Genomic DNA, 144,179 nt, shown 5'->3' with positions numbered 1-144,179 from the left:
GGTTCCATAGCTAGTGCAAACAGGTAGGGAGACAGTGGGCAACCCTGCCTGGTGCCTCGTCCGATAGAAAACGTAGAAGAGATGGAGCCCACCACCCACACAGACACAGTCAGGTCCGTATAGAGCAGAGTCAGGTATGACAAGGATCATGGTCCAAAATTCAGCCTGCAGAGGGGCGCGAATAAATATACCCAGCTAAGCGAATCAAATACCCTATCCATATCCACAAGTAACAATGCAGCCCGTTCCCCCAACCCCCGGAAGGTCGATACGGCAACATGCGCACGCCGAATATTGTGGGGGGTCGCCCGTTGGGGCATGAACCTGGCCTGATCAGAATGAACCAATGATGTAATATGGGAGCGGAGGCCGTTAGCCAGAATCTTGGCCTCCATGTTCAGAAGGGAGATAGGGCGATATGACGCGTGGAGATCTACCAGGCTTGTGGAACACCACAACTTCTGCATGTCTCCAGTCGCGAGGCAGACAGCCCTTTTCCCTGGCCTCCTCCACCACTCTGCAATAGTGGGGTCCAAACTGGTGAAAATATTGTTTGAAAAATTCACATGGGAAGCCATTTGGTCCCCGGCCTTCCCGGGGTGCATGCCACCCAATGCAGCACCCAATTCTTCCTCCGTGAGCAGGAGATCCTGCTCCGCACTCACTGCGACAGAAAAGACCATAGGTGACAGGTCATCTAGGAAGCGACCTATCACATCTGCATGAAGACATTCCTTGGGGGCATGCATAATACATGGCAAAGCTTTTGGCAATAGTGGAGGAGTCTGTGAGAGGGGACCCATCAGGGCGAACAACGCCAGGCAGGGCCTGGGGGTATAGCGACCCCTGACACTAGCTATGCAACAGCTTACTGAAATGATCTCCCCACTGATAGATCCTGCTGCGGGTCGCTAGCCACACCTGGATGGCTTCATCCAAGAGAAGGTGTACATAGTTTTGCTGTGTCAATAGTAGTTAGCGATGAGCATGCTTGCCCCCACATCCCTACTGCGAGTTTACAACTCAAATAATTTCGCCTCTGCCTGAACAAGGGACTCCCTACTCAATCTGCAGGCTGCTGCGCAAAAGGAAATGTCTACACCGTGGATTGTGGGCTTCATCGCCTCCCAAAGACATTCAGCCCCTCCACCGAGCTCACGTTAAATGTCAGGTATCGGTCAATCGCGCCTTCCATATGTTCTCTATAGGCCTCCCTCTGGAGGTTCCAGGCCGAAAGACACCACCAAAATTGCTAGTGTTTCCACCCCACCCGCAAGGTGAGAGTGAAAGGCGAGTGGTCCGAGAGTCCGCGCAGAAGAAGATCGGCCGCAGCCACTCTGCTATCCACTACCCGGGGGACAAATATATAATCAAGGCGAGAGTAGGAGTCATGGATGGCCGAAAGATATGTCTAGCCCTGTGTTGTCCCGTGCAGGCGATGCCAGGGGTCCACCCAATTCAAGCCCATCACTAGGCAGTGCAACTTGGTAGTCTGTCTAGCATCTATAGAACCCCCAGGCCTCCAGCAGTCCCTAGCCAAATCCAGCATGTCATTCCAATCCCCCCCCACAGCAACCAGACCTTCCGGCATATTCGCCCCCAAGGTCATGATTTTCTCCACCATGACACAGCTCGGGAGGATGTCCCACACGACTGGGACCAACGTCTGGATCTGGAGCATCTGTTCTCCTTCCCCTTCTGCATGGGCTGTTTCCGCACCATCTCGCTCGATGAAGAATCTGACTCATCTGTTCACTGAAAGACCTCCTCCGGCGAATCAAAGACGTGAGTACGGGATCGGTATACCACCGCAACCTGGCTGGATACAACAAAGCATGGGGATGCTTGAGATCTCGGAGATGGGCTTTCGCCACCGTGAAGGACTGCCTTCGTTGCTGAACCAGTTTAGTGTAGTCGGGAAGTATTAGAATGCGGGCATTGTCAAATAGCAGGTGTTCCTTGGCCCTAACCTGCTTCAGGATAACGTCCCAGTCATGCTAATTGACCAGTTGCGCAATAACAGGTCTCGGGCGGGCACCAGGCGGGGGCCTATGGATCAGAGCCCTGTGGCCTCACTCCACCACAAAACATTTGGTTAGTGACCCCAGAGGGATCCAACTCTCGAGCCACTGAGTAATTAACCACTCCATCTCACCCTCCTCGCACTCCTCTGGGAACCTGACAAATTAAAGGTTGTTGCGCCGGGCCCTCCCCTCAGCATCCTCCACCCGGGATGCCAGTCCATGTTGGATTGTCTCCAGAGAGGCTACTTGCTTCTGCAAGGTGTCAACCACGTCCTCCACCCCAGAGTCCCTCATCTCGGTCTCCGTGATCCGTGCCACTGCATTGTGTAAGGCCTGGCGCAGCAGCATAACGTCGAAGCCAACCGCCCCAATCTTGGCATACAGGGCATTCCTCGACTGAGTGAAGCAGCCAGGAGAGCAGCATTGTCAGGCATGTCTCCAGGTGTGTCCCCTGACCCGGACCTGTGAATTTGTCCATTGTGCTCTGCCTGGCCGATCCTCCATCCGGTTTGTCTCTCGTCATGGTGAACTCAGGACCACTACGCGAACCAGAGAATGTCGCACCTGGCCTTCGTGCAGCATGGTCTGGATACCATGGGACTCAGATCACCGACAGGGGATGGGATGCAGCACTCCCTCACATTGACGATGATCCACCCCAGTGCAGGAAGCCAGGGTCCGTCAGAGGTGTCCAGGCCAACTGGCCTGACCTGGCCGCCGATCACAGGGCCGTCTACAGGATGGAGAGGAAGGGGCCCAGAGAACCCTGTACAGCTGGGGGCCACATATGTCAGGGGGCACCACTCACCTGGGCGGTCCATGATCCAACGCCCCTCTCCAACCGCTGCTCCCAGCCGGGAGACCTAGGGTGCCCCCAAAAGTCCCGCTCCAGCCACTCAAGGGCCTGTACACACTGTGCCAGTTACATTGTCACAGCCCTGGGGGCCAAACAGAGGCTCTGTAGCAAGCTTGCTCAGCCCAACCGACCCCCGAAGTGAGCTGACCACCCCACGGTAGATGAGGGAGGTAGGGGGTCCCCCAGCCAGCCGCTGGGTGCCCTGAAGAATCACAGGAAGTGCTTGGGCCTAGATCCACAAACAAAGGCCCCGGATGCGGTCACGCGGCCCAGCAGGCTGTCGATGCTGGCTCTTCGCTCAGCAAGAGGGAAAGGGGTCTGGAGAAGGCCCTCCACCAGACCCAGGACGGCCACAATCGCCCACCAACACAATGGCCGCCACTCCCTCAGTCTAGCCGCACTCTCGGACAGCAGTCCCCGTGGCCCGATATAGCTGCCGATCGTCGAGGCACTGCTCACAGGGGAGGGGGGACAGTGGGAGGAGGCACCCAGGTGACTAGGGGATGCTATCCAGGAGGCTACCACCTCCAATTTCCTCCACCAGAGCTCACGTGACCCGATAGACTGCCGGTATAATCCCCCCATTACACAGGGTGGAGGCGCGTGCGACGGGACCAGGGGGAGTCGCTATCACCACCACAGTCCGGAACTCTTACAGCGACCACTGGCCCTCAAGCCCAGCCGCGCAGGCCTTTGGCTCCCCTACCCGTGGCCCGGTATGGCAGCCAACCAGCAGGCCTCACCACACTTCAGCGGGATGGGGGAAAGCAGCAACTGGTCTCTGATGGTCACGGAGCAGGTCTGGGAGCTCCCGCTGCATTTCAGATGGCCACCAGGACTATCCCACTGCCAAAGCAACATGCAGGCTCTTTGTCCGATCAGCGCCCGCCCAATCTAGCACTCCGGCCTCCGCACTAGGCCACCAGATTCCACTGATCGCAGGGCTGACCCAAGGCTGTCGTCGACGTCGCACCGTTCAGGGCTACTGTTTGAGCTGGGACTCGGCAGGTAGGTGCAGCGCCGGCCCACACCGTTTCAGAGGCACAGTCTGGATGCAAAAATGGAGCGGAGTAGCAGGATGATTTAGGAGTTTAGTTCAGGCTGGATGGAGCTCTCCTAGCACACGTGTTAGAGATTGCAGGGATCGCTATTAGCATGAGCTGAAGGCATTTTGTACTTGGCAGCCATCTTAGTTAGCCATGTGCTTTTTCCCTCTTCCAAAGCCTTGCACATGCTCAGAGGGGCCTAGATAGTAGAATGCACCTGCTCCTAGTATAGAACTGTCAGGCTATTCTTGCTGATGTAAGGATAAATGTCTCTCCTCCCACTTTGTTGAGCAAGCAAATTTTGTATACCCATATTAGTCATTTTGCATGCTTACATGTGCGAGGACCTCCCCTTGGTTTTATGCTGACTATGTAAACCTATGCATATATAAGGCCCCTGTTATCTGTACTCCTTAGAATGCCTCCTACAGTGGCCTGAGGGTACTGTGTGACATAGTCTCCCTCATCTGAGGTTAATAAATATGTTTTCTTGATATTACAGGTTCTGTGCCAATCTCTTCTTTGTTGGTTTAAAGGGACCAAGTGTACCTGTGAACCCCTTAGGAGGTTTATATTTCTTCACAAGTCCGCCATGATGGCTTGCTAGGCCACGCCCCACGCTTTTCTTTTTTTGACATTGTCTTTAGAATAGTCTTGGGAAATCCCGATGGATTCTCTGAACCTAATATATCTGTGTACGAATAGATTTGCTCTGTGAATAACGGACGGGTCTAAAGATGAGGGCTCTTGGAACATCACTGTTTTTGGGGCTGTATGTTGGAAATCTGTGTGAGCAGGTTATTTAAAAATATTTGGTAAGTTTAATCTTTGCACTTGAGAGATCCATTTTTCTATGAATGCCGCACATAAAGGGGCTAGGCTTTCCGCACCTTCTGGGAGCCCAAACATGCAAAGGTTGCCCTTCTATTTCTGTCCTCCAACGTTGTGGAGCTCCTTTCCAACCGTGCCATTCTTGCAATGGTGATTGATAAAAGTATTAGCAGAGTTATGCTTATGGTCTTCCAGAAGGTTTATACATGATTCCACTTCACTGATTCTGACGACCAATAAACGCTTTTCTAGTTTTAAGGATGTGAGATCACCCTGCATGGATTCCATGGTGGTCTTTGTCAATTGTGTGAGTACATGCAGCATGTCCAATTTCTGCATTATTAAGTCTAGTGTTGTAGAATTGCCGGCTTTGGGCTTGCTGGACGTGTTTGGTGTGGGGGGATCCTGTTTGGATCTTTTTTGCGCTGCTTTTGGATCTTTTGAGCACCCCCTTGCTTCTCTGGTGTTGTGTGACTTGGGATCTGCCATTTTGAGGAGGCATGAAGACCTTTTGGGATGTTCTTTGATACAAGACCTCACACAATGTCTCCTGTCTATTGTGCAATACTCCTTAGGCCAACATAGGTCCCCTTAGGTCCTCCTTTGTGTCGTTTTTGTGCTTTGACATGATACAGGGCAGCTGGTAAGAATTGATATGAGCTGATGAGGGAAGGCAGGTGAATTTTGGGACCTTGCTTAGGCCTCACTTAGAAGATTGTCACAATTTGTTGCAACTTAAACATAGTTCCTGCCCCGAAGCTCCCTCTTGGCCTCTTTCCTAGTTCTAGTCTACAGCTAATATAGATCTCCACAGACCCCCCCCCAGTGGATCCTGCAGTAATGTTGATGAGGTGTAGATGTAGTATTCAATTGAATTCTTGAGGGGGATGTTCTGGAAGGCGCATGGAAGTGCGGCAGTGGCAATCTGGAGGTGAGGCATGAGCTGGAGGTCCCTTGTAAGCTTTAGCATGGGGTGCACATGACTGCATTGGAAAAACGAGGCACTTACCATTCATCTTAAATGTTCTGGGGGCAGTATAAACCAGATTTCTTGATACTGGGGTACAATAGGAGCGCAGAGCAATCAGTGGAGCCCCTCGTCCTCATGCTGTCCCCATTGTGGTGTTGCTAAGTAGGTTGAAGAATGCCAACTATTCACTCAGTATGATATATCTATGTTCTGTTTTGAATTTGTGGGCAGGATGTGGCAGTTGCTGAAAACTTCCAGCATGAATGACATGCTCTCTGCTCTCCCCACGATTGTTTGCAATGAACTTATTAGAAGAAAGTGCAATTGGTGGAGCACTCCCTACAAATTTGGTGATGAGTTGAGGAAACTTATCTGCACCTTCTTTATCCAGAGCAGTTTCCTGCGGTCCACTGCATTGGTGTCATCTTCACGGGTCACACAGTGAGGAGGGGGAGAGCAGGTAAAATGTGGATGGCGGTCATTTTCACTGATTCCCAGTTGCATGGAGTGCAGTGTTTCTCTCGTGAAGTTGGGGACAGCATCGAACGATTGCCGGAGAAGGCGCGTGTAGACTCTGAGCGTGCATTGCACTGGAGAAGGCGCAGGTAAGGAGAAGCACAATTCTGTGATGCAAAAGAGGCATCGTTCAAGCTGCAACATCTTCACGCACCATTGCTGCATCACGTGGTCCTTCTGTGTAACAACGTTACATTGGATGCCCTTTTGAACCAGGTTGTGCTTCAAGTGTTTCAATTATATGCTCAGTACAGTGTGATTTTATCCGCATCTGAGAAGGGAAGCATCTAGTTGTTTCAGTGATACATCACCAAGTGTGTCTGTTGCGTTGATACGCGCACTGATGCATATTATAGTAAAATTGAATTCAAAGAATTCGGTGACCGCACACAACGTATATTAAGAGGAGACACGCATGATTTGCAGTGCTATGCACGCCTGTTGTGTATCATCTTGCCTTCATTCTGGAGGCATATTTATACATTCCGTTGGCAGTAGCTACAGCATGTCACTCGGTTGTTACAATAATACAAACACCTGATCGGGACAGAATTCTAATACACTTTTCAAGGTAAAATGCAGTAGCTACTCTTCTTGGGGATTTTCTGTGTACTTTAAGTTTTTGGGTCCTCCATCAATTCACAAGCTTGTACTGCCAAGGACAATTCTGGAGAACTACGTAGCATGGTTTTGAGCCTTAGTAGTGACTGCCATAAGTATTGTTAGCGCATATAGTCACAAGTTAAGTTAGAGAAAAAAAAGTATGAGTGCTCAAATCTTTTCACTTACCCCGCCCTTGCACTTTTTGCCATGTCCAGGCTAACCTCAGATGAAATGGCCTGAATGGAAAGAATATTTTTTAAATTATATTTCGGCCATAGAGGAGGAAGAATCTGAAGAATTTTCATCTTCTAGGAAAAAGAAAATCTTTTAACACAGCTTACTTAGGTCCTGAGGGTCTGGGAGTTTTTAACCAAATGGAAAAAAAAGTGTCGAAGTGGGGAGCGGTATGTCTTTCTAAATGCATTAGATGATCTGGATGGGTACTACCAACCGGCAGTTTGTGCAGTGATCGGTAGGTTCCATTTGTTCCAGAGAAAACAAGTGAAAACCGTACCTGTATAGGATTATGTACCAGCATTTAAAAAGTTAGCTATTTCTTGCAAATTTGGCAAATTGCATGACAAATTTATTTGCAATCAGATTATTATGCACACTTATGGTCCTACCCTACAAAATAGGTTGTGGGTTTGTGGTGATTGCCTTCGAAAAAAATGAGCTATTCAAAAGATGTGCGAAAGCAGCAACGTTCAGTGCTTGTATTTCTAATGATCCTAAGGAAAAAGAAGCTGTGTGTAAAATTTCTGGGGCATGTAGTAAAAATAACAAAAAAAGGAGGAGACGAAAATAAGAAGTTTAAAGGACCATACAAAGAAAGGAATTTGAGTTGTTACCAGTGTGGCAATAAAGTTCACTTAGCAAGATATAGGAACTGTCCTGCACTGAAAGCTAGGTGCCAATACTGTGGGGTGACGGGGCAATATGCAAAGGAATGCAGGAAGAAGAGTAAGAAAATGCATAGTGTAAAACTAGTTACAGTAGTGTCAGGGTCAGAACAATCAGATGATGATAATGGGAATTTTGCGGGCGACGAAGCGGGATACGAGCGCTGCTGCCACTTGGCGGACTGCAACTTATCAGGGTTGCGAACGCGGACTTCTTTAACCCTTCAGGGAGTTCGTCCAAATTTACTTGCTCACCTTGGATACTGTGTGACTCATGCTACGGGATCCATCCTATAACTCTGGATTCTTACAGCCTTAATTCATATCCATTTTTTCGCCTATGATACATCTTCTCATTAATGAATGATAATACGTTTGTCAAGATAAATATGCTGACCCTCCTGTTGAAGTGAATTCAGTTATGTGTTTTAACCCACTCTCTATTTCTGGGGTATCCCACTATTAACACATAACATTGTGTCCTCACTTCATGAGCAGATTACTAAACACCTTCCTACTATTATCTATGCCTTGATGAAGTCTCTGTGGGAGCCGAAACACGTGTTGGCGATGTTTATGCTGGGAGAACCTGTTTTTTATGAACTTTGAATAAAGAAGAATAACAAAAATAACGCTATCTGAAGAGTACCTCTTTTTGACTCTACATTGGACCATTGTTTATCCTTATACTGTGTGAATCCTGTGTTGTCTTATACATTTTACTGGTGACAATAGTTCAATCTTTCACTTATGTAATATGCACATAAAGACTGAAATAATTTCAAATACTTCTTGGTGTGCTGTAATTAGAACCTCACCTCTCTGAGGCATGATAATGGGAATGGTGAAGGAGTGTTGTGCATTGATTGTCCTGTTTTAAACAATGAATTGACACAAAAGGGCAAACCAAGGTGTCAGATGACGATTGGTGGTGTTAAAATTGCGATTGTTGCAGATTCAGCTTCTCTGTGTATGATCACTAGGGCTCCCGGTTTTATGGTATTTATTTTTTTGCCATTTCCGTCTGTATTTATCCATATTTATTTTTGGGGCATTTTTTCTGTATTTATCCACATTTATTTTTGCCAGAAGTAAAAGACGACGCTGCAGCTGGTATTTTTCCACATTTATTTAAATTGACAATGCACTCATGCGCTCACTTAAACTAGCGATTTGTTGTGGCTATAGCAGTGCTTAAAATGGTCCGGTACTGAGTAATTTGAAAAGGAGAGTACCTGTGCTTCTCAGTTCTGCTATAAAAACACTTTAGGATAGAGTACAAGCACTTATCAGGAGCAAACATGTGTGGAGCGCTTCTGCGTTTCCATCTAAAGCCAGCTAGAAATCTGCCTTCAAATGTCTATGGTTTTCACACAGAAAGTATGTAAGCTTACCCATATTGGTGGTGGTGTATTTGTGTGTAGATAGACCAGACAGATAGATAGATAGATCCCAAGCTACACGCCACGTCCTTTTGATACAGATTTTATATATACATATATATATATATATATATATATATATATACATATATATATATATATATATAGGTGTAGAGCGGGAATATCGACGGGAAAATATCGAATTACATAAATATCTCCGCAGAAATATCGACAAGAAGAAATATCGACAACAAAAATATAGTTTGACCAGAATATCGACAGACAGGTAAGTAATATCGATAACAATAATATAGTTGCAATAAATATCGTTTACAAAAACATAGTTTACAATAATATCGATTTTTTAATAATTATAAGTAATTTAGTGTTTTTAAAGAGTATTGTTTGTAAATTAATGATATTTTGTAGCATTTTATTAGTTAATAATGTATTTTATGTTGAATTTAGTGTTAATAGTTCCGTAGCGGGTTGTGGGTTTATAGGGGAATAGGGTGGGAAGTAATTTAAATATATTAAAAGAATTGATTAATTAATGTGTTAATTTAATATAAATAGTTTAATATTTATTAGTTAATTCATTTCAATTAGTTAATTGATAATTAATTATGTTAATTGTTTAATTTTAGGTGTGTGTAGTGGACTTTTTAAGTGAACATGTAGTGAAGTAATTACATTTTTATTGAATAATTAATTAATTAATTATAAATTAATTATAATTAAATAATTTTTAATTTAAAAAGAGTACATAATTTTAAGTTTGTGTTGTGGTGTTTAAAAGTGTATATATGGTGTGAAAGCTGTCAATTAATTAATTAGTTAAATATTTTGAAAATACATTAATAATCATTAATTAATTAGTAAATATTAAATTTAATTGAGTAATTAATTTTAGGTGTGTAGGTGTTTGTTAATAATAATATATTTAAAAGTATATATTAAATATGTTTATGATCTACATTAAATTTTATACTAAATTTGATAGATGGTTTATTTTATTTTTTTAGTTCCAGCGCTTTCCCTACTGTTGTACCCTGTGGAGTGGGAATAGTAATTTTTACGCCTACGCTATCCAGCGCTTTCCCTACTGTTGCACCCTCTGGAGTGGGAATAGTAATTTTTTACCCCTACGCTATCCAACGCTTTCCCTACTGTTGCACCCTTTGGAGTGGGAATAGTAATTTTTACCCCTACGCTATCCAACGCTTTCCCTACTGTTGCACCCTCTGGAGTGGGAATAGTAATTTTTACCCCTACGCTATCCAGCGCTTTCCCTATTGTTGCACTCACTGGAGTGGGAATAGTAATTTTTACCCCTACGCTATCCAACGCTTTCCCTACAGTTGCACCCTTTGGTGTGGGAATAGCAATTTTTACCCCTACGCTATCCAGCGCTTTCCCTATTGTTGCACTCACTGGAGTGGGAATAGTAATTTTTACCCCTACGCTATCCAACGCTTTCCCTACTGTTGCACCCTTTGGAGTGGGAATAGTAATTTTTACCCCTACGCTATCCAACGCTTTCCCTACTGTTGCACCCTCTGGAGTTGGAATAGTAATTTGTACCCCTACGCTATCCAACGCTTTCCCTACTGTTGCACCCTTTGGAGTGGGAATAGTAATTTTTACCCCTACGCTATCCAACGCTTTCCCTACTGTTGCACCCTCTGGAGTGGGAATAGTAATTTTTACCCCTACGCTATCCAGCGCTTTCCCTACTGTTGCACCCTTTGGAGTGGGAATAGTAATTTTTACCCCTACGCTATCCAACGCTTTCCCTACTGTTGCACCCTTTGGAGTGGGAATAGTAATTTTTACCCCTACGCTATCCAACGCTTTCCCTACTGTTGCACCCTCTGGAGTTGGAATAGTAATTTGTACCCTTACGCTATCCAACGCTTTCCCTACTGTTGCACCCTTTGGAGTGGGAATAGTAATTTTTACCCCTATGCTATCCAACGCTTTCCCTACTGTTGCACCCTCTGGAGTGGGAATAGTAATTTTTACCCCTACTCTATCCAGCGCTTTCCCTACTGTTGCACCCTTTGGAGTGGGAATAGTAATTTTTACCCCTACGCTATCCAACGCTTTCCCTACTGTTGCACCCTCTGGAGTGGGAATAATCATTTTTACCCCTACGCTATCCAGCGCTTTCCCTATTGTTGCACTCACTGGAGTGGGAATAGTAATTATTACCCCTACGCTATCCAACGTTTTCCCTACTGTTGGACCCTCTGGAGTGGGAATAGTAATTTTTATCCCTTCGCTATCAAATGTTTTACCTTTTAATTTTTTAATATTTTTATTAAATGTATGTATTATTGTTGTTATATAATTTTATGTGTTAAATATATGTATATGTACACATTTATTAAGTTTATAATGATTACATTTATTTAATTTGTTATAAATAGTTAAAATATAAAAGTAATGTAATGTATTTTGTTAATAATACTTATATTTTTTAATTATTTAATGTAATTTTAATTAATTAATAAAGTCGATTTTTTTTACATCTATATTTATTACATCGATATTATTGAGTAGATATTTATGTACTTACCTGTTTTGGTATAGGGAGTCGAAATTTGTGTAATCGATATTTATACAACTATATTTTTGTCAATCGATATTTAAACACCCTACCATATATATATACATACGTAACAATTAAGGACATGGCATGTAGCTTGGGAGCTCTCTGCTGCCAAAAGCTGTTTTCAATACCCCGGGAGGGGAGTGTCGGCTCCTTCTCTGCTCATAGCTGCCAAAGTTTCACATTGCTATGTGTGACATTTTCATAATTTCAGTGTAATTATGGGTTACATTTCAACGACTATAATTTAATTATTATGAAAGTGTGTGGAAGGGACGGAGTCTTTAGAGTGCTTGAATCTATCACATTTTTCCATTCATACTGTCCTCTGCATTTTTTCACTCTTTATACACTTTCATTCTTTCTCTTCCAACCTCTCTCTGAAATTGTCCATAAGCACGTCATGTAAGTGTTGTTAAAATCTACAAAACAGTTAGTAAAAGGAAATAGTCTTTGGGAATGCAATATGGAATAAAAGGTGTGAAATGTGAATAGGGGGGTTTAGTTATTCTTCAGCCCGTTTGAGAACTTCAACTTCTTGCCAGCCCGCTCTGCTGGAGGAGACTGGCCTCGGTGGACAACGATCTGCTCTCTGAATCAGACCGGCTACCTGGGACCAAAATTATGTTTGGGGGGAAGAGGGGCTCCACTGACATCCAGATGACCCTTCTGTAATTGCACATTACACAGGGGGAAAACATCCTGCCAATACCACTTAAGTTAAGAGGCAGGGACAGTATAGGGCAGCTCAGTTTAAAAGAACCAAACTGCCCGTTTCCACCTGGAATCTCTGCACTACAAGTGCATAGAAGTGACTGTCTGGGGTGCCTTGCCAGCATTTAAAACAGAAAGCGAGGCACCATCAGATCTGTGTGATGCTGCAGCCAGTGCCCCGTTTGGATACTGATCGCCGGATCATGTTGATTTCTTTCATATCTCTGTGCACACAAGAAAAGCCTGTGGGGCGGCCAGCCTGACGAGGGGCGGGAGGGGGGCTTGATTAATTACAAGTTTTGTTTTTTGCTTATTCATTCTTCTGCTGCAGCGCTGAGAGTTGAAGTGCTTACAACGTGCACTGTATAGGGCCTGGGACTGGAGGAGTCAGTGGGCGTTGGGGGAGGCTAGGGCATGGGGTGAAACAATAAAGCCTCGTTAACATGTAAATGGTCTTTCAAAAGACCTGTGAAGTACTGGTGGCTGTGTGCGCGCCCGGTAAGGAAATTCCAGAAGCAGGAAGAAGGCTTAGCTGGCTGGATTCGAGCACGGCAGTGAGTCAACATTTTCTAGTATTTTTTCGTTTCTACATATAAATACAGACAAAATAAATATAGATTTCCGTCTGTATTTATATGTAGAAATCCGTAAAAACGGAAAACCGGGAGCCCTAATGATCACCAATAAGAAGATGTGGGAGGGCAATTTTAAGAGTATTGTGGTAGAATGCTTAGAATATACTGACATTCATCCTGTAATGTTTATTGGTGAGAGAATTCCTATATTAGGATATCGGATACTTCCATTCAAATTTAAGGGAAAAACAACTAGTACGTTGTATGTGACTGAAATGGGACTTTCTGTTTAAGGATGGATGAACCAATAGTTGTTAAATATTGTTTTGAATCCTAACGGTGTGGATCAAGTATTGTTATTAGAGTCAGAACAAGCACTAGATATTAGATTAAAAAGTGATTTCCAGGAAGTGTTTTCTGGACAAATTGGTAAACTAAAGAACTTTGTACATAAGATTGCTTAAACAAATGGAGTGAAACCTGTTAGTCATAAGGTTAGGAGTATTCCACAAGCGTAAGAAATGAAGTTACTAGAGAGCTGGAGACACTGCAAAAGAACGGTATAATTGAACCCATTGAGAGTGCGGAGTGGATGGCCCCTTAGGTGGTGGCCAGGTAGGTGCATGGGAATCTAAGAATATGTAGTAATCTTAGAGAATTGAGTAAAACACATCATGTAGATAAATTTCAGTTACCAAAGAAATCAAACAACTGGCATGCACCAAGGATGTAACGTGGTATTCCACAATAGACTTAGCCTCAGCCTATCATCAGTCTACGTTACATGAAGACAGTAGGGATTTGGCTGTGTTTATTATGCCTATGGGTGTTTTTCATTTTGTTAGGATGCCGTTTAGTCTAGCTTCGGCCATAGCAGTCTTTCAGCGACTGATGCATAAACTGCTAAAAGATTTTACTTCTGTTGTTTATTTCCAAGATGACATTCTGGTCATGGGGAAAAGTAAGGAGGGTCACAATAGGAATTTGTATAAGGTGTTGGAGAAACATAAGGAGTTAGGATTAACTGCTGAATAAAAAAAATGTAAATTTTGCAGGCAGTCAGTGACATACTTTGGTCACAAGATCGATGACAAAGGTATCGTTCCCAAATGCAAGATTATTGAAGCTATCAGAGATGCACCTACCCCTGTTTGAAAGGAGGTAAGATCCTTTGTTGGTCTTGTCGAATTCTATGCAAAATTTATAAGGAATTTTTCAGAAAAGACGTATATTATACGTCAGTTATTGAAAGCCAAGCAGTCTTTTGTGTGGAATGATACATTGCAAACGGAATTTGAAAGCATAAAGAATCACATTTGTGAAGCCTTACCTTTACAGGGCTTTAATGCCAAGGATCACACAATCTTGACAATGGATCCGAGTGGCAAAGGTTTAGATGCAGTTTTAATGCAAATTTCCAGGACAGGAGTATCTTGCGCTCGTACTTCACTGGAAAAAAGTATTCGGTGATAGAAAGGGAAATGCTGGCGAGTGGGCAATGACAAGTTTAGGCAACTTTTTCGGGGTATGAAATTAACTTTGTGTATAGATCATGAGCTGTTACTTAAGGGTTTAAACACTGAAGGTTCGGGTAAGGCTACTCCCCGCATTGCCAGAATGTCCTTGTGGCAGACTATCGTAACCGGTCACCTGCTCACCATGAGACTGTGGAAGTAAATGAGTGGGAAGATTTCGATGTGTTCAGTGTGGATTGTGAGATGGTGGCTATTTCTGAAGATGCGTGGAAAATTTGGTATGAGGATGACGGGGCTTTAAATACTATTTTTGGATACACTATACATGGTTGGCTGGAGAAAAAGCAAGGGTTCCTAGGAATCTAGGAAAGGTTGGGAATTAAAAGACAAATTTTGTCAGGAATTGTCAGGAATTGTGAATATTGTGGGAATGGTGATAAGCACCAGAAAGTTTTGAGACCACCATTAATCCTTAAGGAAATTGCTGCAAATCCATGGGTAGTGTTGACCATTGATATTTTGAGGACTGTTCTAGCTGAATTGGGTTCTCCCAAATTTATTATTGTGCTTTTATTGTGCTTTTATTTGAATAAAGTACATTTTGTGAAACCATTGGCCACTTTGCAGTCAGGCGAGGCATGATTGGCTCAGGAGCACTGCACTGGATTGAACGTGCTTCGCCCTTGGTGACATCCTGAGAGTTTGAGTTTGATCGCTAGCAGAACTGCATTTCACAATACCCAGGACATGTCTTGGTGGGTCGATAGAGACAATCTGCTGGTATGTAGGGCTGTGTTGGTCATCATCATCATCATCATCATAAACTTTATTTCGGTCTTCGGACCATAAAAGGTTCAAATGCATACAGTTCATAGAAAGATTTAGGTAATACAACAATTCTTTGGAAGTCAGTTAAAAATGTTACACCAATAGTTATTCTCAAAATTGTCAGAAGAATAAAATTGACCTAGAAGCACCTATAGTCCAAGTCAACAAAAGCCCATGCCTAAATACGGGTAAGTGGCATGGCTTGGTGGTAAAGATAGCACTATGGTCGGGATCAATTAAAAATCATCAATTACACAAAGATTAAAAAGCAGTTAAAACATCATAAAAAGTACTTGAAAGATATACATTTTAACAGATGTAATAATATTACGTTTTCAACACAGACCTTCTAATTGCCCAACACTATTCAACATCTACATGGAACCGCTTGCCCAGGTCGCCCGACTGCATGACCTCAACATCATCTCCTATGCTGACGACACCCAGCTGATCCTCTCCCTCACCAAGGACCCCCTCACCACCAAAACTAACCTCCACAAAGGAATGAAAGCCATCGCCGAGTGGATGAAGACACAGCCGCCTGAAGCTGAACTCGAGCAAGACAGAGGTCCTCGGCTCTACCCCCACAGCATGGGACGACTCCTGGTGGCTGACCGCACTGGGAACAGCACCGACTCCCACCGACCACACATGCAACTTGGGATTCATCCTCGACTCTACACTCTCCATGACCAAGAAAGTGACCAAGAAAGTGACCAAGAAAGTCAACGCCATCTCGTCCTCCTGCTTCATTACCCTCCGCATGCTCTACAACAGTGTTTCCCAAACTGGGGTCCACGGACCCCCAGGGGTCCCTGACACATTCCTAGGGGGTCCTCAGGCAGCAAAGTTCCTTGTATAATAAGCAGTTTTTGAGCAACAATAAAAGTGTTAAGATAACACCATTGATTAATGCTGTAGAGAGATGAGAGTTTTGTCCAATGGCATCTTTAACTTATCTAATGTAGCACAGAGGGTTAATATGCCTACTGCAAAGAAAGTGTACCATGCATTTTAAAAAAACAGTATTTTATGTGCATAGGTCAGTGGGTTAGTGCTTTTATCACAGAGATTCTTTTGTTACTGTGCAGTTCATAAGTGACAATCATAATCTAGCACAGTGACCTATAAACTAACATCAAAGAGCTGCTAGCAAACTGCATGGGACAAGTTAGTAACATGTTGTTTTCCCAGTCTTTCATTATCCTGATGCTGCTAAAAAGGCTTATTTGGGTGGAAATACATTTTTATTGATAAAGTCAATGCTAACCCCTATGTTATGTTCTGAATTGTGGGTTTGTGGTTCTCCATACCAAGCACTCTTTACAAATGCCTAGCAGTATGAATGGCATGTGAATCCTACATGTTGTTTTCCCTTTGCCTTATGTAACAGTCAGACAGTCAAAATCACTTTAATCGATTATTCAAAACCATTAAAGCATGATAAAATACCCATCACATAGAACCACATATTACACAAATCTCTCATAGGTAAAGTACATATATAAAATACATATTAAAAAGAAGAGTCAATTATACATTAGAAATAAAATGCCAGAATTAATTAATATTATAAAATACATATAGTATAAAATGACTCATTACCGAATTTCAAGATAATAAAAAATCGAAACCCATAAGCCCGCACTCATATTATTTCCTTCTTTTCCTTGCTCTGACTGCAACAGCTAAAAAACTAGTGATGTTAAAATTTTTCCAGGGGCTATTCAACATCTGCAGATAAGTTAGGGCCGGCATGACATGCATGAAGCCTTTGTCCTTTAAGATCGGAAGAATAAGGTGCTTGTGAATATGCAGATAGTGGTTGCTGAACATGAAAAAGTGCAAAGTATCGTGCCTCGAGAAATTATTGCAAGATGTATTGCCATTTGTAACATTTTCTAAACACTGATTTACACGTATGATTCATTGTCTCTATATGTGTGTGATGTAAAGTGCTCTGACATGCTACAATGGTATGAGAGGTGATATAAAACAAATGAAATACATGTGACAGAGGGTTATGGAAAGAGGAGAGGCACTGTTGGATGGTGATAATAAGAGAATCATTGAAGAACCCCAACAAAGATTGTCCTGGTGCATTGTAAGGTCATCATTTACTATCCTATAAAAGCGAATACAATTCAATATATAATGATACATGCGTTGTAGAATGCATCATTGTTCCCTACATTTTCTTGGGGGGAGAGCCTCCCACAGCCCCCTTTGTAGTGGTTAGGCAAACTCACTGCACTTGGTGAGTACCGTATGGGGACTGCTCTGAAAACATTTGACAGGGTTGCATCAGGTTTCCAGTCTGGCCCTGGCAGGAGCAGGAGCCTTGTACTGTGAAATAAAATCAACCATTTAAAAGTTAGTCACGGAGATGCAGCGCCAACCTACCTATTAAAACTTTTCATTTTTTGCAAATTCTTTCAAAAAGAAAATACTGAAATCCTTCGAGTATTTGTTTTGTGTGCACACATGTGCTCATTTTTTTAAATTACTGTTTTAATGTTTGAAATTTAAATCATACAAATTGCTTGGGGGGTCCCCGGCTTCCAGTGGTGACTCAATGGGGGTACTCAGGAGTCAAAAGTTTGGGAACCACTGCTCTACAAGATCTACAGGTGGAGCCCCACCGTGTAGTGTAGCTCCTATTTTCCCAATAGGCTCTGCGCATTGGAATAGTACCTACAGCAGTAAAGGCCTAGGCCAGACGTTAACTAGGTCTACTACTGTCGATACTAGACTTAATTTTTGGGTTTGCCAGCTAAGCTCAGAGTTCGCTAGAAACTTTCTCGAATGTTCAAGGAAGGATTAACTCCCCTGATTAGACAAGAAGGGATTTAGTTTCTGACAACCATAGAACATGACAACTTTGCTCTCCCCTAATCAAGAGTCAATCTCGAGAGTCGTGTGAGCACAAGGCAATTATTTTACTCAGTCAGTACGTGCATTCTTAGTCTCATCAGAATGTAGAGAAAAGGAAGAGACGGGCGTGTTCAATAAAAGATGTTATTTATTGATCAGTCTCTTTTCTCGTACAAGAGAAATGGATCGATATTATTGCAATACTTATAGTTAAGTAAAGTGCATACATTAGAAGCAATAGTATAAAATAATACTGTAAAAACATTGATATGGTTTCTGAGCCATATGATGTTTAAAATGATTAAAATATATTTACATACACATATACATTTGACTAAACGTACTCAACTGGTGTTTCTAAATACGCCTACCCCGTGTACCTGACCTAAGTCTAATGCGTGGGCGGGAATAGAAAGTTACAGTTTAGTTTAAGTTTGTTTTTGCCAAGTGAATAACTAAAGAAGTCTCTAGGAGGGGTTATTCAGTTCTGTACCTGGAATTTAGGATGAATGAGGAATGGTATCTCTTTCTCTGCTCTCGATATTCCAGGCTGCCTGCGAGGGCTGCCCAGAAGCGCCGGTGCTGGGTCTCTCGGCTTGAGATAGCAGCGCGTCTCTCAGCGCGTCAGGAAGGCGGGGCTACTGCCTGCGGGGTCTGCTTCTGCTCTCGGCTTCGGCAAGTATGGCTGCTCCGTCTTGTCACCACGCGTGTGTTTGCATAGGGCAAGGTCGGCAATATTTATACCTTAAAGGTGCCGGGATTGACGTAAGGATGGACATAGGTACGTCAATAAAGATGTCATACGACTTGCTCGTTAGCACATTCTTTACTAAAGTTCTCTGTGAAATCAAAACAATGGCCGCACGGATTATCCAGGTTGTCATAGGTTTGATTTGTTATGAGAACGTCGTATGCCTTATCAGGGGCTGGAGGAATATCGCTTGTCTAATTAGATCTCAAGCGTTATGACCTAATCAGATAACACGTTCCTGTGCCGTAGTGTGACTGCGTCAGATAACGGTATCTGCATCATGGGGAATTTCTTGCCTCATGGGCTGACTGTTAGTTAACTAGCTAGTAAGTTTAACCAGAATAGGGTCAGGAATAGGGGGATCGAATCAGAACCTATAGAAATACACGACACCCACTCCACGCTAACTATGGTCATATCTACTAATCTATGCATAGTATAACATAGTACAACATACTATAGAGTATAGTGTATACCTTACCACCCCAAAATACATAAATGCATTTCGAAATTTTCAAATATACTGAAAAATTGCAGTCATATATATTGTATGCACTTAAGCTATAAATTAAATGCAAAAGTAAACACGCATTGTTATGCATTATTGCTTGTTGGTATATGAGAAATACACATGAAATGGCTCTTAATATGGCTATACAGAAAAAAAGTCGAAACCATTTCATCACATAAAATCTATTGCGAACATACCAGCGGGCAGCTAAAGTCTATAAAGTCTATAAAGTATCTAAAATAGAAATCTTAGTTCTCTAGGAATAGTCTCTTACTTTAAGCAGAAAATCAGTGTCCCGGGAAAAAATATATAGAAAAATATTTTAGGGGCTTGCTGAAAAAAGTTGCTGTCCGTGAACTGGATTGTAATTGTTCATGTGACTTTATTTTTAAAGTTGAAGGCCGAATTCAGGGAACGCCGTGTGCGAGTTTACTCAAAAGTCTCTATTTCTGTTCCGGAGAGAACATCATATCATTCAGGCTTTCGAAAAAACTGTCAACAGCTTCATGGGAAAGTTCCTCTAAGTCGGAAATTGTGGTAACCATGCATTCATGCGCATGATTGTCTCCATTGACATTCTGATTTGCATTGCTGACAGAAGGTCGTACCTGTTCGATGCTGCTTTCATCTTGAACTTCACTACTCTTCAATCGCAGTGGTGAAGATTCCAGGAATGCCGTCATCAGAATTGGCAGCCTTTGAGGGCAGCACAGTGCGTGAACCTTGGTAGGAACCAACAGTGTATCTGCATCCACCGGCGCATCCGATTGTAGCGTCAGACAGGTGTCTAACACGCATTCTTCTCCGCATAGCAGACACCTTAGTACAGGTAAAACACACCTTTGCCACATTGGTCGAAATGATAGAAACCAAGTCATGTTTAGGTCTCTAAGCCGGGATAGTCCCAGGATTTTTGATATCCGGTCCCGGTATCCAATGGCTAGGATCGTATCTTCCATTGTCGCGAGAGTTTGATCTGTGACATGGGTTGCCATAACGAAAAATAAGGACTAGGAATAGGATTCCTGCAATTAGTCCCAGGATCAGGGGAAGTCCGCCAAAAATCGAATGGACGAAATCTGGAAAAATACCCAGTATGGCTTTGAATGGTGTTAATGCCATCGAAAATACTGTCTTAAATACCTTTGAGACCCCTGTGGTATCAGAAATATTTAAGATTTCGCTTAGGATTTCCGCGAAATGTACGGGGGAATTAGTTGATAATAATGTATGTATCTCTGCAGTCGTCCTTGCGACTTGTAGATCATACGTTTCTTTAGATGACGTGAGCCTTGTAGGCGTCTGAAGAAGCACTGTTTTCATTCTGCTTAAAGTATCTATTCGAATAGAAGTAATTTTCAAACCGGGCCATGCCCTTGCCTCCCTGTCTGGAAAGGAGCTGGGAAACAAAGAACGTCCACAGCACTTGACCTTCGCCGTCGTAGTGACGAGATAAGGAGTCCCGGGCATAAGACTACAGCATCTGCGGTCTACAATAAGAATGTAACTCCCATTATAGAGTCTTTGAAAGAATGGTTCTATTTCAGTTGCAGGTGCGCCTTGCTGGTGACATGAAAGGTTGTATGAATTCCCTTCACAGGCTCCGTGCAAACTAATACCGTTACACAGAAGTGTGCCGCTTAGTGACATAGCACAATTGTTGCCACTAAGAAACACTTTCTGTCCTTTGTTACTGACACATGCATGTGAATAGGGCAGGTTCCATGTTGTTTTAAGGTACCCCTTTCCCAATTTCTCGTACATGCCAGCCTGTATATATTTTTGGCAGTATTGAAACCTGAAGGTTGAGATTGGAATATTTATGATTCCGTGGATTATCCATTCACTGACAGGTCGTTCTGACATTGTCAACGGTAATCTTTCTAGTTTTTCAATGCTCAAGATTGTATAATCAGCACCCTTCTGCGCCATACCGATCTGTCTATCAGTAAGGTTAAAGATTTGGAATAGTGACGTTGTGTTGATTAAACGCCAAGGCACATAGCCTGAACGCAGATTTTGTAACGTCCAGCCAAGCTGTACAATAGAACGCAATTGTGACTGACCATGTTGTAATAACAGTAAGTCTTGCGATAATATATCGATTGCTGAAGACACAATGCTGTCCAATGAAAAAATTCTGGAGGACAGAGTCATTAACCCATTGTCCACTACAGAAAGTGATTTTTCCAAATTAATACGGTCAATTTCCCGTATTCTTTCTGCTGTCTCAATTTGAGTAACCTTCCAGGCCTCATTGTATGCTGCATATACAGAGGCTGCTATGAAACGCTTTTGACGCTGTTTGCGTGGTCCCATTATGAAATCACGCAAGTCAGCACCATCAGTAAGTAAAGTTAGGTGTTGCTTAATTTCAGGCAGTGTGGAAGACTGTAGCCATTGAAGGCATAATTTGCCCACACTGTAGGTTGTTATTATCCCTGTGTGATGTCTTTGGGGATATCTAGGGTCTGGCCTGGTCATTTTGAAACCCTGTGTTTTATTCAGGAATCTATCTTGACAGTTATTTGTATCTGTGGGCCAGATCAACCATTGTTTCCAATCAGGATGTGTTCTGTTTTGGTTAAGTATATGGTTTATGTCTATTTCTTCATCTGTATCAGAGTTATTGCTAAACTTTGTTGGCTTTGGAATAGACGGGTTATTTAAATCTTTGATTTTGGCTAAGCCAAGACAGGTGGTTTGTTGAACAGTGTCATTTAAAAATATCATTTGTTCTGGGATCATGCAGGCTCTAAACAAAGCTTCTATACCCTGTACTTGCCATTCTTTTGTACCCCAAACACTTTTCAAATCAACATTTTTGTCCCAATAATCGAATCCAAAAGTATTCATTTTTTCAAAGAAAGAATCTGAATATATCAATTTTGTGTTGGTTATCATGGTTTTCATCCCTGTCTTGTTTGACAATTTGTAATAAAATGTTTCAGCATTAGTTATGTTAAAACCTGAAAAATATGAATATTTGCCATACACGGTTCTAGAGCTCCCTCTTGGAGGTGTAGCACAATGTTCCCATTGATTATAATTTAAAACATTTCTAGGTTGTGCAGATTTATGCAAGAAATGGTTACCATAATGGTTATAGCAGTACATGCTGTCATAATTTGTAGAACCCTGCAAATAATCATGTTTTGTAAATTTAGCAGACATTACTAAGTCAGACATCATATTGTTTATACTTTCAAAGTCCCAATCATCAGCAAATGAGTTTGGTTTTGCAAAGTCACTCAAGGAGATCTTGATTTGGTGTGGATATTTCAGGATCTCGACCGGACCATAAATTTCATAGTCAGTGTTGTCCCAGGCTACCCCACCAGGTATTGGAATTGCTGTGAAGTTGGCTGAAGAAAGTTCTGAAGAAAGTTCTCTTTTCTCGACGTGTGAAGATGTGTGTGGTTTGAGGACCAAGTTGATGTTCTGACTTGCTGTGTCCATTTTAGCATATTTTCCCTCAATGAAGCGTCCCAAGGTAAATACCATGATGAGCCAAAGTATGAGGATTAATGCACCAAAACCCACCCAAAATTCAATCCATGGAGAAACTAGATATGTTTCTTTCAGTTGTTTCAAAAGTTCCTTAGCTTTGTCTTTAAAGGATTTTGATGATGGCTGTGTCTTTTGTTCGCTGAAGCCGTCAGAGGAATCATCGAAGTTGATGAAGTAACCGGATGCAGTTCTGTCAATTGTTCCAATTGGTTCAGGATTTTTGTTTCTCGCATTTTCACTTGGTACTTCTGTATAGATTGGTGTGTCTCTGCTAAATGTCTTTATTTGGGTTTTCAGAGGTCTAAGTTCTATTGCATTGTTGCATAGTCCTTGTTGTTCTTCTGTAGGCGTTTCGAATGTGATGAGCCTCTTTGATAGGACCTCTGTACTGGTAGCAAACCTTGGTGTTCTGCTACTTATTGGTAGTCCACTTGGCCTACTGTTTGTTATCGGCCACATGTTGTGGTTTTACCAGGTCGATGGATACAACTCGGTTCTCCTTTTTTCCAGCAAGTGGCGGTAGTACAACTGATCTTGTCCCGTTGACAGACAATACAGGAACTGCTTTTCTGTAAGAAGGCCCAAATTCCTTCTTTACCGCGATCTTCTCCCTGACTAGATCCCCGACTTTTGGAATCCAGACAGGTCTTGCTGGGACAGGTGGTGATTCTTCAGTGGTCGTTGGCTGTTCTTTCAACTGTATGTTGCTCAGGTCTTTTCTTGTTTTGTTTAAGTCCTGCAAAATAGCCAAACGGTCTTTGACATCAAAGCTTTTTTCTGTTACCACTGAAGTCTGACTATCAAGGTCAGAGATCAACATCCTAGTTCCGAATAATAATTCGTACGGACTGAATCCCTTCAGAGAATTTCTTGGCAAGTTATTAAGACTACGTTGGACACTTATTAGATGTTTGACCCACCCAGCTCCCGAACCTAATATCCTTTCTATTATAGATTGCTTTCTGTCTTGGTTTTTTCTTTACACCATCCCATACCCTCAGGAAGGAAGTGAGAAGATTCCCGCTGGGCTGTGCTCATTTGGCCATTCTTTCCCCCCCCAGGCTGGATTGCCTGAGAAAAGTTAAAAAAAAAATGGTCGAACGTAGCATGCTCTTAGCGTATATGCCATTTAGACTCGCAAATCTTGTATAACAGTCCGGACGTCAGCCGAGTGTTGTGGATCTACATTATAAGTGGGAACTAGCCTGTATATGTTAATCGCAAGCCATTCTTTTTAGTGGTGATGTTATCTGCCTTGATACGACGAGGTATTAAACTGCTTCTCTCCCCACTGCGATCTCTGTTGCAGTTTGGGCAGTTTTGTACAAACATGGTGTAGTGCAGGCTCATGCCTGGCCACCAGTACCGTGATTGTAATTCTTCCAGAGAATCCTTTAATTTAAGGTGTCTGAGACCCTCGCCCATGTGTGCGTCTGCGATTAACAAGTTTCTCCTGTCCATGTTTGGAATCACTCTATCCCCCACTCCAGGGATTCGAGCAAAAGGAATGGAGTTTGCATCTATGATGTATGTGTAATTGAGTGGATAGTTGATCGGTAACGCCGAGCAGTCGCCTTTTGATGACGTTTTTACTGCCAGCAATGTTTCGCCGTCAATGTATTTTAATGTACGCTTTTTTCGATCTACGGGAGCCGGTTTACTGGCTGCCGCTGCGGCTGTTTCAGCCAATGAATTCCCTACAACGTGAACGCCATCACGCTGGTGACTCAGTGAGTGTGTCACGTGAGTCTTTGGTAGTTCTTTTTTCAAAAGAGCTACTTGTTCCCAGAGAAGTCTCTGCTTTATTGGTGCACCTGTGTCATCTTTGTAACCGTTCTGAATCCATGTCTGCAAATCCTTGTTATATGCTTTGACGCAGAAATATGAATCTGACACTATAAGTGTCGGGAATTCGCGATCCGCATTATCTAGCGCCATTTTCAAAGCTAATATTTCAGTTTGTAGTTCTGAATTAGTTTCTACTGAGTGTGATTTTGTTAATAGAGGTCTTAGTTTACCTCCGTGCCATACTTCTTTTGTAATCTCACATGTGGGATTGTATGCATGTTCTCCCCAAACGGAGGGTTGAGCATGTCCGTCTGTATAGATTACACAGGCGTAATGTCGTAGAGGCAGAATGTCGATTGGCAGAGGATACGTTTTTTCATATTTTAGATTTTTTAATTCTTCTAGTTCTTAAAAGACTGTTAACCAGGCAATACTTGATAATTCATATCCTCCGTACTGGATTTTCAGATGGGCAATTCTGGACTTTTTGAAGTTGAATTTGTAACCCTCTGCAGCGAAACCAAGTATTATGGTGTTCACTCTTTTCAAGTGAGTCTCCAAGTCATCATCTGTTAAGTAAATGTCATCGACATAAGATAATGCTTCATCATCATATAGTTGTAGTAATTCTGTTACTCTCGCTGAGAATACCCCCGGGCTGTTCTTGTACCCCTGGGCTAACCGACAGAATTGTTTTTGAGTGCCATTTACTGAAAATGCAGTTAAATATCTGCTCTCTGGTGCTATGTTTTGACAAAAGAATCCGTTGGAGATGTCCAAGGTTGTTTTGTATTTTTTGCGCACTATGTTATTCATTAGTGCAGCACTGTGTGAGTTTTGCACTGCAAAAGTTTTGCAACATGTGTTAAGGTGTCGGTAATCCAAAACTAGACGGTACGAATTGTCTGGTTTGGAGACCGGAAACAAAGGATTGTTCATTTGTGAGGTGCAAGTTTCAATCACCCCTTGGTATTCTAGCTGATCTAGTATTTCATTTACTTGTTTTTTAGCTTCTTGCTTAATTGGGTACTGCCTTTGTGCAGTAGGTTGTGATTTTAACTGGACTTTGTGAGGAGGAGAATCCTCATCCCATCCTACATGATTTTTATATAAAGCAGGTGCTAAGGCCACTGCCCACTTTCTAGCAAGTGTATATTTTTTATGAATCGGTATTTGATTCGAGAAGGCAGGCATAATTACTTCTTCGCCATGAGGGCACTCCCTGACAAACTCTGGTGGCCAGTCTTTTTCAGCTAGAAGGATGTCATAGCCCTTGGATAGGTTATCCCAAAATAGTCCCCTTATTTTCCTAGTCTTATCTCCCTCTATACGTAATGTTATCTCGTATATTTTGTGGGGCTTGCTAACTCTGGTATCTGCAGTTTCCACTTGAAGGTATTCATTCGTGTCCACTGTCTCCAGATGATTCATAAGGACTTTGCGAGCTATGCTCACCTCTGCTGCGCTGTCTAGCATTGTCTGAGCCCATTCTCCGTTTTTCAGTTGTGTCCTCAGTATTCTCGGCATTGTTAACTACCTTGATACTGGCTACCTTCTTTTTTGGAAATTGTGATTTCTTTTTCAGTTGAGCAGGTTCCTTGTCTTTGGACTTGGCGTGCTCTTCTGATCGTCCTCTTCTTTCCGATTTCTGCGTGGAATTCTGAAAAGATTGAGACGGACGTGTATCAATGTCTTGATATCTATCAGGTTTTTTAATATTATCCCTATTTCTAAGGTTATATCTATTCCCAGAGGGTTCACTCTGAGGTGACCTTTGTCTCGGGTTTGGAGATTTCTCTCTTCGCCTAGGAGACCTTCCTCTGGACTGGAATTTCTTTTCTTTAGGATTGGATTGTTTATTTCCATCCCAGTTCTTTTTTGGTGAATTATTATTAAAAAATATTTTTTCTGGACTTGTAGTCAGTTGCGGTTTTACTGTTATTCCACCTAGACTATCTCTGCCTAGTTCTTCATAGGATTTTTCTATGATTCTGGCAATTTCAGCTGGTTGGTCTGCTATATCTGTCTCTTTTAACCTCTGGCGGATCGCCACGTTTGCTGCTTCACCCTTTATGTTGGCTAGTAATATAGCCGAGACCTGCTTGAAGTCTTTCAGTAATTTCATACCAAGAGTTAAAGCAGGTTCTGGACCGTATTCATCTTGAATTTGTTTTAGCACATCTGGTATCACCGAAATGGATGGAACACCGTGCGTTTTTGTATAGATGGAAGCAAAGACTGTACCCCAAGTGTCACAGTCCTCAATGTGTGGTGCGATTCCCATTGGGAGACATATAGTCAGAATCCTGTGTTTTTCTAATGGGGTGGTGTCAGGAAACACCGCCTCTATTTGGGTAATTTTCTGTGCCAACCAGAATGGTATTTGTTCCCGTTTAGCTGGAACTTTACCTAGGCAGGATTGGATGTTCTGTGGTGTGATTTTATTTGTGTTCCCCTGGTGAGGGGTCAGCTGTGGAATTTTAATCGCTGGCTGAGTTGTTGAAGTCCGCATTACATACTGAACTAATTGTCTATGAATTTTTAGTAGTTGTTTTAGCTGTATTAATAGCTCTGCTGCAGGCATTCTTTCGATGTCTGGATGTGGTGTGTATCCGGCTAGGACCGGCCACGTTGCTCCTGGTCTTCCTAAAGGACCGAGCCTTGTAATGTGATTGTTATGTATTAGGGCGCCATCAAATAAGAGCAAATGCTCTTGGAATTTGAGTGGTACTTCCACCTCCTCGAAAGGAGTGTACTCATTAGGAGGTTCCTCTACTTTGTAATAGTGGAAGTACTTTGTTACAGCATTTGCTGCTGGAAAATTTATCCATGTATAGTATACCTCTGTCTGCCGATATTCGTGTGCCTCGATTACGAATATGACTGTGCCACCTCTAGGTGTCAGTCCATTTTCTATAAGTTTTAGAGTTATAGCTCTCCTTTTGGCGACCTGGATGAGTATTATATCCGGGTCTGCATCGAGTGCTGTAGTATCAGCTGCTGCTATTTCAGTAGCTAATCTAATTGCCTCTCTTTCTTCATCACTCTCTGCCATTTTACTGACAGGATGGTATTATTTCTGTTTGCAGATCAGGTTTCTTTATGGAAACAGAGATTAGGTGCACAATATTTTGGAACTGTTTTATCCTTCAACGTTGACTAGACCAAGAACCATACATAGGAGTTCCCTCCTGCGAGGTTTTGGAGGATATTATCACCTTTCACCCACTCCAGACGTCTTTGGAGTATTTGGGAAAAGGGGTCTGAGTGAGAAAGCACGACTGAGTTACTCTAAATGTCTTACGTTAGTTTTATCGCCCTTTCCAAACGCGTTGGGCGCCATGTAGTGTAGCTCCTATTTTCCCAATAGGCTCTGCGCATTGGAATAGTACCTACAGCAGTAAAGGCCTAGGCCAGACGTTAACTAGGTCTACTACTGTCGATACTAGACTTAATTTTTGGGTTTGCCAGCTAAGCTCAGAGTTCGCTAGAAACTTTCTCGAATGTTCAAGGAAGGATTAACTCCCCTGATTAGACAAGAAGGGATTTAGTTTCTGACAACCATAGAACATGACAACTTTGCTCTCCCCTAATCAAGAGTCAATCTCGAGAGTCGTGTGAGCACAAGGCAATTATTTTACTCAGTCAGTACGTGCATTCTTAGTCTCATCAGAATGTAGAGAAAAGGAAGAGACGGGCGTGTTCAATAAAAGATGTTATTTATTGATCAGTCTCTTTTCTCGTACAAGAGAAATGGATCGATATTATTGCAATACTTATAGTTAAGTAAAGTGCATACATTAGAAGCAATAGTATAAAATAATACTGTAAAAACATTGATATGGTTTCTGAGCCATATGATGTTTAAAATGATTAAAATATATTTACATACACATATACATTTGACTAAACGTACTCAACTGGTGTTTCTAAATACGCCTACCCCGTGTACCTGACCTAAGTCTAATGCGTGGGCGGGAATAGAAAGTTACAGTTTAGTTTAAGTTTGTTTTTGCCAAGTGAATAACTAAAGAATTCTCTAGGAGGGGTTATTCAGTTCTGTACCTGGAATTTAGGATGAATGAGGAATGGTATCTCTTTCTCTGCTCTCGATATTCCAGGCTGCCTGCGAGGGCTGCCCAGAAGCGCCGGTGCTGGGTCTCTCGGCTTGAGATAGCAGCGCGTCTCTCAGCGCGTCAGGAAGGCGGGGCTGCTGCCTGCGGGGTCTGCTTCTGCTCTCGGCTTCGGCAAGTATGGCTGCTCCGTCTTGTCACCACGCGTGTGTTTGCATAGGGCAAGGTCGGCAATATTTATACCTTAAAGGTGCCGGGATTGACGTAAGGATGGACATAGGTACGTCAATAAAGATGTCATACGACTTGCTCGTTAGCACATTCTTTACTAAAGTTCTCTGTGAAATCAAAACAATGGCCGCACGGATTATCCAGGTTGTCATAGGTTTGATTTGTTATGAGAACGTCGTATGCCTTATCAGGGGCTGGAGGAATATCGCTTGTCTAATTAGATCTCAAGCGTTATGACCTAATCAGATAACACGTTCCTGTGCCGTAGTGTGACTGCGTCAGATAACGGTATCTGCATCATGGGGAATTTCTTGCCTCATGGGCTGACTGTTAGTTAACTAGCTAGTAAGTTTAACCAGAATAGGGTCAGGAATAGGGGGATCGAATCAGAACCTATAGAAATACACGACAACCGAAACAAGAAGACCAGTCCCCCAGGCCCACGTCAGCAGCAGACTGGAATAGGGCAACTCCCTCTACGCAGGAACAACAGACCAACTCCAGAAAAGACCCCAGCGCATCCAAAACACCTGCGCATGCCTCGTCCTCAACATCGCTTGCCACAGCCACATCACTGCCCACCTGAGAGACCTACACTGGCTCCCCATCAACAAGAGGATCACCTTCAAGCTCCTCACCCACACACACAAAGCTCTCCACAACACCGGACCAGCATACCTCAACACACGACTCACCTTCTACACCCCGAACTGACAGATCCGCTCCACCAACCTCGGCACTCGCCACCGTCCCCCGCATCCGAAGAGCAACCACCGGCGGCAGATCATTCTCCCACCTCCTCTGTAGTGTAGGTCCTATATTCCCAATAGGCTCTGCGCATTGGAATAATATATCCTATAGATGTGACGTAGGGCGTATGTCTACTAGGTCGCTATCGAATATATTAAACTTAATTGTGAGTTCCAGCTAGCTCAGAGGTCACAAGAAGGGATTGGTTTCTGACAACCGCATAACCATGACAACTTTGTTTCCTCAAGATAAAACTGATCTTCAGACTCGTGGAAACAACAGATAGATATTTTACTCAGTCATTCGTGCATGCTTCGTTTCATCAGAGGAGCAGAGAAATAGAGAGACGGGCGTTTTCAATAAAAGCATTTATTAAACAGTCTTCTCACTCATGCAGGTGAAATGAACTGCTACAATCGTAATACTGGCTGTAAATTATAATGCGTAAAGCAAGAAGAGTATCATAAAATAATACTGTATAAGCATGGTATGGTTTCTAAGCCATAAAATACAGACATAAATAAATAAAGACTAAGAAGTACTCAACTGGTGCTTCTAAAATACGCCTACCCCGATGTACCTAACCTAAGTCTAGTACGAGGGAAGAAGTAAGTGTGGTGTAGCATAAGTTTAGTATTCTTTTGCCAAGAATCTATCCACGATTTCTCTTAGGGTCTAATTAGCTCCGTACCTTGGTTTAGAATGAAGGAGGTCAGTCTCAGGTCTCGATTTCCCAACAACCCGCAAGGGTAGCTAGGAAACACTGGAGCTGGATTTCTCGGCAAGAGAAAAGACAGCGTCTCTCTCAGTGCGTCTGCTGGAGGGTCGGCTTCCTTCAGCACTTGCTGTAGCGAGATGCATTGGGCAAGTAGATTGTCAAACTGCTCCAAACCACCGTGTGTTTGCTTGGGCAAGTGTGGGCATATTTATACCTTGAAGGTGCCGAGTTTGACGTAAAGGTGGACATAATAAAGTCATCAAAGAGTCTCAGTTCTTTGAAAACTCCATGAGTTTTTGGACAAATCAATATTCAAGCAAGGGGAAGTCCCTAACTGCTGAAGCCGAGTTTTCCAAGAAATCATTGTGGATTTTCAGAACTAGTTTAAGTAGCCATGCCATATTTGGACTGCATGAGCTATGTCTAAACATGGTTATGATTTCTATGCCTATATAAGGACACGGTGGTTTATACATATATAAGGAGAGAGAGGCCAGATCAATCTCAGATAATGCCACAAGATTGGAGCGAGATAACTGGGGATCACACACTCACTTAGGGTGAAAAGGAAAGCCCTCACACACCGACCTAGTCAGTGTCATGCTTCATCATCGGGCCCCACCAAAGAGGCCGAGTGCCTCTTTGGTGTGCTACAACGCCAGAAAGACTGCGGAGCTGGTTGTGTGAAGGAGGGCGTGCTGTGAGGGTGAGTTAAATTAAAAGTGTCTAAATGAGTATCAAAAAAATATTTTATTAAATGATCCCTAAGACACGATTTTACAGGTATTATGTGTCTGAATTTAGTTGCCAAGGATTAGGAATGGTAAGATTCAGATAAATACAGTGAATAAATTCGTCAGTCAACATGTTTCTGCCATATTGCAGGCTTAAATTTGCCAAGGCATTCTTCAGGACTAAACCCCGGCGGTATGGACTCTCTAATCGTCCACCCTAACCAAGGGACGTGAAAGTGAAAAAAGGGTGAAAAAAGTGCATAAAAAGGGGAGAGCAAATGCTCAATCCCAAAAAAACTCCAAATTCGGGAGTATTTCTGCACCTGTAAAGTGAAAGTACACATGCAAACACAAACACAAACATACAATAATTAATAAATGCCATTGCGTTTGGTTGTAGTGCTCCTTAAAGTGTGGCAAAACTCACGTGCCCAAAGTAACAGGTAGGTTTAACACCATCCACAAAACCCTAATGGGATGATATCGGTAACTCTGGGACGTGGGGTGATAAGGTGTTTTAAAATACACTTAATTGGAACAAAAACAAGTTAAAAACACACTCTATGTACTCCTTCTGAAGGGATCAATTGACCAAAGGGTCGGTGACCCCCTAGTTTGGTAATAACATACATAATTCTCACTTTAAAATATGGCGCTACTTGCACCATGGGTCTCGGGAGGGGGGTTGGAGCGAAATTGGCACATCCTATGAATGAAAGAAGAAGTATTAGCCATTCGGTCCCGAAAAACGGGCAGTACTTAGCTCTGTATCCAGGCCGATCTGCGTTCAGCAGCACTCACGCCCTCGTTGCTCGCAGCCCGCTTAGACACCTAGGGACTCCCTCGTGACCGGACCCCGTCGATGGAGAGCGGGGCCGGTGAGTGAGTATAAGAGCGAGGGCGCAGGGCGTTGCGTTCTTCCTGGTGGGCGTGCCCGACCAGGAAGAGGCCAGGAGCGCGCCCACCCTCCGTTGTAACGAGGCCTGACACGCACCAGACTGGGAAAGGCGTCGCGTCCTTCCTGGTGGGCGTGTTACACGAAAGAGAGGCCTGGAATGCGCCCGCCCCCCATCTGCATAGGAGGCTTGGAACGCACTGGCCCGGGTCGGTGTGAGAGATTAATAACAACAACACCGTCTTTCATGGGCAGTACTAAGTAGGAATACTGGCGCTCGATATTCACATAACAATAAGAAAATAGCAATGATGTATATTGCCAATGTTATTAGAGAAAGGGCGACTGATGAGGTCAGTAGATAGCGCCCTAGTTGTGCACTCCAGCACCCATAGAATTAATATGATGAGATACTGTACACAGTGTGGGGAGCAGGAAAAAGAGAGAGACATATTACCAAAAAAGCAACACATAGCACAGAACAGGCAATTAGCAGACTCTTTGAGAAAGAACAACGCTGGGTGTATCGCTTGGGGACCCACACCACCGGCCTTAACGATGATATCCCATGGAACACTGTATTATCCTGAGTATCAATATGACTATCTAACCCATCACCCTGCATCTCTGCATTGTGTCTTAATAAGGACAATTCTAAGCTAATTGCCTGTTCTGTGCTATGTGTTGCTTTTTTGGTAATATGTCTCTCTCTTTTTCCTGCTCCCCACACTGTGTACAGTATCTCATCATATTAATTCTATGGGTGCTGGAGTGCACAACTAGGGCGCTATCTACTGACCTCATCAGTCGCCCTTTCTCTAATAACATTGGCAATATACATCATTGCTATTTTCTTATTGTTATGTGAATATCGAGCGCCAGTATTCCTACTTAGTACTGCCCATGAAAGACGGTGTTGTTGTTATTAATCTCTCACACCGACCCGGGCCAGTGCGTTCCAAGCCTCCTATGCAGATGGGGGGCGGGCGCATTCCAGGCCTCTCTTTCGTGTAACACGCCCACCAGGAAGGACGCAACGCCTTTCCCAGTCTGGTGCGTGTCAGGCCTCGTTACAACGGAGGGTGGGCGCGCTCCTGGCCTCTTCCTGGTCGGGCACGCCCACCAGGAAGAACGCAACGCCCTGCGCCCTCGCTCTTATACTCACTCACCGGCCCCGCTCTCCATCGACGGGGTCCGGTCACGAGGGAGTCCCTAGGTGTCTAAGCGGGCTGCGAGCAACGAGGGCGTGAGTGCTGCTGAACGCAGATCGGCCTGGATACAGAGCTAAGTACTGCCCGTTTTTCGGGACCGAATGGCTAATACTTCTTCTTTCATTCATAGGATGTGCCAATTTCGCTCCAACCCCCCTCCCGAGACCCATGGTGCAAGTAGCGCCATATTTTAAAGTGAGAATTATGTATGTTATTACCAAACTAGGGGGTCACCGACCCTTTGGTCAATTGATCCCTTCAGAAGGAGTACATAGAGTGTGTTTTTAACTTGTTTTTGTTCCAATTAAGTGTATTTTAAAACACCTTATCACCCCACGTCCCAGAGTTACCGATATCATCCCATTAGGGTTTTGTGGATGGTGTTAAACCTACCTGTTACTTTGGGCACGTGAGTTTTGCCACACTTTAAGGAGCACTACAACCAAACGCAATGGCATTTATTAATTATTGTATGTTTGTGTTTGTGTTTGTATGTGTACTTTCACTTTACAGGTGCAGAAATACTCCCGAATTTGGAGTTTTTTTGGGATTGAGCATTTGCTCTCCCCTTTTTATGCACTTTTTTCACCCTTTTTTCACTTTCACGTCCCTTGGTTAGGGTGGACGATTAGAGAGTCCATACCGCCGGGGTTTAGTCCTGAAGAATGCCTTGGCAAATTTAAGCCTGCAATATGGCAGAAACATGTTGACTGACGAATTTATTCACTGTATTTATCTGAATCTTACCATTCCTAATCCTTGGCAACTAAATTCAGACACATAATACCTGTAAAATCGTGTCTTAGGGATCATTTAATAAAATATTTTTTTGATACTCATTTAGACACTTTTAATTTAACTCACCCTCACAGCACGCCCTCCTTCACACAACCAGCTCCGCAGTCTTTCTGGCGTTGTAGCACACCAAAGAGGCACTCGGCCTCTTTGGTGGGGCCCGATGATGAAGCATGACACTGACTAGGTCGGTGTGTGAGGGCTTTCCTTTTCACCCTAAGTGAGTGTGTGATCCCCAGTTATCTCGCTCCAATCTTGTGGCATTATCTGAGATTGATCTGGCCTCTCTCTTTTTGTTTATCTACATTGAACCGGGGATTGAGAGAAGCCGTCTTGACTCTCCCTACCTCTCCCATTGTTGTTTTTTATACATATATAAGGGCATGAATCGGAAAAATTACACTAGGGTCCTAAAATGCTATACAACACCCACTCCACTTTATTATGTTCGACATTACTAAATTCAAGCACTAAAACATATTCTAAAGCATGTGTTTACAATCCCGCCCAAAAATACATAAAAATGCATTTTAAATGGTTGCACATGAAAATGAGCATTTAATACTTTACGCATATAAAAGCAATGATTTCATTGTAAGCATAAAATATGATATTGGCAATGCTAACTGAATGAATCATAAAAAATTACATTCATGAAATGGCTCTAAATACAGAAGAAAAACGGCGAGACCATCCCATAGCAGAATATGTAAGCTGTTTTGGTTTGTGGATAAGGTAAATATTGTTTCTAGGAAGTACTCAAAGAATTCTTGTTCTCTAAGAATAGTTCTACTTTAAGCAGATTACTTTGTGCCAAAGTTCAATTTTGGAAAAAATTCTAATCAAATCGTAGAAAAATAGAGTCTCAAAGTTAGATGTTTTTGTTTTGAAAAACGAAGGTCAAATTCAAAGTTGATAGAACGCTGTATGCTAATTTCAACAGTTATTCTTAGTGTCAGGAGAAAATATTAAATCTTCTAAGCAGGCAAAGAAATCGGCTACCACAGTAGGTGAAAGTTGAACCACTTCATTAAGTAGATCAATCGTACCCAGATGAGAAGCATCGGCGTCAGTGTCAGTCGCAGTAGCAATGTTCGCAGTAGATGGTACCTGTGTGCCTGTTGGTCCGCGTATCTCACACTCAGCTGGAATTGCCGGTGAGACCTCAATGAATGCTGTCATCAGGATTTGTAGTCGTTGGCGACAACACAATGCATGACCCATTACCAAACAAAGAAAAGCGTCAACATCCGTTGGTAGCGTTGATGGAAGTGTTAGACAGATATCCAACACGCATTCCTCTCCACAAAGCAGGCATCGTAGAACAGGTAAGATGCAATCTTGCCAGATTGGTCTGAATGACAGGAACCACGTGGTATTCAGATCTCTCAAACGAGCCAAGCCAAGAATCTGTGTTATGCGCTCACGATACTGCATTGCCAGAAGAGCGTTCTCCATGGTAATCTGGGTATCGCTGTTTACTGGACTTGCCATAACGAAGCAGGAGGAATACGAATAGTATCCCTGCTACAAGTCCCAAAATGAGAGGCAGGACGCCGAAAAACAGAGTGTACGAAGTTTGGAAAAATGCCTAGGACTTCTTCAAAGGGTGCTAACAGTCCTGAAAAAATCATCTTAAATACATGTACAATACCACTGGTTTCAGACATGTTTAAGATACGATCTAACATTTCTGCAAAATGTATGGGGCAGTTTGTTGATAATAAGGCATGTATCTCCGTAGAGGACCTTGCAACTTGCAGATCATACGTCTCTCTGAACGAGGTCAGAGGCACAGTTTTTTGTAAAAGAATGGCTTTCATTCTGCTTAAAGTATCAATTCATATAGAAGAGATATTCAGTGAAGGCCATAGTGGCGACTCCTCGTCTGTCTTAGTTTTTGGAAACAATACTTGCATACAGCAAGTGACCCTGGCTGATACAGTAACGAGATAGGCTATTCCTGGCATCATTCCGCAACAGCTGGGATCATTCAACATTATGTAGCTCCCATTGGAAAGCTGCCTAAAAATTGGATCTATCACTGCTGCCGGGGAACCCTGCAGGTGGCACGATAAGTTGGTTGAAGAACCATCGCAGGCTCCATGTAAATTAATACCGTGACACAGAAGTGTACCGCTCAATGTGGTTTTGCAATTTTTACCACTAAGAAATGCCTCCTTTTCCCCACTCCAACATTTGTGTGTGTGTGGTAAATCCCAGGTCGACTTTATGTATTCTTTACCCAACCTTTCATACAGGACTGCTGGTATGTGTTATACGCAATACTGAAACTGAAAAATCGTCACTGGTATCGTGATAGTGCCATGTATTATCCATTCAACGTCTGGTTTCTCAGTAACTCAGTAACGGTTAATGGTAATCTCTCCAGTTTTTCTATCCTCAGCACTGTATAGTCTGCTCCCCTCCATGCCAAAGAGATTTGTTTATCTGTAAGGTTAAATCCAGTAAACAACGACGTGGTGTTGATTAGACGCCAAGGCACATAGCCTGAACGAAGGTTTTGAAACGTCCAGCCTAGCAGCATTATAGAATGCAATTGAGACTGTCCATGTTGTAACATGAGCAAGTCCTGTTCCATTATGTCTATGGTAGAGGATACAATGCTGTTCAAAGAATACATTCTGGATGACAGAGTTGTTAACCCATTGTCAACTACAGAGAGAGCTTTCTCTAAATTAATACGATCAATTTCTCGTATACGCTCTGCAGTTTCCATTTGCGTGACTTTCCATGCTTCATTATAAGCAGCGTAAATACCGGTGTATATGAAACTTTTATGACGTTGTTTGCGAGGTCCTAGAAAGAATTCTCTCAAATCAATGCCATCTTTAAGTAATGTTAAGTGTTGTTTTATATTTGGGAGTGTGGATTTTTGTAGCCACTCAAGGCACAGTTTTCCTAGACTGTAAGTTGTTATTATCCTTGGATGTTGTCTCTAGATATATCTTGGATCTGGCCTAGTTACTGTAAACCCTTGTGTCTTGTTCAGGAATCTATCTTGACAGTTATTCATGTCTGTGGGCCAGATTAACCATTTTTGTCCAATCAGGATTAGTTCTGTTTTTTTGTAAAATATAATTTACGTCTACCTCCTCATATGTAGTTCTATTACTATCAGGTGTGGGCTTAGGTTTGGACGGTTTGTTTAAGTCTTTTATCTTAGCCAGTCCAAGACAAGATGTCTGTTGAACAGTTTCATTTAAAAACAGAAATTCTTCTGGGATGATACAGGCTCTAAATAAGGCTTCTAAACCTTGCACCTTGCCAGTCTTTTGTGCCCCAAACAGTTTTTGTCTCAATGTTGTCTTTCCAAAAGTCAAAACGTAATGTGGACAATTGAGCATAAAATGCCGCAGAATAAATTTGCTTAGTATTAGTCAACATACTTTTCATACCTGTCTTATTAACATTTTTAAGGTAAAATGTTTCTGGAATTGTGACATTAAAGCCTGAGAAGTATGGACATTTTTCATAAAATGTTTTAAAGCTACCCTTTGGTGGTGTTGGACAATGTTCCCATTGATTAAAAGTTAAAACATTTCTAGGGTTTGCAGATTTGTGCAAATAATGGTGACCATAATGGTTAAAAGAATACATTTGTTCATAATCATATGAACCTTCTAAGTATTTATGTTTTTCACATTTTGCTGACATTTCTAAGTCTGCCATCATGTTATTAACAGTCTCAAAGTCCCAATCATCAGAAAATGTACTGGGTGAAACAAAATCACTCAAGGAAACCTTAAATTGGTGTAGAATCTTCAGCACCTCGACAGGACCATAAATGTCATAATCAGTTCTGTCCAATGCTATACCACCTGGTATGGGAATGGCTGTGATGTTTACTGATGACAGGTCTTTTTGTTCACGATGGGATGACTTGTGTGGCTTCAGGAGCAAGTTGATATTCTTACTTGCTGTGTCCATTTTACTATATTGTCCATCTATCAGCTTTCCCAAACTTAAAACAAGAATGAGCCATAGTAGGAAAAAAACTACACATAACACAATCCAAAATTCAACCCATGGTGAAACCAGATATGTATTTGCAAGCTGCTGAAAAAGTTCTGTTACTTGTTCCTTGAAAATTTTATTTGCTGGCGTTGTTTCGGGCTCACTGGGATCCTCAGAAAACGCATCAAAGTTGATGAAATAGCCAGAGGCAGTTCTGTCAATTGTTGGTATCGCATCCGGATTATTTGAAATCGCTGGAGCTGCTTGTTCCCTTGACATATTAGTATAGTCAGATGCTACATCATTGTAGACAGGAGTTTCTTCATGAACTGTTATTTGGGTCTCAAGAGGCACAATTTCCATTGCTTTGTTGCATAGTCCTTCTTTTCACCCTGCAGATTCTTCAAAGGTGATGAGTCTTTCAGTATGAACCTCTTGGATAGTGGCAAAATTTGGTTGTCTGCTACACCTATGGAGACCACTGGGCCTACTACTTATTATCGGCCACATGATGTGGTTTTACCAGGTCAATTGACACGGACCGGTTCTCCTTTCTTCCAGTAAGGGGCGGCAGTAACACTGTTCTTGATCCGTGGATTGCTAAGACAGGTACAGGTTTTCTGTAAGAAGGCCCAAATTCCTTCTTATCCGTTATTTTTCCTCTGACCAGATCCCCAATCTTTGGAATCCAGACAAGTCTTGCTGGGACAGGTAGTTTTTCTTCAGTGGTCGTTGGCTTCTGTATGGTGTTGCTTAGACTTCTTCGTGTTTCATTTAAGTCCTGCAAAACAGCCAAACGGTCTTTGATATTAAAGGGTTTTTCTTCTACCACTGAGGTATGACGATCGAGGTCTTCGACCAGCATTCTAGTACCAAAAAGGATTTCATATGGAGTGATTCCACCCAGAGAATTTCTTGGCAGGTTGTTGAGACTATGTTGGACACTTATTAAATGTTTGACCCACCTGTCACCTGAGCCTCATAACCTAGCTGTTATAGATTGCTTTATGTCACGGTTTTTTCTTTCCACAACCAAATTTCCCTCAGGATGGAATGGACTAGAGTACCGCAATGCAACGCCCAAGCTGGCCATGGCCTCCTTGTAAGCTCGAGAGCTAAACGCAGGACCCTGGTCAGAATGTAGCGTGGCAATTGCGTATGTGCCAATAAAGATTCTTTTATAACAGTTCGGGCGTCAGCTGAACGCTGAGGCCACATCCAAATGAATCTTGTCCTAATAGTTGTGGGACCGCTTTTGTCCATAGGAACGTCTGAGCGTGCATCGTCTAATGCTATCTAACAATGGTGTCTGTACTGGACTGGCTACACTGTAGTCAGGAATCTGGCGGCGCTCTAAGCTGTGATCTCTGTAACAGACATCGCAATTAATTCCGAATTCGTTGATGTGGGCATTCATCCGTGGCCGCCAGTACGTCTCTTTTAACTCTAGTAGAGATTTTGAGATCCCTTAATGTATCAGACCCACTCCCATATGTGCTTCTTGAATCAAAGCACCTCTCAGATTCCTGTTTGGAATTACCCTATGCCCCACTCCAGGGATTCGAGCAAAGGGAACGGAGTTCGCATCAATTATGTATGAATATTTGAGTGGATAGTTCAGAGGTAACGCTGCATCGCAGCCTTTGCTTGTGGCATTGACAGCTAGCATTGTTTCACCGTCTATTTGTGTTTTTGAATGAGTGATTGCAGCTACGGAAGCCGTTTGCACAGCTGCCTTCGCGGCTTCATCAGCCAATGAATTCCCTGCAACGTGAATGCCATCACGCTGATGACTCAGTGTATGGATCACGTGAGTCTTTTGTAGTTCTTTCTGTAACAGAACTACTTGTTCCCGAAGCAACTTATGCTTGATTGTGCCACCTTTTGCATCTTTGAAACCGTTTTGAACCCAATTTTGCAAATATTATTCGTGAGATTGGAAGCAGTAATATGAATCGCACACTATGAGTGTGGGGAATTCGGGATCGGTATTTTCAAGCGCCATCTTGAAAGCCTGTAGTTCAGCTCGCTGAGCTGTACAGTCTCCTAGGGATTGAGTTTTTGTGACCATAGGTCTGAATTTACCATCGTGCCAGCAACCTTTGACAATCGCACACACTGCACTATGTAGTAACTCTGACCACACAAGAAGTAGGTTCCAAGTGAATTTATTCTTAAGAAGAACAGCTTAACATCCACAGGTAGCAGGACATGTCTTCATGCTATCAGTAAGTCAGATAACTGTTACATTCAAGGGGAAACACTCTAAGCCCTTCAGACCATTCTAAATGACATGGATAAGTTCCAGATGACAGGGAGTCATGGTCATAGAGTGACATGGGAAAGTTCTAGATGACATAGGGAATACCACACACCTTCCCCCCTTTAAAAAAAAACAAAAAGAAATTGTAATAAAAAAAAAACTAAAACCTTAACAGAAGCTAGAGATTATAAACAGCATTTAAGTTCTAATATAATCTTTGAACTTTGAAGGAACACATTTCACACGCTCACTACGTCTTAACGAAATATCTTCACACTCTACGTTTGATTGGTTGTCTATAGTAACACTTGGGACAGGTCGAACATCAGAATTGATCACAACATCAGAATTGTTTACAATGACCTTTTCTAAATTGTCATAAATTTCATGCATACCAGAAAAACCATTAGGGTCTGAGACAAGTTTCTCAGGAAAATTGGTTTTCCGAGTAATTCTTTGAGGAGAAACAACAAAGGGTTTGCTCAAAGAAATTCTCCTCAAATTCCATATTTTCCCCCCTTCGACTCTAACAGCCTTGCTAAAAATTTCAATGACTTTGATAGGATTAGACCATCTGGAAACATTCTTGTGAAATAAACCACCCATTTTTACACGGACTTGGTCACCAACCTTTATACTGCAAGGATTATACTTCTTTTTAGCAGAATGCTGGATCATTCTTTCCTGGTATTTTCCAATTTTATCCCTCAATTCCTTAAAATCTACCTCGTAAGGAGAATCACCTTTCAGCCACCAGGGTAAAAGACGAGAACCTGGTTTCCTCCCTCGCAACAACTCAAAAGGAGATAAACCAGTGACTGAATTGGGAGACAACCGATAGGTTAACAGGGTTGCTTGAAGTGCTTTCCTCCACTTTAAACCACTTTTTACAGCTAGTTGACACGATTCCTTGATTACTCTGTTGAACCTTTCAACTTGGCCGTTAGCCTGCGGAAAATAATTAGAAGTCCTTTTGTGAACAATACCACAATTTCTAAGAAAACATTCGAACTCATTGCTAATGAACTGTGGTCCATTGTCTGAGATGAGTTCTTCCGGTAAACCTTCCCTAGCAAATATTTCGTCAAGGAAATCAATTACATGCTCTGAGGAAATTTTCTCAACAATTTTTAATTCAGGCCACTTAGAGAAGTAGTCAATTAGAACTAATCCAAACATTTCTTTACCAGACTGATAGCTGAAAGGTCCAATGATGTCGATTGCTAACCTCCGCCAAGGACCAACGGCGTATTCAATGGGAGTGACATCAACAGACATACTCTTCACAGTTTTGTCACTCAAAGAGCAAGGGGAGCAATTCCTGACCCAACTATCTACCATGGCATCAATACTTGGCCACCAGTAGTGTTCTCTGATCCTTCTTTTGGTGGTGGACATCCCCATGTGTCCTTCATGTGCCAATTTGCAAATTCTCTCTCTCAAACTTGAAGGAGGTACAATTTTATCTGATCTGACAATGATGTTTCCACATAACATTAAATCATCCTTAACTTTATAAAACGATCCCAACTCACCAGAAAGCTTCCTTTCTTCGGGCCAACCTTTTACCAAAAACTGCTTGACTTGATTTAATACAACATCATTCTCCATTGCTCCTGACCAATCTTTTTCTGAAAGGGTCAAAGGACTTTCTTGATCTGAAATTATGTTAACATCTGCAACCGAGTACGCAACATCACAATCCATGCTGTCACCTACCTCTACTCTAGCTGGGAAGCGTGACATACAATCTGCATGAACATTTAAACGTCCTGGAATATACACAACTTCGCAACGGTACTCTTGTAATTTGGCCGCTAGTCTCGCCAAACGAGCTGTAAGAACTCTTCCACCACCAGCAGCTAACATGGTGATTAGGGGCTTATGATCTGTTCTCAAAGAGAATTTTGTCCCCCATAAAAACTGTCTAAAGTGCTGAGAAGCCCAGGTACAAGCAAGTAATTCCCTCTCTATAGTAGAATAGTTCTTCTCAGCATCACGTAGGGCTCGGGAAGCATATGAGACAACAAACTCACCAGTTTTATCTTTTTGCATTAAAACGGCTCCTAAGCCAACATTGCTTGCGTCTACATAGACGATACATTCTTTACCCACTGAGTAAGGTTTCAGAAATGGAGCTTCAACAATTTTACGTTTCAAAATTTCAAAGGAATTTTCTTGTTCTTTGTCCCAGACAAACTTCGCATTTTTTTTAAAAAGAATTCTTAAAGGATGCACAATGTCAGAATAATTTTTAACAAATTTACCGTAGAATTCAGTTAATCCTAAAAAAGAAAGTAATTGTTCCTTTGTTTTGGGAGATGGTGCATTGACAATATTTTGGACATGATTAACTTTGGGTTTGATTCCACAACTAGATATTTCATGTCCAAGGTACTCAACCTTGTCTTGCCTGAATTTACATTTGTTATATTTCAGAGTAAGACCTTTAGATCGAACTTTTTCCAAAACACAAGTTAAATTCTCATCATGTTCAGGATGATCTTTTCCAAAAATCAGAATGTCATCTTGGAAAGCTATGGCTCCTTTGCAGTCCTTCAATAATTCTATCATAAGGCGCTGGAAGACGGAGGCTGCACTGGCCAACCCGAAAGGCATGCGTAAATACTGAAACATGCCCTCCGGGGTAACAAAGGCAGTTAATTTCCTTGAGTCTTCATCTAATTCTACCTGGTGGTAGGCGCTAGCTAAATCGATTGAGGTGAACACAGTGGCACCTGACAATGCGGAAATCAACTCGTGTATGTTTGGCAGAGGATGTTTGTCGACCCATATTTCCTTATTAAGACTGCGCAAATCCGCACATAAACGAAGTTCTCCTGAGCTCTTAAGTGAAATTACTACAGGCGAAACCCAAGGGGAGGATTCAATTGGTTCTATAATACTTTTTTTCATTAAGTCATCTAGGATTTCTTTTAATTTGGGTCTATAGGCTAAAGGAACATTTCTTACCCTATGTCTGACAGGAACTGCATTATCATTTAAGATAATTTTATGTTTGAAATTAATATATTTTCCCAGTTTGTCATTAAAAATTTCTGGAAAATTCTTGAGTACACTCTCAGTGAATTCAATATTACTAGATGTATTATTGGTTAAGTTAACTAAAGAGTCAGTAATGTGTTTTTCAAACCGGGGTTCATCAACATAAACTGGTGGAATGGAATTTGGATCTAACTTGATCCCTAACGCACGTTGATGGGGCCAACCTAGGATAGAAACAACCTTGGTAGCAACATAAATCTTTGCCCTGAAATCCCAGTTCTTAAAAAACAATTTGGCCCAAAAGAAACCCTCTAATGCAATCTTTCGTCCTGTGTACCCACCAGGATATATGTCTGGACTTAAAAGTTCCCTTTTTTGCCACATTTGTTCGAAAATATCCTTACCGATAATAGTGTACCATGCACAAGAATCAACAAAAATTTCGACAGGTTTGTTATCTATATAAATTATACAAGAAGGAAAATTATTTTGAATACACTCATCAACAGAAAGTATGCAGTTCAGGCTATTAAGAACTTCTTCTTCTTCAGGAGAGATATAATTAATTCTCTGACCAGATCTGCACACATTGCCGAAATGTCCTTTCCTTTTACATTTGATACAGATTTTATCCCAGGCAGGACAACCTTTGTAGTTGCCAACATGGTTGGGACTACCGCATCTATAGCAGATTATTGTACTTTTCTTAGTATAACTCCTGTTTTCATTAAAATTCCTTAAATATTCTTTCTTGAAAGTAGGTTTAGCATTAAAAGTATTTGAAGTAGAATGACCAGATTGAGTTTTAACAATGGTTACTTCAACCTCAGGGACATTTGTTTTCGTATTCTTCCCTCTAATTTCGGATACAAATACTTCAGAGTGTTCTATAACCTTACCCTTTTTGTTCTCATCATAATTTGGTCCCTGAGGACTTGTTCGTATGATATAGTTTCGAAAGAACAAGTGCAGGCAAGTGAACGTAGTGCCGCAACGTAATCCTCAATATTTTCATCTGTTTTTTGTTCACGAGAGTAGAATTTGAACCTTTCCATCACTGTATTTATCCTCCTACCAAAACGAATTTTCATCTGTTTAGAGGCTTTGTTAAATACATCTATGTCACCTGCATCCTCAAGAGGTGGTAGGTTATCAAATTCTTTTATTCCTGCGCCACCAAGACAATGTCTTAAAAGAGCAAGTTTTCTTTTTCCCGTACAATCATCTTTTTCCAAAACATCCACGTATGCATTAAACATGGGAAACCAAAGATCCCATTCAATAGGAGGATCACCTGCAACCTGAAGGAAATGAGGTGGTGCTGCGATGTTAGACATCCTGTAAATGAAATTTTAATGTTAGTATACAATTTACAAATATGGATGTGTAAATTACTGTAATTGAAAATTTTCTAAAGAAAAAAATTTATTTGAAGTAAGGTGTGCAAATCAGCGTTGAAATTTGCAGTAAAAGAGGTGTGCAAATCACCGTTGAAATTTGCAGTAAACAAGGTGTGCAAATCACCGTTGAAGTTTGCAGCAAAGCGTCTTAATTGCAATTGTTAAAAGATTGATTTCCAGTTTATTTCGGTAAAGTTCTGAAAATTCGCGAAGATTTGGCATCAACCTTAACCAAGATGGCCGCCGAGAGCGTCTTTAGTACGCGATGACGTGCGTGATGACGCTGATACCCAGAATGCAGTGCGAGTCGGCTGAACACTAACGAATTCCGGGAGGCTCGAGGTGAGTTCTTCAAACAATTTACTTAAAAGTAAACAAGGCGATTGAAAGCGCAAAAGTCAATGTAAACAAATCTTCTAAATACAGGCAAATAAACCGCTCGATCAGTGCGGTCGAAAACTGGCAAAGTTGAATATTGCGGTGAAATTGAGTAAAATAGGAATGCAAAGTAACTTACGTTTTTGAGGGTTAAGATCACTGAGAATTCTTACGTAAGTTCTTTTTAGAAAGTTGTATAATGAAATTCTTCACAGTTGAAGGAAATCAAGGTTTTCTTTTCTTTTAGATTTCTTTAAGTTGAACAAATGTTGATTGAAGTAAGTGAACGCTGTCTTCTTAAATCCACTGCTCCCATCCTCGTCGCCAGTAATTATGTAGTAACTCTGACCACACAAGAAGTAGGTTCCAAGTGAATTTATTCTTAAGAAGAACAGCTTAACATCCACAGGTAGCAGGACATGTCTTCATGCTATCAGTAAGTCAGATAACTGTTACATTCAAGGGGAAACACTCTAAGCCCTTCAGACCATTCTAAATGACATGGATAAGTTCCAGATGACAGGGAGTCATGGTCATAGAGTGACATGGGAAAGTTCTAGATGACATAGGGAATACCACACACTATAAGCTTGTTTACCCCCATTTGCGGGCTGTGCCAATCCGTCTGTATAAATTATACATCCGTAATGTTCTAGAGGCAGAATCTCATTGGGCAGAGGACATTCTTGTTCGTATTGTAGAAATTCTTGAGTTTTCAAGTTGGGGTCAAAAACGTATTCAACGTCTGTTGCAGCAAGAGAATTAACCCATTGTATCCATCTTGGATGTAAAGCTTTTGCATTCGGAATGCTTACTTTTGTCACTGCCTCTAAGGCAGGTACAGGAGTAACGACTTTTATGCGTTTTCCCTGCATGAGGGCTCTCTCTTTTGCTACTGCAGTTTGAACCGCTGTCAGAATTTTTTCTGTTGAAGTGAATTTCATTTCAGCTTGTGTGTACAAGTGTGATTTGTAAGCTATTGGTACCTTTTCACCTTCACTAAAGGTTAGGTATGTGAATCCGCATCTCCCTGGGATGATTCGGATTACAAGGTTGCGTTCGTTTACGCGTGTCTGTAAATGGGTTGTTGCTAACATGTCTGTTTGCACTGAACGCAACATTTCTGTGTGTTTTTGAGTCCAATTAGTAGGTTTGAAATCAGGTTTGATTAATTCGTAGAGAGTTTTAACCCTTTCTGCGTAGTTCAGAATGTAAGTTCTTCCGAAATTCAGGAATCCTAGAACTGACTGTACGTTTTTCAGTGTTTTTGAAGGTTGGAGTAGCACACATTTCTCTCAAAAGTTTGCTGCTAGGCTTTTGCCTTCACTTGAAAGTTCTTATCCCAAGAATAGGACGTTGAGGTGGGCAATTCTTGATTTTTTAAAATTGAATTTGTACCCTTCATAGGCGAATCCAAGTGTTATGGTATTCACCCTGTTCAAGTGGCCTTTCCAAATCATCATCTGTAAGATAGATGTCATCAACATACAATAATGCCTCATCATCATACGTTTGCAGTAACTCTGTTACTCTGGCTGAAAATAATATTGGACTATTCTTGAATCCCTGGGGGAGACGACAGAAGTGACGATGTATTCCCATAAATGAGAAAGCGGTCAAATACCTGCTTTCAGGTGCGATATTTTGACAGAGGAAACCGTTTGAAATATCTAATGTAGTTTTATATTTTTTGCGCACAATGTTGTTCATCAGTGCTGCACTGTGTACATTTTGTACTGCAAAAGTTTTGCAACAAGAATTTAAATGTCTGTAGTCCAAAACTAGACGATATGTATTGTCTGATTTGGAGACAGGAAACAAAGGAGTGTTCATGGACGAGGTGCATGTTTCAATCACCCCTTGGCATTCAAGTTGATCTAATATCTCCCTGACCTGTTTTTAGCTTCTTGCTTAACTGGATACTGCCTCTGAGTAGTAGGTTGATTTTTTAACTGGATCTTATGGTGAGGAGAGTCCTCATCCCATCCCACATGATTTTTATATAATGCTGGAGCCTGGGCCTCAGCCCATTTTTTGGCATAAGTGTATTTTTTATGAATAGGAACACGATTGGAGAAGGCTGGCATAATGATCTCTTCACCATGTGGGTACTCCCTGACAAATTCAGGTGGCCAGTCTTTTTCAGCCAGAGGATGTCATAACCCTTAGATAGTTTTTCCCAAAAGAGTGCTCTTATTTTTCTAGTTATGTCCCCCTCTATCCGTAGTGTTACTTCATATAACTTATGGGGTACACTAACCCTGGTATCGGCAGTTTCAACCTGAATGTATTCATTTAGGTTCACTGTCTCCAGATGATCCTTCAGGATCTTACGAGCCATGGTAACTTCTGCTGCGCTGTCCAGCATTGTCTGGGCCCACTTCCCGTTCTTGAGTTGTGTCCTGAAGATCCTCGGCATGTCTGATTTTTAGACTTACTACCTTCTTCTTGGTGAATTGAGTTTTCTTGTTTTTTGGAACGTGTTGATCGACTTTGAACTTCACGCGTTCTTCCTTGTTCGTCCTCTTCTTTTGGATTTCTGCGAGGAAGTCTGAAAGGTAAGAGAGGAACGTGTATCAGTATCTTGATATCTATCAGGTGTTCTCAAATTATCCCTATTTCTGAGGTTATATCTCTTTTCAGAGTGCTCCTTTTGAGGAGACCTTCCTCTGGATTGAAAACGCTTCTCTTTAGGAAGTGTCTGTCTAGTATTTTCCCACTTCTTTTTAGGAGCAGTGAGTGTATTTTGAATAAAAACTTTTTCAGAATTTTCTTTTAGTTCGGGCTTTACTGGTTTCCCACCCAAACTATCTCTACCTAGTTCTTCATAGGATTTTTCTATTATTCTGGCCAGTTCATATGGTTGCTCAGTTACATCAAGTTCTTTTAGTTTTTGGCGGATTGCCACGGATGATGTTTCACCTTTAATGTTAGCTAATATTATAGCTGAGACCTGTGTGAAATCCTTCAGCAATTTCATACCGAGATTTAAAGCAGGCTCTGCCCCGTATTCATTTTGAATCTATTTCAGGACATCGGGTATCACCGCCATGGACGGAACACCATGTGTTTTTGTGTAGATTGCAGCAAAGACTGTACCCCAAGTGTCACAGTCCTCCAGGTGTGGTGCGATCCCCATTGGTAAACAGATTGTTAGAATCCTCTGTTTTTCATGAGGTGTACTATCGGCAAATACTGTCTCGATCTGAGTAATTTTTTGAGCTAACCAGAATGGAATTTGTTCCCTTCTTGTCTGTAATTTACCAATGACTGATTGTATAGTCTGTGGTGTTATGTTATGTTATGTTATGTTATATAGGGTTTTATATAGCGTGCGGCTACTCGAAGGAGTGTCCCGACGCTTTGAATTGCACACTAATCTCATAACACAACAGGGAAAGTAGATAAAAGAAGAACCAAGGTGTAATTTTGTTTGTGTTCCCTTGAAGGGTTTGCTGTGGAATTCTTATAGCAGGTTGGACTGTTAGAGTCCGCATGACATATTGTACCAAGTGTCTATGTATTTTAATTAATTGTTTTAGCTGAGCTAACAGTTCTACATCTGACATTCTTTCAATGTCAGGATGTGGTGTATAGCTGGCTAATACCGGCCATGTCGCTCCTGGTCTTCCTAGTGGACCAAGCCTGGTAATGTGATTTTGATGTTGTAGGGCGCGTTTAAACCAGAGCTGATGCTCTTGGTAAGTTAGTGGAATTTCAATGTCCTCGAAAGGAACGTATTCTGCTGGAGGTTCCTCTATCTTGTAGAAGTGGAACACAGGTGTTGTTGGATTTGCTTCTGGGAAGATAATTCATGAATAGAATGCGTCTGTCTGCCGATATTCATGTGACTCTATGACAAATATAACCCTACCACCTCTTGGTGATAGGCCATTTTCTATAAGCTTTATAGCTATGGCTTTCCTTAGGTTTTCTGGGATGATTATAGCATCCGCGTCATTTTGTTGGAAACCTGTAACGTCTAAACCCGGTCGAATTGTAGACGCTGCAGTTCCACTGGCCCCGGGATTATCATCGCCGGCCATTTTGTTGAAAGTTTTGCAGAGCAAGTTTCAAGGAGACAAAGATAAGGTGCACAATATTTTTGTAACACTGTATCCTTCAACGTTGAACAAAACCAAAAACTAATACATAGGATTTTTGTCCTACTTAGTTATGGCGGATATTTTTATCCTTTTAGCCACTCCAGATGTCTATTAGAGTATTTTACGGGAAAAAAGGGTCTCTTTGAAAAGCACGACTGAGTTACTTTAGTATCTAGGGTTAAATTAGTGCCTTACCAAATGTTGGGCGCCATGTAGTGTAGTTCCTGTATTCCCATTGGGCCCTGCGCATTGGAATAATATATCCTATAGATGTGACGTAGGACTCATGTCTACTAGGTTGCTATCGAATATATTAAACTTAATTGTGAGTGCCATCTAGCTCAGAGATCACTAGAAACTTTCTCGAAATCACAAGAAGGGATTAGTTTCTGACAACCGCACAAACATGACAACTTTGTTTCCCCAAGATAAAACTGATCTTCAGAGTCGTGGAAACAATAGATAGATATTTTACTCAGTCATTCGTGCATGTTTCGTTTCATCAGAGGAGCAGAGAAATAGAGAGACGGGCGTTTTCGATAACAGTATTTATTGAACAGTCTTCTTTCTCATGCAGAAGAAATGAATTGCTACAATCGTAATACTGGCTGAAAAGTATAATGCGTACTACAAGAAGAGTATTATAAAATAATACTGTAAAAGCATGGTATGGTTTCTAAGCCATAAAATACATACATTAATAAATAAAGATTAAGAAGTACTCAACTGGTGCTTCTAAAATACGCCTACCCCGATGTACCTAACCTAAGTCTAGTATGAGGGAAGAAGTAAGTGTGGTGTAGCATAAGTTTAGTATTCTTTTGCCAAGAATCTATCCAAGATTTCTCTTAAGGTCTAATCAGCTCCGTACCTTGGTTTAGAATGAAGGAGGTCAGTCTCAGGTCTCGATTTCCCACCAACCCGCAAGGGTAGCTTGGAAACACTGGAGCTGGATTTCTCGGCAAGAGACAAGACAGCGTCTCTCTCAGTGCGTCTGCTGGAGGCCCGGCTTCCTTCAGCACTTGCTGTAGCGAGATGCGTTAGGCAAGTAGATAGTCAAACCGCTCCAAACCACTGTGTGTTTGCTTGGGCAAGTGTGGGCATATTTATACCTTGAAGGCGCCGAGTTTGACATAAAGGTGGACATAATACCGTCATCAAAGAGTCTCAGTTCTTTGAAAACTCCATGAGTTCTTGGACAAATCAATATTCAAGCAAGGGGAAGTCCCTAACTGCTGAAGCTGAGTTTTCAAAGAAATCGTTGTGGATTTTCGGAACTAGTGGAAGTAGCCATGCCGTATTTGGACTGCATGAGCTATGTCTAAATATGGTTATGATTTCTATGCCTATATAAGAACATGGTGATTTATACCTATATAAGGGCATGAATTGGGAAAATTACTCTAGGGTCCTAAAATGCTATACAGCACCTCACCGCCAAGACCTGGAACACCCTCCCTATCCCCCTACGGCAGACCCAGGACCTACTAACCTTCAGGAAACTTCTAAAAACCTGGCTATTCGAGCAGTAGCAACCCCCCTTCCCCCATCCCTCAGCGCCTTGAGAAACTCACGGATGAGTAGGGCGCTTTACAAATGTTATGATTGATTGATTGATTGACATTTGTTTGTCTCCAGGCATGGCATAGGTTAGGAGCTTGGCAGCCATCTTCCTCAGGCAATAGCCACGGCCCCAACCTTCTTTCTTTCCTAATACTGCTCCCTTCCCTCTCTTTGGATGACATCTTCCCCTGATTCCCATTCAACAAAATAAGGGCATTCTCAAACCTTTTACATTTACCAGTTTGAGGTACCACAAATGGTAATTCCTATCTACATGTATTTTTGCAAGCACATTACCGTGACACATATTAAGATGGACCGTATCATGAAGGGCACTGCTGGCACAGTGCAGAGCCTAGCACCTGTTTTATGTACCAGCATGACTTCATTTAACCAAATATTTCTCTAAGTTAATATTTTCTTTTCAGACAGGACATCTCACAGATAAACGGAGGCAACCCTTGTCTGTAACATATAAGCGATGTTTGGTGCTGCGCCAGAAAAGGCCATCACAATACGCCCCATACATAACATAACACTTGTATTTGTAAGCGCACTTATCACCCAAGGGTCTCAAGGCACTGAATAACAGTTGTTTATTGTTACCCAACTCAATGGTACTCAATTTATCGACCTCAGATCGATGAAACTAAAAAGTTCATCCAATATGAACATCAAATGTGGGGCAAACGGGAAGGAACATTAATAATTAAAACGCTATGGTTACTAATAATGAAACCACTTGAAGATTTCCACTTTTGTGTAAAATGTTGGAGCCAAGCAGCCAAAAGAGACATTTGAGGCAGGTCCTGAGTTATATGCCTTGAGTGCCGATAACCGAGTCTGAGGTGTTTCATTTATCAATACAATTTGATTCAAGCACTTCGTGTATTCACTTGAATTTTATGTTTTTCAGCGTATTCAACGTGATACCTCCCTTTTAATATTATTTTTTGTTTATTTTTCTACGATATCCCCGTCAATTTACCCCCTCTGAAAACAGCTTTTTTCATACGTGTACTCACTCATACGTTCTTTTGAAATGTCCCCCCACAAACAAACACAGATGTCTCCCGTTTGTTCGTCCTTCTTTTAATGACCACCACGTTGTTAGCACAGAGACAGATTTGTTTCGTGATTTACACATTCTACTTCTGATTTTTTCCATTTTTGGCACGGTTCTGTCTCCCATATCTGATTTTCTCAGGCACTTAAAAGCCGTTGTGCTTTCAAGTAGCTATTGAGTAACGTGGTAAAAGCATTACCTTTCCCAGAGGGTATGTATATAAAAGACAATTTTAGCTTTAATGTGCTTTCAGAACAAGGGGTCATGATATGAAAATAGAGAGGAGGCGGTTCACAGTATCACAAGAAAATCCCATTTCGCAGAAAGGGGAGTGAACATATGGCAGAGTCTCCCATCAAAAGCAGGGATGATGGAACTAGTAATAAACCTAACAAGCTTTGGTCAAACCAATAGTTCTGACTTGCATTTTGAGTCCTCCCTAAAACATTTAAAAATGCCGCCTAGAGTGACAACAAAAAAAGATACATTTCTTTATATAATGCATTTATATGACAAAGAATCGAAAGTGTGATGATTCAGTTCACTTTAGCGATACAAAGTAACTCACCCACGCATTGCAAATAATTCTTAGGAGGCGTAGTGCTACCCAAAACAATATATAGTCTTATGTGAGAGAGATATACTCCTCTGGACAGAAATAAAACCGGCTCCCAAAATCGAGTGTATGCATATAATTAAGCATTGGTAACAATAGGTTCTCTAACAACTGCATTGTCAAGCTAGACATAAAAAATTGACAAATACCGACAGAGGCGAACAATATTACTAGGTAGATAAGTGCAAGGATGGACACCAGTTAACGGATGCTTCTGGTCCCCAAGAGATACATCAGGGTTTGCCGAATAATGAGAAAGAAAATGAAGATGTGTCGAAGGCACTACAGGGAGGAGGCCTGGCAGCACCCAAGGCTTGTCAATGCTAATGTACTTTTAATAATCAGATCAAGAAAGATTTACACGAGGTTCCTCGTAATAAATCACTATTAAATGTAAACCCGGAAACGACTTTTGTTCCTTTCCCAGTCTGAATGTAGGGGAAACGTTTCGGACAACTTAAGCAGAGAGCGATTGATAGCTGGCTCGAAGGGTGCGTAAATTCATGGAAGAGTCTGTCGAATGGGCCGGCTTTGATAGAAACTGCGGACATGCTCTCATGTACTTACCTTTTTAGTTACACTACGTTTAAATTGGAATCTACTGAGTGGATGCAGCGCTACCCCCGCCCCCGGCCCTACCTCGTTACTCTGCGTCGCAGACTACGAGGCTCTAAAGTTATAGGCAGTTTTCCCCTTGGCGACGCTATTCTCAGAGAGTTGTGGGAATTCAATATTTTGAAACACAAGATGCTGAATAAAGAATCACAGTCCTTCTTCTGCCTGTTGGTTCATGTTTTGGTAAGAGGTGCTAATATCTTTTCCGTGTTTGATTAAACAATTGGCTTATTTTTTGAGGTCGAAATAATTATATTCGGTTTCTTTTGGTACTACATAATTGAGAGGTGGGTGGCAGTCCAGCTGCCAATCGATTGATTTGATATTTATAGGGCTAGGCCAGTATGGATTCACAATCATATGGATTGTATATCTCTGCATTCCTCCTAGACTTAGTGTCGTACAACATTGGAGACACTCAATTCAATTCAATGAATCTTTATTCTGTATTTGAAAAATACCATAAAAGTGCATAAAACAGTTCATTCATTAAAAATACAATTCATAAACCCCATAATTATACAATTTATACAAATGTCAACACTGTCCCCTCGAGATCCTCAACCTTACAGCAATCCTAATAAAATTCATTATGCAAAACAGCGTGTGGGAATCATTGGCCCTTTGCAGAAACAACAGTGCCAGCTTAGCACGTTTAAACTTTGACTGTTTTAAAATACCCACTAAAAACTTGCGCCTAGGTACAGAATAAAATTAACATAACAATACAAAATGAAGGGTATCCTGCGGAGACCTATTCTCGCAGCCGCAGGTACCCTTCTGCTCAACCGTGTGTGTAAAACCTGCTGGGTTTGCCAGGATGTGATGTAAAAGGTTGAGCCTAAAACGCGTCATATAAAATCTTTCTTGGGCATTATACAATAGTGCTAAATAGGGTTCCATCCCCACTTCTGTTTTTAGTGCTCTATAGGCACAGACTGTAACTTTTGATTCTTCTCTAACCGCCCTGTGTGCAACAGCCTGCTCCCTGAATATATTTTTCACTCTCACTTTGTCAAAGGTAGTAATTTTTTTAAGGTTGACAAAAAAGTTCAGACAGCCCATGCCCTCCAGTGTGGTCTTTACATATCTAAGCCAGGGGATGTTCATTCCCTTATCCCTTTTCAGGCAATCTAAAATAATTTGCCTGCTAAGAGCTGCCTCCCCATTGATCCAAATCTTCGCCCAGGCTAGAAGCGGCCTAATCTTTATTAAATCTTCAATGAACTCAGCACCTAATTCATCGTGTACAATGAGGGCCGATGTGCTTTGCGGGTTTTTTAATACCTTTCTAAGGTATTTGTTTTCTTCCACTTTTATCTTTTTAGTGTTTACAAACCCCCAGACTTCTGCCCCATAAGTCACTTTAGAGCAACATATTGATCTATAGAGATTCATCACTTGTTCGGGCGACCACCGTCCCAACCTCTCCCCATAATTCATCATCGCCCCTGTTGCAGCCACCAATTTAGAGCAGTGTTTTTCAACTAACAAATTGAAGTTTAATAGCCCGTCGAACAATAAACCCAAATAAGTAAAAGACTGAACCCCACCTATTTTATGAGTACCTATCCTATACGTGAAATTCGTGCAGGCTTTGGCCCCTGCTAACATTGCATGGGATTTATCCAGGTTTACATATAAATCAAGTGAGGACATAAAACTGACGAACCCATCAATCAACTTCTGCAGGGCATTTGGGGTGCGGGCTAACAGCACTGCATCGTCCGCGTACAGCAGAACAGGAACAGGGCGAGAACCTATCGGAGGGGAGTCCACTCTTAATTTACCTAATTCCATATCCAGATTGTTGATATATAAGGAAAACAAAAAGGGGGCTAAAATACAACCTTGCCTGACCCCGCTGTTACATGGGTAAGGCAATGTACAACCTCCTTCTGCACTAAACCGCACTTTGGCTGTTGTGTTCCAGTGCAAGGCTTTTAATATATTCACCAGATCAGGTTCGACCCCTAGCTTTGTCATCAGGGCCCACAATTTTTCTCTGTTGACATGATCGAAGGCGACTGATAAATCCATAAACCCCAGCTACACTGCCTCATTACTTGCTATTGTGTACTTGGCAACCAAAAGGTAAAGATTTAGGCATTGATCCGTCGTGGACCTTCCTTCCCTGAACCCAAAATCGAGTGTATGCATATAATTAAGCATTGGGAACAATTGGTTCTTAACAGTTGCATTGTCAAGCCAGACATAAAAAATGGACAAATACCGACAGAGGCGAACAATATTACTAGGTAGATAAGTGCAAGGATGGACACCAGTTAAAGGATGCTTCTGGTCCCCAAGAGATACATCAGGGTTTGCTGAATAATGAGAAAGAAAATGAAGATGTGTCGAAGGCACTATCTGGAGGAGGCCTGGCAGCACCCAAGGCTTGTCAATGCTAATGTACTTTTAATAATCAGATCAAGAAAGATTTACGCGAGGTTCCTCGTAATAAATCACTATTAAATGTAAATCCGGAAACAACTTTTGTCCCTTTCCCAGTCTGAATGTAGGGGAAACGTTTCGGACAACTTAAGCAGAGAGCGATTAATAGCTGGCTCGAAGGGTGCGTAAATTCATGGAATAGTCTGTCGAATGGGCCGGCTTTGATAGAAACTGCGGACATGCTCTCATGTAGTTACCTTTTTATTTACACTACGTTTCAATTGGAATCTACTGATTGGGTGCAGCGCTACCCCGCCCCACCTCGTTACTCTGCGTCACAGACTACGAGGCTCTGAAATTATAGGCAGTTTTCCCCTTGGCGACGCTATTCTCAGAGAGTTGTGGGAATTCAATATTTTGAAACACAAGATGCTGAATAAAGAATCACAGTCCTTCTTCTACCTGTTGGTTCATGATTTGATAAGAGGTGCCAATATCTTTTCCGTGTTTTATTAAACTATTGGCTTATTTTTTGAGGTTGAAATAAATATATTCGGTTTCTTTTGGTATTACATAGATTGAGAGGTGGGTGGCAGTGGAGCTGCCAATCGATTGATTTGATATTTATAGGGCTAGGCCAGTATGGATTCACAATCACATGGATTGTATATCTCTGCATTCCTCCTAGACTCAGTGTCGTACAACATTGGAGACACTCAGTAAAATCAGAGGTTACAAACCCACAGTAACACCAAGCATTGATACACACATTGGTAGACAAATTTGGCAGATGGGTGACTATACATGGAGTTTTCCAGTTCAAGTGGCAGGTAGACCCTAAGTATGGATGGCAGTCATTGAAAGTTTAAGGTTGGTGGAAAAGCAGGGCTGCCATTAGTAATAACTAGGTAGTGTCTGAAAGGCACTACTGGTTAATTCCAGGAAATACATGGTAAATATACTTCTGAATGTTGACCTTGTTAGCAAGAAACACAAAAAATTAACTGTTGAACAGCAAAGTGTACGAGTGCATAAATATTCTGTGAACGGGTTTTATTACTGACTTTTAAGGCCTGAAGGAATGTTCGTCTGTGAAGCAAAAGAGCTAGAAAGGAGGTCTGATGGCATAATGTAGCCTGTAGTAAGATCGGAGGACAGCTAAAATGTGCTGTGCACAGTACCAAAAATACCTTCACAACAAGAAAATAATCAAAATGTTTTAATATTCTTTTTTGATTCAATACGTTAAGAAATATATGATCAAATATGTTTATGTTCATGTTTGATGGTAGTGTTTGAAGACGAGTTTCTGACTATTTTTGTGGAAAACACCATGATTTCGGCTTTCTAAATAGTCTAGAGTTTATCACATTACAATCAGACATTGACATCTCTGAAGTCCCATATCTAAGAGCTCCTTGCACATGGACAAAGACTAAGTGCAGCTGATTTACGTGTGTCGAGGGCTGGACGTAGGGCCTGGTCATATCATAGAAGGGGACTTCAACTGGTGACCAGGTGGGACAGTGAATGGACACTGGGTGTGGCCAAAGGGCTTGGCCACAAGTGAAGTCCTGCAACCATTGGTCAGTGGGGGCAGTGGATGTGCACAGGAACTGACAGAAGGGGTCAGTGTCTGGCCAAAGGCCAGTTCCACTAGAGCAAAGGCCATGTACAGCTGGTTTGGGTTGAAGGGCGGCTGGCCGCCTAGTAGAGTTGCAGTCAAGGCCCTGCATATCATGGCTAAAGGCTATCCGTATCAGGTTTGGCTGGATTCAGTACACAATGTAAAATTTAAAAGAATGCAGTCCGCAATAAATAAAAAAAACACTTTGCTTTCAAATTTGAAAACCCATAAATCAGGATCAACCCCAGAAAATTTTGTTTTCTCCTAAGGTTTGGGGAAATTGGTAAACAATGTGATAGTCTGGGTTCCTATTACTTAAAAACACTAGGGTTTGTGTTAGATCTGGGGGTCTCTAGTTGGCAATGGTATTCACCTTTGTCCAAAAAGGGACCCTTACTTCTAAGTGAGGATAAGGGGATTACATTTCTTTTTTAAGTTCAGAAATTCTTTTATTGAAGGAATATGAAATCAGCTTACAAAAAAGACAAAGAAAATAACAAGCAAAAGTATACATCCAGATAAGTAAAGGCATTAATACAAGCTATAAAAAGAAACACAGAAATTGAGAGTAATATTAACAGAACTAGCAACTGGTATGATATAAGGCAATGAAAGACACACTAAATATACATTGTAGTTATAAAAAAGAAGCGAAAATAGTAATAATATGTTTAACAGAGTACAGGAATTCATGGAGGTTTAGGAACTTCTTGCTGTAACGGGGATAAAGACAGAGAGCTTTGAGCACTTAAATCAAAAAATAATGTAACTGGACTCCACAGTTCTTTTTGCTTAGTAGCTAAAGTCAGGGGGTAGACAAAAGTCGTATCTAACCTGTGGTTATAGCAAACAGCATACCACCAAGCCTGATAAGATATTTTGGTAAAATCCTTCCAATTTTTAGTTATTTGCTGAAAGGCAACTGCCAACAATAAGTCAGCTATTCTAACTCTGAAGGTGCAATGATCCCAAATGGGAGAGACACTCCTTAAGAAAATGTGAGAGAAAGAGAAGGAGTGAGTGGAGGAAAAAATCTTATTAATTTGAGACCAAACTTGCATCCAAAAATTATGAACATGGGGACAACTAAAAAGCATTTGAAAAAGATCCGCACATGGTAATGAGCAGGACCAACACTTATTAGAGGCATCTGGGTATTGTTTACTAAGAACTAGTGGTGAAAATAATAGACGGTTATAAATAAAAAATAGTGTATGAGTGGTGTTAGCAGCTCTGGAAGATCTACGAATCTTCAACCATAATTTGTCCCATAACTCAACAGGCCAAGAGACTTCTAGGTCTTTTTCCCAGGTTTCTTCTGTTGTAGTTTTCGAGCGAGGTGAAGTCTGAGTTTGAAGAAAAGCGTAGTTTATTTAAGGTTTAGATTGTTTAAGAAGTAAAGAACTCAGTGAAGTCACGTCGGAGGGTGCGTGACTTAATGAAGGGGATACAAGAAGGGAGGCCTCGTAAGCAAGTTCTAATGCGTGTGACAATATCGAATATTTAACTCGAAAAGCGGGCGGTAGAGTGAAAGAAGTAGCGGCTAATGCAAATGGGATGACCTGATTTTGATGAAACAATTGATGCACCCAAATAATACCACGTGATCGCCAGGATTTCCCATAAATCGGCTTATTGTTAATTAAAATAGACGTGTTGTGCAAAATAGGCTGGTCAAAAAAAGACAAGACGGGCAAGCAGGGAAGGATTTTGGAGATATACTTAAGAATAGGAGTAGATAAAGACTGAGGTCTACGAGGAAACATAAGATATTCTTTGAATGAAAAAGGAGATATAAAAGACCTTTCTAAGGTCAACCAGAGAGGAGAGGATGATGCGGAATCCGTGATCCAATTCGACACTTGATGCAATAAAATGTATTTATGATATAAGGAAAAATTCGGAAAGTTCACCCCACCCTCACTCTTAGAACGCATTAATTTGGACAAGGACATACAAGACTTTTTATGCCCCCACAAAAAAGTAGATAAAATAGAGTTAATTTTCTTGAAGTATTTCAAGGGGATAGAAAATGGTATGTTAGATATTGTAAATAGGACAATGGGAGAGAGCATCAATCTCCCATCATCCAATCTCCCCCACCACGATATACACAAAGGATGTCATTTGCTAGTGAGAGTAGTCAATTTTTGTAAACAATCATCCATACACCTAGTAACTGTGCCGGAAAGAGAAGAAGTAAAATTGAGACCTAAATATTTAATAGAGTTAGGGCTCCAAGTAAAACCCGAAGCAGAAAAATCATCCCTGAAAGTGACTTTAGTAAGTGGCAAGATTTCGCATTTATCTTTATTTAATTTGTAGCCAGATACTTGTGCAAATGATTTAACTTCATCTAAAAAGGCAGGGAGGGATGTGTCTGGTTGGGAGAGAAATAATAGTACATCGTCAGCATATGCTGCCATCTTAAGATCAGATTTGTGGAATTTGAAACCATGTATATTAGTATTCTGACAAATTCTCAAAAGGAAAGGTTCTAAAGCAAGATTGAACAAAAAAGGTGAAAGTGGGCATCCTTGTCTAACCCCTCTATTAAGGGAAAAGTAAGAAGATAAGGTACCGTTTGCCGAAATTGCTGCTCTAGGGTGAGAATATAGGAACGAAATCAGGGTGGAAATCTTTGGACCCGAAACCAAACCACTTCAGAGTATTAAACAGATATGGCCACTCAACTCAATCAAAAGCTTTCTCCGCATCTAGGGCTATAGCTGCGAGGGGATGAGAGCAATGCGAGGCTTTAGAGAGAATGTCAAAAAATAATCTAGTATTGTCCGACAACAGTCTACCTTTAACAAAACCGGATTGTTCTTTCCCTAAAAGCTCGGGTAAAAAATATTCTAAACGTAATGCCAAAGCCTTTGAGAACATTTTAAAATTTATATTTACTAGAGAAATAGGGCGATAGTTTTTACAATGTTGTGGATCTTTGCCTGGCTTCGGAATAATACAAATATGGGAATTAGAGAAAGAGACAGAAGCGGAACACGTTTGAAGGAAAGTGGAGAGAAGAGTATGTCATTTGGGAATAAGTAACTTTGAGAAACAGGAAAGGACTTCAACAGTGAAACCATCAGGACCTGGAGCTTTCCCATGTTTGAGAGAGTTAAGAGCCTGAAGAAGATCCTTTTGTGTAAGGTCCGATTCTAAAGAGGAAAGGTCCGGAAGAGTATCAAAAGGAGAAGAGATCTTGGGTAAAAATTGGGATATGGCTTGTTCAGAAGAAGATGATTCAGACAAATACAATGTTTCATAGAAACGTAAGAATTCTTGCAGTACATCTTCACTTTTTTGTTTTAGTGAACCATCATGACCATAAATAGATTCAATATTAATTTTGTTTTTTTTTACCTTTAGATAGTTAGCCAACAATTTCCCAGCCTTATTCTGTCCAATATAGAACTTGGCGCTAGATTTTAAAAGGAAATTGGAGGCGTTATACGTGGAATCTTTATTAAATTGAATTTTGGTGGTAATAAGATCATTTAAACAATCTTTTGATTTGGAGGTGAAGTATAAGTGTTCTAATTGTTTGATTTTTAGAAAGGAGGTCATTAGTGGCCTGTTGGGCCTTCTTTCGTTTGCGAGAGACATAGCTAATGATGAAGTCTCTAGCTGATGCTTTAAAAGCGTGCCAAACTACAGGGAATGGAATTTCATCCGTATGGTTGAACAAAAAATATTCATGAAAGAAGGATGTGAAGAAAGAAACAAACTGTGCATTGAGAAGGAGAGCAATATTAAAACGCCATTTTTTGATAGAAGTAGGCTTTTGTAATACGTCCAAAACAATGGAGACTGGGGCATGGTCAGAAATTAAGATCGAACCAATGTCAGAAGAAATAAGGGATTGGGTAAGTTGATGAGAAATAAAAAAATAATCTAAGCGGGATTGAGTCTGATGAGGGGGTGAAAAGAAGGAGTTTTCTCGCAATGTGGGATTGCAGAGTGTGCATGCATTAGTAAGTTTGTATTGTGTAATGAGTTGTGTAAAAGATTTTTGTGACTTATGAGGAACATATGTACTAACTGAGCCTCTACCCAAAAATGGGTCAAAAACTTCGTTGCAATCACCGACAAGAATGAAATTATCAACGTAGTGTTGAATGATGAGCAGTGCGAGGGAGGTCCTAAAAGAGGCACCGCCACTCGTAGGGGCATAAACATTTAAAATGGAAATGGGGACATTATCTAAAGTAAAATTCACTAGTACCCATCTACCTGAAGTGTCTGCACAATGCGTAACTGCTTTGATTGGAAGAGATTTTCGGAACAAAATCAGGACTCCATTACGCTTACCATCACCTGGGGAAAAATAAACTTCACCTACCCAACCTCTCTTCAATTTAGCAGACTCATCAGCCGACAAATGTGATTCCTGTAAGCAGGCTATGTCTGCGTTAAGTTTGGCCAGGTGAGATAATACTCGCTGTCTTTTAATTGGTGAATGTAAACTTCTAACATTCCAAGATAATATTTTCAAAGGCATAAAATAATTTTAAAAAGGCATATCAAAAAACCAGTTGAGAAACAAGTGTGAAAAAGAAGGACATTCAAGGCATATAAGCATAAGAAGAAGAGACACCAGAAGTGAAAAAGAAGAAATGCATAGAAAGCAGCAGAGTAAAAGTCAGGGAAATAATGAATGAAAAAAATTGAAGAAAAGTGAGAAAGCTGGAACAATAGAGAGACAGCAAGATTAAGACGAAAAACGTTGTAGGAAGAAGATAGGTGTAAACTTGAGAAAGACGGAAAGAAGAAGAAGAGAAAAACGAGAACGGAATAACATATTGAGAAAAGTGAACAACTTACATATTGATGAGAGCATACAAAGGGGAGGGAGGATGGAGGCCACATAGAACAATGACGGATCTTAAGCTCCAAGGGGAAGGCAGGGAAGGAAGACGACCGCAACGGACTCCAAGGACATTAAGATAGGGAACAACGTGGAAGAGGGTAATCTGTGTAAGAGGGGAAGAAGGATAAATTTTTAACAATAAGAATATCACAACAATAGAAACAAACAACCATCAAAACGTGCTAAACTGAACATTCATATGAAATAATATAAAGCAGAGCAAGGATGCAATAATACAGAATTAGCATGTAAAGGTAATCATTTAGAACTAGATGGGGCAGCAGTACCCATTGTAGAATCGCTGTGGGAATCAAGGAAGCATTTTAGCTTTAATGGATCCTCGTAGGTAGTGGTTCTATTGTTGAAAGTCACCTTGATAAGGCAGGAATGAAAAAGGCCATATCTCGCTCCCATAGAACGCAGCTGTGGACGAAGTGAAAGAAACTCTTTGCGATGATCAGCAGTGGATTTTGCATAGTCTTGCGAAAAGAAAAGAGGACTTCCAGATCAAGTAATTCGAGGCAAAGCCTTGGCCGCTGATAAAACTGTAAGCAAATCTGTATATTCAAGGAAGTAAATGATGACACCTCTCGGCCTTTTAGCAATGGAAGTAGATAGTCCAGCAGGAGGAGGACCTAAGCGGTGTGCTCTTTGTATATTAAGATTGGTGCCATCCGGTAATTGAAGAAGTTTTGGCAAGAAGGTCTTGAAAAAAGCAAGGGCATCGGAACCTTCTGAATTTTCCGCAAGACCATAAATACGGAGATTATTTCTCCTATTCCTGTTTTCCAAGTTTTCAATTTGTTTATGGAGAGCAGAGACTTGTGCACAGAGCGGGTCAACTTTGGCAACAGACGAGGTAAGATTATCAACATTCTGTTACAGAAGTGTTACACGGCCATCAATATTCAACCATTTGTCAGATAGCGACTGAAGAGTAGTTTTAGTTTCCTCAAGGGTAGATTTAGTTTCCTCAATGAAGGGGTGCAGGGCCCTAATCTCTTCCAAAATGATGTCCATTGTTACTGTTGAGGGATGTTTGGGAGGAGAAGGTGGATCCTTTTTCAGTCTTTCAATTGGGCCTTTAGTAGAACTACTTGTTAGTGGAGCTGAAGAAGAGGAGGAGCCTTTAGAAGAAGTGTCGAGGAAGTCGTCCATCTCGAGGCACTGATATCTAGAGCTTGTATGAAGAAGAAATTTACGTGGAGTTGGAGAAGGCTTACGCAGATCCTTGGACAGTTTACCCATGAAGAATTGAGTAGATATAGGAATGAAGGAAACAAACTAAAAAGTTAAATACACACTCGATCTAGAGTAGAATGAAGCAGGTATGCAAGCAAATGGGGCTATCCACTATGAATAAAGTCCCAAGCAGGAGTGAAGCATGACAACAAACTATGGTACCGATGAAAACGGGCAGAGGTGCCACCAAAGTAGAGCTAGCAAATGCAAAGGGAACTGCTGCAAGAAAAAAGCATTAGTCTATAGATGCCAAAAGGAAGTAAATAAAAACCTCTAAAACGAAGGCTAACAATACAGATATTCAAAAACAGTAAAGCTTAATGCATTGACATAGAGATGGTACTGAGTGAGGCACAAAAAGGTCAGTTAAATACTTGCCATCCGATACAAAAGAGAAAAACATGTCATAAGAGGCATATATAATACAGGAAATTAGTCCAGCAGGCCTATAAAAACATTAGAGTAACAGTAAGAAGAGAGATAACTTGACTATAGGCATAATGGCGTAATAGTTCTTGAGAAGTCTTGTTGAAGCAAAATGAGCGCTATGAGCGTTGTCAATGAAAAGGCAGAATAATCAACATCTTGTAGTTTAGGAAAAAAAATCGCAACCTTGTGGAAGCTGGGTGCCAAATTACGCCAACAATGAAGAAAAATTGACTGCAGTTTCACCAATTAACACCATCCAGAGGGCATGAGGAAATCGCTAAAACGTTAGGTCCATGTTAGAGGTGCACTAGAATGAGGGAAGCACCATAATGTGCAGGAAGGATAATGAGGCAGCGTTGAACTAAAATTGTAAGGCTTCAGCACAATGTAGAGCTGCTAGGAGTACAACTCCGTCGGCAGGTTTACAAAATGGCGGCTGTGACTTTAAGACTGAGTATGCCATCCAAAGGTGAAGTGAAAAAAAAACAAAAAAAACACTATTCCAATAAACATGAGAGCCAACAAGCGCTTGTTTTAGAGTAAAGAATAACTGCAATAGAGTATGGCAACAAGCTGCGTCAACGACGCGAAAAGGATATCTTCAGCGTTATGAAGAAAAGTCAGCCAAAGCGCTTGAGGGACTCACCAGGCGCTGCATAGTTGTTGTGTTGAGGCAGGTGAATGAGGCAAGATTATGTGCTAACAATAGAGCAGAGCGACCTCGAGCAGAGTCTGCAAATCCTACAAGAACGCGGAACCGCTAGGAGCAGAGCTCCGTCAGCGAGACCACAAAATGGCGGCCGCAACACTGAAGAACATTGCGACACTCACTCGCCGAGAAAAAGTCCTTATTAGGTTATAACAAGATATCCAAGTTGGCCCCTTCAAATCACCACTTCTTTAGACATCGATTACTCTGGCATTTGAGGGAAATAATGCAAACTGGAGCCGCGCCGGGTCCTTCGCTCTCCGCGCCTCCCGGGAAAGCTACAGAAAAGCCGCCATCGTCTCCGGGTGGTAGCCACGCCCCCCAGGGGATTACATTTCTTAATAACCCCTGCTCACCCCCTTGGTAGCTTGGCACAAGCAGACAGGCTTATCTCAGAGGCACTGTGTTAAGCATTTGTGAATATACACAGTAATGCAGGGAAAACACTACAGATGGACACAGCACAGGTTTTATAAAAATAAGTATACTTTATATAGACTTAACACAAGACCACAAACGACAAAAATACACAATACTACACTTAAGATTGCTTTACAGATGATAAAAGTTGCTTAGTTCAAGTTGATGATAAATGCGACACAGTTCTCAACAAAGTACCTGGATGCGTAACGCAAAGTGATCAAAAGGCTCACAAAAGGGGCGATGCGTCGGTTCCGTGTTCTGGGGGAGATGATGCGTCGTGCCTCAATGCTTGCGCAGAGTAGGGGATGCGTCGTAATCCTTACCGGTGCGGAGGAGATGCGTAGATTCTCGGACTGCGGGCCCGTTGCCGCGAACAAGATGGCGCCTTGATGCGATTCGATGATCCGGTTGCGATGCGAGAAGATGTGCCCTTGATGCGGTGATGCGATGACGATGCGTAGATGCCCTGGGAGCCTTGCGACGACTCTGTACTTTGGAGTCGCGACAGGCCCTGTGACACGCTTCTCCGGTGATGCGATGGCGACCCTCTCGATGACGTCATGCTTCTCCGGTGATGCAACAGCAGGCAGCTTCGATGAACACACGCTTTCAGGGAGATGCGGCAAAGGCTCGCTTCTCCAGCGATGCGACGATTTCAGCTGCGGCGGCGACACGCTTCCTCTCGATGTGCCGCACTTCCAGCTCTCAGCGACACGCAAATGTCTGGAGTTGAGAATTCCCAGCAAGGACATTCAGAGGGGAGCTGGAGATGAAGTCTTTTGTCCCTGAGACTTTAGCAGGAGGTAAGCACAGTTCAAACCCTTGGAGAATATTCTGTAGATGATGAAAGTCCTTAAAATGTTCCTTCTCCTTCCCTTGGCAATGAAGCAACCACTGCAGGCCAACCCAGCAAACAGCACACTGGCAGAGGGGCAGTCCAAACTCCTGCAGCTTCCTTTGGGTCTTCTCCTTGGCAAACAGTGTCTGGTTCCAGAAGTGATCTAAAGTTCTTGGGATCAGGGTCCCAATATTTATACCTCAAAATCCTTTGTTTTCTGAAGGCAGAGAGGCCTCTGCCTTGTCCAAACCAGTTCCTGAGCATTTTGTTTACATGACTCCTTCCTTTCACTGTGCAGGGCAGAGACATCAGCCGCCCCACAGGAGGTGGAGCCAGCACAGGGGAGGGAAGGCACAGCTCTGGAGCACTTTGTTGACAAGATTCCGTCTCTCCTTTCACAGTGCAGGGCAGAGACATCCGACAAGCCACAGGAGGTAGAGCCAGCATTGTAGAGGGAAGGCCTAGCCCTATTCAAGTCCCAGGTGCAACTCCTCCCTCCCATCTAGATGCAGATATCTCTATTGACCACTGTGCTGCCCCAGCCTGTCTCCTGGAATCCCTCAGCCCTGTCACTCCCAAACCAAGACAAGGAATACACAACCTAGCAGAGGCAGGCCTGGACAGTTAGGCAAGAAAATACCTATAAATGGTATTTTCAAACACAGAATATTAAAACCAACTTTACTAAAAGATGTATTTTATCATTCTGAGTTCAGGCATACTAAATTCGAATTTCTACCATGTTCCCTGAGTCAGTTATGATTTTAAGAATGTAATAATCTGACTGCCCATTCTAGCCTATGGAGAACAGGTAGCCCTCAATAGTGGAAAATGAAAATTGCTGTAATTCACTATTAGGACATGCTACACACATCAGAGCATGTCCTACCTTATACTTACAATGCACCCTGCCATTGGGCCTTCCATAGGGGTGTCTAATATGAAGCAAAGGGAAGGTTTAAGGACTGGCAAGTGGGTGCACTTGCCAAGTCGACATGGCAGTACTAGACTGCACACAGGCCTTGCAATGGCAGGCCTGAGACACACTTTACAAGCTGCTTCTTTGGGTGGCACAACCAGTGCTGCAAGCCCACCAGCAGCATTTGATTTACAAGCTCTGGGCACACATGGTGCACTGTACTAGGGGCTGACAGGTAAATCAAATAACCCAATCATGGAAAGACCAATTAGTAAATCAATTTAACATAGCGAGCACTTGCACTGTGGCACTGAATAGCAGTGGCACAGTGCCCAAAGCATATAACCAGCAAAAACATATCAAAACAGAGGAGGCAATACGTCAAAATGGAAGGGAGACTAACGCCAATTATGCCAGGTCTAACAGTTTGTATTTAACACTCTATATTGAACTACAAAACATCCTTGCAAGTCTGAATAGGGCAAGAAAGAGTACAATACTAATGAAATGGGATAAATATAACATGACTTGATGATTAAGTGAGCAGAGAAGTGGGACTTCAATTATTGAATTGGCGAGACGTCATTTGCCTGGCAGCCTGCTTCTGCCAGCACTTCATATGTATGTTTCCAAGTATGTGCACAGGCTGAGTGCCCTGATCGAGGTTCTGTTCCTGTTTGATACCGAGGGCAGATTAGAGTCTAAATGTGCCACTGTAATGTTCTTCACAAAGGAATGATACATCCAAGACAACGCAAAACCCATGCTACAGATGAAGTATGCACCGGGGCTGTGAGAATTTGTAAAAGAGAAGATTAAATTGTGAACAATAGAAGTTGCCCTTGAGTGACTGCGAACGCTCTAGAGCACAACAGCTTAATCTCAAGCACAGCGTTTAAGGAGTCTGTTGCTGAGAAAGTTATCTCGCCGTAAAATCATAGGCGATATCAGAAACAAATAGAAACTCGGTTCTTGGCAATTACTGCATTATTTTTTCCTTTAATTTGAAATATTTCTCCATTAAATCTAATCTAAAACATTGTGAACTATGAAAAGGAACAGAGAGAGGGGAGGTAGGAAATGGATGCACCTCCACTTAATTTCCTTTCAAAGAACGATGCATATATTTGAGAGAGTAAAAGTATCACTACTTTCCTTAGAGAGCAAACGAGCTTCATAGGCTGACCCCAGTCATCCTCTCACAGTGGCCCGCACCAAACATGCTGAACTTCTCGTACACCTGTGCTGTGTCACTTACAAGGCCTGTATATACAGCTAGGACACAAGCTGAAGCACATACTTGTGGTGCCCTACTGGCTTGATGTGCCTGATATTAGACTACACAGCACCCCATCACCTCTATTAGAGTTGCATCAGACACCTGCTCCTAACGCAACATGACATACACAAAATCTTCACAAGACTTTATCAGCCACTTTTCACGGGGCGCCTCCTACCAAGAAATAGCAGCCTACTTAGAAGGTGCAGTTACCACTGCTCCTCTTGGAGCCCCTGCAAGAGTTTTAGGTACCCGTCCCTGCCGCAGAACTAAAGTAGCGATTCACTTCTTAGAGATGGACAAAATCCCAGGCCCAGATGCAAACCCACTGGAGTTTTAACGGTGTTATCTGACTTCCTTGACCCCAAACTAGAACAATTGTATGAAACACCAGCTGGGGAGGGGTTTCTGACACCCTCGCTATGGGAGGCCCGGCTTGTCTCTATCCCAAAGCCAGGCGGGAAAGCCACAGACATTGGGTCTAGCCGACCGCTTGTATCCTCAATTACAAAATTCTGAGGGGGATACTAGCAGATAGATTGCTCTCTCTGCTACCCCAGCTCATTCACCCTCATCAGAATGGTCTCATCCCAGGGAGGAGCGCAACCTTGAATATTGGACGCCTCTTCCGAAGTATAGAGTTGCACCACACAACTTTCCAAGATTGGCATGTCCCAAAAAAAGGCAAAAAAAGAAAAGGGGGCAGGGTACGAAAACCCTACCCCCCTAGCCTTGGTCCAATGGTCTCACAGGGATCCCGCGAGGCAAAAAAAAGATTTTTTGTTAAGATTCAAGGCGAAATTCATAAAAGTTTGTGAATATTGCTGTGAATTTAAAAAAAAACACCTAGCTCATTCTCCTGTGCTTGTTATACATTTAGCCCCCAGGTGGGCTGGTATCAGGGGCATGCAGAATTTAGTTTTAAAACAATGGAGGGGCCCTCCAAGGGCCTATATTGCCCTGGGGCCCACCATCTCCCTGTGGCTATAACCAAAAAATTATATAGGGGAGCCACCACCTCTCAATTAGTTTTTAAAAAGAAAGCCCCAGGGACCACCACCTCCCCAGGGCCAGCCTGTCCAGAACAAAGGAGGGGGACTGCCAACTCTCAGGGCCGGCTCCTGCTATCTCTTGAGGTGCCCACCCTTAGGAGATAGCTGTTTGATTTTGCTTGGTGGAAGCTGTGACAGCTCCTTCCAAACAAAAGCAAACACTTCAGGTACCGCACACGGGAGCTGTCCAAATGTTTTAATCTCTTTCCCTGCCCTCAGACAAGAGGGCAGGGAGAGAGATGAAAGTATTGCTCCCCCACGCAGGGAGCTGAATTTCCAGTAGCTCTTGGCGTGCTGGAACAATGCCGGCTGCCGCAGGAGGTGGGGAACTGGGCTGGACTGCAAGGGCCTTGAGACTCCCCCTGTTGTCCCCATGATGCACACTGGGTGCCCTGTCTAGTGGCCATGGCACCCAGGAAAATGTGGTCGCCCCACTGAGATTGGGTACTTGGGGCCAAAATTGGTACATGGAGGGGAGCCATGTGCTCCCTCCCTGTATTATGTATTTAAATATGCCCCAGGGAGGTGGTGGACCCTGGGTGGGTCCACACGGCCCCCCATGCTTATTATTCAATTAAGCCCCAAAGTAGTGGTGGTCCCCTGGGCTAAAAGACCATAGGATGGGGGCCCAGGGGGCCCATGTGGAGAAGCGTGGCTCAGTGGTTAGAGGCGGCAGACCCGGAAGCTGAGATCGACCGTGGACCAGGGTTCGATTCCCCGCCTCGGCGGGTCTCGGGCTCAAAAATTCCATGGACTTGACAATTCTCGCTCCGGTGCCTACTCGACTCACGGGGTCACACTCTGCGACTCTGGGCAATAGCTTGCTTAATCTCCACTGCGGCCCTTTGCGGCGGGATGCCTGGCTTTCACCTTGTGGACACCCTGCCAGGGGTTTCTCACAGGGGAATACCAGGACGGGTTCCCTAAGCAAGCGCTTAGATACCGTGTCGGTGATTTGCGCTATATAAATACATTTACATTTACATTTACAGGGCGCCCCCTCCTTTCCTTTTATGTATGTCCACATGCCCTGGGGACCTGGCCCACCTGGGGGCCATAGTGTAAACAAGCACAGGAGGCCACACTTTTAAAAACATTTTGCCATGAATTCGGGGATCTACCCATGATTTTGTGGCAAAAATGAAATTTGTTTAACCCATTGTGGGGTCCCTGTGGCACCCCACCACCAGACCTGGGGGGCAGGGTAGTCCTACCCTGCCCCTTATGTCTTTTTGAAAATGTTTTTTTAGGTTTAAATCTTTTTCTCATTGAATATATCGAACAACAGCACTCGACGACAAAGGCATATAAATAGATGCATTCTTATGGTAATACTGTAACCCCGACCCACAGTCCCAACTTTCCCTTTCCCTCCCCATCCCTGACCCCTCCCCCTAGGAAACCATGTTTAAGAAAAAGAAGGGGGTGTTCAACTGAAAAGAGGCTTTGGATCATCAGCGTGGCTCTATACTGGGTTAGTAGGAGGCTTCGTAAGCTGTAGAAGGCAGGCGTATTTGGGGCATGTAAGCTCATTAAGCTCAGAGCTCAACAGGGAAAGCAATGGGTGCTAAAGGTCCGGGAACGTGGGCCTCATGTTCAGTAGTAAGAGGGATATGTATTCCATGTCCAGCACATGCCACATTCTGTGCAACCACCCTTGGTAGGTGGGGATCAGTTTTGAGCCCCAATGGGATAATATGTTCTGCAAGGCCGTTCCCAGAGCCAAACCTGTTTGTCTGTCTTTGCACAATTTAAATGGAAATGTAAGTGCGTTAGGTATGCCTAGAATGACATATGCTTGGAAGCAAGGCAGTTATGTTTCAAAGTGGGTGTCAGTGTCATCAAGGACCTGCGTCCAATATGGCGTGAGTTTGGGACAATCCCACAACAGGTGAGTTAGAGTGCCTAGGGAACCACAGTCTCACCAACAGTCAGGCTTGCAGGCTGGATTGCCTTTGTGTAGTCTGAGGGGTATGGGTTACCAATAAGTAGCGATTCTGGTTGCCGTTTCAATGCTAGACACATTGCCAGCTGTGTGTCACGCGCAGTGAAAAATATCACCCCATTCCCTCTGAGTTAGCATGTGTCCCAGTTCTGATTCCCAGCGCCTCTACCCTGGAGATTTGGACATCGGCTCCGATGGGCGCAAGAGATTGTACAGTTCAGTATTGAGGCGAGTGTTAGAGGTTTTGGAGAGCAACTTTTTTTGTAGAGGGTGAGGGGCCTCTGGGCGTTACAGCAATTCGAAGAGTGCATGACCCAATGTCGCACTTGTTGGTAGCGGTAATGTTTGGTTTCTGTCATTGCTAGATCCGAACAGAGACTCTCGAAGGTCAAAGGGCCCTCCTCGTGGAAGAGGTGGCAGATCGATCTGTACCCTTCTCAGTCCCACAGGTAAAAGGCCTTAGTATTGAGACCAGGAGTGAAATCTGAGTTGTTTACAAAGGGTGTCAAAGGCAACGGGAAGGCTTTTATTATGGCTCTTGTAACTGGTGATCGATATACATTTTTTTGGTGCTTGGTCCTATGAAGGAAGGGGATCCTCCATAGAGATTGACCAGCAATGGCTCGATCCATTAAAAGCCAGTGTTTTTCAGATTTGCTACGGGACAATTTTAGCAGGGCTCGGTGCTGTGTAGATTGATAGCAGCAGTAGATATTTGTTATTCCGAGGCCTCCCTCCCCAGAGGCTTATAGCTCAAATTGCTGTAAACCTGGGGCCTCTTGTCCACCCAGATGAAGGAATTAACTTCTTGTTGAAGAGCGTGTAGGACACCAGGTAGAGGCTCCCCCGGGAGCTGTTGGAAATAGTTATAGTATCTTTGGCAGCGTGTTCAGTTCTAGTGCCGCTATGCGGCCCAGCCAGGAGAGACCGGATGGCCTCCAGCACTATAAGTCATGACGGATTTGATGAAGTATATGTTTGTAGTTGAGTGAGACAGTGTCTTGGGTCGAGGCCGTTAGTCAGATACCTGATTCTGTTGCCCACTGGACCTGGCACGAGTGATGTAAGGCATCACCAGTGGAGGGCCATAGATAAATGCTGAGGCCCTGTGATTTGTGGACATTGACTTTAAAGCCTGCCGCTTGGGAAAAAGACTCTTATTCTGAAAGGAAAACCGGTATTGAGGTCTGGGGGTCTTCCAAAGTTGTAATGACATCATCTTCGTAGGGAGAAGCTTGCGTTCTACCTCCTGGTGCTGGGCTTCATCCATTAGAAGCAGTAGTCTCTTAGTGTTGTTGCTACACTGTTGGGCCGTGGCAAAGCCCACCTGGTCGGTCAGCATAGGCCCCAGTCTGGCCACCAATATTCCGGTAAAAAGCTTTAGGTCCACATTTAAGAGAGGTATTGGTCGGTAGGACGCACAGTGCTGTTTGTCCTGGCCAGACTTCGGAAAAACTACAGTAGAAGCTAAGAGCATCGTGGGAGAGATATTAGAGGAGTCGCCTATCGCGTTGACCAACCTAGTTAGTGGCGCAGTGATATTGCAGAAGGTTTTGTAAAATATAGCTGAGAACCAGTCTGGGCCGGGGGATTTGAGGAGTTTAAGGTGGGCTATAGCTGAAATCACTTCCTTTATGCGGATCGGGCTGTTTAAGTCAGCCGCATTATCTGAGGTTAATGTGGCATGGGCCGCAACTTGGAGATATTTAATCGATCTCTTCATGATGAGTTGTTGTGCAGTGTAGATGTCAGCATAAAAGTTATAGAACACACCTACTATCTGTGGTCTCTCTGTGCATTCCGAGCCAGCCGCATTTAATACCGACTGAATAGTTGGCACCTGACGCTGCGCTCACAATCTCTTGGCTAGGAGCTGTCTGCATCTGTCCCTCCCACGCAGAAGGAGAGTTGCAATCGCAGAGCACTGTATTCCGCTCTGTCCAGATCCAGGCCAGCGAGCTGTGAGCACGCTGCTTCCAGCTGACCCCAGACCCTCTGTGCCCTTGTTGTCTTGTGAATGCGCTCCAGCTCGAGGAACCTGTCTGGTGAGGCCATCCCTCTTGTCCCTGTGCATCTTGTTGTCTGCAGAAGAAATTGATATGAAAGCCGCTTGAGCCACTGATAGGGCGTTTCCCAGAGAGTGGCAATGGATGTATCGGGGTATCATTAAAGGCCAAGAACTCCTCGAGCATCTTGGTGAGTTGCTGTACCATGGCAGAGCGGTGGAGTAGCATGTCACACAGCCACTATGAGTGTGAGGGATAGCCAGTGTGAGGATCACTGCAGCATGGTCGGAGAGTGAGCGGGGCTTGACCTCTGAGGATGTTATGAGAGAGGTCAAGCCCTGGTATCCCACAAAGTAATTGAGTCTGGCATGTGTATAACACACATGCCAGACTCAATTACTTTGTGCATGAGAGTAGAATGTATAGTCAATGGTGTGGGGGTGTAGAATCTTCCAAATGTCAACCAGCCCCATATCCCGCAACCACTGCGCCCCATGCAAGGACTGTGTCCCAGATTATCCCTGGCGCTGGGCAGAACAGTCCAGTTGATTATCAAAAAAAAGTTGTTGTCTCCACCCATCAGCTCATTGCGGTCTGGTGAACTGGACAGCTCTGTCACCACTTGGTGTAGGAAGGCCTCCTATCCACCATTAAGGGCATAAATGGAACCCAGTGTAGGGGCCCATAGTGACAGAATAAGCCAAGAACCTCCCTCTTATTTCCACTTGCTTAGGCCCTACCTTTCCCTTAGAAGAGTTAGAGATGTTTATAGCCACCCCTGAGTTTTCAGTTGTGTGTGATGAAAGGTACTGGTGTGGGAAGTACTTTGAGCGGAGTCTACAAGCATCCAGAGCGAGGAGGTGAGTTTCCTGTAGAAGACAGATATGGGCTCCATAGTGCTCTAAGAAGGATAGGATGGCTTGTCTCTTAATCAGATTGTTCAGGCCCTTAACATTCAAGGTAAGAATTTTAAGATCCGCTACCATATGGGCAGGGTGGTAATAGGGGAGCTAGCCATAGGCCCACATCTGGCCCTGAAGTCCCGGTTATTGTATCCAAAAATGTTACTAAGTCTGGGGTCGTGTTGGGATTGGGCTGAGTGTGCTGGAGGGCGAGTGTGTAGGGGTCCCGGGGCGGGAGGGGTAAACAAAACCAAACAATCCCCAACTAAGTCAACTACAAACAATTAACGGGCATCATGTAATTGGTCAAAGTCCAAAGTGTTGTGTTCCAGAGAGGAGTAGAGAGAGGGTACCAATGGCCAGTGTCTCCTCTGCCCTCACCCTCAGCAAGAAGAAAAAGAAAAGGGGACAATACAGATCAATGACTGCCACATCGACCAGCTCATGATGGTGGGTGGCCCGTGAGGTCCTTTGTGAGTGATCCACGGAAGCCGCGGACGAAGGAGGAAGCACACCGTGCTAGGGTCTGATTGGGACCCCATATTACCCTTCTGTCTAGAATCGGCTCATGAGGCATTGACTCCTCTCTGATAAGCATACTACATCATTATTTTGATAGTGGTAGGAACTGTGTAATTATAAATTTATAGCTACACACATTGATAGATTACTTTCTTCACCCATATCTGTACATACACTTTTAATACTTTTTGTGGTGTAACACTAGTGAGTGACAGGGGGATCTTCTCCCAGGTCCTGACGAAGAGGCTCCACGCCTCGAAACATGTTGACCCACACAGGAGAGTAAGCCCATTAACTAGCTTGATCTCTCCGCTTCACTTTTTTAAATAATACCAGCCAGTGTTCATTAAACATTTTTTATTACCACTAGGCCAGGTATTTTTTAAACTTCACTCTCTTTATCACTCCTGACCTCACTGACACTCACTCCATTCACATAGCACCCCCATCTAAAGGTGCTCCAGCGTAGTCGCTTGTCGCAGCACTGACACGTCCCGCAGCAGGGGCGGGAAGACCCCGATGATGAAGCATGACACCAAGGGCCCTGTTGGTGTGTGAGGGGTATTTTAACCAACAAGGTGTATTCCATTGACATCTGGATATACACCCACCCTACGTGAGGTGGACCCTTTTGATTAACAATAGACTAGAAAAGAGGAGGATGTGCCCACCTTGGTGCCCACCAGCACCACCTCTTCACTCCCCCCTTTGATTTTTCTTACCCTTCGTGAGTGACACCAGGACTGCCTGTCTCTCCTTGGCCATTGTATTGGGTCTGGGTGTAGTCCTGGAGTCGAAGACTTGATCATCGTCCAGCCGTGGCCCCTCCGGTGGCCCTGGTCCAGCGTAACTGGCTGCATGTGATCCAGGGAAGCATCCCAAACCCCAGCAGCTTGCATGGTTCCTCCACAGAGCGCATTTGACGAAGCTCCCCCTGGAACTGTAAGATCAGTCTGACCAGGTGGCCCCAGGAGTAAGATATGCCAGACCCACTCAGATACTCATGCACATGCTCACGCATCCATACAAGCACTCATGCATCCACTCCCCGACCCACTGGGAGACTCATACACACATTCACAGACCCACTGAGAGACTCACATACCTACTCAGAGACCCACCCAGAGACTCATGCACTCACTCACAGACCTACTCGGAGACTCATGCACCCACTGACTGACCCTCTCAAACACTCACCCACTCTGTCCTACTCAGAGACTCACACAACTACCCATTCAGAGACTCATCCATCCACTCACAGACCGTCTCAGAGACCTATACATCTACTCACACACCCACTCACCTACCTATACAACCAATTACACACTGGTTAGCAGTAGAAAAGTGCACAGAGTCCTAATGACGAAAAAATGGGTTCAGGAACCGAAGACAAAAATCTAAGGCTGGCTCTTCCAAGAGGGCCAGGTCCAATAGTAGGTGTCATAATTCAATCATTCATTTCTACACCTTTATAGTTGCTGAGGAGATAATATCAGTATTATGGAAAAGTAAGCATATTAGGGCCAAATCAGAGACCTTAAAACTACAACTGGAGTTCAGGGACTTCCTCATCTCAAACTCTAATATATGGCCACACAACTGCAACATACAGTCTAGTGGCTGGTCTGGGTTCTGTATTGGCAATAGGAACTGTTTGATGGGAACATGATGATGGTTGCAAGAAACTGGGCTACTAGTAGCCGACGTTTAGGGTGTTTTACAAGTAATAAGACCGTAACATCTTTTAGATCAAACATATAGTTCACTAAATAAATCTAGGTTCAACACCCCAGTAGATATGGCACAGAGCATCCAGACTAATCTTAGAGAAAATTGGTAAAGCATTTTGCATTGCCAAAACAGTTTAAAAGTCAAAAACTACATGATAAAAATACCACAGCCACTTTATAAAAATCAGGAATAAATTAGTAAGAACATAGCTTGAAAATGGTTAAAAATCAATCAGGGGAACCAGACATTTGAACAGTGAAATTGTTTAGGTTAAAACGTGCCAGAAAACATCAGCGTGTCGACTGGGCTGGTTGACCAGGACCTAGGTGCAAGTTAAAGCTGACTGAGATGTAAAAAAGGTTAGCTACATCTAGTGGGTCAATCTAGTGGGTCAAACGTTTATGGAGAAGTGTGGCTCACTGGTTAGAAGCGGCAGACCCTGAAGCAGAGGTCGGCCCGGGACCAGGGTTAAATTCCCGACGCGGCAGGGTCTTGGGTCAATGTCCGCGGACTCGATAATTCTCGCTTAGGTGCCTACGCTAACCATGGGTCCCACTCTGCAACTCTGGGCAATAGCTTGTTTAATCTCCACAACGGCCCCAGCAACGCCGGGGATGCCTGGCTTCACCTTGGGGTACCCTCTCACAGGGAAAGCCAGGACGGGTTCCCCAGCGGTATACAGCGCCAGGACACCACGTAACGAGGTAACAGTGCACTTTACAAGTATACATACATACATAATCAAAGTCTTTACCTTTGCACTTCCAGAGCAGAAATCCTCCAGTGAGCAAAGTTGAACACTGTATTTGAAGAAGTCCTCTTGAAATTGGATACACGTTTAACAATGTCCTACTGAAGCTGTTGATTTTGACAAAACAATGCACCAAATTTGTGAATCCTTATTCCATGCCTGTGAAAGTCGTCTCATCTACTGAATACCTGAAGTGCATTTGCCTTTTCATAGTTTCTACATTGGGGCTTAGTCTATTTTTGGGAGCTCAACATTCTCCAAAGGGATAACTCAGGAAGCTGTAGCCAGTCAGGGTGAATAAAAGCCAATAAACTGTACTGCTAGGGTCTGCTGAAGACTTTTTTTCAGGCACCAAAAAGTTCTTAGTGGGATCAACCTAATTTTTTTGTCTGCTGAGATCACTACATAATTGAATTTCCTTGGTTATTAATGCTGGTCCTTCAGCGGTCAATACATTTTTAAGTCCCAACTTTTTCTTCTTTTTGCACAGCTCTGTTTGGGCTCTTTGGAAGCCCCAAGGGACTTCACTTAGAGACGGGGACTCACTCCAGTAGAGGCCCTGAGGGCACCAACACAATCCAATCAGGGTCTACTTATTACTGATCAAGTGGTCACTTTGGGCAGGTCTTTGGTAGCTTCTTGTGTCCCTGTAGCCACACAGGAGTTCAGCCAACTGATCCTTGGAGTCCAATTTTCAGCCCTGAATACAAGTGGGAAGTCCAGCCCTTAAGGCTTCCACACAGGTCACAGACATCAGGCTTCTTCCTCTCTGTTCATCCACATGTCCAGATATGTTCTATGGAGCTGAAAGTGAGCTACCACGTATGTACAATGCACTAGCCAACGGGTGGGGATGACTCCTGGAAACTGACTAATCAATGGGTAAACAGTTCCAGATTACAAACATTCCACCTTTTTCAGCACATCCAGTTTACCATGCTGCAAACTATCCCACAAAACACCTTTCACAGGGAAAACCAAGGTGGTTCACCTCTTAGAAGAGGAAATCTAGGAGATCTAATAAATGTTGTTAGAAACTGAGTTTTTGGCTGACTGGGTTGGAAGCTTTGGTCAACCAGCAGCCACAATCCTAGTAAGGGTAAGGCACCAGCAAGACCTCTGACCTCTTGGTCAGGTAACTGCTCTCCTACCACGTAGCACTGCTATCAGTGGCCTGCCCCAAGCGCTGCCTTCGACGGGGTTCAAGGCCCTTGTGCCCCGGTCCTTCGTTTGCTTCTGCCTTCTTTTGCTGCACCTCATTTTATTTTCCTTTTTGCCCACTGCCTGTGGGACTTTTGCACTTTGCTCTTTTGCTCTTTGCCTTTCTTCAGTCTTTGTTTTCTTCTGCTTACTTCTGCTGAATCTTCGTTCCCCCTTTTATCCTGCTGCCCCCTCAGCCCCTCCCCCCTCCCGTTTTCTCCCGCCTCGCAGCTGTCTTGCCCTCCCTCCTCCCCCGGCTTCATGTCAGCCACTGGGCGGCCTTGCCAGAGGCAAGCCTGTCTGTGGCTGGACGCCAGCGCTACAACTCATCAGCTCTCCACACACTCAACACTGGCAAGGACAACAATTGCAGTCTCTTCTCACCAAGCGACACCTATGGACCTTTCACCTTCCGCCATTGCTCCCACTCCTTCTACTTCCCCAACCACCGGGACTCACCTCAACCCTACCGCTGCAACTCCACCACACCCCAAACCCTGCAATGCATCCTCCTCAATGTCCGCGCCCTCCACAGACATGCCACAGAAATCTGGGACCTCTTCGACAGCACCTCCCCTGATGTCGCCTTTCTCGAATGCCACCTCAGGACCAGACATTGCGATCGCCATCCCTAAAGGCTACAGGATTACCAGGAAAGACCGCCCCAACTGCCCTTGAGGCATCGCCATCCTCCACAAATCGAACCTCCGACTCAGCACCCACACCGACGGGCCCACAGACCTGATGGAACACCTTCACTTCACCATCCAGACCAACTTGACCACCACCCATTGAGGCACCCTCATCTACAGACCCCTCGGACCCCACATATCCTTCACCAACTACATCACCGACATCATCACTCCGCAAGCCATCACCTTGCTGGATAACCTCAACTTCCACCTCAACAACCTCCAAGACCCCAACTCCTCCTCCCTCTGGACAACCTCCTCAACATCGGACTCAAACAGATCGTACCAGAAGCCACACACTCAGCAGGACACACCATTGACCCCATCTTCACAGCAGGAAACTCCACCACCTCCAAAGTCTCATGGACGGACCATTACTGAGACGACTTCTCCTTCAAAACAGACCTCACCCGCAAATGCTCGCAACACAGAAATTGGAACAGGATCCCCAATGAACAGCTCACTGCCTCTCTCATCAGTTCTGCTCCCACTGACACGGACGACTACCCTATCGCCGCCACCTGAACCCTGCACAATTGGCTCACCGACAGTGCAAGCACTAATGCCCTCCTCAAGAAAACCACCAACCCACGACTACATGGTCCCGCTTGCTCCCATCATCAGATCCTATGGGCTCAACATGGTATCCTACGCAGACGACAACCAACTCATTCTCTCTCTAGCTAACAAACCCTACATCTCCAAACACAACTTCCAAGAAGGAATGAAAGCTGTCGCCAGGTGGATGAAGAGCAGCTGCGTACAACTCAACTTGGACAAAACTGAAGTACTCATCATAGGCCCTCACCAAGATGCATGGAACGACACCTGGTGGCCCCTGCCCTTGGTAACCCTCCCTCCCCCTCCGACCACGCATGCAACCTCTGAACCATCCTGGAATCCGAACTCAAAATTAACTATCAAATCAACACCGTGATCTCCACCTGTCTACACACCCTCCATCTCCTATGAAAGGCCTTCAACTGGATTACTGTTGAGCCCTAGGAAAACCACCACCCACGCCCTCATTAGAAGCAGACTGGACTACGGCAATGCACTCTATGCCGAAATCAACAAAAACCTCACCTGCAAACTCCAGAAGGTCCAGAACGCATTTGCCCGACTAGTCCTCAACTTACCTTGCCACTGCCACATCACCAAACACCTGCTGAAAATACATTGGCTCCCTATGTAAAAGAGAATCAACTTTAAGCTTTGCACCCACGTCCACAAAGCCCTCCACAACACCGGATCGGCCTACCTTAACCATCGCCTCTCGTTCCATGCCCCCAGAGATCCCTCTGCTCATCCCAACTCTCCCTAGCTACGGAGCCACGCACCAACAAAACCAGAACAGGAGGACTGCCCTTCTCCTTCCTTAAAGCTAAGGCATGGAACACCCTGCCACTCCACCTCCGGCAGACACCAACACTCTCCAAGTTCACGAAGGACCTTAAAACCACTCTTCGAAGAACCCTAATGAACATCCTGGAGCTAAACACCCCCGTGCCTTGAGAAACTACGGGTGAGTAGTTGCACTACACAAACCCTTGATTGCTTGATTAATTGATTGAACCTCAAGTTAATCTGTGCTCACCCTCTGGTACCTTAGCATAGAACAGTCAGGATTAGCTTGAAGGCAGTGTGTAAAGTATTTGTGCAACACTTTAAACAGTATAACAGTGAAAACACCACAGAAAAAGAATCCCACAGCAAGTTAGATATTTAGATATTGGTTTAAGAAATAAAACAAGACCAAAACTACAAAAATCCAATCATTAAAACCGGTGATATTGAATATAAACATTTTAAGTTGTAATAGTGCCAAAAATCACAAAGCACAAACAAGGGATATCTGGTGGTGCCAGACTGGGACAAAGTCCAAGTTCAGGCTGATCACGATGGAATGTGGTTCAGTTACAGGGACCCAGTTAGGCCCGCTGAACAAATTATCTTAAATCCTGGTTGCGGAGCGATGTGTGGGTCCAAGTCAAAGAAGCGCATGGCAGCCGAGGTGATGCATCGGTTTCCAGATGCGGCGAGGCTGCGGTGTAGAGCCCTGGTGCATCGTCGTTAAGACTACGTTGATGGTGCTTGTAATGCAAAGTCTGGGCGTAGAGGGATGCATCTTGCAGCTGGCAATGTGTTGGTTCCAAAGAACTGTGAGGCTAGGATGAGGAGCATGTCGTCGAGTCTGCTGTCGAAACAGAGATGTGGAATTCCTATCACATATTGTTTGGGGTTAAGGGCAATACCTTTTCATATGTATTTTGTCCTTGGGACAAGTAGGCCCAACCCCATACAGGCACAAACCCTTTGCCTGTCAGTTTGCAGTACCACATTACAGATCATGGAAGGGTACTGTCTGCAGTTAAGGTAATATTTGTGTCCATATGTTAATGCTTTTCAAACTTGTATTCATGGTTCATCAATTGAAAGCCTTTCTTATTAGGGGAGGGCTATAAGTAAATGTTGTAAGCTCTGACTGCACTACTGACAGTGGTTCCACTATAAAAATATGTACACACGTTTTCAATGTTTACCAATATGAGGCTATGTATAATGCTCCCAGAAAGCTGCCTGATTTATTGCAAATATTTGCAGAAGCTTGAAAGCAAGATTGAGGATTCTTTGTGTTCAAAATAAAATGTTCATTAAAAAAAAGCAGGAAAAAACATTTTGCTAAACTACAGTAAAATTTCAGGTACCATTTATTTGCAGCATCATCTAGTAACATGTGTTGATGCATGCTAGTATTTCCCAAAAATATTCATAATGGAAAATCCGTGCAACCAGTTTTAATAGGATTATGGGAAATAAAAATAAACAAGCATTGACAAAGCCAGTAGGTCTGAAATAAGGGGTGGTCAGAGTTTTAGTTTTGTCAATGTGTGACTTGTTTTGGCATGGTTTTTGTAAAACATTATTACTGTGGGAGCTGCCGGGCACTCACCATTACAACAAACATTGGCAAAAGCAAAAATTGTTTTATTGGTCTCAAAACTACACACTGCCACAGTAGTTACTGGCACTGAACAAAACTACTTTTTATGCCAATATGATCCTTGTGAAAGAGCATATTGCTTTCACTCACAGTGAAGCCAGTTGATACAGAGAGAGAGAGAGAGACATAATTTTAATAAACATAAAAGGTCAAAGTCAACGCCAGTCCAAATTAGGGGCCCAATTATTAAAGAAAGTCTCAAAAGTGCATCCATGTTATTTTTTCCTTGCATTAAGTGTAAGCATGGGCGGATCTAGCGGATCTCGCGTACGCGAATTTGCGTATTTACGGATTCGCAATCCGCAAAATCCGCGAACTCTCGCGGATTTTTGTGTTTTTTGTGTTCGCGAGCATTCGCGAGGATTTGTGGACCAGTTCGCAATTGCGAACTTACTTGTCGGCTCGCAACGGCCGCGACTATGTTGTTTCTACGTCTGGTTTATCATCACAGGTTCACAGCACCATCTGTTTCACCACTGCCACCCTCTGGTACACCCATGCCACCCTCTGGTACATCCTCACTGCCACCCATTAGGTTTGTTTATCACTGTAGATTATGGGGGTGAATAAAAGCAAGGACACCTGCCCTGCTTCAACTGCCATGAATTAATTTGGGGTTGATTAATGTGTCAGTGATTTTGAAACTTCCAGTCTGGCTGGCACCTGCTTTCTTCCTTATCTGTAATTTGCTTTCTGTTGCAGTGAAAGCAAGCACACCTGCCCTTCTTCAACTGCCATGAATTAATTTGGGGTTGATTAATGTGTCAGTAATTTTGAAACTTCCAGTCTGGCTGGCACCTGCTTCCTTCCTTATCTGTAATTTGCTTTCTGTTGCAGTGCAATTTTTTTTCACATGACCTTTATGTTCTACTTGTAGCTATTCTATGAGCCTGCTGTTTGGGTCATAGCAGGGTCATAGAATAGTTGCAAATAGGCAACTGAACTCTGGAGGTGCCCCTCAGGAAGCACTAGAGTGAATGGTTACTAATGTTAAGTTTGAACTTTTGCACCTGCTGATTGCTTTCAGTTTTGCAAAAATCGTTTTTCTGCAATTTCGCGCGATTTGCAGGACGCGAATCCGTGCGAGGTCGATTTCGGAAGCCGCGAATTCGTGCGAATACACTATTTTTTTTTTGCGGCGTGTATGTTCGCGTGATTTTGTGCGTGTTCGCAAGGCGCTTGTAGCAATACGTTTGCGAAGTTACCCTAGCGGTCGTACACGGGCGCGGCCATCTTGTTTGCGTGACATAATTCCGTTTCCGCCCGCTATGTGTAATCTCGCAAAGTGTGCGGCTCGCTAGTACAATTTCGCGCGTGATCGCGAGGAAAATCTCGCGCGAACTTACCCACGCGGTCGTCAACGGGCGCGGCCATCTTGTTTCTCATTTATTGCTATGGTTCTGGGCATGCTTTTTGTATCCTCTCTGAATCTCTTCCATCCTTTGCTTGTTTGAAGTTTTTTTGAGCTATGTTACTTATTATCTATCCCTCTATTTTTCTAGCTCTATATTTTTGTTTTTTCTGCTACTTTTTGTTAATTTTAAACTACTTTTTTAAACTCTTTTCTTTTCTTCTTCCCTATTCTATTTCTTCTTTATTATTTAACTTCATTTCTGCCCAGACCATGGTAAAGGGAGCCGGGAAGCATCCTGAGAAGGGGAAGGGTCCCGCACCCCGTGCCCGGCTCCCGTGCGGGCGTTTGAGGGGGGAGACAGTGACAGCCCGGGAGATTTTTAGTGCGGAGGAGGTGGCCGCACTAATATTCCACGTCCAGCGCCGCCTCCCCAAGACCATTCTGGGAGGCGGCAAGATCGCAACTGGCTACGGCATCCGGGAGCACCAGAAGCGGTGGGAGAAGGTGTGCCGGGCCATGTTTAAACTCTCTGGGGTCCGGCGCACTTATAACCAGGCCACCCACCGCTGGACGGATGTCATGGACCGGGAGCGCGACTTGCTGGACGCGCTCGGCGTAGAGGTCCCCGGGCTTGGTGAGTAGTAGTAGCTATTTCTAGCTATTTCATCACTACTCTGTTTTATCCGGCTCTGTTATTTGCAAATCTTAGTTCTTTACCAAGAGCAATAATGCTGCCGATTACATTGTAGGTAAATTATATTTCAAAGTCTTCTATGCATTTCAGGTGCACTGCTCTCCTTCTCAGTAGCCTTGCTACTATGCTTATTTCTTTTGTATTTTGTGTTCATTTCATTGGCCTGCTAAATTATGTATGAGTGTAGTGTAAAGAACTGCGTAATGCTAGACACTAAGGGTCATATTTTCAATTACCGGCGCATCCCTGCAAAGTAGCAGGGATGCGGCAGTAATTGTGCGCCATGCCACCACCACCACCCATGGGCCCAAAACGTCACAGAAGCCTTACGCATCTGTGCCGTAAAGGCGGCGCATTGCTGGAGTTGCGTGCCAATGATGGCGCAGCTCCAGCAATGCTCTGGGGTGCTCTATCTCCCCAATGCTGCATCAAGCCGTACGTCGGCTTCAAGCAGGCGCAGGGTTTCAGTCACGCATCATTATCCTAAAAGTGACTGATTGACATCTTGTAGATTTCCCTCAGCCACTTTTAGGATTCGTTCCTGCGCAGGAACGCCCTCCCTTGCGCCGGAACGCCCCCTGATGGCCTCCTGACGGACTGCTGCCTGCCAGACCTAGGCAAACCTTTTTAGTAGTCTGTTTAGTGAGTTACATAGGAACTTTCAAAGTCAACGGTCCGCAAATCAGGCAATACGAATAACGTAGTAGTATACCACATGAGATTGGTCAATATATCCCATTGAATAGTTGTCTATCTATTTGCTATTTCGCCAAAATATTTTGTTATTGTTCTTTTGAAATGTTTGATTTGGTTGACAAATATCATCCATGTTTTCTGGTCTTTCTTTCTTTCATGTTGTACATCAGCTTCCCCCAGGGGCAAGAGGACACAGGAGGAGGAGGAGGGTGCTGTTCAGGAAGATGCAGGCCAGGATCGGGCAGGCGAGGGCTCCTTTGCTGGCCCCAGTAAGTTTTAATTTTAATATAGAGTACCTATTTTTTCCTAGCGTTCCTCATTCGATTTTTTCTAAATCGTCTTTGATCTTCTTGTAGACTGGATCTAAAATTTTATCCTGCCTCGACTATGACTCCCTGTGGTCTTACTAGATTATTCTTATTAGTCGGTCTGTGTAGCTAACTAAGATTGCCCATTTGGCAATTCCATTGGACTCCCATTCTAGTCAGCAATAGCTCTATGCACTGAGTGCAGTCCTCTGGGATTGTCCATAATGTCTTTTCAAGTCTTCTAAATGTTTATGCTTTGACAATTGCCAACAATAAAAAGGTGAATGACCACCAAGAAAGAATAACATACTACTTTACTTTTGGTTTGGATAGGAGGACAATCCATTCTACTACTGTTGCAGGGACAAATCTGCACAAACCGAACTATGAACATTGAATAGCGCATTGTTTATCAATTAAAATAGGCGCAGGTAGACTTTCTTTCCACATACCTCAGTGATATCAGACTTTGAAGAACCCCCAATCTCCTTACTGACTAGATAGTGTGGCAGAGTCATTTAGCTCCCAAAGTCACCGATGATTGATCCCCAATGATGATTAGATTATCCAACGCAGGACAAGAGTACGGAGTCAGAGTCAAGAAGTGTCAGAGGCACTCATGCTTGCAAAAATTCCAAAACCTTTAGCTCATCCACTGTAGTCTGGAGATCCAAAAACCACAAAGTCTATTTAAGTTTAAACGCTTTATTAAAAGTAAACACATTTATGAAAATCAACTTTGTCATAAAAGTAAACGTTTAACTGAAAATGGAAAAGTGCTTAGTGCTAACGATTAATTGGACACATTTCTTGTGGTCGAGCTGAGCTCTCACCTGGTTTGAACTTGAGCTTGACCCTGATCGTGTTCTTAGAAGTCAAGCTTCTGTTAGGAGAAAAAGTGGTGTGTGTTACAAATAAAAAGCAACTAAAGCAAGCATTCATCAGTTGTGCCAAAAAGTGCAGCAAGACAATAGCCTTCCCTGGAAAAAGGGACATTTTTACTTTAGAGTAGACAGTTACAAATTATTACATTGTCTTTCATTTTTTTAACATTTCTTTATTCCTCCTAGACCAAATATTATATACTAGTGAGTGGTGTATTCTAACATTCTTAAATGTACTTTGTAGGTGTAACATCTGGTGGCGGGGCCAGCGCGGAGGTGGTGGTGTTGGACGAGGACTCTGGGGAGGATGCGGTGCAAGTGCCGGACGTTCCTGTGAGGGTTCACACGGTGGTGGTGGGAAGAGGTAAGCTATATATTCCTTACTTATTGAGATTGAAGACTGCATAGTGTGCTTTCTGCACGGGTGTATTATAAATCAACCAGGTAGTAGCCTCCTCTAAATGTACTTCGACTTAGCTGTGAAGTTTTTGGTGAGAAGAATCCCAATAAGATCTTAGATGAACTGGATGGAAGTGATGAACGAAAAGCGAAAGAAGGGTGTAAGTAAGTGTGGAAGGACGAGAAATTTTATGATGGCTGGCAAAGAAGAATGATATGTGTTTGCTTGGTCCCCGAGGTGGCTGGGAAGGAAAGAATATGGTATGGTGCATGGCTGGGTCAATGATGAAGCAAGGATGGGTGGAAGGAGAACAGCCTGGGTGGGTGAAACAGAAACTGTATGTGTGCATATACTTTGAACGGATGGATGCCTGGAGCATGGTATTATCTGACTCTTAGATAGCATATGTGTATCTAGAGAGAGTAGATGGTCACTGGATGAACTAAGTGTTATCTTGAAGAGCATGTAACAACGCACCCGCACGTCCGTTCCAGTGTAGGGAAGGCAAGGAAAAGAAGTTGTAAATTTTTCCAAAAACTACCATGAATAGTAGCAGTAGTTTGTATTGCAACTGCAAGCACAGCATATATCCGGTTATTACGGTGGACACTCCGTACCTCTCTTAATAACTTTAGTTTAGTAGTAGTACGTCATTCATGTGTGGGTGTATCACTGTTCACTCAATAATAAGCAAAGCACCTAAAGTCATCCCATATGTCATCAAATACATCCCATGTGAAGTGATAGATAATCAAATTATTTAGCTTCTTCATTTTCCTTTTCTAGTACTCATTTGCACTGTAGGGTGAAAGCTAAATTAATTAAGCAGTAGCCCTTGTAACAGAGTATTCTCAGTGCCACCCGTAATAGAAAAGTAAGAGCTTCACCACCTGCATGTACTGGACCGGTACAGTAACGCAAGTCTGTCTCACTCATCATGGTGTGCGTCTGTTTTTCTCGGGTGCAAGTTCACTGCGCTGGCATTATGCCGGCTTGCATAAGATAACGTATCAATTTTCCTAAACAAGAGAGAAGAAGAAGAATAAGACTGGTGTACTGTCATAGTCGACTGTAATGGAAGTCCATAGTGGTCGTAGAATTTGTTCCTTAAACTCCCACTAATGTTAGAGCAAGGATGAAGAAGTGGGAGGTTAGATAGATACTGTCCTCAATAGTTATGTACTGTGCTTTCAATTTGCTACTTGTACTGTGACACAACTTTCTGCTCAATCACTTTGTGTTATTAATGTTAAGGAGCATTGGTTACAGACTATGTCTTTCTTTCTTCATATAGTTGCTCCTTCCAAATCAAATCGACCATCACGGAGGGAGCAGGCTCGAATGGCCAGGCAATGGAGGCTGGATGCCACTGTCGCCGAATATCGGCGGCTGGTGTCCCTGGAGGAGGAGGACACGCAGTCAATCGGTGGAACCACAACATCCTCCACTGGGACAGCTGCATCCTCCTCCGTGCCCCCACGGGCTGCCAGCCAGCGCAGTGCTCCAGCGGTACGGAGCCGGGCTACCAATGCCAACCGCCACCGCCAAGCAGCAAAGACACCAGCTGCCCCCCACAGGAGTTGCAAGGCACGCCAGCGCCGCTTAGGACTCAGAGTGTCCTACCTGGAGCAGGAGGTCCTTAGCTACAAGAACTTGGTGGAGGGCCTCCGCTTCGACCATGCCACCCTCCGCAAGGAGTATGATGCCCTGGCCGCTAAATTCAACAGCACCCTCCCGTAGTGTAGTGTCCCTTGCCCTTTTTTTAGAGACTTTTGGGGGGTGGGATTTGGGAGTTGGGTTCTTTTTGGGACTTTTGAAAGACAATCGTTGGGGTTAGGGAGGGTCTTGAGGGAGATTATTTTGTTAGGGCTACATAAATATACTTTTTTAAACTTTATCTGACCATACCTGTTTTTTACTGCTTTTGAGTCTGGTGGGTGGGGGTTTAACAGTAAGTTTGTTTTCCTGAAGAGTCGTTGGACTTTAGTAGTACTACCGTCAATCTCTCGTCTAGTCCTAATACTCCATTATACTACCTCCCACCAAACGGTTATCTTACCTGGAATTTGTGTTTGAAAGTAGGGCTAGGCCAGGGCTGGCTCCACGGGAAATGGGGATTAAGGTTGGCAATCCTGGGCGGATGAAATGTCCTCATTGCGGTGGCACTAGTGGTGTGACACAGTGGCAGTTGCATGCCTATGGAAAAAAAGAAAATGAAACCTGGTTTGTCCTTACTGTAGCATTACAACGGTTACGGTACGATAGAGAATATAGCAGGTGACAGTACACTAGAACAGTGCCACAATGTAGCCTAACAAATGGTAAAGTATTGCAAGTATAACTAGTTCTTGCGTTGAATTTATTTGACATTGGCTCCTACTACTGCAAGAAATAGTACTGAAGCTGAGTAAGTCTAGAATATATCCTCGGATTCCTTCACCAGCCTGTTGCTATGACCTTATCTTCCCCAGCAAGTGTGTGGAATTATTGATGTCATTTAGTCACACATCAAGCAAAACCACACAGCCCGGGGGAAGAGGGTTAGGGTTTGGAAAATGGATGGGAATGGGGGGTTCTTTTTTGGTAGGTTTTGTTGAGAGAAGAAAAAAAAAGCACAGCATGGACAAACAATATTTGAAGATAAAGAAATCTTTGGGTACAAAGCTAACCGCAAATCTTTTAAGTGACATAAAGGAAGTGCATGCCCTACTGCATGCATTGTTACTGAAAAGTAAGTAGTACTAGAATGCGACAGTACAGGGCTGCAGCGTTTTCACTAGCCTATCTCTGCACTCAGAGAAACACTTCTTACATTACATTAGGTTTCAAAATTATCCTAAGTAAAACCTATAGAATGGCTGTAGGGATCAATTTAGAAGCAGAGAGAGATCCAAGAAATGCAGTCACACTCATAGAAGAAAACAATGGATACTGTATCTGTATGTTGTTGTTGGAGTTGTCCTGTTGAATTTGGTAAGTAAGTTGCATGCAGCAAACAATTCCTCTTATTAGCGGCACTCCTCCATTCCAGCTGACGCTTCGTCCATCAATGTTGGTGACCACTGACAGAAGACACCCTGTCCACTGCCTGCCTGGCGGATATTGAATTGCGGCTCGTTAATGTGAAGCCTGACTCCATCTTTTTCCCCCATTAAACAGACTGAAACCCGGCCTGTAATTATTGAACGGAAAACAGTAAGTGCTATTACAATACCACTGATAAATAAATATAAGGTATGTACGTTGTGTTGTCCAATTAGTCACACTTTGATTTTCGTAATAGACAGTACAATATTTTGGAAAGTGCGTAGTCTGTCTGAGTCACCTTTTGAAGGATAAATAAGTATGGCCAAATTAATTTAGCGGATCTTTCCCCACAAGCTAGGTGTACTGTAAACTGTGTTTTAGAACAAAATTAGACCTTCCCAGGAATGCCCCAAGCCCCTCCAACCCACCCGCAAAAAAGCACGACAACACCCCCAAACAGCCAAAAAGAAAAATCTCATACTTACAATATCTCTCGGCCTTCGGTCCAAACGCGCTGTGCAGCTAGGTCATCATAATCATAACTCCTGTTTTCCACCACGGATTTCCTGAAAAGCAAATGCAATCAAGATTAGACTGTCACAGCAGTGCTCCGACAGAGACCCCGAAACCCACCCACAAACACCAGGAAGCCCCCCAAACAGGCCCCCGAAAACGCTACATTGAGCAAGATGTCAGAAATAGCAAAAAAAAATTCTGCATGGATTTTGTCCAAACCACTTCTATCCGGTATTAGACCTTCCCAGGAATGCCCCAAGACCCGCCAACCCACCCGCAAAAAAGCACGACAACGACAACACCCCCAAACAGCCAAAAAGCAAAATCTCATACTTACAATATCGCTCGGCCTTCGGTCCAAACGCGCTGTGCAGCTAGGTCATCATCATAACTCCTGTTTTCCACCACGGATTTCCTGAAAAGCAAATGCAATCAAGATTAGACTGTCGCAGCAGTGCTCCCAGACCCCAAAACTCACCCACAAACACCCGGAACCCCGCCAAAGAGCACCTCAAAGGCAAGCAAGTCAGCAAAAACGGCAAGAAATTTCCGCCTCATATTTGGTCCAAACCACTTTTATCCATTATTAGAGCTTCACAGCAATGGCCCCAGAGCCCTCAACTCACCCGCAAAGAAGTAGAACACCCCCACAAGTGCTGAGTCTTTCTTCATTGGGCGTAATCCAGCCCTCTGCTTTGAGGGAAATAGGAGTCTGGAGGAGGAGGATAGAGGAGCATGTTCTTCTGAACTTGTGAACCTGAGGAATGTAGACTGCGGCACCTTCAAATCAATAAGCAAACAAGTGAAGACAGTTCTGCTGATGGGATTGTTTTTGTGATTAGGTGATTAAAGTTTGAATTAAATTAACTGTGCAAAACAAAGAAAGACAGACACACAGGAATAAAAGTGAATAAGGACGAAAAAGAAAGTTATTGATTCACTGTCTCATTTTCAGGGCTCGGTGTCAGGGAATAAGAATAAGAGTTCGACATCATACTCTGCGAATTCAGGCAGGATGCGGTCAGTGTCACCGAAAAGAGAACAAATTCCCTCATCTACGTTGCTGTCCTCCTCGTCTTCATGCGGCGTGGTTTCTCGTACTTTGTAATCTGGTGGTATGAGGTGCTGATTCATCTTTATCATTGTTAACCTCTCCACATTTTTGGGCGAGAGGCGGCTCCTTTTGGGAGTAACAATGCCACCAGCAGCACTGAAAACACGTTCAGAAGACACACTTGCGAGTGGGCAAGACAAGTAGTTTATAGCCAGGTTGGAGAGCTGTGGCCACAATTGTTTTTTCCCATGCCAGTACTCCAATGGCTCATCATTTTTTTTTTTTTTTTTGTAAGACCTTTATTAACAACATTCAGGTTACACAGCCACGAGCCTACAACCCGGGGGCCGGCATGCAATGTGTCAGCAAATACTTAATCAAGTACAGTCAGAATACAAATCAGCCTTCATCACCAGCCGGAGCCGCCCCTGGCTTACCCTCTTGCAGCTAGCATTTCAATATGAGTCTTACATTCGGTATTTTATAGATAAGAACAATAATAGAACACAACACAAAGACCTGACATCGAAATCGTCCATATCGGACTGTGCTCTCTTGTTAACGGACCTGGTTATCTCTTCGGACTATGTAATAGCCATGTTCAGCCTGTACATAATATATTGCCTCCTTTTAATGTAACGCTAATCCTTTTCCACTTCTATTTCCTCCTCCTGGGAGTTAAGAAAGTCTGATAGGAAATACCAGTAGTCCTTCGGCCTAGATTTCACAGGGAGGTTCTCTTCGTATGTCATCAACCTGTCTCTACATACGGACATGTCATGGAGCCATGTGGATTTTTTGGGTACCTTCGCGACTATTCCAGCACTGCGCCACCTGTCTCTTAGCTAGTAACAAAGATATTACGCAGAACTTGCGCTTCAGTGCACGAAACTGTGGGACAATCCCAAGGAGACAGATTTGCACTGTGCATTGTACCTCCTCCTCTAGCATGACAGTGAGTGTGGATGTAACGTCTGCCCAGTACTCTGATATCTTGGCACAATACCAGGCAAGATGCGTAAAGTTCGCACCTTCCCTGTTACATCTCTTGCACCTGTCCTCATCTTGTAATCCAAATTTAAGCAGTTTGGAAGGGGTGTAGTATGCCTGATGGATGAATTTGTAGTGTATAATTCTTAAGTTTCCGTTGGGCGTGAGAATCTGTGTCAGGGCACAAGTTTGTTGCCATTCTTCATCTGTTAGCGGACTCTCTAGCTCCAAATCCCACCTAGCCTTAGCTTTTGTAGGAGGCTGCACCATCTCTGCCTGTGCTGCCGTGTATAATCTGGACACCAGATGTGATAGATCCTGTGTGGTAATTATTAGCTGGAGTGGCGCTAAACACTCTGGTTCTACCGGAAATGTGGGATAGTGTTCCTTCAGTGCCCTTGTTAATCTGTAATACGTGAAGCGGAACATGGGGGTCATATGTTGTATATATGTTAACTGTCCGATGTCCCGGAATGAGCCCTCTTGAAACACATCTCCCATTTTGTCTATTCCAGCTTTACGCAGTAAAGACATGCCTACCTGCTCACTAGTGACAGACAGTGCTTGATGGTGATGTAGGGGGAGCGCCGGTGCATACAATGGAGTTTTACGGGACAATTGTCCAAGTTTGCGCCAGGCCTTGATTGTGGTATCTATGGTGTTAATGTCCTTCGCATGCAGCGGCGGTCTGGTGTGTGTTATTATCACTGATAGGGGGACAGGGTCCGCATCTCCTTCCTCTATGGCTGTGTGAGTGAGATACGGTACCTCGTGATACCAATAGGCCGCATATTGCACCTGGGCACACAGGTAGTATAGGAGAAAGTCTGGTATCCCAAAACCACCTTGTGCATACGGGAGTGTTAGCATCTGGAGATCTATTCGGGCTTGTTTGCCAGCCCATATCAGTGTCAGTACCATTGACTTAATGCGGCGAAAGGTCTCTTTGGTGGGTGTGATAGGAATGTTGTTAAAAAGGTATAGCAGTTTAGGTAAAATATTCACCTTAACGATCGCGATCCTATCAACTAGGGATAGAGGCAAATGGATCCAGCGCTGGATCTTGTACTCCAGCTTGGATATCACTACCCCATAATTCGCGCGCATAACTTCTTCCGGGTCTCTATGATACATGACCCCTAGGTAGCGAATTGGTTCTTGTTGCCATTCCAGTGGATAGTCAATCTCAAAGGGGGTGGTAGTGTCTGTTAACGGTATTATGGAAGATTTGGACCAGTTAATTGTCAATCCCGAATGACCCCCAAATCTTATATATTCTCTGAGTACACTATTCAGATGAACATCGGGATCGCGTATATACAGCAGCATATCGTCTGCGTACAGAGATATGTGTAGTGGTCTGGACACAAACTGCAGAGCTGAATCTTTGTAATTTTGTCTAACGATACATGCAAGGGGCTCCAACGCTAACGCGAAAAGTAAGGGGGAAAGGGGACAACCCTGTCTAGTGCCACGTTCTATATCAAAGGGAGCTGAGAAATAACCATTTATTCGGACTCTGGCGCATGGTTGAGTGTATAGTAGCGATATCCATTGGACGAATCGTTTGGGAAAGCCCATCCTGTGTAAAATAGCAATCATATAGCTCCATTCAATGGAGTCAAATGCCTTAGCGGCATCGAGCATGACCGCCACGGCTTTAACTGAGGGCTGAAGGTAGTGGGAGAGAGCAAATAAGGATCTTGTATTGTGGGAAGTTGATCTTGTGGGGATAAAGCCAGTCTGATCTGGGAGGACCAGACGGGTCATTAGAGGGGATAAACGTTCCGCCAGCAGTTTCGCGAGTATTTTCGAGTCTACGTTAATGAGCGATAAAGGCCTGTAGGAGTCACAATCTTCAGGATTTTTGGACGGTTTCAGGAGGGCAATGATTAGTGCCTCACGGAGAGTAGGGGGAAGTATTGATTTCTCGAAGGAAGCGCCAAACAGGTCTACTATGTAAGGCGCAATAATGTCTGCGAAGTGTTTGTAGAACTCGTTAGTGTACCCATCCGGGCCTGGAGCTTTGCCATTAGGTAGTGACTTAATCACTGTTGTCACCTCCTCTACTGTGATGGGCATTGCTAAGTGTTCCCTCTGTGCATCAGACAGCCAACCAATCGCTACGTCATGTAAATAGTCAAATACCTCGCTTGCCGAAGTTGTGGGTTGCGATTTGTATAGTGCGCCAAAGGAGTCCACAAAGTTTCGTAGAATGTCTGCCGATTGCGTCTGCATTAGGCCCTCTTTTGATTTGATGCTAAGTATGGCTGAGTGTCCCCTCCCTTCGCATATTTTCCTCGCCAACATCCCACCCGGTCTGCCTCCTTCACCAAAGTTCCTAGCCATGTGTTTGCGATCTAAATATTTGATTTGAGCCTCCACTGCATCAGTATATTCAGTATGCAGGTCCCTCAGTTCTGCTAGTAGTGAAATATCTTGTGTGGTCTCAATTGCTAGCTCTACATTTCTGATGCGGGTCTCGTACTGGTGTATCTGACGTCTGATGTCTTTCAAGACCCCTGCAGTGGTACCAATGCAGACGCCTCTTATCGTGGCCTTGAAGGCCTCCCATAAAAGACCCGGATCTTCGACAGTGTTAGAATTTATGTGAAAATATTCCTTGATTGCCTTCGTTATGGTGTCTGTGTAAACGGGATCGGATAAAGCTTGTGAGTTGAATCTCCATTGAAATGGAGGAGGTGTGTATTGTGGTATTCTTATCTGTAATAGGACGGGGTTGTGATCCGACAATGTGCGTGGCAAAACCTGTAGTTCCCTTACCCACAGTGCGACATCATTCGTGCCTAACCAATAGTCTAATCGAGACCAGCTGTTATGATACGCTGTGATGTGAGTGGCACCTGGTTCATTGGCATATTGAAGTCTCCAAATATCTGTTAACAGCAGATCTTTCATCATGTGTCCCATCATTGTCCTAGCCTGTTTATGCTGCTCTGATGAATTGGAAGAGCGGTCCAGCCCGTCCATCAATGTCACGTTCCAATCCCCACCACAAATTATATGTGTGTTCGCATGTGGTTGTAAGTGGCCCCACACCTCCCTGAAGAACTCTGGTGAATCCGTGTTAGGACCATATACGTTAAGAAGTGTTACACGCTGGCCGCGTAAAGTGCCCGAAACCAATACGTATCTGCCATCGGGATCTTGTGTAACGTGCTGTGACTTGAAATTTACCCCTTTCCGAATCAAAATCATTACTCCTCGGGAATAAGTGGAATAGGAGGCCCTATATGTCGATTCCGCCCATCTGGTTCCCAGAAGCGGGTGCGTGTTGGGTGCCAGGTGGGATTCCTGTATGAATGCAATATCTATTTCCCATCTAGTGAGGCTCGTGAAAACCTGTCTGATCTTGCGCGGTTGGGTGAAGCCCCTGATGTTCCAAGTGAGGACGTTCAAATGGTGTCCACCCTTATGCCTAGAACCTTGAGTCATGTAAAAGCCTGCAGTGGTCGATCCCTGTGTGATTCATAACCAAAGTGGACATTTTCATCTTTGCATCCTGAGTACATAATCTAGTGATAACAGTCCTCCGCCAGGGAGAATTACGTGTCTCGTACAATTTCAATGTCTGTGGTCTAACTAAACATACAAAACTCCCAAAGCTTCCCATCCCACCCACTCCAGCAGCCCCAACATGCCGAAGCCATCGTCCCTTTGAAGATAAATCCCCCAAACAAAAAACAAACAATCCAGTATCCATATCGTACAACTTGTGTTGGGTATCACCCTCGTGGAGGACCGCAGGGGGCACAGTCTTGCACCCGATGTTACGGGTGTGGGCGATACTTCAAAAGCTGACATAAATGTGAGGTATGTGTCTGTGATTCCGCTCTTCCTCCACCCCCAATAGTGGCAATGACATGTCAGGAAGCGTATGCCAATAGCAGTCTTTCAGGCCTCCCCTCATGTTGTAGTCTATATAGATCGGCAAGATGTTCCGCTTCATACAGTGTGTAGCTCAACCCCAACATAGAGCCCGGCACATCACTTATGCACTGCAATATATATATAAAGATTTGTGCGCGGTGTGAAAGTTTATGGCCTCACCGCAGGACTATGTGTGTTAGATTGCATTATGGTGTGTCCTGTTAGGTATGTCCAGTCAATATATCCATAATTGCATGGAAAGTCAATGGTATCTATCCAGGTCGTTTCTCTGGGTGTCCCATACCTGGCCATGCTGCGTAGTTTGCCCATCCTCTGTCACACCTCTGCCACAATCTACTGCCGGAAGCGGGCTGTAGAATCGTGCAGTTACAAGTCATAACCAATGGGAGACTTACCGCCAAGCGTTGTTGGGACCCACCAGTGACATTAGTCCGAGTCTTGATGCTGTTCTTCCCGAACATTCGGTCTGCTCTCACGTTGCACCTTTTTGACGAAGTCTAGGGCTACTTTGGGTGTGGGTAAGACAATCGCTTTCTCCTTCCACGTTACTCGAAGTCTGGCAGGATACAGCATTGAGTAGCTAATGTTTAGGTCCCTTAATTTCGCCTTGACGGTTGCGTACTCTTTTCTTGCCTGTTGAACCGCAACAGTATGATCCGGATAAAACTCCAGGGAGTTGCCTTGGTGAGTGATTTTGCCTCTCTCCCTCGCCAGTCTGAGGATGGTGTCCCGGTCTCAATAATTAAGTATTCTCGCCACTATTGGCCTCGGCGTTGCTCCAGGCGGTTGTCGTGTATTTCTATAGGTTCTGAATCGATCCCCCTATTCCTGACCCTATTCTGGTTAAACTACCTAGCTAGTTAACTAACAGTCAGCCCATGAGGCAAGAAATCCCCCATGATGCAGATACCGTTATCTGACGCAGTCACACTACGGCACAGGAACGTGTTATCTGATTAGGTCATAACGCTTGAGATCTAATTAGACAAGCGACATTCCTCCAGCCCCTGATAAGGCATACGACGTTCTCATAACAAATCAAACCTATGACAACCTGGAAAATCCGTGCGGCCATTGTTTTGATTTCACAGAGAACTTTAGTAAAGAATGTGCTAACGAGCAAGTCGTATGACATCTTTATTGACGTATCTATGTCCATCCTTACGTCAATCTCGGCACCTTTAAGGTATAAATATTGCCGACCTTGCCCTATGCAAACACACGCGTGGTGACAAGACGGAGCAGCCATACTTGCCGAAGCCGAGAGCAGAAGCAGACCCCGCAGGCAGCAGCCCCGCCTTCCTGACGCGCTGAGAGACGCGCTGCTATCTCAAGCCGAGAGACCCAGCACCGGCGCTTCTGGGCAGCCCTCGCAGGCAGCCTGGAATATCGAGAGCAGAGAAAGAGATACCATTCCTCATTCATCCTAAATTCCAGGTACAGAACTGAATAACCCCTCCTAGAGAATTCTTTAGTTATTCACTTGGCAAAAACAAACTTAACTTAAACTGTAACTTTCTATTCCCGCCCATGCATTAGACTTAGGTCAGGTACACGGGGTAGGCGTATTTAGAAACACCAGTTGAGTACGTTTAGTCAAATGTATATGTGTATGTAAATATATTTTAATCATTTTAAACATCATATGGCTCAGAAACCATATCAATGTTTTTACAGTATTATTTTATACTATTGCTTCTAATGTATGCACTTTACTTAACTATAAGTATTGCAATAATATCGATCCATTTCTCTTGTACGAGAAAAGAGACTGATCAATAAATAACATCTTTTATTGAACACGCCCGTCTCTTCCTTTTCTCTACATTCTGATGAGACTAAGAATGCACGTACTGACTGAGTAAAATAATTGCCTTGTGCTCGCACGACTCTTGAGATTGACTCTTGATTAGGGGAGAGCAAAGTTGTCATGTTCTATGGTTGTCGGAAACTAAATCCCTTCTTGTCTAATCAGGGGAGTTAATCCTTCCTTGAACATTCGAGAAAGTTTCTAGCGAACTCTGAGCTTAGCTGGCAAACCCAAAAATTAAGTCTAGTTTCGACAGTAGTAGACCTAGTTAACGTCTGGCCTAGGCCTTTACTGCTGTAGGTACTATTCCAATGCGCAGAGCCTATTGGGAAAATAGGAGCTACACTACATGGCGCCCAACGCGTTTGGAAAGGGCGATAAAACTAACGTAAGACATTTAGAGTAACTCAGTCGTGCTTTCTCACTCAGACCCCTTTTCCCAAATACTCCAAAGACGTCTGGAGTGGGTGAAAGGTTATTATATCCTCCAAAACCTCGCAGGAGGGAACTCCTATGTATGGTTCTTGGTCTAGTCAACGTTGAAGGATAAAACAGTTCCAGAATATTGTGCATCTAATCTCTGTTTCCATAAGAAACCTGATCTGCAAACAAACATAATACCATCCTGTCTGTAAAATGGCAGAGAGTGATGATGAAAGAGAGGCAATTAGATTAGCTACTGAAATAGCAGATGCTGATGCTACCATGCAAACAGCAGACCCGGATATAATACTCATCCAGGTCGCCAAAAGGAGATCTATAACCTTAAAACTTATAGAAAATGGACTGACACCTAGAGGTGGCACAGTCATATTCGTAATTGAGGCACACGAATATCGGCAGACAGAGGTATACTATACATGGATACATTTTCCAGCAGCAAATGCTGTAACAAAGTACTTCCACTATTACAAAGTAGAGGAACCTCCTGAAACGTACACTCCTTTCGAGGAGGTGGAAGTACCACTCAAATTCCAAGAGCATTTGCTCTTATTTGATGGCGCCCTAAAACATAACAATCACATTACAAGGCTCGGTCCTTTAGGAAGACCAGGAGCAACGTGGCCGGTCCTAGCCGGATACACACCACATCCAGACATCGAAAGAATGCCTGCAGCAGAGCTGTTAATACAGCTAAAACAACTACTAAAAATTCACAGACAATTAGTTCAGTATGTAATGCGGACTTCAACAATTCAGCCAGCGATTAAACTACCACAGCTGACCCCTCACCAGGGGAACACAAATAAAATTACACCACAGAACATCCAATCCTGCCTAGGTAAAGTTCCAGCTAAACGGGAACAAATACCATTCTGGTTGGCACAGAAAATTACCCAAATAGAGGCGGTGTTTCCTGACACCACCCCATTAGAAAAACACAGGATTCTGACTATATGTCTCCCAATGGGAATCGCACCACACATTGAGGACTGTGACACTTGGGGTACAGTCTTTGCTTCCATCTATACAAAAACGCACGGTGTTCCATCCATTTCGGTGATACCAGATGTGCTAAAACAAATTCAAGATGAATACGGTCCAGAACCTGCTTTAACTCTTGGTATGAAATTACTGAAAGACTTCAAGCAGGTCTCGGCTATATTATTAGCCAACATAAAAGGTGAAGCAGCAAACGTGGCGATCCGCCAGAGGTTAAAAGAGACAGATATAGCAGACCAACCAGCTGAAATTGCCAGAATCATAGAAAAATCCTATGAAGAACTAGGCAGAGATAGTCTAGGTGGAATACCAGTAAAACCGCAACTGACTACAAGTCCAGAAAAAATGTTTTAATAATAATTCACCAAAAAAGAACTGGGATGGGAACAAACAATCCAATCCTAAAGAAAAGAAATTCCAGTCCAGAGGAAGGTCTCCTAGGCGAAGAGAGAAATCTCCAAACCCGAGACAAAGGTCACCCAGAGTGACCCCTCTGGGAATAGATATAACCTTAGAAATAGGGATAATATTAAAAAACCTGATAAATATCAAGACATTGATACACGTCCCTCTCAATCTTTTCAGAATTCCTCGCAGAAATCGGAAAGAAGAGGACGATCAGAAGAGCACGCCAAGTCCAAAGACAAGGAACCTGCTCAACTGAAAAAGAAATTACAATTTCCAAAAAAGAAGGTAGCCAGTATCAAGGTAGTTAACAATGCCGAGAATACTGAGGACACAACTGAAAAACGGAGAGTGGGCTCAGACAATGCTAGACAGCGCAGCAGAGGTGAGCATAGCTCGCAAAGTCCTTATGAATCATCTGGAGACAGTGGACACGAATGAATACCTTCAAGTGGAAACTGCAGATACCAGAGTTAGCAAGCCCCACAAAATATACGAGATAACATTACGTATAGAGGGAGATAAGACTAGGAAAATAAGGGGACTATTTTGGGATAACCTCTCCAAGGGTTATGACATCCTTCTAGCTGAAAAAGACTGGCCACCAGAGTTTGTCAGGGAGTGCCCTCATGGCGAAGAAGTAATTATGCCTGCCTTCTCGAATCAAATCCCGATTCATAAAAAATATACACTTGCTAGAAAGTGGGCAGTGGCCTTAGCACCTGCTTTATATAAAATTCATGTAGGATGGGATGAGGATTCTCCTCCTCACAAAATCCAGTTAAAATCACAAGCAACTGCACAAAGGCAGTACCCAATTAAGCAAGAAGCTAAAAAACAAGTAAATGAAATACTAGATCAGCTAGAATACCAGGGGGTGATTGAAACTTGCACCTCACAAATGAACAATCCTTTGTTTCCGGTCTCCAAACCAGACAATTCATATCGCCTAGTTTTGGATTACCGACACCTTAACACATGTTGCAAAACTTTTGCAGTGCAAAACTCACACAGTGCTGCACTAATGAATAACATAGTGCGCAAAAAATACAAAACAACCTTGGACATCTCCAACGGATTCTTTTGTCAAAACATAGCACCAGAGAGCAGATATTTAACAGCTTTCTCAGTAAATGGCACTCAAAAACAATTCTGTCGGTTAGCCCAGGGGTACAAGAACAGCCCGGGGGTATTCTCAGCGAGAGTAACAGAATTACTACAACTATATGATGATGAAGCATTATCTTATGTTGATGACATTTACCTAACAGATGATGACTTGGAGACTCACTTGAAAAGAGTGAACACCATAATACTTGGGTTCGCTGCAGAGGGTTACAAATTCAACTTAAAAAAATCCAGAATTGCACATCTAAAAATTCTATACGAAGGATATGAATGATCAAGTATAGCCTGGTTGACAATTTTTTAAGAACTAGAAGAATTAAAAAATCTAAAATATGAAAAGACGTATCCTCTGCCAATCGACATTCTTCCTCTACGACATTACGCCTGTGTAATCTATACAGACGGACATGCTCAACCCTCCGTTTGGGGAGAACATGCATACAATCCCACATGTGAGATTACAAAAGAAGTGTGGCGCGGAGGTAAACTAAGACCTCTATTAACAAAATCACACTCAGTAGAAACTAATTCAGAACTACAAACTGAAATAATAGCTTTGAAAATGGCTCTAGATAATGCGGATCGCGAATTCCCGACACTTATAGTGTCAGATTCATATTTCTGCGTCAAAGCATATAACAAGGATTTGCAGACATGGATTCAGAACGGTTACAAAGATGACACAGATGCACCAATAAAGCAGAGACTGCTCTGGGAACAAGTAGCTCTTTTGAAAAAAGAACTACCAAAGACTCACGTGACACACTCACTGAGTCACCAGCGTGATGGCGTTCACGTTGTAGGGAATTCATTGGCTGAAACAGCCGCAGCGGCAGCCAGTAAACCGGCTCCCGTAGATCGAAAAAAGCGTACATTAAAATACATTGACGGCGAAACATTGCTGGCGGTGAAAACATCATCAAAAGGCGACTGCTCAGCGTTACCGATCAATTATCCCCTCAATTATACATACATAATCGATGCAAACTCCGTCCCTTTTGCTCGAATCCCTGGAGTGGGGGATAGAGTGATTCCAAACATGGACAGGAGAAATTTGTTAATCGCAGACGCACACATGGGCGAGGGTCTCAGACACCTTAAATTAAAAGATTCTCTGGAAGAATTACAATCACGGTACTGGTGGCCAGGCATGAGCCTGCACTACACCATGTTTGTAAAAAACTGCCCAAACTGCAACAGAGATCGCAGTGGGGAGAGAAGCAGTTTAATCCCTCGTCGTATCAAGGCAGATAATATTACCAACAAAAAGAATGGCTTGCGATTAACATACACAGGCTAGTTCCACTTATAATGTAGATCCACAGCACTCGGCTGACGTCCGGACTGTTATACAAGATTTGCGAGTCTAAATGGCATATACGCTAATAGCATGCTACGTTCGACCTTTTTTTTTCCCACTCAGGCAATCCAGCCTGGGGGGGGAAAGAATGGCCAAATGAGCACAGCCCAGCGGGAATCTTCTCACTTCCTTCCTGAGGGTATGGGATGGTGTAAAGAAAAAACCAAGGCAGAAAGCAATCTATAATGGAAAGGACATTAGGTTCGGGAGCTGGGTGGGTCAAACATCTAATAAGTGTCCAAAGTAGTCTAAATAACTTGCCAAGAAATTCTCTGAAGGGATTCAGTCCGTACGAATTATTATTCGGAACTAGGATGTTGATCTCTGACCTTGATAGTCAGACTTCAGTGGTAATAGAAAAAACCTTTGATGTCAAAGACCGTTTGGCTATTTTGCAGGACTTAAACAAAACAAGAAAAGACCTGAGCAACATACAGTTGAAACAACAGCCAACAACCACTGAAGAATCACCACCTGTCCCAGCAAGACCTGTCTGGATTCCAAAAGTCGGGGATCTAGTCAGGGAGAAGATCGCGGTAAAGAAGGAATTTGGGCCTTCTTACAGAAAAGCAGTTCCTGTCTTGTCTGTCAACGGGACAAGATCAGTTGTACTACCGCCACTTGCTGGAAAAAAGGAGAACCGAGTTGTATCCATCGACCTGGTAAAACCACAACATGTGGCCGATAACAAACGGTAGGCCAAGTGGACTCCCGATAAGTAGCAGAACACCAAGGTTTGCTACCAGTACAGAGGTCCTAACAAAGAGGCTCATCACATTCGAAACGCCTAAAGAAGAACAACAAGGACTATGCAACAATGCAATAGAACTCAGACCTCTGAAAACCCAAATAAAGACATTTAGCAGAGACACACCAATCTACAATGAAGTTCCAAGTGAAAATGCAAGAAACAAAAATCCTGAACCAATTGGAACAATTGACAGAACTGCATCTGGTTACTTCATCAACTTCGATGATTCCTCTGAAGGTTTCAGCGAACAAAAGACACAGCCATCATCAAAATCCTTTAAAGACAAAGCTAAGGAACTTTTGAAACAACTGAAAGAAACATATCTGGTTACTCCATGGATTGAATTTTGGGTGGGTTTTGGTGCATTTATCCTCATACTTTGGCTCATCATTGTATTTACCTTGGGACGCTTCATTGAGGGAAAATATGCTAAAATGGACACAGCAAGTCAGAACATCAACTTGGTCCTCAAACCACACACATCTTCACACGTCGAGAAACGAGAACTTTCTTCAGAACTTTCTTCAGCCAACTTCACAGCAATTCCAATACCTGGTGGGGTAGCCTGGGACAACACTGACTATGAAATTTATGGTCCGGTCGAGATCCTGAAATATCCACACCAAATCAAGATCTCCTTGAGTGACTTTGCAAAACCAAACTCATTTGCTGATGATTGGGACTTTGAAAGTATAAACAATATGATGTCTGACTTAGTAATGTCTGCTAAATTTACAAAACATGATTATTTGCAAGGTTCTACAAATTATGATAGTATGTATTGCTATAACCATTATGGTAACCATTTCTTGCATAAATCTGCACAACCTAGAAATGTTTTAAATTATAATCAATGGGAACATTGTGCTACACCTCCAAAAGGGAGCTCTAGAACCGTTTATGACAAATATTCATATTTTTCAGGTTTTAACATAACTAATGCTGAAACATTTTATTACAAATTGTCAAACAAGACAGGGATGAAAACCATGATAACCAACACGAAATTGATATATTCAGATTCATTCTTTGAAAAAATGAATACTTTTGGATTTGATTATTGGGACAAAAATGTTGATTTGAAAAGTGTTTGGGGTACAAAAGAATGGCAAGTACAGGGTATAGAAGCTTTGTTTAGAGCCTGCATGATCCCAGAACAAATGATATTTTTAAATGACACTGTTCAACAAACCACCTGTCTTGGCTTAGCCAAAATCAAAGATTTAAATAACCTGTCTATTCCAAAGCCAACAATGTTTAGCAATAACTCTGATACAGATGAAGAAATAGACATAAGCCATATACTTAACCAAAACAGAACACATCCTGATTGGAAACAATGGTTGATCTGGCCCACAGATACAAATAACTGTCAAGATAGATTCCTGAATAAAACACAGGGTTTCAAAATGACCAGGCCAGACCCTAGATGTCCTCAAAGACATCACCCAAGGATAATAACAACCTACAGTGTGGGCAAATTATGCCTTCAATGGCTACAAACTTCCACACTGCCTGAAATTAAGCAACACCTAACTTTACTTACTGATGGTGCTGACTTGCGTGATTTCATACTGGGACCACGCAAACAGCGTCAAAAGCGTTTCAAAGCAGCCTCTGTATATGCAGCATACAATGAGGCCTGGAAGGTTACTCAAATTGAAACAGCAGAGAGAATACGTGAAATTGATCGTATTAATTTGGAAAAATCACTTTCTGTAGTGGACAATGGGTTAATGACTCTGTCCTCCAGAATATTTTCATTGGACAGCATTGTGTCTTCAGCAATCGACATATTATCGCAAGACTTACTGTTATTACAACATGGTCAGTCGCAATTGCGCTCTATTGTACAGCTTGGCTGGACGTTACAAAATCTGCGTTCAGGCTATGTGCCTTGGCGTTTAATCAACACAACGTCACTATTCCAAATCTTTAACCTTACTGATAGACAAATCGGTATGGCGCAGAAGGGTGCTGATTATACAATCTTGAGCATTGAAAAACTAGAAAGATTACCGATGACAATGTCAGAACGACCTGTCAGTGAATGGATAATCCACGGAATCATAAATATTCCAATCTCAACCTTCAGGTTTCAATACTGCCAAAAATATATACAGGCTGGCATGTACGAGAAATTGGGAAAGGGGTACCTTAAAACAACTTGGAACCTGCCCTATTCACATGCATGTGTCAGTAACAAAGGACAGAAAGTGTTTCTTAGTGGCAACAATTGTGCTATGTCACTAAGCGGCACGCTTCTGTGTAACGGTATTAGTTTGCACGGAGCCTGTGAAGGGAATTCATACAACCTTTCATGTCACCAGCAAGGCGCACCTGCAACTGAAATAGAACCATTCTTTCAAAGACTCTATAATGGGAGTTACATTCTTATTGTAGACCGCAGATGTTGTAGTCTTATGCCCGGGACTCCTTATCTCGTCACCACGACGGCGAAGGTCAAGTGCTGTGGACGTTCTTTGTTCCCCAGCTCCTTACCAGACAGGGAGGCAAGGGCATGGCCCGGTTTGAAAATTACTTCTATTCGAATAGACACTTTAAGCAGAATGAAAACAGTGCTTCTTCAGACGCCTACAAGGCTCACGTCATCTAAAGAAACGTATGATCTACAAGTCGCAAGGACGACTGCAGAGATACATACATTATTATCAACTAATTCCCCCGTACATTTCGCGGAAATCCTGAGCGAAATCTTAAATATTTCTGATACCACTGGGGTCTCAAAGGTATTTAAGACAGTATTTTCGATGGCATTAACACCATTCAAAGCCATACTGGGTATTTTTCCAGATTTCGTCCATTCGATTTTTGGCGGACTTCCCCTGATCCTGGGACTAATTGCAGGAATCCTATTCCTAGTCCTTATTTTTCGTTATGGCAACCCATGTCACAGATCAAACTCTCGCGACAATGGAAGATACGATCCTAGCCATTGGATACCGGGACCGGATATCAAAAATCCTGGGACTCTCCCGGCTTAGAGACCTAAACATGACTTGGTTTCTATCATTTCGACCAATGTGGCAAAGGTGTGTTTTACCTGTACTAAGGTGTCTGCTATGCGGAGAAGAATGCGTGTTAGACACCTGTCTGACGCTACAATCGGATGCGCCGGTGGATGCAGATACACTGTTGGTTCCTACCAAGGTTCACGCACTGTGCTGCCCTCAAAGGCTGCCAATTCTGATGACGGCATTCCTGGAATCTTCACCACTACGATTGAAGAGTAGTGAAGTTCAAGATGAAAGCAGCATCGAACAGGTACGACCTTCTGTCAGCAATGCAAATCAGAATGTCAATGGAGACAATCATGCGCACGAATGCATGGTTACCCCTATTTCCGACTTAGTGGAACTTTCCCATGAAGCTGTTGACAGTTTTTTCGAAAGCCTGAATGATATGATGTTCTCTCCGGAACAGAAATAGAGACTTTTGAGTAAACTCGCACACGGCGTTCCCTGAATTCGGCCTTCAACCTTTAAAAATAAAGTCACATGAACAATTACAATCCAGTTCACGGACAGCAACTTTTTTCAGCAAGCCCTTAAAATATTTTTCTATATATTTTTTCCCCGGGACACTGATCTTCTGCTTAAAGTAAGAAACTATTCCTAGAGAACTGAGATTTCTATTTTAGATACTTTATATAGACTTTAGCTGCCCGCTGGTATGTTCACAAATATTTTATTATGTGATGAAATGGTCTCGACCTTCCTTTCTGTATAGCTATATTAAGAGCCATTTCATGTGTATTTCTCATATACCAAAAAGCAATAATGCATTACAATGCGTGTTTACTTTTGCATTTAATTCATAGCTTAAGTGCATACAATATATATGACTGCAATTTTTCAGTATATTTGAAAATTTCGAAATGCATTTATGTATTTTGGGGTGGTAAGGTATACACTATACTCTATAGTATGTTGTACTATGTTATACTATGCATAGATTAGTAGATATGACCATAGTTAGCGTGGAGTGGGTGTCGTGTATTTCTATAGGTTCTGAATCGATCCCCCTATTCCTGACCCTATTCTGGTTAAACTACCTAGCTAGTTAACTAACAGTCAGCCCATGAGGCAAGAAATCCCCCATGATGCAGATACCGTTATCTGACGCAGTCACACTACGGCACAGGAACATGTTATCTGATTAGGTCATAACGCTTGAGATCTAATTAGACAAGCGACATTCCTCCAGCCCCTGATAAGGCATACGACGTTCTCATAACAAATCAAACCTATGACAACCTGGAAAATCCGTGCGGCCATTGTTTTGATTTCACAGAGAACTTTAGTAAAGAATGTGCTAACGAGCAAGTCGTATGACATCTTTATTGACGTATCTATGTCCATCCTTACGTCAATCTCGGCACCTTTAAGGTATAAATATTGCCGACCTTGCCCTATGCAAACACACGCTTGGTGACAAGACGGAGCAGCCATACTTGCCGAAGCCGAGAGCAGAAGCAGACCCCGCAGGCAGCAGCCCCGCCTTCCTGACGCGCTGAGAGACGCGCTGCTATCTCAAGCCGAGAGACCCAGCACCGGCGCTTCTGGGCAGCCCTCGCAGGCAGCCTGGAATATCGAGAGCAGAGAAAGAGATACCATTCCTCATTCATCCTAAATTCCAGGTACAGAACTGAATAACCCCTCCTAGAGAATTCTTTAGTTATTCACTTGGCAAAAACAAACTTAACTTAAACTGTAACTTTCTATTCCCGCCCACGCATTAGACTTAGGTCAGGTACACGGGGTAGGCGTATTTAGAAACACCAGTTGAGTATGTTTAGTCAAATGTATATGTGTATGTAAATATATTTTAATCATTTTAAACATCATATGGCTCAGAAACCATATCAATGTTTTTACAGTATTATTTTATACTATTGCTTCTAATGTATGCACTTTACTTAACTATAAGTATTGCAATAATATCGATCCATTTCTCTTGTACGAGAAAAGAGACTGATCAATAAATAACATCTTTTATTGAACACGCCCGTCTCTTCCTTTTCTCTACATTCTGATGAGACTAAGAATGCACGTACTGACTGAGTAAAATAATTGCCTTGTGCTCACACGACTCTTGAGATTGACTCTTGATTAGGGGAGAGCAAAGTTGTCATGTTCTATGGTTGTCAGAAACTAAATCCCTTCTTGTCTAATCAGGGGAGTTAATCCTTCCTTGAACATTCGAGAAAGTTTCTAGCGAACTCTGAGCTTAGCTGGCAAACCCAAAAATTAAGTCTAGTTTCGACAGTAGTAGACCTAGTTAACGTCTGGCCTAGGCCTTTACTGCTGTAGGTACTATTCCAATGCGCAGAGCCTATTGGGAAAATAGGAGCTACACTACACGGTGGACGAGGCGCCAGCGATCTGTGGGCCCGCTCTACAATAAAATCCGGCGACAACGTTTCCGCGCCAAAAAGATCTTTGCATAAGTTTTCGACGTACATTTCCATACGTCCTGTGTTGGTCGTCTCCGGCAAACCTGTAATGCGCACATTATTGCGCCTCGAGCGCGCCTCCAAATCCTCCTCCTTCGCTTTAATGACCTCCAGAATGCGTTCTATTCCCGTACACTTGGTGGTGGAAGTGCGCGCTTCATCTTTCACGGCCGATATACGCGTTTCGGCCTCATCCAGGCGCTCACCGTGTTTCTCTTGTCTTGCAGCCATTCCGTCCATTCGACATGTCAAGTTATCCAGTTTGCCGTTAATGTCTTGTAAATTCGACTGGATGGCTAGCAATATTTTCTCCATGTTGCTGTTCGGCGGTGGCTCAACTGCGCTGCTGGCGTCCGCCAAGTTGTCTGGGGTTTTGTTGGATTTTCTGTTGTCGAACGAGAGCTTGGGCTGTTGCTTGTCAGGCTTCCCCATCGCTTCAGCCTGATGTGTAGTTGCCCAGGACACGGGGCCCCTTGCCCTCGTGATTCTAGCCGCAGTCGCCGTGATGCCCTCGGGGGAAGATGGCTGTTCGCCCGCGTGGGCAATGAGCGTGAATGGTCCCGCAGCCCGAGCCTGCCCAATGTCACTGTGTGCCCACGTGCTGTCTGGGGGGAAGCGGAGCACCCCCCAGTGTCACACCAACAGTTTCGATCCGACCGTGTGCTCTGGAAGGCAGCCGAGAACGGGAAAGGGCCTCCGCTGCAGATGGGCAGAGCCACACGGCATTCACAGAGGAGTGGAAGCTCTATCCTCCTCGTTCGGTCCACTGAGACAGGAGCTGGCCGATAAGGACGCGTTCTCGCAGTGTCCTGCCCTACTGTAAGTTCGCCCGTGTGGTGGTGTGTAGCAGCGCTGGATCACTTGGATGCGGGCCTACGCGAGAACAGAGCTTGTGGCGCGGCGCCTCTCAGTGCGGCATGCGGGGTGTACAGGGCGTCGCAGACCGTCCAGATCCGCCCTCGGGATCGTTAGAGTGCAGGCATTGACGCTGTCTCCATGGGCGCCGCCATCTTGTCAGGCGTGTGGTCCGGAGCAGTGACTGTGACGGGTGACGGGGTTCGTGCTCACATGTGCCCTATGTCGGCGATCTAGGTGTAGAGGGACGCTTCTTACCCGCACTTGATCTGACCAGCCGCCGCATGCCTTACACCGATCAGGCGGCCACCGCGTCCTCCAGCAGATCGGAGAGCCGGCTGTCCGCCATCTTGTCAGGCGAGCCGCGTTTCTCTGTTATCGCCGTTAATTATCTGTTCCGCCGCAAAGATGCTGCGTACCGCTGCATACCGGTGAAAGCACCATTCCCTCCCACGCACATGTGGCCGTTTTGTGGTCGATTTGGTGGGGTTAGTAGCAGGTCCAGCTCACATTGTTGGTGATCACCCAGCGGAGCTGTGAATCACCCAGCCATCCCGCTGTGCGCCCCCTAGCGCCTCCACTCCAATGGCTCATCATTAAGAAAGACCTCTGTTGAGTCATTCAGATAGTCCTGCACCATCGACTCAAGGTCCTCAACGGTTCCTCCACTTTGCTTACTTTTTGCTGTGCGTGTGACCTTTTTTCGAGAACCATACCCAAGCCAAGATAGCCAATCCTCTTCAGCAGCCAATGTTACTCTTGTGTGTGGTGCAGATGATCCGGTTGCCGGTGTCTTTAACGGCTGAGAGGTCACTTGTGCCACAGCCACAGGTGCAGAAGTGGATTCTTTTGACTGGGGATGGCCTGCTGATGCTGATGCTGATGTACTGCCTTCTCCTTCAATATCCTGCCGTTCTTTTTCAAACCTCTTGGCTGACCTGGCTAACCAAAGTTTGTACTTTTTAACATCTTCATCAGCAAAAGGAAAGAATGCTTGGCCTGCCAGCGCCTTTTTGTAGCGTGGATCCAGAATAGTAGCACAAATGTAATGCTGTTCTGAGTTGATGATTTTAAGACGTTCATCACCACGTAGGCGCTCTAATAATTTCTCCGACAAAACAAAAGGGTCTTTGTTTTTTTCATCTTTTTCAAACTCAGAAGACACCGCCTTCAGTTGGTGCTACAGCATGCACAACAATGGGATAGCTTTTCCCAAATTACAGTCCTCCTTGCTGACTGCACGCGTGAAGACCTCAAAAGGACGAAGCATTTCTGTCATGCTTTTAACTATGTCCCATTGCGCCGCATCCATCCTCAGGTCCTTCTGAGCTGTACCCTGTTTTAAGAAATAGTGATCGAGTACCGTATACTGCTCATACAGACGCTCAAGCATGTAGAAGGTTGAGTTCCAACGTGTTGACACCTCCTGGATGAGTGCTTTCACTGGCATTCTACGTTGATGTAGCAGGCTCCTCAGATGCTTCCGGGCCTTAAAAGAATGGCTGAAATGGTTGCACATTTTTCGGCAGGTGGCCATTACCTCGCACGCTGGACTGTCTTTATCACTCAAGAATTTTTGAACTACCAGGTTGATACAGTGCGCCAAACACAGCACTCTGAAATAGTCACCCAGCGCCATGGCCTTAACTACATTGGCGCCATTATCCGTGGAAACATAACCAATCTGGCGTTTTTTGGGGGACAGCCAGTGAAAGACCTTTTGTTAAACTCGTCCAAAATGTTTCGTGCTGTGTGACGTTTCTCCAAGCCAAACATGGCTAGTGTTGCATGTTTCCGAGCAGCTTTAAAAACTTGGTCCGGGTCAACACCTGCGTTTAGCTTTGCTTTAACCCCTGAAAAAGAGACCCAGTGTGCAGTGATGCACATGTAATCAGCGCCTGCGCCACTGGTCCACATGTCTGTTGTCAGATGTATAGTGTGAACAGCACTCTTCTGCAAAGCTGCCCCAATCACCTCCAGCACATGTTCATGTAGTGCTGAAACCGCAACTCGGGCAAAATAGAACCGGCTAGGAACCTTCCATTTAGGGCAGAGCACTGCCACTAATTCTAGAAAACCTACCGCTTCTACAAAAGAAAAAGGGAGAAGGTCCAGAGCTAGCATTTTAGCCAGCTTAGTGTTATACAGACGCGTCAGTGGGTGGTTGCGTTCATATGGCGCGTCTGAACAAAACATGGTTCTAATGTTGCCCTGGACCAAGCATTTATGGGATGATAATGACTTCGTTGACCCAATTATGCTCGCTGGTGAACTTTTTCGCATTGGTGTCTCACTCGCTCCAACACTCTTAGTGTGCCTCACATGGGGTGTGCTGCTGACAGGGGTACTGGGTGTAAGTGAAGTGTTTGACACGTCTTCTTCCTCCTCGTCATCATCAGATGAAACATCAACGTTTTCTTGACTTCCCATTCGGGCTTCCTTGATCTCCTTAAGGTGCGCAAACCATTGGACAGCGTGCTGTCTCCTAAGATGACCTCTCTGGCCTCCGGTACCATAGTTGGTACCAAACTTACCACGACTAACTGCAAGCTTACAAATGCTACAAATGGCGAACTTTTCCCTTTTTGGGCAAACAGTAAAGAAGTCCCAAACTGGGGACTTGAATTGTCTGTGGGGGCCGGAGGAGGCGGCGATACTGGTGGTGGTGGTCATGCTGCTAATGCCAGATGAAGTGGAGGATGTGGATTGCCGAACTTTAGTACGTTGTGCACTTTCACCGCCACTAATTAAGGTCGAGGTGGATGGAGGTCCCTTCTTGCGAGAAAGAAATATGGAAGCGGTACGAGTTGGTGTACTACTTAACTCAAATGATTGTGGTGTTTCCACTGCCTCCTCGTCGACAACATCATCATCATCACGCTCAGCAGCTCTTCGGGCTAGGGTCAAAATGTCTGTTTGCTGCATGCCCGCTGGGGCTGCAGTGACCTTTATGATGACTGGGTCGTCGTTGTCAGAGTCTTCCTCAGCAGCAGTATCCGCCACTTCTTGTTGAGCCTCATCACACTCCATAACTCTGAGACTTTGGACGAGCTTCCTTTTACGCTTAACTACCTTTGTCAGATCATGGTGTGCCTCACTCTCAGACGGCAGTGGTGCTGGTTCCCAATTTTGATCCGTATCATCAGAAGGAGGTGTGCTTGAAGAAGATGTAGACACCACCCTTGATCTCTTCCTTGCTAGGGGTGTGGAAGACAATGAATGATCATCAGGAGGAGTGGCTTCCTCAAATGATACCTCGCCTTGATTGTCGATTTCCTGATGTGCCCCTACTTCGGGAGGAACAACTATTGTGGGCACTTGTGACCCTCCATGCACCTCTGCTTGCGCATCTCCTTGCGCTGCCTCTCCTTCCACATGTACTTGGGCTTGTACTTGCACATGTGGTTTTTGTTGCGGCTGTGGTTGTTCAACACTCGTCAGATGAGCTACAACAACCTGTGTTGATTGAGGGACATTGCTGCTACTTTCTTGCGATGAGCCAACATCACTGGTCGATGGTGATTGAACAACTAGACTAAGTGCCTCTGCAGCAGTAAAGGGCTTGGAATTAAGTTGGCGTGGTGGTGGTGGTGGCACTGAGCCCAATGGAGCGGGGGTGCTGCTCCCAGCTTGGTCCCCAGCAGATCCCGCTGCTGCTGCAGGCATACTTTTTTTTTACTCCCAAAAAAAGGGGCGGCCGGCACACCAGTCTCGTTGGTAACTTGCTTCTTCTGCTCCTTACTGGCAACTTTCTTGCTAGAGGAGCTACGGGTAACTTTTTTTGGGGCCATCTTCTTCAGAGCAGGTCAGAACAGCAGGCAGCAGTTGCACGAGTTGCAGAGTTGTCTGTGTCCAGACGTGACGTCGCGTGACGTTATGCTGCACACACACACCGCTGCAGGACTTCTTCCTGGCACTGGTGGTTCTCTTGAGTCTTGTGCACCTAAAAGCAATGGAAGACAGAGGAACATCAGTTCAGTTATACACCCCAAAAATCAAAAAACACAGAAAAATCAGCACAATCCCATGCCATCCATGATGTTTACATTCAAGACACCTCACAGAAAGACTAGGCCCATGCAACACTCACTACCCCTGGGCATAAAGGTTGAAAGCTAAGCAAAATGGTTGCAGACCTAAGAACACTGCCTGCATTCAAATTGTCTGCCTGCCTCCCAGCACATGGCCAGGGCCTGCCTGTTGCAGCACTCAAAATGGCCCCCACCCACATGGCCAGTCCCCATGAACACCCCAAAAAATGGAAAATCACACAAAAATCAGCACAATCCCAGCCCATCCATGGCCTCAATGATGTTTAAATTCAAGAAGACACCCCACAGAAAGACTAGGCCCATGCAACACTCACCACCCCTGAGCAAAGGGCCCCACCAGCAGCCCCAGAAAACGACAAAAAAACACAAAATTCAGCACAATCCCAGCCCATCCATGGCCTCAATGCTGTTTAAATTCAAGAAGACACCCCACCGAAAGACTAGGCCCATGCACCACTCACTACCCCTGGGCATAATGGATGAAAAGTAGGCAAAATAAGTGCAGGCCTCAGACACTGCCTCTCTTCAAAATGGCCCCTTGCACCCCAAGCACATGTTGCCTGTACCAGCACTCAAGATGGCCACCACCACCACCCACATGGCCAGTCCACATCAACAGTACACCCCAAAAAAACCGAAAAACACCCAAAAATCACCACAATCCAATGCCATCCAGGATGTTTACATTAAAGAGAGTGAGACCCCACAGGCACACTCAGTCCATGCACCACTACCCCTGGGCAAAAGGCCACACCAGCAGCCCCAAAAAAACGACAAAAACCACAAAAATCGAACAATCCCAGCCCATCCATGGCCTCAATGATGTTTAAATTCAAGAAGACACCCCACAGAAAGACTAGGCCCATGCAACACGCACCACCCCTGAGCAAAGGGCCCCACCAGCAGCCCCAAAAAACGACAAAAAACCACAAAATTCAGCACAATCCCAGCCCATCCATGGCCTCAATGGTGTTAAAATTCAAGAAGACACCCCACCGAAAGACTAGGCCCATGCACCACTCACTACCCCTGGGCATAATGGATGAAAAGTAGGCAAAATAAGTGCAGGCCTCAGACACTGCCTCCCTTCAAAATGGCCCCTTGCACCCCAAGCACATGTTGCCTGTACCAGCACTCAAGATGGCCACCACCACCACCCACATGGCCAGTCCACATCAACAGTACACCCCCAAAAAACCGAAAAACACCCAAAAATCACCACAATCCAATGCCATCCAGGATGTTTACATTAAAGAGAGTGAGACCCCACAGGCACACTCAGTCCATGCACCACTACCCCTGGGCAAAAAGCCACACCAGCAGCCCCAAAAAAACGACAAAAACACAAAAAGCAGCACAATCCCAGCCCATCCATGGCCTCAATGGTGTTTAAATTCAAGAAGACACCCCACCGAAAGACTAGGCCCATGCACCACTCACTACCCCTGGGCATACTGGATGAAAAGTAGGCAAAAGAAGTGCAGGCCTCAGACACTGCCTCTCTTCAAAATGGCCCCTTGCACCCCAAGCACATGTTGCCTGTACCAGCACTCAAGATGGCCACCACCACCACCCACATGGCCAGTCCACATTAACAGTACACCCCAAAAAAACTGAAAAACACCCAAAAATCTCCACAATCCAATGCCATCCAGGATGTTTACATTAAAGAGAGTGAGACCCCACAGGCACACTCAATCCATGCACCACCACTACCCCTGGGCAAAAGGCCACACCAGCAGCCCCCAAAAAACGACAAAAACCACAAAAATCAGCACAATCCCAGCCCATCCATGGCCTCAATGATGTTTAAATTCAAGAAGACACCCCACAGAAAGACTAGGCCCATGCAACACTCATCACCCCTGGGCAAAGGGCCCCACCAGCAGCCCCAAAAAAACGACAAAAACCACAAAAATCAGCACAATCCCAGCCCATCCATGGCCTCAATGGTTTTTAAATTCAACAAAACATTTGCATCATGCACCCATAACCAACCCTGGTCCTACAGGATACTGTGGCTGCCCACAATATATTTTATTTAATGTTCTGAAAAAGTTCCAAAATTGACGTTGCAGCAACTGTAATGCCCCAAACAAACTTACTTGTGAAAGTTGATTTCTAATCCAAAAGTGATCCAAAGAAAGTCAAAAAGGCCTCAAATCCAAATATCCAGCAGCACCCACAAAAAGTAATCCTTCCAGGTCAAGGTCCAAATGAAAGTGACCAGCACATGAAGAAATCACTGGGAGGAGCCTGCTGGACAGGAACAGGAAGTTGGAGACTGTGGGGCACTTCCTCCCCCCCCCCCAAAAATGGACTCCTTGCAAAAACAAAGTGCATGCAAATGTCAACCTGAGGAGTGATTCTGATACAAATCATCATTTTCTGAAGGTTTATGCTGTTTGCTGGTGGATTTCTTGTGCAGAATTGCAAAATATCTATTTCGCGAGTGCAAGATTGTTCCTGTCCACCGCACCTACATGTTCGCAATTGCGAACTCTCGCGAGGCGTGCTGTGCAAGGTGGCAAGCCGCGATTACGTATTCGCGGGCGCCAAACTCCCGCGGGATCCCGCAGCAAGATCCAAAATGGCGCAGCACTCGCAAAATATGATCGAGAAAAACAACTCGGCAAATGCTTACTGACGGAAAGTGAACGCCGTGCACCACCCCGCGCGCCGCAATATTGTATCACCAAGCAAAAAATCCGCCGCGAGCGAATTCACGGATTTTCGACAAATTCGCGAGAGTTCGCGGATTGCGAATTTGCCGAAAATCCGCAAAATCCGCGAGCGGAACGGATTTTACGCCCATGCTTAATTAAGTGCAGCTATCCGGCTTTCGTGAATTCCAAAGAATTTACAGAAGAACAAGAAAAAGTACTTAAGAAAATATTTGTGAACTGCATTTCAGCATGAGCAAATATGCAAGTGTAGATTTGCTCATGTGAAAATCTGAGTGTTTGCAAGTTCACTTTCCCTACAACTGCTTTTTTCCCCAACTCTGGAAGAAGATTTACGTCTGCCATTGTCAAGAGTAAATGTAGGGGAAAAGATTAGAGAGGAGTTGTTGAAAACCATTAAGACATGCAAGTTGGTAGATTTGCACAGACTCAAAAGGGCATTCTAACCCTGGAACTATTGCTTACCACTACCTTCAGCCCCAGTATGTAGATCTGCTGAAACGTGGCAACATAAGGGGATTGCAAGTATTCAACCACTACTATGATATGTGCCCTGGCATAATCAGAGAGGCTATATCAGAGCTCTTATATAATGAGATTGCTGCCATAATTTGTTGCTGCACTACATGACACCAAAGGAGTAAGTGGATTTTGTTACAGGACAAGTGTATTTATGAAGAAACCTGCCCCATGGACAAGTCGATATTTTATTAATTTCCACATCCCTGCAGGAGATGCGAGGAACTGGACCAGAGATGCACCACGCCTTCGGTAATGCATCGGTTCCGAGCACTGCAATGGTAATGCAGGCATTGTGCACTGGATCCAACCCACGCAGCAGTGACGTGTATGTTCTACTCAAAGATGTGCCGCTCAGCCTAGGAGATGCATCGGTTCTGCTTGGGGATGAGCCACCCGGCAGAGAAGATGCATTGGTTCCACTGATAAGCACCATAGGCCCACTTCCGAGGGTCCAGGACTGAGGTGGCACCACGTAGAAGGGAAGACTCACAGATGGCCCTGTGCAGAGGCAAGGTTGTGGGAAGCCTTTATGGCTCTGAGACTTCAGATCCAGAGGCCTGCCAGCTAACCTCTGGAGTCACTCTACATTCTGGTTTCAAGAGCTACGGGTCCAGTCCTTCTCACCCAGGCAAGAGGGCAGCAGGCAGCAGGTCAGCACAGCAAAGTAAGAGTCAGGCAGAATAGCAGTAAAGTAGAGTGGCGTCCATTCTGCTGCACAGCAGTCCTTCTTCCTGGGAGAGTATCCACAGGTTAAGAAGTGTACTGAAGTGGTGCTGTCTGTGGCCCAACACCTATACCCAGTGGTGCCTTTGAAGTGGGGCAGACTTCACAGACATGCCTTTGAAGTGCACAGATGTTTTCCCTTCCTACCCTGGCTCCATACTCACTACAGAGGGATATGCAGCCCTTTTAAGTGAACAGGAGACAGCTTATTCAACTGTAAGTGAGGCTGTGACAAGCTCCTCCCTCCTGATGGAGCAAGGTTTCGCTCGTAAAGATACATGATCTGATTCAATACTCTCGAAATAAAACATAATGCACTAATAAACATGTTTTGTCTTACTAATAATGCACCACACGACATTTTTAGTATCTAGGGGAAACTTTACTATGTGTTTTTACTAACCGTAACTCAAGTGTCCTAAAATGGCCGTCGCAATGCGGGAACTTTTCTGCGCATGCGTCTGTCACACTCACGTGATGTGACGCATTCTCTGCTTCGGTGGGAAATCTTAGCTTCTGCGCACTAGAACTAAAGATGGCTGCTCTATGTTTTCACATGCTAACGCTTGCATTGCTGCTTTTACTAAAGTGTTCATTCTGCTTAATTCCTAATGCTGTAGTTGAAATAAAGTAATGGGGATAGAGTAAAGATAAGTGGTATACAGTGCATTCATGTATTCTTTGTTCTAAAACTGTTCTTTTTTGATTTTGCTATTAGCTCGTGTTTGGACCAATCAAGTACAATGTTGCTGCATCTTGGGTCCCGCGACTGCGCATGTGCTGAAATCCCTTGAGTCCACAAGCCATGGCATTGAATCAGTGCCAGCAACAGACTGGTGTGATGACCTCTCCTCGTCTTTTGACCAATCAAATTGAGGGAATACACAAACTTGCAACATTGGGGGTGGTACATTGCCCTGAAAAATGGTATATCTAAGGTAGGCTTAGCTAGCTAGTTTGTCCGACTTGTCCGAATAGCTGACCTGTCACTTACCCAACGCACTCAATAGGCGATCGAGAGCAGAAGTGCTGGCGGAGCACTCTGTCAGAAGAATCGATAACCCAATCGGGGTTCTGGGAAGGAGTTCGATAACCCAATCGGGGTCCGACGGTTAGCTGCAGAGAGGTTTGCGACGCTGGCGTTGCACTTTAGCTGTGGGTGCCGGTCCTGACCTGCGGTGGTCCTGTCCTGATCTAATTTGGTCCGTATTTGTCCTGATTCGGGTCTGCACCTGTCCTGTCCTGTTGGCACCTGAACTATCGGGAGTCCTGTCCTTTATCCCAGCCCGTGGCCAGGGTTGGTCGTCACACCATTCTAGGTAATACTAAATCAATGTGGGTATGTCATTGTATTGTTTCCCATTTCTTACCCTTCCTAAGTTTCAATGCTTAAAGAAAGTCTCATAATATTTTCACATTATCTTGCTTTGATCATATTCTTTCTAATTGAACGCACTTTAATTGAATTGGTATGTACTCTGACATTTAAGAATTTATATAGATAAAGTTTTTAAACCTTTCCCGAGTCTGTGGTTATTTTGTGAATGAAAGGGTTATTACTGCCTATTATTCTAACACCCTTGATCCCTTAGGACTCTAGGTACAGATGACAAGGATTGGTAAGTCAAATGGTATAGGTCCTAAATGGTTAATTGAACCTTCTGATTAGTGTAGGTTTACCTGTTCAAAGTGTGTTTGTTTATATGGGCCCAGGTGAGTTTGGTAAAACGAGCACATGAGCCCACGCTCTATCACTCCCATCCTGCCATAATGCCCATCAAGTCACACCTAAGGGTCCCATTGTGTGTGGCTGTCTAGGGGGAATACACAAAGCCCAGCTGCCAGCCAACCCCAGTCATGTGCCAAAAGAGGCATTTTCAGAATTGCAATTTAAAATACAACTTCATCTATAAGTTAGGATTTAAAATTATGATTCCATAGACACCAAACTTGAATCAGTTATATTTTTGAAAGAAATTCTAATTACAGCACTCCAAATAAATGTATATATATCAGTTTAGGCTCTAGTGTGAAGCCCTCAGCACTTGAAAAATTGAAGCTGTTTTTATACAATAGACTGAAAGGATAGAAAAAAAGTCCCAATAGGTAGAAGGGGGTCCAAAACTTCCAAGATGAATTCAAATAGAGTCCAAGTTAGTTCTCTTCAATATTTTCTTTATTCAAATTTCATAAAATAAGTTCTCCCAGCACGTAAATCGCCAACACGTGTTTCGTCTCACACAGAGACTTCATCAAGGCTGGAAATATTAAGTAATACAAATATATAATTACACAAATATAAAATATTTACATATCAAAAAAGAAATAATATGCATTATCACAATACATAATAGTACATCAGTATCGACATTTTGGAGCAATTTAAACAAATCCAGAGCGACAGTTGATTCCTATTTCATATATAAACATAGTTTAATAAAGTATGTGATCCTGAAAGAAAAAGAAAACTTTGTACAAAAGCATGATAAGACAAAACAGATATATACTCTAAATTCAAAGGAAAGTTGATTAAAATACGGCACAGAATGTTGTTACAATAACAGGAATTCTGTAATCATGGACATTGATTGCTAAGCACACCAAAGAAATCGAAAAACAAAAGTGAACACCCACCATAAATAAGGTGAAGGGATGTCTTATTAGTATGCCAGAGTTGAAGAGCACACTGCAGTCAATAAGTGGTAGAACACCTAAAGAGATAAGGTAAAGTATCGACATGTGGAGTCTTCTAAGCGAATTACTGGTTGGTACAATAGGAAAATATAACAAAATAACAATGGACCAATAGAGGCGATACTCTGTAAAATCAGAATAGAGGCACAGAAATAATAAAAACCGTGTCAATTCAAGGTACCAATTCCAATAAGAACGTGCGGATTTCAGCAGGACTATTCAATGAGTGCTATAATAAATAGCATGTTGAGTCACCGAAAGCATAAATTTACATTCAACAGCCGATTAATAGAGTAAATATCACAGTTCTTATCTCACCATTAAATTTGACAGATGAGCTTAGAACTGCAGTATGCGGCAACAGTATGCTGTTTAGATGTATTGAGGGACCGCACCATAAATCCATATTCGACAATGTGACTAGAATAACCCAATTGTAAATAAAGAAAAAGCATAGATCAGGAACATGCAACAAGATCAGTCTAAAACAACATTAGAAATGTATTTTATTTCAGAGCCTCCCAAAAATAAAAGATATGAGATTAAACAACCAAAGACAGAGATATATGTCCTTAAAACAAGTATGTTAAGCACAATAAAGCGTAGTCATTAAATATGAGAGAAGACCTATAACATAATCGAACAGATCACATAATATACATAAATATATCCAAACACTAAAGCCGGCTGTAAATACTACATCCATGACACAAGCAGTTACACATATATAAGGAGAAATCCCTCTTTGCGCTTACCCGAAAGAAGACAGTAACGCGTCCAAATCGATAGGTCGCCCGCACCAACAAACAGTGTAGCTGTGTGGACGGCAATATATATGCTAAACAGTAAGTGTCTCCGTAAGGCATGTGATGCGGAAATCAAACTCATGACATAAAAATAAAAGGTGGACTAAATGACGAGTGCCTCCTCATCCCAAAAAACGCTGGCAGCCATCTTGGAACATCTATCGTCTGTCAGTGTGTAAGGGGCAGAGTACAAAATCAGTAACAGGAAGTGCAAAGGATAGGATCAATATGATGAACACGAGCACAGAATAATATTCAGGCACAGAATCGTTATCTAGTTGTAAAATCGATCTCGAATCCAGATGAAAATTTAATAGTCATCTCAAGGTGGCTTTCTTCAACTGTGATATTTACTCTATTAATCGGCTGTTGAATGTAAATTTATGCTTCGGTGACTCAACATGCTATTTATTATAGCAGTCATTGAATAGTCCTGCTGAAATCCGCATGTTCCTATTGGAATTGGTACCTTGAATTGACACGTTTTTATTATCTCTGTGCCTCTATTCTGATTTTACAGAGTATCGCCTCTATTGGTCCATTGTTATCTCTTTAGGTGTTCCACCACTTATTGACTGCAGTGTGCTCTTCAACTCTGGCATACTAATAAGACATCCCTTCACCTTATTTATGGTGGGTGTTCACTTTTGTTTTTCTATTTCTTTGGTGTGCTTAGCAATCAATGTCCATGATTACAGAATTCCTGTTATTGTAACAACATTCTGTGCCGTATTTTAATCAACTTTCCTTTGAATTTAGAGTATATATCTGTTTTGTCTTATCATGCTTTTGTACAAAGTTTTCTTTTTCTTTCAGGATCACATACTTTATTAAACTATGTTTATATATGAAATAGGAATCAACTGTCGCTCTGGATTTGTTTAAATTGCTCCAAAATGTCGATACTGATGTACTATTATGTATTGTGATAATGCATATTATTTCTTTTTTGATATGTAAATATGTTATATTTGTGTAATTATATATTTGTATTACTTAATATTTCCAGCCTTGATGAAGTCTCTGTGTGAGACGAAACACGTGTTGGCGATTTACGTGCTGGGAGAACTTATTTTATGAAATTTGAATAAAGAAAATATTGAAGAGAACTAACTTGGACTCTATTTGAATTCATCTTGGAAGTTTTGGACCCCCTTCTACCTATTGGGACTTTTGTTCTATCCTTTCAGTCTATTGTATAAAAACAGCCTCAATTTTTCAAGTGCTGAGGGTTTCACACTAGAGCCTAAACTGATATATATACATTTATTTGGAGTGCTGTAATTAGAATTTCTTTCAAAAGTAGAGGTGGCATGCACATTATGGGGCTCATTAGGATGGCGGACGGAAGAGCTACCGCGGCCCTGGAGTACGCGGAAAATGCCTTTTCCATGTCCGCCTGCCGCGGACACTCCGTCCGCCATATCAGGATAGGAAAACGTGTCAAATTTTCGTCCGCGACGGAAAAGCACGCACCGCCGCCCAACTACACACGACCACGCGGCGGACGGAACACATCCGGAGGCTCCGCCGTACGTACTGACGTCTAAGACCGTCCCCCAAATCAAGATGGCGGAAAATACACATAAAACCGCTGCGGAAAAACAACCTGTCTGAACACGGCGGATTCCCCACAGCAAAGAAAAGATACATAGCAGAGAGACCCACCACAAGCTGCTCGCCACCATGGACCCAGCGCTACATGCTTTCCCGATGCTCTTCGCGATCCACCACGTCCTAGTCTTGGCCCACCATCGACGCCGGCGCAGGTAAGGCACAAACCATTATCTGCATGGAGGGGAATACCTGCAAGGGTCGTGACGTAGGGAGGGGGAGTGTCATGTTACCGAAACCACTGATGAGAAGCAAATAGAAATACACATTTGTAGTACGCAAACATGAATGACAACGACAAACCACAAGACATGATAGACTACCTTTATTGCACATATTAGGGGTATAATCACAGTGTATGCGTGAGCATGGGCAAAGTGGGCAGCCAGAGCATGAACATCAGAGGCAGCACATCAGAGGGCAGAATGCAGTATCAGAGCATCAACAGGGCATTGTGCCCAACAGAGCAGGTACATCAGAGGCAGCACATCAGAGGGCAGAATGCAGTATCAGAACATCAACAGGGCATTGTGGAGTACAGAGCAGGCACATCAGAGGCAGCACATCAGAGGGCAGAATGCAGTATCAGAACATCAACAGGGCATTGTGGAGTACAGAGCAGGCACATCAGAGGCAGCACATCAGAGTGCAGAATGCAGTAGCAGAGCATCAACAGGGCATTGTGCCCAACAGAGCAGGTACATCAGAGGCAGCACATGTATTGCGACTTATATAGCGCACGTATCACCCGAAGGTATCAAGGCGCTTGCTTAGGGAACCCGTCCTGGTATTCCCCTGTGAGATACCCCGGCAGGGTATTCACAAGGTGAAAGCCAGGCATCCCGCCGCGAGGGGCCGTAGTGGAGATTAAGCAAGCTATTGCCCAGAGTCGCAGAGTGTGACCCTGTGAGTCGAGTAGGCACCGGAGCGAGAATTGTCGAGTCCGTGGAATTTTTTTTTTTTTTGGGCCCGAGACCCGCCGAGGCGGGGAATCGAACCCTGGTCCACGGCCGATCTCAGCTTCTGGGTCTGCCGCCTCTAACCACTGAGCCACGCTTCTCCACATCAGAGGGCAGAATGCAGTATCAGAACATCAACAGGGCATTGTGGAGTACAGAGCAGGTACATCAGAGGCAGCACATCAGAGGGCAGAATGCAGTATCAGAGCATCAACAGGGCATTGTGGAGTACAGAGCAGGCACATCATAGGCAGCACACCAGAGGGCAGAATGCAGTATCAGAGCATCAACAGGGCATTGTGCCCAACAGAGCAGGTACATCAGAGGCAGCACATCAGAGGGCAGAATGCAGTATCAGAGCATCAGCAGGGCATTGTGCCCAACAGAGCAGGTACATCAGAGGCAGCACATCAGAGGGCAGAATGCAGTATCAGAGCATCAACAGGGCATTGTGCCCAACAGAGCAGGTACATCAGAGGCAGCACATCAGAGGGCAGAATGCAGTATCAGAACATCAACAGGGCATTGTGGAGTACAGAGCAGGTACATCAGAGGCAGCACATCAGAGGGCAGAATGCAGTATCAGAGCATCAACAGGGCATTGTGGAGTACAGAGCAGGCACATCAGAGGGCAGAATGCAGTATCACAACATCAACAGGGCATTGTGGAGTACAGAGCAGGTACATCGGAGGCAGCACGTGAGAGGGTCCAAGTGCTTCAACAGTCCATAGCACTGAACATGTCCATCAGAGGCAGCACGTGAGAGGGGCCAAGTGCATCTACAGTCCATAGCACTGAACATGTCCATCAGAGGCAGCACGTGAGAGGGGCCAAGTGCATCTACAGTCCATAGCACTGAACATGTCCATCAGAGGCAGCACGTGAGAGGGGCCAAGTGCATCTACAGTCCATAGCACTGAACATGTCCATCAGAGGCAGCACGTGAGAGGGGCCAAGTGCATCTACAGTCCATAGCACTGAACATCTGAGCAGGTACATCAGAGTCAGCACATCAGAGGGCAGAATGCAGTATCAGAGCATCAACAGGGCATTGTGCCCAACAGAGCAGGTACATCAGAGGCAGCACATCAGAGGGCAGAATGCAGTATCAGAACATCAACAGGGCATTGTGGAGTACAGAGCAGGTACATCAGATGCAGCACATCAGAGGGCAGAATGCAGTATCAGAACATCAACAGGGCATTGTGGAGTACAGAGCAGGTACATCAGAGGCAGAACGTGAGAGGGCAGAATGCAGTATCAGAACATCAACAGGGCATTGTGGAGTACAGAGCAGGTACATCAGAGGCAGCACGTGAGAGGGCAGAATGCAGTATCAGAACATCAACAGGGCATTGTGGAGTACAGAGCAGGCACATCAGAGGCAGCACATCAGAGGGCAGAATGCAGTATCAGAACATCAACAGGGCATTGTGGAGTACAAATCAGGTACATCAGAGGCAGCACAAGTACGTGTCCCAACCAACCCGTCCCAGGGACCACAAGAGTGCAACGCAGTTCTCAATGGACAATGGACACACCATGTGAAATAACATGTGAGTGAAGTGATCAGCACCTCACATCACAGAATCAGGTGGACTGCGTGAACTACCTGCCTCGGACACACTGCCAGCACCAGCAACAGGAGTGTGAGACACAGCCACAGCCCGAGTGACACACACATGGGCCACAGACCCAGACACACTGCCAGCACCAGCAACAGGAATGTGAGACACAGCCACAGCCCGAGTGACAGACACATCGGCCACGGACCCAGACACACTGCCAGCACCAGCAACAGGAGTGTGAGACACAGCCACAGCCCGAGTGACAGACACATGGGCCACAGACCCAGACACACTGCCAGCACCAGCAACAGGAATGTGAGACACAGCCACAGATGTAGTCACTGACACGTGAGCCACTGACCCAGACAGACTGCCAGCACCAGAAACAGGAGTGTGCAACACAGTCACAGATCTACTCACTGACACGTGAGCCATAGACCCAGATACACTGCCAGGACCTGCAACAGGAGAGGGCACAACTGAGACTGTGCCACTACATGATGCATGACAGCAAACAACAGACACAGTGCCACTATCTGATACATGAGAGTCAACTGCACCTGCGCCACTGGGACCACTGAAATGATGAGCCACAGGGCTGTATGGGCCAGGAGGCAGGGTGGCTCTGGGAGCTGGGGATAGCTGACCTTGAGCGACATCGGGGTGGGCAGGTGTCAATGGTGTGTGTCTGCGTTTCTTAAGGATATGTGAGTGCACCCTGGACAGGACAGGACTGGCAAGTGGTGGTGACTCTAAACAAATATCACCCACCATAGGTGGAGCATCTGCAGCCGGGGATCGGGGTTCTGGGGACGTGCTGGAGCCTGCTTGTCGCTTGCTGTGTGGCTGCCGTCTGGACTCAGAATCATGTGTAATGGGGGATGCAACAACAGGGGACTCCCTCCTCTGCTTCTGACTGGCCTGGATGGGAGTGGAGGTATGGGGGGACTCCGCCGCGGAGACATCTGTTTGGCGTTCAGTCGAAAACATCAGCCTCAGTGCAACCAGGGGTGAAGTATGCCTGTCCTTGATTGCGCCATTGTCCATGGTAGAAGCCTTGTCCGTAGGATGTGCCTTATCCTTAGGTGGAGTGTTGTCTCTGGATTTTGCCTGTGCCCTGGTCGGCGACCTGTTCCTGCCAGCAGACTTGTCGTCTGTGGTGTACCTGTCTCCAGTAGACACCTGCTCTCTGTGTGTGTCCCTGGCCTTGGGAGATGGACCTTCCTCTGTTGTGTGCCTGTCCTTGGGAGTCTCCCTGCTCTTAGGAGGTGCCTTTGTCTTTTGACTGTCCCTGTCCTTGGGAGGGTCCCTTTCCTCTGTTGTGGGCCTGCCCTTGGGACTCTCCCTGCTCTTAGGAGGTGCCTTTGTCTTTTGACTGTCCCTGTCCCTGTCCTTGTGAGTGGCCCTTTCCTCTGTTGTGGGCCTGCCCTTGGGACTCTCCCTGCTCTTAGGAGGTGCCTTTGTCTTTTGACTGTCCCTGTCCTTGTGAGTGGCCCTTTCCTCTGTTGTGGGCCTGCACTTGGGAGTCTCCCTGCTCTTAGGAGGTGCCTTTGTCTTTTGACTGTCCCTGTCCTTGGGAGGGTCCCTTCCCTCTGTTGTGGGCCTGCCCTTGGGACTCTCCCTGCTCTTAGGAGGTGCCTTTGTCTTTTGACTGTCCCTGTCCTTGGGAGGGTCCCTTTCCTCTGTTGTGGGCCTGCCCTTGGGAGTCTCCCTGCTCTTAGGAGGTGCCTTTGTCTTTTGACTGTCCTTGTCCGTGTCCTTGGGAGTGGCCCTTTCCTCTGTTGTGGGCCTGCCCTTGGGACTTTCCCTGCTCTTTTGAGGTGCCTTTGTCTTTTGAGTGGCCTTGTCCAAGGGACTGTCCATGGACTTGTGAGTATCCCTTGCCTTGGGAGTACCTTTTGTGTTTAATGCCTGTGTAGCTCCTGAAGGCATGTCCCCCAACAACACTTGTGGATCCTGTGTGTGTACTCCAGTGTATCTGACGTTGTCTACGTGAACAGATTTTGCTGACCTAGTGGATGGGGTCTGTGCCCTGCGTGCCCTGACGTGCTGTCTGACGCTGCTTATAGTGCAATAACCTGTAATTGAGTCCTGCTCAGAATAATCACTACCCCCTGAGACATCCAGTGGTGTAGATGGGGAAACAGAAGTAGCACCCTGTCCATGCGACTGTACCATTGCAGACAACACACTGCTTGCCAATGACTGCACTGTCCTGTGTAGACCAGCAAGATCGCCATGCATCCCTTCCATGAATGCCACCACCTGCCCCAACTTCCTATCATGGTCTTGGAAAGCATTTGTCATATTGGTCTGCCCCACACACAGCTGTCGCAGCAGATCAACGGCCTCAGCACACAGTGCATTTTGGCTCACCGTGGCAGGGGCAGCGGTGCCTGCACCGAACGCCACTCTGCTCCCCCTACTCCTGCGGGCACGAACAGTACATGGTGTTGTTGGCGGAAGTGTGGGCCCTGTGTGCTGTGTTCCGACAGAAGGTGATGATTGCCCACTCCCAGTCTGTGACAACAGTGCTGGCTCACCAAGATGTTCAGAAGATGAGGACGATGGTGTCTCCACATGCGAGTCCTCAGGGACGGTCCTGTCCCCTTCTCCGGCGCTGCCCTCCTCTGTGTCAGTCTGCGTGTGTGCGAAGTCTGACCCGGACTCATTTCCTCGACTAATCTCCTCCGTCTGTGGCTGAGTGTCCTCTGTCATAGCTGAAATGCACATAAAAGAGGTGTAAGTCATGGGCACACTCACGTACAGAAGGACAAGGATCCCCAAATTCCATAGCTGACAAAGTTCTTGTAGCCCCCATCCTGCACACGGCCCACCTCTACCAGTCATCCTCACATTACATAAGCGTTGGTGGCCGTGACACATGTACAGCATGCGGACAGGGCAGGAGCACGTACATCTGCACACGTTTCCTGCCATGGGGCCACGGACCACTAGGGCATGTGCTTCAACACTCAACTACTAAGCAAGTGGCGTGTCAACATGGCGGACCTGGATGTCAAATGACACCCACCCAATGGGACCAACATGGCATCACAGAGATACATACACACCACGGAACTCAATACTGTGTCTGTGCACCAATACATGCATTGCACTCACAAGTTTCCTACACAGACAGTATGCTCACCGCTAGTTTGCTGTTGATCGACACTCAGACGTTCGGACAGTTCAGGATGCGTCACTGCAATGATACGGTGCATGAGAGGGGTCATGGAGCGTCGGGCCAGACGTGGCGTCCTTGGAATCATCCCCAGTGTCACTTCCGCTACATTCTTGCTCAGCCTGGAAATGTCGTCCCAGCGTTTGTGGCAGTGTGTATGTCATCTGTTGCACACCCCCAATGCCCGTACTTCACGTGCAATGCTCCTCCACACGTCCTTGCGAAGGTGCAGCTTGACCTACCATGATGGGAGACAAAAGGCTGTAAGTCAGTGGACAGTTGGCCTGTCACACAGATAGGGGCAACACGTATCTGTCATCCGCCATGCACAATCGGGAAAATATGTCGAGCCCACACTACACAGCTAAGATTGCAGTAGGCAGGATTATTTGGCCCCCTCATGCACACCAACATGTCCCACAATGCACTTACCACCTGTCCGGGTGCGCCGTAGATGCGTCCATAGTTGCGGAGCACACCGTCCACGAGGACATCAAGCTCCGCGGCGGTGAAGGGACGAGACCGGATCTCTTTGCCTCTCGACATGGCAAGATCACGGAGTATGGCACTAGAGCAGCAGTCGGTGGTCAGCTCAGCAGCAGCAGCAGGTCGAGGTGATGGTCACAGGCAGCAGTCGGTGGTCAGTTCAGCAGCAGCAGCAGGTCGAGGTGATGGTCACAGGCAGCAGTCGGTGGTCAGCTCAGCAGCAGCAGCAGGTCGAGGTGATGGTCACAGGCAGTAGTCGGTGGTCAGCTCAGCAGCAGCAGGTCGAGGTGATGGTCACAGGCAGCAGTCGGTGGTCAGCTCAGCAGCAGCAGCAGGTCGAGGTGATGGTCACAGGCAGCAGTCGGTGGTCAGCTCAGCAGCAGCAGCAGGTCGAGGTGAACAGGCAGCACTGGTCCCCAGGGTAGGATGTGTGCTTTTGGACAACACACATATATAGGGCCCTCAGCACGTGTCAGTGGCATATGTCGCCAGCAATTGGTCAGCCCTGGGTGCGTGTTCGTGAAATGGGCCAATGACTGGCCCTGGTGTTGCGGTGCACTGCTTCCGCTACTTTCGATTGGGCATATGCGGCCAGCGGCCCTCTTCCCATTGGCTGCATGTGCACGGACCGTCACGGGCACACATCGGCTACCGCACGTGCAAGCTTCAGGCACGGATGCTTCAGTTGCAACAATGTTCTATAACTGGCGCCACCATGGCGGTGCACGTACTCAGCGGGGGAGGTGCAGGCCTATACACCCTTTAGATGTACTCAATGGACATGCCAGTTCAGGTCCCCTCTTACAGTCACATTGCATCATCCACCGTACACCGGCTGGAGCGGCCGGGCCTAGGACGGCCGTACCGGCCATGTCCACAACCGCCCTGCCGGCCATGTCCACAACCGCCGTGCCAGGCCGGGTCTAGGACGGCCGTGCCGGCCATGTCCACAACCGCCGTGCCAGGCCGGGCCTAGGACGGCCGTGCCGGCCATGTCCACAACCGCCGTGCCGGCCATGTCCACAACCGCCGTGCCAGGCCGGGCCTAGGACGGCCGTGCCGGCCATGTCCACAAACGCCGTGCCGGCCATGTCCACAACCGCCGTGCCGGCCATGTCCACAACCGCCGTGCCAGGCCGGGCCTAGGACGGCCGTGCCGGCCATGTCCACAACCTCCGTGCTGGCCATGTCCACAACCGCCGTGCCAGGCCGGGCCTAGGACGGCCGTGCCGGCCATGTCCACAACCGCCGTGCCGGCCATGTCCACAACCGCCGTGCCGGCCATGTCCACAACCGCCGTGCCAGGCCGGGCCTAGGACGGCGGTTGTGGACATGGCCTGCACGGCGGTTGTGGACATGGCTGGCACGGCCGTCCTAGGCCCGGCCTGGCACGGCGGTTGTGGACATGGCCGGCATGGCGGTTGTGGACATGGCCGGCACGGCCGTCCTAGGCCCGGCCTGGCACGGCGGTTGTGGACATGGCCGGCACGGCGGTTGTGGACATGGCCGGCACGGCCGTCCTAGGCCCGGCCTGGCACGGCGGTTGTGGACATGGCCGGCACGGCGGTTGTGGACATGGCCGGCACGGCCGTCCTAGGCCCGGCCGCTCCGGCCACTGTACGGTGGATGATGCAATGGTACTGTAAGAGGGGACATGAACTGGCATGTCCATTGAGTACATCTAAAGGGTGTATAGGCCTGCACCTCCCCGCTGAGTACGTGCACCGCCATGGTGGCGCCAGTCATAGAACATTGTTGCAACTGAAGCATCCGTGCCTGAAGCTTGCACGTGCGGTAGCCGATGTGTGCCCGTGACAGTCCGTGCACATGCAGCCAATGGGAAGAGGGCCGCTGGCCGCGTATGGCCATTAGGAAGTAGCGGAACCTGTGCACCGCCATGGCGTCGCCAATTATGTTATCTTGTCAGACGCTGCACCGTGATGTGTTGTCTGCAGTTGCGTCATGAGGGTTGTGAGCGTCATAGGGAAACTTCATATGTCATTCACTATTGCATGTGTGTCCATACTATGCCCATCAGTGGGCACACAATGGGCAACAGATGTGCATTTGGACGTGTTGACGTCGGGTGTGACCCTACAGACGTTATTACATCTTCACAACTACACAGTACATCACGACTGTATTGCCAAATTATGAATCTGTTGTCAGTGTGTGGTTCTGGCGGGGTGACTACAATGGTGGTGGTACACATGCATTCAGTGTATGTGTTTTGGACGTTGTGTCACCATGCATGTAATTACCGTATGCACAGCATTATTTGTGTTGGCATTGGTGCATGATGACATGGTGTGTGTGTATCATTATCGTTTGTGTGCATGCACTTGCATGTGTGTCTGTGATGTGGCTACTAAACATTAGGGTAAATTCACACGTATTGTCAGTAATGTTCACATGTGACTACGTTGCGTTGTACGTGTTGACACACTTCCTGTTGCAAGTGGCTGCACTTTGTTAAAGGGCCACTCCGTATTGTATTGACTAACAGAGTTGTCACACATATGACCATTCTCCCTAAAAATGTTGTTCTTGCTAATGTTGGCTTACATGTGATGGAATTGCACACGTATGCATTGTTTGTAAGTTGACTCAAGTTACATTTCTCTCCCACACAGGAGGGCTCCAAATGTGCATCGGCCAGACACTGTGCTGGAGGATATGGTTGACGAGGAGGTGATTAGGAAATTCCGGCTGGATCGACGTCGGTTGATGGAGCTTGTTGCCCAATTGTCTCCTCATCTGCAGCCACGTAGGACGTATCCTGGTTCTATTACACCCACTGCAAAGGTTATGGCGGCACTACATTTCTTTGCTACTGGCACCTTTCAGTACACAGTTGGATATGCCGGGGGGATGTCACAGTCCATGTTCAGCATGGTACTTTGGGATGTTTTAAGAGCTATGATGCTGTACAAGAATGACTACATCCATTTCCCACGGCCGGAAGAGTTGCCAGCAGTCAAAGCAGACTTCTATGCACTGGGCCACATACCACACGTTGTGGGTTCAATTGATGGCACACATATCGCTATCATTCCACCACGGACACGTGAGCAGGTTTTTAGGAATCGCAAACACTTCCATTCGCTGAACGTGCAGGTGGTGTGCCTGGCTAACAACATCATCTCCCATGTGTGTGCAAGATTTCCTGGCTCCGCACATGACGCCCACATCATGCGGAGCAGCATTGTCCCCCAACTGATGGCAAATCTGCGACCCGGTCAAGCGTGGCTTGTTGGTGAGTGTGCAGTGGGGACTCTTGTGATCTCTGTGTGGCATGGGGTACCCACCATATCTTGTTGTGATGTTTGTGTCTGTCATCCCCCTACATAGGCGACTCGGCGTACCCAAACCGGCCCTGGCTCCTGAGTCCCATACGTAATCCAACAACTGCGGGTGAAATGCACTACAATGATGCACATGGAAGGACACGGAGAGTGATTGAACGTACCTTTGGACAGCTAAAGTCTAGGTTTCGGTGCCTGGATAAGACCGGAGGGGCCCTGCCTTACTCACCAGGAAAAGTATGCAGGATCGTGATTGCCTGCTGCATGCTCCACAACCTGGCCGTGCCCAATGACATTGAACTGCTCTTGGACCCTGAAGACGAAGAAGTTCCTCGGCCTCCCATCCCACCCATGTCGACTGATGAGGATAGTGGTGAGGAGGAAGGTGTGGACCAGAGGCGCCAGCTCATTGATCGCTACTTCCCTTGAATGTGAGTAACTACCTCTTGTGCCAGTTGACAATGCCTTATGTATGTTTGCTGGTGTTGTGTGGATGTGGGGTGCATCAGCTGTGTGTTCTTGTTTGTGATGGTTGCATATGTGTGTCTTCATTTCTTTGGACATACAAGTCTCCATGATGTGTGTCCTCTCATCCCATGCTTTTGTGATGAGTGTAGTTTGTGGAATGTTGCTGTGCAGTGTGTTGTGATGTGTGTGAATCTGTTTCCTGACGTGTGTTTGCTGTCTCTGATTTTCCCTAGGTCACTCCCGCAGCGCCATGATCATGTACGACTAGGATCCCTGAACCTGTTTACGTCTGTTTCTGAAGGCAATCATGTGAATAAACATGGAGGCAAAACATCATTGAGTGTGTAAGTTAAATTTATTTACAGGTTGTGCATTTGTGATGGTGAATATTTACAAGTAAGTGGGGGGGAGGGAGTTGGAGTTGAAGGTCATTACCTTCAACTCCAACTCCCTCCCCCCCACTTACTTGTAAATATTCAGATGAAATGTCCGTGCTGACACCACATTGGGGGGTGTCAGGCTAATCCAGCAGACCAGTGGCAACCATTGTCTATGTGGGACAGGATACTTTGCAGGGTGAATGTGTGGCTCAGGCAGTGTCAAAGTCATTGGCGGCCCCTCTTCGAGCGTGTGGATGGTGCTCCAACACTGCTCTCACCCACTTCCAGCCTCGGCCGGCCCCTCCGTCTTTGAGGTGGAAGTGAGTCAGCTGGGGGTGCAGGTTGTTCATGGGCCACATCCGTCGCCAGGGGCACAGGTGGTGGTGGTGGTGGCGGCGGCGGTGGAGGCAGAGGCGACGGTGGCGGTGGAGGTGGAGGTGACGGTGGCGGTGGCGCTACGACAATTGGTGGAGGGGGGGTGGGGTTGTTCCGGCCAATCCATTCCCTCCACATTGTTGTCTGCTGGCCCATGATGTGCACCATCTGGCCAAGGTACCCCGAAATTTCCCGCAACATGTTTGTGTTGTCCACCGAGTCCTGGTGTGCATGATCTGCATGTTCCTGGGAATGGTCGTATGAAGCCTGGCACCTGGCTAGGGCTTCAAGGGACTCTGCCACAGGATGGGGTAGGTGTCCTTCCTCAGTGCGGTGGAGTGTGGGTCGCCTGATTGCCTGATGTGCCGTCGCCTCTCTCCTTTGTGGCCCACTCACCCTGCTTGGGTGTGAGGCCGATGGACCTGCGTCGTGCGCTGGGTTAGGCAGGGTGGCACAGGCAGGAGTCGTGGTACTGGTGGTACTGGTGGTACTGGTGGTACTGGTGGTGGTGGTGGTGGGGACTCTGCAGATCACTGAGGCAGGTGTTGCTGGAGTCACACATGTGACGGTTGTCGGGCCCGGGAGTCCCTGTGAGCCAGATGGCCCTGGCCGTCTGCTTGGGCCCGCTCCATCCTCCGCACCGGAGCTGCCTGTGTCATCGTTCCCAGAGAGTACGGTATGTGTGGGAGGCGAGGCTTGCGGCCGGGTGCTGGTTTCCCCAGTCACTTCACGATCACCTGAGGGACAAGATAGAGCTGGTCAGTAATGTGGACATTACATGTTCATATAGATTTGTACACATTTCTGTGTCTATGCGCACACACCCCACACACCCTACCCTCCACCACCCTCCACCCACCACCACCACCCTCCCCGTGAACATGGGGGCCTGTTGGGAGTTGTAGTTGTGACCTCTCACACACCCCACATACCCTACCCTACACCACCCTCCACCCACCACCACCACCCTCCCCATGAACATGGGGGCCTGTTGGGAGTTGTAGTTGTGACCTCTCACACACCCCACACACCCTACCCTCCACCACCCTCCACCCACCACCACCACCCTCCCCGTGAACATGGGGGCCTGTTGGGAGTTGTAGTTGTGACCTCTCACACACCCCACACACCCTACCCTCCACCACCCTCCACCCACCACCACCACCCTCTCCGTGAACATGGGGGCCTGTTGGGAGTTGTAGTTGTGAGCTCTCACACACCCCACCCTCCACCACCACCACCCTCCCCGTGAACATGGGGGCCTGTTGGGAGTTGTAGTTGTGAGCTCTCACACACCCCACCCTCCACCACCACCACCCTCCCCGTGAACATGGGGGCCTGTTGGGAGTTGTAGTTGTGAGCTCTCACACACCCCACCCTCCACCACCACCACCCTCCCCGTGAGCATGGGGGCCTGTTGGGAGTTGTAGTTGTGAGCTCTCACACACCCCACCCTCCACCACCACCACCCTCCCCGTGAACATGGGGGCCTGTTGGGAGTTGTAGTTGTGAGCTCTCACACAACCCACCCTCCACCACCACCACCCTCCACCCACCACCACCACCCTCCCCGTGAACATGGGGGCCTGTTGGGAGTTGTAGTTGTGAGCTCTCACACACCCCACACACCCTACCCTCCACCACCCTCCACCCACCACCACCACCCTCCCTGTGAACATGGGGGCCTGTTGGGAGTTGTAGTTGTGAGCTCTCACACACCCCACCCTCCACCACCACCACCCTCCCCGTGAACATGGGGGCCTGTTGGGAGTTGTAGTTGTGAGCTCTCACACACCCCACCCTCCACCACCACCACCCTCCCCGTGAACATGGGGGCTTGTTGGTAGCCATGTACATGTTGGTGAGTAGGTGTCCGACGTGCATGGGTTGGGGCGTAGGAGATGTGTCTTCTCAGTTGTGTGAGCCTGACCATGTCGTACTGATCGTGGTGCTTGTTTTGTACTTACCAGCCTCTTCTCCTTCATCAAGTCCGTCTAGGCTCTCTGGGTGAAGTATCACCAGCACCTTCTCCTCCCAATCGGTGTAGGGTATGGGCTCCGGGGGTGTTCCGCCGCCAGTATGATTGGCTCTTGCATAGTTTTTTGCGTGGATGACTTTCACCCGGGTCTTCAGGTCATGCCACCGCCTCTGAATTTCATGCTTCGTCCTCGGCACGGTCCCTGACGCATTCACCCGACTGACGATCCTGTCCCACATGTGGTTCTTTTGCGCCACGGACGTCTGCTGGACTTGGGCCCCGAAGATGTGGTGCTCAACACGGATGATTTCATCTACCATTACCTTCAACTCGGTCTCCGTGAATTTAGGGTTTTGTTTGGGTGCCATGGTGTGTGGTGCTCAGTGTGTGGGTTGAGTGAGTTGAGGGGTGCAGGTGTGTGGTGTGTGATGTGTAGGAATGGTGTGGTGGGTGTTTGTGTGGTGGGTGTGGTAGGGTGGTGGTTGTGTGTGTTCAATTTGAGTAAGCTGTATATCGATTAGGGCCTCTTGCTAGCAGCAATGCTGTGATGCAAAGGATTGTGGTAGTGTGTGGGTGTCATTTTATAGTCGTGTCTCAATGGTTGTTGCCAGTCAGGTGGTAGGTGGGCGTGTTGACTAGTGTGCATTATTGGGTACTTGGGGCGTGTCATGGTGGCTTGTGCTTGGTGTTGGTGTATCGGGGGGGGGGCGTTGTCAATGTTCGTATGTTTGCTTTGTACTTGCGGTACACTTTCTGACATTTGTTTGACATTAGGGATGTTGTGCGTGTTGGCCTTCCGCAGTGATGCACTGTTTATCGTTGCATTCTTTCTGCCGCGGACGTGGATGGCTGTGCGTACCGTGGTACAGGCGGATTTATCCTAATTGCGGACACAGAGTCTTCACAGGTATGGCGGTAAATGTGTCTTTTTCCGCGGTCATTCCCGTCCACGGCGGTGGCTGTTCATTAGGCTCCGTCCGCCGCGGACGGAGTTAGATGTGTTCCGTCCACCGCGGAGGGTGTTTGTTATGATCCGTCCGCCGCGGTCGGAGTTTCGTGACATGAATATCCTAATCGCAACCGCGGATTCTCCGCGGCGCAGCCGGGAGTAAAATTTCCCCGACCATGGCGGACAGTACCCATTTCCGTCCGCCATCCTAATCGACCCCTATGTGTTTGCCTATAGCACCTTGGGGTAGTAGGTGCCTTGAACTTCTTTAGCACCCAAGAGATACTGACTGCTTTGATTGTTTCTATATATTTTGTGTACTATTTGCATATACATTCGTATACTTTAAAGAACGGTGCGGACGTTTCCTTTGGGAACACTACTACCTAAAAACTTTGTTGAACCCATTAAGTGAGTCCTGCACTTCTTTTCCTCTGTACACGTGATATGGGTAAGAGTACTTTCCAGACAATATATTATTCTGATCATTCTACTGCAATAACTTTGCCAATAATATTATAAAATGGCTAGCTTTTCAGATGATAGGGATAAACTATGTAATGATATTTTCACTGATAAGGGGATCCAGCCTAAACTTGCAACAACCACGGAGGACAAACCTGTTGGCTTAAAACAATTATTTGTGAAATTGGAAAGACTGCGTAAAGCGGAACTTTCCCGATGGTGGGATTTGGCCTCCTTAAAGAAATATTTAGAATTTAAACAAATCCCTAGGGGACTACGTGTCATAATTTTTCCCACTTTTGAGGACCTTGATCCTGATCTCCTAAGCGAATGGGAACATTTAATATCTGGTTCGTCATTAGGGATGATTGATATCCTCATTCGACATGCCGAACGTAAAAGAGCCAAACTGTTGACGGAAATTGAGTCAATAGAAGAGGAGATTAAACTGCTTAATCTACCAGAAATCACAGAGAAGGACTATAAAATTTTAAAGGATATATTGACCTCACACCAAACCTACATTAGAGACAAGAAAATTAGAAACTTAAAAGGGACGAAAATGATTATCGTAATGGGAGGATTTTCACATTTGCAAAAAAATGTGATGAAATAAAACCTAGAGCAGGTGTAGCTACTCTCCTAAATAAGAAATCAGATGCCACTACATCAGCAAATGACTCTGACCTCTCTAGCTGTGCTAGCGGGATCAGTGAGAATAGGAGTGAATCTTCACTCACAGCTATAGCTTCTGACAATACCGGCACAGGTTCTGCTTTTTTATTAGAGCCAGAGGATTCCGCAAGGGAACCAAATAAACCTACAGTCGAAAGAATACAGGAGGAAAAGAACAAGGAGGGGTGGAAGAAAAAATAGGAACGGACGAAAGCAAACAAGTAACGAGATCAGCATCCCGTGTACAGAGGATATAGCTATACTAAATGATACTATCAATAACATCCAAACTAAGAAATGTTCCTCTATGACTAATGATGTTTCCATTATTAACTTGTCTTCAACTGTATTAAGTACTGTAGAGGAAGATTTATTGAAAAAAGGTCTAAGCTTTTGTCCGCTTGCCAAACCTGGCTTTGTTGCATTACATGTTGATTTATTCAAATTTACACGAAAACTAAAATTAAAGAAATTTTTTGATGCAAACAAAAGACTGTCAACTATACCTTTGTATACAGTGGCCAAACGTGGTCAATCTATCAGTGATCTACAAAATGTACAAATGTTATTGGAACTTGACGATAGCTTAGAGAATCCTCCAGGAATACAGGAATTGATGGATGAATTGGGTATTGAAAGCAATCTTCAAACAGATAGTGGTCTTAGAAACAAATCAAATTTTGTTCCCCAACTTCCATCTGACAACCTCATAGACTGCTTTTTTAAAGCAGTTACCGAAGAACTCTATAGACTAGAAGACAAATTTAAATGGACATCTATTGCAAAATATGACAACCTTAGTATACATGAAAGAACAGCTCTAAAACAAATCTCGAGAAACAAGGATATGGTTTTAAAAGAAGCCGATAAAGGGGGTAACATAGTCTTACTCAACAAAACTGACTACTTGGAAGAAATTGACAGACAACTGATGGATGTTAACTCCTACACCAAAATTGATCACAATCCAACACAGAAAGTCAATCAATGTTTGGACAGAATGCTAAGATACTGGCATAGCTCAGGTGTACTCTCTGATTTAGAAATCAAATATCTTTACAATCCCAATCCTATGGCCGCATACATATATATACTCCCGAAGGTTCATAAAAATATTACCAAGCCTCCGGGAAGGCCAATTATATCAGGGATTGGCAGTGCAACAGAACATATCTCAGAGTATATAGATATCACCTTACAGCCCATCGTACGCAATCTCCCATCCTTCATAGAAGATACGAAAGATCTTCTCAACAAATTAGAGAACTTGGTTTAGATGGACGATGTTTTGTTGGTAACACTTGATGTATGTGCTTTATATACAGGCATTCCAGTCAACAAAGGCATGGAGGCCATGACCTTCTATTTGTCTAAACGGGATGCTACCTTATATCATCATACCCAGATAGTTTTGGAGTTGACTCGCTTTGCACTAAATAACAACTTTTTCATTCATAACAATATATGGTATCATTAACACTCAGGTGTAGCAATGGGGGCGAAATTCTCACCTTCCTTTGCTAATATTTATATGGGATTCTTCAAAGAGTTCCACATATGGAGACATGGTCCATCTGAGCTATCTAACCGCATCATATTTTGGGGTCGGTTCATAGACGACATTTTTCTGATATGGGCGGGTGATGAAATCTCACTTAATGAATTTGTTATGTATATTAACAACAACACATATAACCTTAGCTTTACCTCCAACTACAGCAGAAACAGTGTAGATTTCCTAGACACCACCCTATATGTTAACAATGGAAAACTTGAAAGCAAACTATTCAGAAAAACCACCGACTGCAACTCGGTTTTGCATGCCAGTAGTGCCCATCCTACCTCTCAGATAACAGCCATTCCGTTCGGTGAAATGACCAGAATACGCCAAAACTGTAGTTCTGATAATAATTTTGAACATGAGGCAAAAAACTTGAAAGAACGCTTCTCCGTAAGAGGATACGATAAGTCTATATTAGACAAAGCACATAATCATATCAACAAAATACCCAGATCGGAAACACTCAAGCGTAGAAGAAAAAAACCCACCAAAAAAGATGACAAAATATCTTTTATCACACAATTTAACTCATACAGCAATCAGATATTCAGGACTCTAAACAAACATTCGAAGATCCTTAGAATGGATCCTGACTTGGGGACATACTTAACAACTAAACCTAAAATTACATACAAGAGAGGAGTGACACTTAGGAATATCATAAGTCCCTCTATTGTAAGTAAAAATTTTCAAACCATCTCCACCAACATATGGATGCCTAATAAACCTAAAGGTTTCTTCAAATGCACTCAAAGTTGTATATGTCAGTTTGCTGATGATAAAAAGAAAACCTTCACATATAACACCAAACAAACTCACCACATCAATCAATTCATCAATTGCAATACCAAGTTTACTGTATACTGTATTGTATGCCAATGTGGACAGATATATATTGGAAGCTCTACTCGACCTCTTAAAGAAAGAATTCAAGAACACATACGAGCTATACGCAATAATAACAGAAGCTATCCCTTAGCGGTTCATTACAATGCGGTTCATGCAGGTTCCGAAATACTTACTATAAAGTTCCATGGTATTGCTATGGCCAAGGCCAACCCGAGAGGAGGTGATAGAGTGACTGACTTGAGAAAATTAGAATCACAATGGTTAATCAAATTAAGAGCAGTAGATAAAGGTCTAAACACTGATCGAGAACTACATGTATTTCTTAAAGATTAATAACTTGCATACATGTTTTTACTTATATATTGTTACCAACTGTAAAATTGTGTTCACACATTGTCATCTTGCTTACGTACAGTACTTCTCTGCTGCCTAATATTGTCGTAAAATTGTGTTCACACTCGTTTACTCTGCTTATGTACAGTACCCCTCTGCTGCTGAATATGGCTGTTAACTATGATTTCAGGGTGATATACTGGCATCTTGCCTGTACTCAGTGTCTTTTGCTGTTTATTTTGGGCACTACCACATTGTGCCCACATATCTACATGTTGTCCGTATTTTGAACTATGGTTCCAATCACTCTATAATGATTACGTCTCTATTTGTAGTGGTGTTATATTATTGGGTCTACTTCATTTTGAAGAAAGCCACCTTGAGATGACTCTTAAAATTTCATCTGGATTCGAGATCGATTTCACAACTAGATAACGATTCTGTGCCTGAATAATATTTTGTGCTCGTGTTCATCATATTGATCCTATCCTTTGCACTTCCTGTTACTGATTTTGTACTCTGCCCCTTACACACTGACAGAAGATAGATGTCCCAAGATGGCTGCCAGCGTTTTTTGGGATGAGGAGGCGCTCGTCATTTAGTCCACCTTTTATTTTTATGTCATGAGTTTGATTTCCGCATCACATGCCTTACGGAGACACTTACTGTTTACCATATATAATGCCGTCCGCACAGCTACACTGTTTGTTGGTGCGGGCGACCTATCGATTTGGACGTGTTACTGTCTTCTTTCGGGTAAGCGCAAAGAGGGATTTCTCCTTATATAAGTGTAACTGCTTGTGTCATGGATGTAGTATTTACAGCCGGCTAATATTTGGGTGATATATAATTTTTAATATCTCCCCTCTTTTAGACTGCAACTTATCATGGTTGCGAAAAGAACCATTATTTAAATACCGGTTTGCTGATTTTCGACAAACCGGACGTGCTTGCAACATGGGACGTATTCCTTTGAGCCCGCTCTTCACCTATTGAGGTGAGTGCTGCTCACACTTATGGTGTTTTAAGGTGTCATGTCTAAATGTTGGTATGCCTTTCCGTGACATATTTTATGCGTATTAGCGGGATCTTTTCATATTAGACCCTATATCGTGTGTTATACGATCGGCAATTGTTAATCTTGGCGGCTACATAACCGTTCAAACTAGATGTATCGCTATACTGGCATCCATTGCTTATATATGGGATGCTATCCTATTTTGATCGTGATTCCTCATTTGATCAGGATACTCTTAGGTCGACACTATAGAAGGACTGTTTATAATATTCCTTTGGACACAAGTATCACTGTTTTATATATGCATGAATGCAAACAGCCCTCGACTTTTCTAGTAAATTCTTCTTCTTTTTCCATTCTACACTTAATTCTGGAATACTAGACAGCCTCCCAAATGATACCGTTAACAGATTTATTTACATTTTATACACTTAGTTATTTTATTTAACTCTATCGTCTTGGGGCTTTACTGCCCTATTACCAACTGAGTGACCGCTACAGGCTTTAGTGTTTGGATATATTTAAGTATATTATGTAATCTGTTCGATTATGTTATAGGTCTTCTCTCATATTTAATGACTACACTTTATTGTGCTTAACATACTTGTTTTAAGGACACATATCTCTGTCTTTGGTTGTTTAATCTCATATCTTTTATTTTTGGGAGGCTCTGAAATAAAATAAATTTTTTATGTTGTTTTAGACTGATCTTGTAGCATGTTCCTGATCTATGCTTTTTCTTTATTTACAATTGGGTTATTCTAGTCACATCGTCGAATATGGATTGATGGTGCGGTCCCTCAATACATCTAAACAGCATACTGTTGCCGCATACTGCAGTTCTAAGCTCATCTGTCAAATTTAATGGTGAGATAAGAACTGTGATATTTACTCTATTAATCGGCTGTTGAATGTAAATTTATGCTTTCGGTGACTCAACATGCTATTTATTATAGCACTCATTGAATAGTCCTGCTGAAATCCGCACGTTCTTATTGGAATTGGTACCTTGAATTGACACGTTTTTATTATCTCTGTGTCTCTATTCTGATTTTACAGAATATCGCCTCTATTGGTCCATTGTTATTTTGTTATATTTTCTTATTGTACCAACCAGTAATTTGCTTAGAAAACTCCACATGTCAATACTTTACCTTATCTCTTTAGGTGTTCTACCACTTATTGACTGCAGTGTGCTCTTCAACTCTGGCATACTAATAAGACATCCCTTTACCTTATTTATGGTGGGTTTTCACTTTTGTTTTTCTATTTCTTTGGTGTGCTTAGTAATCAATGTCCATGATTACAGAATTCCTGTTATTGTAACACCATTCTGTGCCGTATTTTAATCAACTTTCCTTTGAATTTAGAGTATATATCTGTTTTGTCTTATCATGCTTTTGTACAAAGTTTTCTTTTTCTTTCAGGATCACATACTTTATTAAACTATGTTTATATATGAAATAGGAATGAACTTTCTCTCTGGATTTGTTTAAATTGCTCAAAAATGTCGATACTGATGTACTATTATGTAGTGTGATAATGCATATTATTTCTTTTTTGATATGTAAATATTTTATATTTGTGTAATTATATATTTGTATTACTTAATATTTCCAGCCTTGATGAAGTCTCTGTGTGAGACGAAACACGTGTTGGCGATTTACGTGCTGGGAGAACTTATTTTATGAAATTTGAATAAAGAAAATATTGAAGAGAACTAACTTGGACTCTATTTGAATTCATCTTGGAAGTTTTGGACCCTCTTCTACCTATTGGGGCTTTTGTTCTATCCTTTCAGTCTATTCTATAAAAACAGCCTCAATTTTTCAAGTGCTGAGGGCTTCACACTAGAGCCTAAACTGATATATATACATTTATTTGGAGTGCTGTAATTAGAATTTCTTTCACAAGTAGAGGTGGCATGCACATTCTGTGTTTGCCTAAAGCACCTTGGGGTAGTAGGTGCCTTGAACTTCTTTAGCACCCAAGAGATACTGACTGCTTTGATTGTTTCTATATATTTTGTGTACTATTTGCATATATATTCGTATACTTTAAAGAACGGCGCAGACGTTTCCTTTGGGAACACCACTATCTAAAAACTTTGTTGAATCAGTTATATCGTCCCATTTTGGAATTACACCTTTGAATTGTAATATGGCAATCCCAATGTGAGAGGAGAGGTGTGGCGTGGCGGCCAGGGCGACTGACGCTGGAATCTGGGGATCAGGCTTCGATCCCCGGCTCCGGCGGCAGATTAGCCCAGCACCATGCGACTCTGGGCAATAGCTTGCTTAATCTTCCCGACGGCCCCCAGCGCCTAGAGACCCTAACGGGTGATTGTGCGCTATACAAATGTGGATTATTATTATTAATGTTACCCTATGGGAGATATAGGCCTTGCAGTAGTGAAAACGAATTAGAGAGTTTTTCACTACCAGGAGATGTATAACTTAAAAGTATATGTCCAACTGTTTAAATACACTGCACCCAGTCCTTGGGCTGTGCAGGGCCTACCTTACGGGTGACTTATATGTATTAAAAAGGAAGGTTTGGGCCTGGCAAATGGTTTATCTTGCCAGGTTGACATGTCAGGTTAAGTCTACACAGAGGCTCCGCAGTGGCTGACCTGAGTCATATTTTAAAGGGGCTACTGGAGTGGGCGGCACAATCAGGGCTGCAAGCCCACTAGTAGTATTTAATGCACAGGCCCATGGCACATGGAGTACACTTTACTTGGCACATATAAGTAGATTAAATTATGCCAATAGGGTATAAGCCAATTCTACCATGTTTTTAGGGAAGGAGCACAAGCACTTTAGGACTGGTTAGCACTGGTAAAGTGCGCAGAATCCTAAGGCCAGCAAAAGCAATGTTAGCAAAAACAGGAAGTCTGGAGGCAAAAAGTTAGGGGAAACCATGTCACGGCTGCCAGGTCTAACAGATGTGGGTTGGTGGGGGGATGTGTGTGTGTGCCTGCGTGCATATGTTCACATATGTGTGTGCTTGTGTTGTGTAGGTATGTCTGCCATTACAGAGGCTTTATTTTGGAACACCAATGATGAAATTGTGAGTTCTTTTTTGCCTTTTCAGGACTTTTTTTCCCGCCTGAAATGTTGGAATGATATCTTAAATTTGAAAATCTCAATAAACACGATTGAAATCTAAACTTTGCAGACTGCATAAAAAAGCAACTTCAGTGTAGTAGTCCATAAAAAAAGAAAATGCTCAACAACAAATGTTATACACCAGCTACAGGGAAGTTACCAATTTATTGTTTAAAGCGAAAAATGAATCCTACAGCAAATAAGCAAATGTCACTTTTGCGCAAAAAAAATGAACTATCGGTGTGAAATTTAAATCCTGGAACAGGGAACATTGAGATTGTCGCTTTAATTTGCATCTGTTTATTACAGAACCGCATGAAACTGTGAGAGTGAAGCTGCTCACTCTTAGCCAGTAGTTAATGACCCTCTCATGTGAGTAAACAAATTATTAAATGCATTTTCTTGCCAGGAGTTTGCACGTGTTCAGCTGGAGGGTGAACATTTTCCACGGTTTTGTTCAAACCCAGAAGCTTTGGCAGAGGAGCTGACGCAATTGACAGTTTTCCAGGGACTCGGCAAGTTCTTCCATTTCATGTTGGCTTTATTCGTTGTGACCAGATGTCCCATTTGTTCTTCGGGCTATGCAACAGGAAAGTTTGCAGAATTTTAATGATGCTCTTCATTGTATTAGAGAAGATTTAGTTTCAG

This window comes from Lissotriton helveticus, chromosome 8 (assembly GCF_964261635.1).
Source record: "Lissotriton helveticus chromosome 8, aLisHel1.1, whole genome shotgun sequence".
NCBI lineage: Eukaryota > Metazoa > Chordata > Amphibia > Caudata > Salamandridae > Lissotriton > Lissotriton helveticus.
This window is presented reverse-complemented; position numbering follows the sequence as displayed.